Source organism: Phragmites australis, chromosome 1, assembly GCF_958298935.1.
Source record: "Phragmites australis chromosome 1, lpPhrAust1.1, whole genome shotgun sequence".
Lineage (NCBI taxonomy): Eukaryota > Viridiplantae > Streptophyta > Magnoliopsida > Poales > Poaceae > Phragmites > Phragmites australis.
In genome coordinates, this window is record NC_084921.1 from 41,608,849 (window position 1) to 41,749,213 (window position 140,365).

General features: G+C 45.4%; 14 protein-coding genes, 2 long non-coding RNA genes and 1 pseudogene across 20 annotated transcripts; 7 read left to right on the forward strand and 10 right to left on the reverse strand.

The window, feature by feature from the left end:
• The first annotated feature begins 798 nt into the window (after positions 1-798).
• Positions 799-5,435, forward strand: LOC133919673 (probable galacturonosyltransferase 15). Of its 2 annotated transcripts, XM_062364149.1 has the most exons (6): positions 800-1,441; positions 1,555-1,616; positions 2,788-2,958; positions 3,709-4,278; positions 4,379-4,693; positions 4,772-5,435. In XM_062364149.1, exons 1-6 carry the CDS (start codon positions 1,246-1,248, stop codon positions 5,048-5,050), a joined length of 1,593 nt encoding a protein of 530 aa, XP_062220133.1. In that variant the 5' UTR covers positions 800-1,245; the 3' UTR covers positions 5,051-5,435. The 2 variants fall into 2 exon arrangements, with proteins under 2 accessions (XP_062220124.1, XP_062220133.1); XM_062364140.1 differs by having other exon boundaries at positions 799-1,441; positions 4,379-5,435.
• A 9,091-nt stretch (positions 5,436-14,526) lies between these two features.
• LOC133919685 (probable complex I intermediate-associated protein 30) lies at positions 14,527-18,210 on the forward strand. Its single transcript, XM_062364159.1, has 7 exons — positions 14,527-14,970; positions 15,522-15,635; positions 16,432-16,494; positions 16,857-16,948; positions 17,407-17,487; positions 17,602-17,700; positions 17,780-18,210. The coding sequence occupies exons 1-7, from the start codon at positions 14,919-14,921 to the stop codon at positions 17,966-17,968; spliced, it is 690 nt and encodes a 229-aa protein (XP_062220143.1). The 5' UTR covers positions 14,527-14,918; the 3' UTR covers positions 17,969-18,210.
• A 9,035-nt stretch (positions 18,211-27,245) lies between these two features.
• On the reverse strand, positions 27,246-28,538 carry LOC133919694 (protein S40-1-like). Its single transcript, XM_062364172.1, has one exon. It carries the CDS (start codon positions 28,275-28,277, stop codon positions 27,972-27,974), a length of 306 nt encoding a protein of 101 aa, XP_062220156.1. The 5' UTR covers positions 28,278-28,538; the 3' UTR covers positions 27,246-27,971.
• Positions 28,539-31,266: 2,728 nt separating this feature from the next.
• Positions 31,267-39,776, reverse strand: LOC133884935 (uncharacterized). The gene is made up of 4 exons (XM_062324548.1): positions 39,321-39,776; positions 39,021-39,233; positions 38,884-38,920; positions 31,267-31,339 (listed from the first exon to the last, which is right to left on the reverse strand). Exons 1-4 carry the CDS (start codon positions 39,673-39,675, stop codon positions 31,267-31,269), a joined length of 678 nt encoding a protein of 225 aa, XP_062180532.1. The 5' UTR covers positions 39,676-39,776.
• A 6,178-nt stretch (positions 39,777-45,954) lies between these two features.
• Positions 45,955-46,788, forward strand: LOC133884944 (uncharacterized). The gene has a single exon (XM_062324559.1). The coding sequence runs from the start codon at positions 45,955-45,957 to the stop codon at positions 46,786-46,788; it is 834 nt and encodes a 277-aa protein (XP_062180543.1).
• A 2,144-nt stretch (positions 46,789-48,932) lies between these two features.
• On the forward strand, positions 48,933-53,803 carry LOC133889496 (uncharacterized). Of its 3 annotated transcripts, none has more exons than XM_062330001.1 (3): positions 48,933-49,480; positions 49,555-49,723; positions 53,019-53,803. In XM_062330001.1, exons 1-2 carry the CDS (start codon positions 48,995-48,997, stop codon positions 49,720-49,722), a joined length of 654 nt encoding a protein of 217 aa, XP_062185985.1. In that variant the 5' UTR covers positions 48,933-48,994; the 3' UTR covers position 49,723; positions 53,019-53,803. The 3 variants fall into 3 exon arrangements, with proteins under 3 accessions (XP_062185985.1, XP_062185991.1, XP_062185983.1); XM_062330007.1 differs by lacking the exon at positions 53,019-53,803 and adding an exon at positions 52,954-52,971; XM_062329999.1 differs by lacking the exon at positions 53,019-53,803 and having other exon boundaries at positions 49,555-49,845.
• An 8,836-nt stretch (positions 53,804-62,639) lies between these two features.
• On the forward strand, positions 62,640-64,974 carry LOC133919699 (GDSL esterase/lipase At5g45670-like). The gene is made up of 4 exons (XM_062364186.1): positions 62,640-62,991; positions 63,514-63,638; positions 63,762-64,260; positions 64,387-64,974. Exons 1-4 carry the CDS (start codon positions 62,757-62,759, stop codon positions 64,608-64,610), a joined length of 1,083 nt encoding a protein of 360 aa, XP_062220170.1. The 5' UTR covers positions 62,640-62,756; the 3' UTR covers positions 64,611-64,974.
• Positions 64,904-66,162, reverse strand: LOC133919707 (HVA22-like protein f). The gene is made up of 5 exons (XM_062364198.1): positions 66,039-66,162; positions 65,865-65,891; positions 65,637-65,759; positions 65,274-65,520; positions 64,904-65,177 (listed from the first exon to the last, which is right to left on the reverse strand). The coding sequence occupies exons 1-5, from the start codon at positions 66,083-66,085 to the stop codon at positions 65,151-65,153; spliced, it is 471 nt and encodes a 156-aa protein (XP_062220182.1). The 5' UTR covers positions 66,086-66,162; the 3' UTR covers positions 64,904-65,150.
• A 6,362-nt stretch (positions 66,163-72,524) lies between these two features.
• On the reverse strand, positions 72,525-76,771 carry LOC133919717 (uncharacterized). The gene is made up of 3 exons (XM_062364209.1): positions 76,475-76,771; positions 76,024-76,342; positions 72,525-75,402 (listed from the first exon to the last, which is right to left on the reverse strand). Exons 1-3 carry the CDS (start codon positions 76,522-76,524, stop codon positions 72,736-72,738), a joined length of 3,036 nt encoding a protein of 1,011 aa, XP_062220193.1. The 5' UTR covers positions 76,525-76,771; the 3' UTR covers positions 72,525-72,735.
• Positions 76,772-95,327: 18,556 nt separating this feature from the next.
• On the reverse strand, positions 95,328-96,139 carry LOC133884952 (oil body-associated protein 2B-like). Its single transcript, XM_062324569.1, has 2 exons — positions 95,851-96,139; positions 95,328-95,776 (listed from the first exon to the last, which is right to left on the reverse strand). Exons 1-2 carry the CDS (start codon positions 96,137-96,139, stop codon positions 95,328-95,330), a joined length of 738 nt encoding a protein of 245 aa, XP_062180553.1.
• A 603-nt stretch (positions 96,140-96,742) lies between these two features.
• LOC133889518 (uncharacterized) lies at positions 96,743-97,939 on the reverse strand. Its single transcript, XR_009903909.1, has 2 exons — positions 97,653-97,939; positions 96,743-97,566 (listed from the first exon to the last, which is right to left on the reverse strand). It is a non-coding gene; the product is annotated as an uncharacterized LOC133889518 (long non-coding RNA).
• A 2,362-nt stretch (positions 97,940-100,301) lies between these two features.
• Positions 100,302-101,268, reverse strand: LOC133884961 (uncharacterized; annotated as a pseudogene).
• Positions 101,269-102,920: 1,652 nt separating this feature from the next.
• Positions 102,921-110,418, forward strand: LOC133919727 (protein VTE6, chloroplastic). Of its 2 annotated transcripts, none has more exons than XM_062364217.1 (5): positions 102,921-103,531; positions 104,581-104,834; positions 104,990-105,113; positions 105,406-105,510; positions 110,081-110,418. In XM_062364217.1, the coding sequence occupies exons 1-5, from the start codon at positions 103,022-103,024 to the stop codon at positions 110,171-110,173; spliced, it is 1,086 nt and encodes a 361-aa protein (XP_062220201.1). In that variant the 5' UTR covers positions 102,921-103,021; the 3' UTR covers positions 110,174-110,418. The 2 variants fall into 2 exon arrangements, with proteins under 2 accessions (XP_062220201.1, XP_062220209.1); XM_062364225.1 differs by having other exon boundaries at positions 102,924-103,429.
• Positions 110,419-119,665: 9,247 nt separating this feature from the next.
• Positions 119,666-124,791, forward strand: LOC133919741 (serine/threonine protein kinase OSK1-like). The gene is made up of 11 exons (XM_062364235.1): positions 119,666-119,804; positions 120,322-120,499; positions 121,074-121,258; positions 121,439-121,621; positions 121,733-121,864; positions 121,968-122,153; positions 122,850-122,939; positions 123,014-123,097; positions 123,239-123,376; positions 123,466-123,687; positions 124,359-124,791. Exons 2-11 carry the CDS (start codon positions 120,325-120,327, stop codon positions 124,461-124,463), a joined length of 1,500 nt encoding a protein of 499 aa, XP_062220219.1. The 5' UTR covers positions 119,666-119,804; positions 120,322-120,324; the 3' UTR covers positions 124,464-124,791.
• Positions 124,792-133,879: 9,088 nt separating this feature from the next.
• Positions 133,880-135,321, reverse strand: LOC133919760 (uncharacterized). Its single transcript, XR_009909964.1, has 3 exons — positions 134,781-135,321; positions 134,343-134,624; positions 133,880-134,248 (listed from the first exon to the last, which is right to left on the reverse strand). It is a non-coding gene; the product is annotated as an uncharacterized LOC133919760 (long non-coding RNA).
• A 390-nt stretch (positions 135,322-135,711) lies between these two features.
• On the reverse strand, positions 135,712-136,440 carry LOC133919748 (uncharacterized). The gene has a single exon (XM_062364247.1). It carries the CDS (start codon positions 136,396-136,398, stop codon positions 136,087-136,089), a length of 312 nt encoding a protein of 103 aa, XP_062220231.1. The 5' UTR covers positions 136,399-136,440; the 3' UTR covers positions 135,712-136,086.
• A 283-nt stretch (positions 136,441-136,723) lies between these two features.
• Positions 136,724-138,812, reverse strand: LOC133884969 (uncharacterized). Its single transcript, XM_062324590.1, has 3 exons — positions 138,485-138,812; positions 137,210-138,396; positions 136,724-137,128 (listed from the first exon to the last, which is right to left on the reverse strand). Exons 1-3 carry the CDS (start codon positions 138,810-138,812, stop codon positions 136,748-136,750), a joined length of 1,896 nt encoding a protein of 631 aa, XP_062180574.1. The 3' UTR covers positions 136,724-136,747.
• Positions 138,813-140,365: the final 1,553 nt, after the last annotated feature.

Genomic DNA, 140,365 nt, shown 5'->3' on the forward strand with positions numbered 1-140,365 from the left:
GATCTTGTCTTTATGGATCGTATATACAAGTTGAGGGGAAGCAAGCTGAGTAGAATCATATTCATTAAAAAGAAAAGTATTTGGTTAGTTGTATCTGTCTGGATAGATTAAACTGAGTTTCTATTTTGTGACTGAATTTGAGGGAGCATGAGCAGATGTAAAAGTTAAGACTGTAATTGATTGCTCGTATGAATATGATTTTGTGACACTAATAAATAGACATGTTTACATAAACAGATGCATAAGCCTACATCCATCAGACCAAGCTGCGGAACTTTTCTCTCGGATCAGATTATCGTACATTTGCATATATTAGATTAGACTGAAATAGTATATACGGATAACTAAATATATTTTTTCTTAAAATTATTCATATCTATTAGATCAAAATCTATATATACAGATAACCAACCACACTCTTAATACTCGGTCATGCCGTGAATGGTGAGAAGCACTGAATCAATGCCGTATGGGTTTGATACTGGCAGAAGTGCATCTCCGATCCGGAGCTGTGAATAGCTCTGCCCATTCTCTTCACGAGTACTAGTGCCATTAGCATCGTCATCAACTTCGATCGACTGGCCACCTCCATGCGGCGTTGAAACAAGCCCACACACCGTCACATGGAGATTTCGTACGTTGAGCCGGACAAGTCACATAATGCGAGCGCTAAACCTAACGATCTCGTGAGAGCGAGACGCGGCACTGCACCAGCGGATAAGCGGTAGGCATCGGCCGGGCCCCGCGAGGCGGTCTCGGCTCATGGAAGCCTGCATGTCACCGTAGGGTTCTGTCGGTGGTCTAGCTCAGGGCCCCCGCGCGCAAGCCAAAAAAAAATCGAGCAGGTCGCTTTCCGGGGGTCAAATCCGGCAACCCCATCGCCCATTCGCCCCGCCCCGCCCCCGCTCTGCAGAATTCCATTTTCGCCAACAGTGCGCCGCTCGCCGGCCTTCGCTTCGTTTCGTTTCGCCACTCTCTTTCGCCACCTCCCCGCTCCCCCACTCGCAGCTGATTCTTACAACTCCTCGCACCACTTTGTTCTCCGTCTCCCCGCGTTCCCACTTCACAGTTCCCACCCACGCGGCGTGGTAGCTTGCTATTCCCACACTGCATCCCCCAACATAAATGAGCTTCGTTGCTCAACCAGGCGCTTGGGCCTAGATAGACAGCTTAGTAGGTTTTCATGAGCAGCGGAGAGCCGGCAGGAGGCAGCCTCGTTAAGAGCGAGTTGTTAAGTGGCTGGCAATGAGGGTGTACATCACGGCGGCCGCTGACGACGTGATGAAGCCCAAGGCGCCGCCGCCTCAGCAGCAGCAGCAGCAAGCGGCGCGGCGCGGGTGCCGCTCGGTTGTCGTCACGGGGCTCCTCGCCGGGGTGCTCCTCTTCCGTGCCGCCCTCCTCGCCATCGAGGCCGGCGCCTCCCTTTGCCCTTCCTCGACAGGTAAGTACTAGTGGACCGCCACCTCACAGTAGCTACCGTGCACACACGCGCGCGCGCGCACTGCTCGTTACTCCATTTCCATGCGCAACCTCGATGCGGGATTCATGTTTCAGGATGCCTGGACTGGCGAGCGGGGCTGGGGGACTGGCTCTACGGCGGCGGCGACGCGATGGAGGTGAGTTCGAGCTCGCTGCCCTGGGTCCTGACTGGCTTGTCGTGTGTTAGGCTCGCGTTAGTTCGGTGCGAGCCAAATCGTGTTAGGCGTCGGAGTTTTTGACATTTTTTACGTCCCCCGCCGCGGCGCGGAATGGGCGACGCCGCACGCAGCTCCTCACGCGGTTGCGCGATTTTTATGCGGTTCGGCTCGTGGGCACTCACTTGGCAGTAAGCGCCATTCACGGGAATGGAATGTTAGGACCGGGTGGCCAACACGTCACGGGGTTCTGGAGGGCTCCGACCACGTGGCCGCCCGCGCTGTCTTACTGACAGGTAGGTCGTGTCGGCCGTTCGGTCTGGCCCAGTCGTCGTACTTGCGGTGAAGTTGCAGAGTTGCAGTCACAGGGCTTGGCGGTTGTCGACGCACTAACCGAGTTCGAGTTGCTAGCAGTACTACCCAATGGGCAATGGCCAATGCTGCATCCTGTGTCATCCTTTTTTTTTTTTACTTTTGCAGTCGCCACCCGTTCCATTTCCAGTCCAAGTCCAATTGAATTCAGATGCGTAGAATCCAGTGCAAAAGCAGGGCTCACACAAAGCTAAATGCACAGTACTGTTCTTCCCTTTGATAAGCTCCGTGTAAAACGGTCGTGAATTATTAGTATTTCTTTAGTCAAGTCATGCCCAAAAAAACTGCCTAATTGGACCAGGGGTACTACGATCTCTATGGATTGGGACTACCGCTTGTAGCTAGGTTCGTGTGATATTATTCCGTGCGGGTCCTACGAGTTGGTGGCGGCTTTGGGACATTGTGTTGCCAGCCGCTACGGAAACCGGACCCTTGCCCTAGTGTCCTGTTCGATAGGATTTCCTTGCGATCCAGCTCGGATGATGGGGCCTTGCGTTTGGAGCTACGTGGATTTTTCGAGCGGTCGTGGACTTGTGGCCCGTGAGTGGTGCATCCATGCATCCCCAGTGTGGTTTCTCGCGATCTATATCGTGCTGAATAATGTCTGCTTTCATGTGAAAAAAAAACCTACGTAATACTTGATCATTGGTTGAGACGGTTATTTTGTGCTACTGGACATGTACTGTAGTACACTGAGGGATGCTCATGTACTATGCCTGGTCCTCAACTATAAGCAAAGACTATTGTTAACGTTTGTTAGCATGGTCCGTGGAACGATCAGGAATTTATGACCGAATGGAAGAGGAGCCACAGGGAAGCCACCCTGTTGGATCCCGTGGTGGTGGACGCAGCACCGGATTCCTTGGACGGCCTCATGGCGGAGATGAGCGCCATGACGGCGTCCTACGATCGGCTTGACATGGAGGCCGTCGTGATCAAGATAACGGCCATGGTATGTACCGTAAACTTATCAAATCATGTTCCGGCGCATTCTCTGTTATGGCGTTTACTAATCCTTACTGAAGTTTTGATAAGCTGGCATCGTGCTTGCATGTTAGCACTACCTTTAGATCAAGTTAGTGCTTTCAGCTTTCCACGGCAAAAGACCGCATCATATGGTCTGCCTTTTCGCGCATTCTATAGGCTAACGTATGGCGTACGTGTACATTACTTATCATGATCATGCTTTGGAATTGTCAAACATGCAAACCGGTAACTATTCGGACATGCCAGCCTGGGGCCGTATGGGTTTGAGCCCTAGAATCAGCTGGTAAGATCAGTACCTTCGGGGGAAATCAAGGGCGCTTGATAGGGATCTAGATTTTTGATTTTTTGAACTTATCATATTCAGTTTAAAGAAATTTAGATATGAAACTAGATGGATCGTGGATATTTGGTTGAGTGATTTAGTTTTTAATTTAGATAAAAAATAAATGTTTAAACTGTTTTATTATACAAACTCTAGATAATATATATCTTGGATCTGAAGTAGTGCCAAACGGATTTTAAGATCAGTACTTCTGGGGATCAGCCTGGGGCAAACAATTTGGCAGGCCACGGCCCTTGTTAAAGAGATTCGGGAATTTTTTTTTATACTAGTGCAAAATGAACTGTTTCTTGTGAAATTTCCACGACTTCTTTCATTCCAGAGATTATGTATTTACAAGAACTGTACTCTTGGGGACAATTATTTTCCCCACAGCTGTTGAAGATGGACCGGAAGGTAAAGTCATCAAGGATCCGGGCTCTGTTCAACCGGCACCTGGCTTCGCTGGGCATCCCCAAGAGCATGCACTGCCTCACCCTGCGGTTGGCCGAGGAGTTCGCGGTGAACTCCGCGGCGCGCTCCCCCGTGCCGCTGCCGGAGCACGCCCCTCGCCTGACCGACGCCTCGTACCTCCACGTCGCCCTCGTGACCGACAACGTGCTCGCAGCCGCCGTGGCGGTGGCTTCCACCGTCGGGAGCTCCGCCGACCCGACCAGGCTGGTGTTCCACGTCGTCACCGACAAGAAGAGCTACGTCCCCATGCACTCGTGGTTCGCCCTGCACCCGGTTTCGCCCGCGGTCGTCGAGGTCAAGGGCCTTCACCAGTTTGACTGGCGTGACGGCGATGTCATCGCCTCTGTTATGAGGACGATCGAGGAGGTTCAGAAGAGCTCGCTGGATTTTCACCAGTGTGATGGATCAGCTGAGAGGGAGAACAGAAGGCTAGAGGCCTCGAAGCCAAGCACGTTTTCGCTTCTGAACTATCTCAAGATCCATCTCCCAGAGGTAAATCGAAGGAGGCATAGTCACCTTTGATGAATGAAGTGATGGCATATGTTGTGTGCTACATTTGGCATCTGATCATCTGCCGCGTTTGCTTGAGCAGTTCTTCCCTGAGCTTGGGAGGGTCATGCTCCTCGACGACGACGTCGTGGTGCGCAAGGACTTGGCCGGGCTGTGGGAGCTGAACCTCGACGGGAACATCATCGGCGCGGTCGGCGCACACCTTCACGACGCAGACGGCGGTGGCACCTGCATCGACAAGACCTTTGGCGATCACCTGAATTTCTCTGACCCTGCAGTATCATCACTAGGCCTCCGCAGTTCGCAGTGCGCGTGGTCTTGGGGCGTCAACATCGTCGACCTCGATGCATGGCGAAGAACAAATGTTACCAAGACGTACCAGTTCTGGCTACAAAAGGCAAGTTCTTGTCCCGAAACCCTGAACATTGAGCAAGCAGTTCTTAGTCATACTGAGATTCCGTTGCGTCATGTGCAGAACCGGGAATCGGGCTTCAGGCTGTGGCAGATGGCCTCGCTGCCGCCGTCTCTGATAGCGTTCGACGGCCGGGTGCAGGCGGTCGACCCGCTGTGGCATCTGCCGGGCCTCGGCTGGCGCATGCCGGACGCCGAACTGGTGCAGTTCTCCACCGTTCTGCATTTCAGCGGGCCGCGGAAGCCGTGGCTGGAGGTCGCGTTCCCGGAGCTGCGGCAGCTGTGGCTCGGCCACTTGAACGTGTCAGACAGTTTCTTACAAGGATGCGGTGTCGTCGAATAACAGTAAATTAAACACTAGAAAATCGGGTTGAGAAGAAGAGAAGCACAGTAACTTTGTCCAAGATACTGGGTGCAGAGCTGGGGTTCTGAGGAGAGGGAAGTAGGTGTTGCCTTCAGTCTCTCCGCGCCTTCAGTCTCTGCACACGACATGCCGAAGTTAGTTCAGTGTGACACTAAAACTACTCGTGATGTAAGTATAGACCAAGGGGTATACTTATTTTCGGTAACAGGACAAAACTTAGCAATGGACAAGCGGTGACAATATTAGTTGGGCTAGGCGACTAGCGATCGGTGCCATAGCTTTATTCTACATGAAAGTGTGTTGCACGGTTGTTTTAAGTGGATATAACTATTTTTCAAACGTTTTAAAGCAACTTCCTTTTCAATTGTCATCCTAGAACCTTGGCGTAAGTTGTTTTCAATCGCTTGAAAATTAGTAACTCTCTCATTTTAACGTTCTATATGCACTTGCAACCTAAGACTGGATTTTACGAATCTTAGCACAGATGAGCCTCTATCAGACCCCTGCTTCAAGGTTCAAGCTACATTTTTCGTTTGGCATTCTGGAGCTATCTTTTTATTTTTAGCGAATGGAGTTAGCTTTGATGGTACAAAATGAGAAACGTAGGAACTAAGCTTAGCTCGGTTAAAGGTATAAATGCATATCTAGACTATACAAATTCAAGTCCTCTTAATATAAATTTAAGTACATATGTTTAAAGAATAGTTGTATGTATCGTAAACATTTTAACATTTTGTTAATACAGAGGTTGGAACTTATACTTCTATTATTAAAAAACAAAAAGAGAGACATGATAGGACATGGCGACATGCTATGGTAACACTTAGGCCTGCAACCAGCCCATTATGTCCCATCATCTCATCTCTCTTGCCGAGAGAATTGTTCTATATATTTTAATATTTGTAAGACTATAAGTCCGGTTGAAAAAAACAGTAGTACTAGGCTAATAGGACGATAACAAAACCTCATCCGATAAATGGATGGGATCATATGGGGCTTGGCGGTTAGGGTATTAAAAAATCAGAGAAATCAATCTGTCGCTGGTTAATCGGACGATATCTTGGTCTCATCTGGTGAATGGGTGACATCTAGGTCTCGTTTATTTACCGGGCGACATACTAAACCAATACCATGTCTAAACCTAACATTTTTTAGGGAATATAAACAACAGAATTACAACATCTGGTCTACTGAGTGCAACATGGGTATTTTTCCTTCCTCGTCGCTTCCGGTCCTACCTCATGCGACTGTCATGCCCTCTCGCGCTTCCTCTTCCTCTCCACCTCGCGGGCCTCCACCATCATATGGTTACGCTTCTCCTTCATCTTTTACAACTCTTCTTAAATACGCTTACGCGTAACCTTACTCCTCTCGTCGGCTTTCATCTCATGGAAGCATCTCTAAACGGCGCAGTGCTCAGTGTGAAGGATGAACACATCCGCTTTAGACTGTTCATTATCTAGCCATTATAAGATGTCACATAGTGGTGGTGGCGACTACAATGAAGAACAAAATATTAAGTGATAAATCTTAGTTGTTTCAGGAGTAGTTTAGCCAAAAGTTATTACCTGGTGGTGGGAGCCAACATTGGTGCTTCCCTGGGGTGCATCGTACTAGTAGTTGTGGCACATGAAAAACCTCCTTCTGTAGGTATAGGAGAATTCGGAGGACTTCATCACCCTACAAAGGTTTCCATACCAGCACATGAGTACTTGGACCCCATTAGGCGTGGTATCCAACATGTATTTCTTGGGGAATGGATCGGACAACATTTTTGGCCGAATTATGGAGGTTGAGGCTACTGGTTTGGTTGTACATATGGGTAGAAGATCAACTATTTATACAACGGATTCGTGCTGGTGCATGAACTAAGTCCATGGAAATCGGCCCTGAAAAGCAGTTGATTATGCAGTAAGGTGTGGTCATATCAACTGAAAATACTACTTCTGAAAAGCCTATATCTAGAAAGACTACATCTAAAAAAGCTAGCTCTGAAAAGTCTAATTCTCAAAAATATTGCTCTAAAAAGACTATTGATGAGAATGCTTGGTTAGAAAAAGGTAGGATTGAAAATTTAGTACATGTTTACTAATTTGAAAAGTTACAGGAGAAGACGTCAATTTGTGTTTTCACAATTTGATGTGTGCGGGTAACACAAATTTAATGATAATATTACACTGCGATAAAAGGACGTATGCTGGTACAACGTATCTATAAAAGACTCATGTATCTATAAACTTAAGTCACAACGATCAATGGAGGGTAGGGCGGGAGGGGAGGGGGCGATGAAGAAGGGGGCGGGGAGGCCGGTGGTGAGATGTGAGTGTTCATTTGGTCCAACTGAGTACGAGAAGCCTCAGTACAACTTCTCTTTGCAGGATAGGAGTGATTTTCGTTCTCAAAGTCACCTACGGATTTATGAGCACCTGATTAAGCTCTAGCCCAAGTGCTCCCATGGCTATGATTGCGTCGCTCAAATGTACAATGGGACCTTTCATTGGGGGCGTTGATTCTTTCGATGTTCTCTTGTTAAGGTGAGAACTATATCACCATGACCGTCCATATCCATTTTTTAAAATATTATACACTGTGACCTTCACATTTCTGTATGCCTCCCACGATGACCCCGAGAACTACTAAATACACGAGATGGGTTGATCCTCCTGTTCTTCAGCATATTCAAGATTACGCCCACCACCTGCGAGACCAAATATTCGACTTACAGAGGGAGGTTGAGAACACACCAAATCCTCCTGTAATATACCTAGAGAACACTTCTGGGCATCGATTTGTGGTGCACTTGCCTGTGCCACAATAGGGATGCTCCTCCTCCACCTCATGCTCCTCGTCCTCCTCCGTCAGCGCAATATGATGTTGTAGATTATTGGGACTCAAGAGCTTCATCGTAGTTCACTCTAAGTCAGTACGATTAGAACCACTATCAGGACGACATTGAAAGTGCATCTAAACCTCTTTATGTGATTTTGGATAATTGATGACATACGATTAACGGACTAATGAGTTTAATGAGGTTATGGACATGTATCAGTTCCATTGAAAAATTTAAAAGATATTGACGTCCCTTAAAAAGAAAAGAGAAGCGGCACGTGGCTACTCAATATATTTAAATATATTTTATTTTTGAAATTAAGTATATGTGTGTCGTACTATCAAGAGGGATATGTATAGATTGACTTGAAGATGTCTTAGTACTCAAAGTATCCGTTTATCTTAAAAATAGAAACACAAAACACCCCCACGAACGCCGAAAAACTCTAGTGTGCTAACTGTACCCAGATGTTTCCTGCTGATCCGAAAGTTCCGGATAGCCGGAACCTTCGGATTTTCTCCGAAATAGGGTTCTCAGGTGAAAGTTCAATCTTGACCTGGAAGTTTTGGATTGGGTCCGAAAACTCCAGATTCTAGACATGATATTCGGATGGTCCAAATTGTTTCCGGTTGGGATCCTCGAGTTGAACTAAGTTTTGGACCCAGAAGTACTGGGTGAATCCGAAACCTTCGGATTCTGTTAAATCATCGAGGTTCTGGGTGAAGCTAAATTAGGGCAATCCGAAAGTTTTGGATGAATCCAGATATTCCAAATTGAGGCAAAATTCACTATAACGGCAAGTTTTGGGGGCCGCACCCCCTCCTCTCATAGCATGCCAACCTGACCTATGACAAAACCTTTTAAGGCACCTCTAGATCTCTCTCTGCTCCCTTTGGCTTCAATTCTTGCTAGGTTTTAAGAGTTGGGTGAGGGATTTGAGATTGAGTGCTAGTGAGCATTATTCCTATCTTTGAGCACTTGAAGGCATCATCAAGCCACATCAACATCGCATTCGTTACTCTTGGAGGTTCATCCTCCTAGATAGCTAGATGTCACCCACCGAGCACCCAAGCTTGTGGAGTACCACGGTGAGTTTGTGACGGCGCCTTCTTGCCTCCACAAGGGAAGAAGACAATTGAGTAAGCCCGAGTTCGATCTTTGTAGTCACTTGGTGTGGTAAAGGGTTGAAAGAGACCTGACACTATGTGAGCTCCTCGACGTAGATGTAGGATCTTTGGATCCAAACTTCGGGAAACAAATCACTTGTCTCCTTGCTTACTTTCTCGTATTCTTGTGTTCATTCTTGTTCTAGTTGACTTTTGTGCAATTCACCCCGATCTATGTGGTTGTGTAATTGTGACTGCAGGTGACTTGTAGAAAGGACTTACTACATCTCTTGTGACCTGTGGTAATGTCTAGAATCAACTAGGAGTGCCTAGGCATTGTTCGATTTTGATTTCATACTATGTATACAAAAAGTCCAGATTAAGCTTGAAACTTCCGGTACTTGAAAGTTTCGGATTGAACTCGGAGGTTTCGGATTCTATTTAATCCACTGCAGAGTTTTAATTTTTCAGGAACGCCTATTACTCACCCCTCTAGGTGACATCACGATCCTTCAATTTGTATCAGAACCTAATTTCTTACAATGCTTCACCGCTTGAAGAAATTGATGATGTCGATATCCGGGGATAAAAGTCTGAAGGGCGACAACTCAAAGAAGCCTATTGAGTTGGGCGATGCTTCAACAACAAACGACTCTAAGGATAAAAAGGGAGTAAAAATTGGTTTCGATTATAGCAAGTTAAATTCTTCCTCTAACAACTTCATCTCCGTGCCTTTCGAACCTGTGACATACTTCGATGGTACACACTATGCTGCTTGGAGGAACAAGATGAGAATGCATCTAATATCTCTCCATCCAAGCATTTGGAAGATCTTGTGTGTAGGCCTTGATTTTCTGGAGGAAGACATGAAACTTACACCGGAGTAAGAACAAGCAATTCATCGAAGTGCTTAACCAACGAGTGTCCTCCTTAGTGCCTTGAGCCCCGAGGTATTCAACAAGGTGGATGGGCTTGAGGAGGCTAAGGAGATTTGGGAGACACTCCGAGTGGCACATGAGGGCACCACAAGTGTGAGAGAGTCAAAGAATGAACTCTTGGAATGGAAATTTGATGGAAGATGATGAAACTCCCCAAGAGATGTATAACCACATGATGGTGCTTGTGAATAAGATTAGAGGGCTTGAAAGTGATGAGCTAGATGACCACAAGGTGGTGCAAAGATTGTTGAGAGCTTTTGCACAAAGGAATCACACCTTGGTAACACTCATCCCCAAGAGAAGAGACTACAAGAATCTCACACCAAGTGACATGCTAGAAAGGATCCTAGCTTATGAGCTCATAGAGGAGGAAGCCATGAAAGTAAGGAACCTTATCAAGCAAGGCTCAAGCTCCAAGACTAAAGAAGTGTCATTGAAGCTGAAAGAGCATATACCTCCTAAGTGTGGTTTTGGTAATTAATGATAATACCTATGACTAATAATATTGTTGAGAATTGTTAGTAGGTTGTTACATAGATGATGCATGGAGAAGAGATATGTGTCAAGATGAATAAGCTCTAGATGATGCTCGAGTAAGTTAATCATAATACTTATAGACTGACAATATTGTTAAAAATTGTTAGTAGGTTATTCTATAGAAGTTGCATAAGTGATAAAACATGGATTCATTGAGGAATGCCATGAAGATCAAAGATATGCATCAAGATAAATGAGCTCTAGGTGATGCTCATGAGAAGAAGAATAAGCTCAAGAAGATTGACAATAAGCGTGAAGGCTAAGCCACCTATGGAGATTAAATGACTTAACCTATGAAGATTAAATGACTTCAGATATAAAATTGTCAATGAAGTTTTATATACTAACCCATGTGTTTTGTGTTTGAGAGTGAGTTGGGGTTAGAATCTATAAGAAGGCGTGAGTTGAATTGACATATCAAATATGCCAAGAGTGAAGAATAAAGATTAGACTTCATATATGATAAAGTGAATTCATTGAACATGCCGGATACAATGTCGTTTTCTATGGTAAGACGGTGAAGGGCAAGCGATGCTCGGCTGCGATGGACCATCTGGTGGTGAAGGGAAAGCAAAGAGCTTGACACTGAAGGACCAATGCGGTGGTGAAGGGCGAGTGAAGGCTTTGCACTAATGAACCGTGCAAGGTCATAGGAAGCTATGGATGATTCGTATCAATCACATAAAAAATCAAGAAGATATGGAGTGAAGTTTATATGAAAATTGGCAACCCTCAAGGTTTGAAAGAAAGAAGCGGCACTAGAAGGTATTCAAAGGCTCAAAGTGGTTCAAACGAGTTTTTCATTTGAATTTGAGTATATGTATGTCGCACTATTAAGAGGGGTGCAATGTAGAATATTTTGACGTATCTCAGTGCTCAAGAGTATCTAACCAACCCAAAGTGAGAGACACAAAACACCCACGAACACTGGGTAGTGCTAACTTGTATTTGCACTTTAGGAGTCTGCTGCCAAAAGTGTGGAAGTGTCTGAATTGGGTTTCGGAGTGTTCCTAATTTTGATCCAATGTGTTTGATATCATAATTTCTAGTGTTATAGGTAGCCATTTGAATAATCTTTCCGTAGAGTTCAAAATCATCAAAATCAGACATCGGGATCAAAAGTTATCGTTGTTTTTCAAAGGGTTGGCTGTGCTGATTTCATAAGTTTTGGATTGGCCGGAAGTTCTGGATGACATACCAATTTGGGGTTCTCTTTCTTGGTTTGAAGTTTTAATTCGGAAGTTCCTGATTGAACTCAGAAGTTCCGGATTCTGTGGTCAGTTCAGAGGTTCCGAACTTGATCCGAACAGGGTCCTCGTGTGGGTCTAACCTGTGTAATCTGGAAGTTCCGGATTGTACTACCTGTTGGCTTTAATGGCTAGTTTTTTAGGGTTAGGTATAAATACCCCCTCACCTGCTCTTTGTTGTGTGGCTGGACCCTCCATGAAAATACTAAAAGCCAAAGATATTACAGCTCTCCCCTCTCCGATTTAGTGTGAAATTTGAGAAGAAAAATGAGTTGGGTTGAGAGATTGAAAGATTGAGTGCAAGTAAGCTAAAATCCATTCTTGAGTACTCGAGTTCTTTGTCAAGAAGTTTCAAGAAGCGTTTGTTACTCTTCGGGATTTAATCTCCTAGGCGGCTAGGCATCACCGGCGAGCACCAAAGGTTGTGATATGCCGTGGAAAGTTTGTGAAGGCTTGGATTTCTCCTCCGCAAGGGAAGAAATCAAGAAAGCCCAAGATCAAGTGTGACCGAGCTTAGTGAGAAAAAGAGTTGAAAGAGATCCAGCTCAAGTGTGACTGAGCCCCTCAACGGATACGTAGGAACTTCAAGTGGAGGTATCCGAACTTCGGAAAACAAATTGATGTGTCTCCTCTCTTGGCTTGCTTGTTCTTTGTATTCTTGAGCTCATTAACCTTCATACCTATTTTGTCCGATCTATGTGCTCGTACTTGTTTGACTGCAGTTGATCCGTGGAATAGCTAGGAAATACTTCTTGGAACCTGTGACAACTTTTGGTTTGAGCTAAAACTCATTAGGCATAGCTAGATCGCATTTTGTTGTTTTGTATAGTCGAAAGTTCCAGAGTGAACCCAGAATTTCCGGTGAATAATAATTTAAGAACTTTCGATTTAAGTTTTATTGCATATCTTACTAGATTTGAATAATCTTGGTCACACCCTAGGATTGTAAACTTCACACTTATTTAGAGTTATTGTGCACTAGTTGAGTTTAGCATATTTAGGATTTTCACTTGTGAAAAATCTATTAGTTTATTTTTCGGTACAAGTTTAGGCCAACGGTAAATGAGGATGATTTGTTTTTTTGGTAAAAATGTCTATTCACCCCCTTACAAGATGCCTCTCTAAAATATCCGACAAGAATTTTTATGAAATCCTAAAACAACTCTCTCTAGGGTTTATCTATCTTTCTCTCTATTGCATTGTCTACCTAATATAACAGACTTCTCTATTTATGGATAGCCACACACACAAAAGTGACTGAATCGAACTACAACTCCAAGTCATATTCAACATGGTCTCTATACTTCTCTAATCACAAGAGGACAAATAAATTCCGCTAAGTAAGCTAATTAGCCAATAACTCTCACATAATTATGCACGCAACACCTCCCATGCATACATGCATGTACGTAACCAATTCAGAGTCCGTCTCTGTCATTAACTTTTGTTTCAAGTCTAGCCACCACACGACTCGCTCGTGCCTGCTCTGACTCAGAACACATAGTCTTCACGTCCTCTCACGATCAGGTCGTCTCTTGCGTCCATCGCAAAACCTTGTCTCTATATGCATTGTTCTCTTAGCTCGAACGTCCCGCATTACATCCTCAATCACCACAACCTTAGTTTCACTTGAACCTAGTCATCGAACCTCAGTTCCAACCTGAACCTAGTTCATCGATCCGTCATCGACCACGTTCGTCTTCGAGCAACATCAGCACATGAATCAAACGAGTACGAGCACAAGTCCTTCCCAACTTGACTCACGATCAATTCACGCAACACCACATAAACTCCAAGCAAAACTAACACGCTAAAATAAGCATACCCATCTTCTGATAGCGCATCTAACCATCTATGTTATCTGAGCAATATCTTAACAACTTATGAACATCATCTTAATGTCATTATGCTAAATACTTTGCGCTGTCAATTTCATTATTCAAACCAATTTTTCATCACATGATCTCATAGTATATATACACTGTATATCTATTATATACCTAGGCACAATGTAGTTCACCTGTGCACACACCTCCAGTTATGATCTCAAAAGCAGTATAGTTACGATCCACAAGATATATCAGTTACTATAAATATATATGGTCGTAACTCGGATACCTTCTCTAGTCGTAATTATGTATTTTTTATCATATGATCGTAACTTGTTCACCTCTATACACACCCCTCAGTTACGATCCTAAAAGTAGTATAATTATGATCAACAATATATGTCAGTTACTACAAACATATATGGTCGCAACTCGGATACCTTCTCTGCTGTAATTATATATTTTTTATCATGTGATCGTAACTTAACTATATTTACATCGCAACTGACTATTTTATCAATTGCAACTAGTGAACTATAATATTACTAGACGCATAATAGACTCGTCGTGTGTATTGTGTGTGTATATATATATTCTTGCACCGTGTGTTGTGTGTTCACGTTTTAGCATCACTATGACGTCGTGCATTGTGTGTTGTGTGTGTATGTGTATATATACTACCTCTATTTTTAAATATATGTAGTCAAACTTTAGAAATTTTAATCACTAATATATACAAAACTATTAGGATTTAGCATATGAAAATGACAGTTATAAATTTATCATGAAAAATATTTTGACATCATCTAATTTTTATTAACTTTTATTAAAAAATAGTTATAAAAATAATGATCAAACGTGTTTATTAGAAACTATATCAATACCTTAAACGACAGGTAAAAGAGATCGAAGATAATATATGTTCAAGGGGAGACCCTCTCTCTCAATAAGCCATGGCCCAGTGCCCAGTGGGCTGAGGCCCGCCTGCGTTTGAGGTGACCGTGGCCTCCTCATATCGCATCTCCTTTTTTTCGTCAAATCTCCAGCGACCAGCGGTGAAGGAGGCGATAGTCGGCGGCGGCGAGTGAGCGCGGGGAGAAGGGGCGGCGGCCGGCTACGACTCTCGAGGAAGAGCGACGGCTGGGTCCGTGCTCGCGAGCCTCGCTCCAATCGAAGGTGGATCCGGGTTCGCCAGCCTCGTCACCTCGTATTCTTCTCTCGTAGTCGTCGCCCTCCTCCTCCTCCTCCTTCCTTCTACTGCTACTGGAAGTGCAGTTCCATCCGGACTCGGATAGAATTCTTCTTTTTGTTAGCGAAACGGAAGGGTTCGTGCCGAGGCCCACATTACCTTCCGCATCTGATGTCGAGGCTGCGAGCTCTGTGGCAAGCTTCCTTCAACGCCACCAAAAGAGGTAGCTCCCTCACACAAACCCCTCTGTTGTTGTGCTCGCCGCCTGCTGTTTGGTTCAATTCCTTGACAAAACCCATGTAATACTGCTCTTAGCTGTGTTTGCATAATCTTTGTGATGTTTACGGCCGTCCGAAATGATAGGCAGAAAAGGTCGATTTGAGGTTGGCACACGAAGATTAGTGCATTGTCGGGGTTTAGTATAAGAATTTTCTACTTTGAATTGTTAAAGTGTTGAGCTTATACACGAGATGAATATTGACATGCATATCTGCTCGATACTAATCCTGTTGAAGCTTCATTATAAATAGAATATAATGCCGATTCCATTCCAAAGGTACACTGCTTGGTATTTGTAACCCTTGGCTGGTCTACGACGTCCTATGCTGCTATTTAAGTTGATGTTGCTCACACATGTATGTTGAAATTCCTGTATCCAAGGAACTTCTAGACTTTCCTGCTTTAAGATGGATACATTCTTCCGGGGAATACATGGCCCCTTAATTATTTTGGCCTATTCTTTACTTTTTTCTTTCCTACATACCAAATTGGCAGCTCTTGTTTGGAATTCAGAAGATCTAATTCCACCAAGTGAAAGATACATCTTCAATTTCAATTCAAAAGATGAGCTGAAAAGATGGCACTTGTACTCGGATTCCGAGTATGGAGGTAATGCCTCATTTTGCTATTTTGCTTGTATAAATATGAACTGTTGCAGTTTCTCTGAATTACTAGAAGTCTGAAATCATAGAACAATTCATTTGTTGCGCTTTTGTGAATGCAAGATACTCATGGATGATTCATATTCTTCATGATGGTCTGGTACTGAAGGTCCTGCCTTGTTTTTGTTCCCAGAATATGTGAACAAGAATAGAAGATGCTATATTGACTTTGTGAAGTCTTACAGTACAAAAACGTATAGCAGTTGATTCCTGTCCTTGTAGGTTCCCAACATAATTCTAGGATAACCACTTTAAGTGTCATCTTAACCAAGATCTTCATAATCTATACTCCTTCCAAAGGATACAGGCTAGTATACTTTGTTGGAAACATTACCGTTCATCCATTCATGGAGCTCTCCCTTTGTTGCCTACCTTTTTTCCTTTCTTTTGCATCACCATAAATGTTTTGCAAAGGGCTATATCTTGCCAATTCATTATAGCTTCCTGTCCATATAGTGAGCTATATGGTGTATTATCTATTGCTAGTTGGGGATGTAGCTTGGTGAACCTTCCATCTTCTGTATACATGGGTTAAACATTACAACTTTACTTTATTGTTTATTGATACACTTGTACCATGGAATAATCATGTAACGGGCTTCTTTGCTCCTTTTGGAATTCGACAGCCTATTTTTTCTCTCCCATTGAAACATTCCCGGCATGCCACCTTTTGCTGCTAATACCAAGCTTCTTATTTGCATCTATACTCTGACATAATATGATTGAACAGAGTTGTTATCCAGGTTTGTCTTCTGCGTCGTTGGAGATAGCTGATGGCATCACTGGTGGAGATACTTCATTAACTGGTACTATAAGTTTGATGTTCTTAACATTTTCAGCTTGGATCATTTATTTTCATGGGAAGCTTGGTCCAATCCTCTGAAGCAAAGTTTACATTGTGATTCTGGTAGAAAAGAAAAAAAATGACATGCAATTTCTGTCACTTAAAGCTAGTATGAATGAACCTCATGAACCACGGAATGCTTTCTAGTGTTTTTTTCTTAGCATTTGTCTGAGCAAGTCTAATTTATTAGGGAATATCAGCTGATATCTTTGCTTTAATTATTGAATAGAAAACATACAAGTTCTGTATTCATTATTTCTTTAGACTGCCTCTTAAGCTTTGACAGTTTTTGCAACTGTATTTTGAACATGTGCATTATGAAAGGTGTCTTTTCTGGTAATCTTTCTTTGGATATGTCCGAGGAATCAACATGGAGAATCAGGCGTAGTGGTTTCTGTGGAATGCGATCGAAGAAGGTACAGTTCTTTGTTTTTGGGTGAGATTACGATTCTTACTTGGCTAGTTCGATGAAGGCTCTGACCATTTTAGCATCATTATGATGTGCATCACTGCACTGAGGGATCTAATTAGGTATAGAGTCCTCACAAATTCTTGTAAAATGTTGCGGTTAAAGCTCTTGAAAAGAGGTTGTCAGCTACTTAACCAAGAATAACAAATAGATGTGCTTTTAAAAAGCCTCCACAATGCTAAGTAGGCCATCAGAAGGACTTCATTTAGATCACCTTGTATTGTTCTTTAGAGCTTGGGGAATTCATATCCAGTGTCCTGGACTTTGATAAACAATGATTAGTTAAGATTTTCTTTAAACTCTACCAAATAATAAAGATGGCTGTTTTTCTTAAGTAGATGTGTGCTCGATAGTTGTAGAAGCTATTCTACAGACGAAAATCTTTCTTGTTATTCCCTATTTCAGTTTGATGGTTTCATCGATCTTGATGCATATGATACAATAGCAATGAAGCTAAAAGGGGATGGAAGATGCTACATATCTACTGTATGAATCCCCCTCCTGAGTCACCTTTGAATATTTGATGTTCATTCAATATCTGTTTTCCAAAAAAAAATGTTCAGTCAATAACATGGTGTGTAATCTGAATTTTAAATGCAGATATACACAGAGAATTGGGTGAATTCACCTGGACAAGAAGAAGATAACTCGTGGCAGGCTTTTGTGTACATACCCGAGGACGGATGGCAAATCTTGAAGGTTAGCTATAATTTACCACCATTCAAAATTGGAAATATATGAACTTTCGTACTGAAACACCAGTTTTCCTTTCTTTCAGATCCCTCTTGATAGTTATTTACCTACATGGAGAGGAAATGTGATCGAGGCAAAGTTGGAGATGAACCCTGCTCGTATCGTGGGCATGTCTCTCTCTGTAAATGCAGAAGGCGGTGTTCCTGGTGCTAAGACTGGGCCAGGTGATTTTAGGCTAGAGGTTGATTGGATCAAGGCACTGAGAACACTGTGACTTCCTCAAGTCAGTCTTATTTCAGGGTTTGAGTTTCTCATCGGCTTTTCCTTCTCTTTTTTCATCCACCTCTACAATAATTGAATGCCATCGGCGGCTAAAACCACGCTAGCAATCATACTGCAGATTGCCGGCTCCTGTATGCACTGTTAGATGCATGAAATATTTCTGTTTGTATCAGCAACCATGGAAGGCTGCTGCAGCTCAGCGCCAATGACTAATGAATTTCCTTTTTCCTTTGAGGTTTATGAATAGTAAATCTATATCTCCTGGACTCCTATAAATGGTAGGAGTTTGGTAAAACCGAACATCTTTGTTGTCTATTTAAGTTGATCAAATGATAATCGTGTAAAGATTTTTACTATTTCTCTTTTTAAAAACACATTTAAATTTTATATTAATTGTCTTTCGTATCTAGACATTTAATATTTGTCTTTTATATATTTTAAAAATATATTTAATTTTTTATTATTTGCTTTTCCTATCTAGAAGATCAATATTTTAAGCTGCCCGATTTGAACAGATGTTCTTCTTCTCGCTATTATCTGATCGGCTGATCCATTGAATCATCTTTCTGCGTTACCAATATTACCAGGTTGGGAATCAACTTATCGAACTGTTTGCATGTGTTACTGTTTGATATTTGCATTAGATGCGTGCGTTTTTTCCTTCTTCCCCCACATGCTACGAGGTGGCGAGGTCACCGCATTCGTCAGTTTTGCCCGAGGCAGGTGGCTGAGATCGCGCGCGCGGCCCGGGGGGCCAGACTGCAGCGCGAGCGGGCTTGGGGATGTCCACGGGCCGCGAGCGCTGATAACGCGGCTTCTCGTTGACTCCTCGCCGAGCCGGCGCCACGGATGTCGAGATGCAGCCCGGCGCGCTCGCCGTCGAGTCGTCGTCGCGGGGCGCCTGCGGTCACAGCACCTCGGACTCGTACAGCTCCTCGACACTTGCCATTGCGGTCGATCGATTCGCTCGTTTGCTCAGCTCCTGCTGCTTTCCGAGTCGTTCTGGATGCTCCGCGCTTTGGTTTAGGCGTCGCCTGGCTTGTGATGGACAAAAGGTTCCTTGCGCTGCGAATGGGATCCCAGTCCGGTATATAGGCGTTGGCTTGCGGCTGCACATATCGCGTAGCTTCCCACGTATGGCAGCCGCGCTGTGGAAGACCGGGCAGGATTACAAAAATGATGAAATGAGCCTAGTAAGTTCTGCCGGGGCTGAACCAGATATTCAAATCGCACACAGGCTCTCGGCCAGGGTCAATAAAAAGCTTTCGAATTTCGATCGATCGATCGGATCCAAACTTAGAAAGGTCTTTTTGAGTGTGGGGGATGTAGTATATATATTATTTTTCTCGGGAGAAGTATAAAAATAGCGTCTTTTGACTGCTCAAACATCACGTTAATTTGGCCGGCAGGTGGCTCGAAGCACCTCAACAGCTCTGCATGAATTCTGATGAGAAAAACTTGAGTAAATTATTGTTGTGTTGATTCCGTGATCCTATACGTCGGTATAGACCCAGATAGTTCGATCAGTAACCCCAGGTGTCGACGCGTCCTCTGTCATGCCTTTGGTCTTCTGTTGGGAAGCATATGTAATATTGGGAGCGTTACTACTACATAATGCTATATATTTGATGGGATAGCATAAATGATAAGACAGACGATTCTTAAAAAATAAACCCCGGGTGTATGCACATTGCAGACAAATCTGTTGAAAGAATCATCCCTAACATAACGCAAAACGATTAATCTTTAGAACCGTCTGTAATATATAATAACACTATATACATTTTTTCAATACCAGCCGACTGCAATGCATTTCTAGATGTTTTCTCAGGCTAGTCAGTTGTGTTATGTTAATGACAACAGTCAGATTTCTTAAGGAACCTACTGGAATATAAAGAATCAGGAAGCCGAGCATACAATGCCTCGCGCTATATGCGCGTGCAGGAGTAGGGTTTTCTTATCTCTCTCACTTCGCTCTCGAATCCACAACATGGCCTCCTCATCATCATCGTTGACCTACCCGCTTGCCGCTTCGCTGTTGCCACTTAGGTTGTTGACGCTCATGCTTTTGTCCGACCGTGATGAAGTGGCTGACACCAATTGGGCGACGGTTCTTTTCATCGATCTCGGGTACAACAATGAGTCCCGACGTCCAACGTCAAGCCAAGCACAGAGGAGGACTTGGACCCCAAGAAAGTGCTAGAGTCCGAGGAAGAGGAGTCAGAGCTCGAGGAAGAGGTGGATTTGGGCAACAGCGATGTCACCGACAAGCACGGGTACGATGAAGACTCTCAATCTTTTGCGTATCATGGAAGGGGGAGGAGTCTAAATCTATGGACATTAATGAACCACCATTGATGGATGTTGCAGATTGCCACGATCAGTTCGATTCAATATCCAAGTGGGCTTACAAATTTGATTAGAATTAGTTTATATTTGTTTTAATTACAGAAAAGAACTAACTTTTTTATGATCACAGAGGAGTCGTATGAAATGGATTGAAGTCAGAAATGGAACAAATCTTCGAAGGTTTAGATTGACGTCAGAAATGGAAGTCTTGAGCAGATCACTTAGCCCCATTCATCTTCAGTGCAAGGAAGACTCACTTCGGGGAAGGGAGGATTCCGAGTATTCTAGTAGTTCCTAGAGCGCCTATGGAGGACAATGAGGAGCCTGAGGAGGAGGGTCTCAAGGAGGAGCCCAAGGACGCATGGAGGAGGAACTTGAGGAGGAGAGTGATGACAATGATGGTGGGGATGATGACGATGAGGAGGAGGACTCCGATGACAATGACTATTGGGAGGAGCTTGATATCCCGCATTGGTCCTAGCTGATGTCGAACATGACAAGAACGACAAGGACACCTCGATCTCAAAGAGGAGGAAGCTGCAATAGATATATTGTTGGAGTTAATACATAGTAACATGCATGTTGTGCATGCAATAGATAAACAATGTAGGTAGTGCAATGATACCGACCATATTTTGTCTTTTTGTTGGTTGTAATATTAACCAATATACAAAATATGTAATATTTCTCTAACTTATTAGCTTTGAAATATGCATTATGTATGTAATTATGGATAGTGGAATGCATGAGATCAATGCAGGTTTGAAAGATCGTAAAAAAGAAAGTATCAAAGGTATGGCAGTCAGTTCTCGAGAGAAAAATGATTGTGATGTTAGATGTCACAGTCGATTCTCATTAGTAACTGATTGTGATTTGTCCTTTTAGTGTTAGGATTTCATGGTCAGGATGGATATTATAGTCGGTTTTAACGAAGAATTGTCTATTTTTATTGAAACCTTATAAGTAGCCTAACTTTGCCTCCCATTTTTCAACTCCATTTCCTCCTAATTTTCATCTGGTTGCCCGGACTCCTGCATGGCCTCCACCTCGCCGCTCGATGTACTCCATTCTGCCTCCTCAATGGCGAGGGCTCATGCCTGCTAATTCTCGACAAGAACTAGGGCAGGCGGCGGCGGTGCGCATGCTAGCCACCTCGACAAAGGGTGCGGCAGCGCAGATCTGGTGCGATCGGATCCCCGGCAGGATGATGTGGTGGCACAACTTCAAGGTGACCATCATCCGTGCAGGAGTGGAAGACAGGACAGGGAAGAAGCCATCAACTGTGGCAACTTGTAGATTGACGACGATCGACGTTGGTTCCATTTGTTTATTTATTTTTTGTTTTTAGGCGTTTCGTCCTAGCAAACCATATGACGTTTCGCTAAATGGTCTGCTAGACAATTACTATTGCGTGAGGTGATGCATATGGATGTCACCCATATTGTTCTTACTGATTCGGTGTATCTGATATGTGATTTTATAGACAGCTAACAAATGTCGGCTATTAGAGAATCATCACAGACATTTTCTGATACACGGATGAGAAACCCTCTGGCATAAAGCTTTAGTAGTGCATGGAGCTTACTTTACTTTAATTATTAGCTCGTGTCTCATGAGAAGCAGTATATGTGTATTTCTATAGTGTGCGCTCTTAATTTAATTTGGGAGCTAGCTGTGTACGATGGCGTCATTTCCGTGCGGCCCTCCGGGGACCCTGCTAATTAGCGCAGTGCGTTAGAGGGCCGCTCGCGCTAAAACCGGACAGCAAATGACAAACGCGTGCCCTCCGTGTGAGCACACTAGACAACCATCAATTTTCCTTTTTTGGAAAAAAAATCCCTCTGTGACTTTTTAAAACTTTTATAAACAAACTTTTCTGTAAAAACTTTTAAGAAAAAAATTCTAGCTTAAAACTTTTGAGAAAAAAATTACACATGACTTAGGCTTGTGGGTTGTCATGGGCCATCACACGTGCTCGTGTGTAAAGACGTCCAAATGGGCCGTGCCTACTGGGCCGGCCCGAGGCACGGTACTGTAGGCACGGCCCAGGCACGGCACGGCCCGATTACCAACGGGCCGGGCCGGCACGGCACGACGCCACGGGCCGTGCCTGGGCCGAGCGCGCGGCACGACGGGCCGGCACGGCACGGCCCGGTCAAGTCGGGCCGGCACGGGCACGGCCCAGCCCGGCCCGGTTCGGCCCGACACTATTTTCTATTTTTTATTTATATTTTTAATTTTTTTAGCTATTTTTAAATATTTTTTTTTATCTATTTTTAAATATTTTTTATATTTTTATCTATTTTCTATATATATTTTTATGTATTTTTTTCATTTTTTTTTATATTTTTTTTATCTATTTCGGCCCGTCGGGCCAACCGGGCCGTCAGGCCGAAATCGTGCCTGGGCCGGCCCGGCACGGCACGGTCACCGACGGGCCGTGCCGTGGGCCGAGGGGAAGGCACGCGAGCCGGCACGACACGGCCCGTTACTGTAGATGAGCCGTTTGGGCCGTGCCGTAGCCGGGCCGTGCCGAGTCGGGCCCGTGCCGGGCCGGCACGAACGGCCCATTTGGCCATGTTTACTCGTGTGGTTTGCTACGGACCCATGCATCGTGCGTAAATAGGCTATCGCGGGCTTGCGGGCCCATGCATCATCCGTGAGCAACCGACACGCGCATCAAGAATTTTGCCCTTCGAGGATACGCGTGACATCGAGTCGGAATAACAGTAAATTATTACGAGCTGAGAAGGGTCCACGTATATGCACAAGACGCGTGTTTAAATCAGCAAAAATACCTGCATATCAAAAGGCGTGCGACGGAATATGCGCTCTCTGTTTTTTTAATTACCAACACCAGGTATAAGCTATAGTATCCGAATACACATCTAAACATATACCACATCCTACGCATATACAATCACATATATTTTAAAACACATATTAAATCTATAACCTATAGGTATACGCGTAATAAACATATTCACAAAGCCTCAGCGGAATATGCTCTTGAAACTAAGGTACACATGGCATGATTTGCCCGCGTATGGAAGCGCGACACGTTCCTCGTCGCCGTTGGCTTTTCCGGAATCCGGATCGGGAAAACGGACCGATGTGGCAGGTCAGTGATGGTTTATCGATAGCAGACAGAGCCATGTAGTCTATATATAAAAAAACAAGGAGCGTACGAGAGGCTTGGAGAGTCACCAGTTCACGCCACTCTCCAAGCTCACTGCACTTTCCAGGACTTCCTACAGCAAATTATTTCGTCCGAAAGGACTGATTGTTTCTACAGCATCCAACTTAGTAACTATTCAACATGCACTGTATATTCACCGGGCGAACATATGGAGTTACATATTTTTGGTCTCCTATAGAACGTTTTTTTTTTCGTTTACCGCTATGAACTAGCATTTGCTCTATGAAATTTAATTTCCACAATTTTTTTATAATGAAATCCATTAGCATATCAGTTTCTTCGGTTGCCCGGAAATAAAAAAATGGCCGAGACCACAAAAACCTGGAAATTTCAAAGTCACGGACTCACGGTTGTACTACTAATAATCAGAGGTGCCTTATCTATCATTGGGCAACGTAAACCAGGTTGATTGTTGAGTTTTGGATATGCAATATAGAGAAAAAAATGGGCTTCGTATGGTAAGTCAATGATTATTTCAGTAGTTTAGTGTAGGAACATGCGGCTGGGAGAATGAACAGGCGGAGCTAGCAGAGGCTGAAATCAAGAAATATTTTAGAGTGCATAATAATATATATAGTTTCCTGCCCTTGCCATTGTAGACAAGAAACCCCAACCTGCGTGCTCACGTTTCCGTCGGGCGCATACAACTAATCGGGATCCTGAGCAAATTGAAGTCAGCCATAGAAATGCTGTGTTGCACAGCCACAATCGGCCAGCAGAAGGGTGACACCTATACGTGCGCTCATCAGTTTCATGTAGACACCTCACACCTGTACTGGATGGGCAGAGAGGAACTAAGGATAAGACCATCTATAATAGATATTTTAAAATTTTATTCTATATAATATTATTATAGTATTTTTATTTTTTATTTCTAACGGTTACTTTATTTTTTATTATTTTCTCTTTCTTTTGAGCCCATAGTGAACAGTGTTGAAGGAGGAGAGAATCAACAAAGTTGGAGTATATCATCCTCTCTTCGCAACACTGTAGTAGTCGAAAATGATTCTACTGAAGCTTGTTTGTGAGGGCTAGGATCCCGTATCCGATACTATAGTACTAGATGATGATTTTGCTGGAGTTGGCCTAAGGGTTACTTTGATGAAAATAGGAAGTGGATTTCTAGTTTCTACATACACATCGATAGGGGAGAAGAAGATAAGGTTATATACGGTGGTCCGGTCCAATTGTGTATTAGGGAAAAAATTATTAATCTGCTTTGTTACTTGTGCTGAGGTGCATACTATGATATTAGTCATCTCGTAGCTGGAAATCTTATCAAGAGGTTTAATACAACATTTTCAAACTCTTCCTGCAAATAGTTTTCTTCTTTTTTTCAAACTTAATCTGCAGAGCAATAGACAAGAATAACTCAAGGCTTAACAGAGGGCTGATGAATAGTTTTTGGGCAACCATAGATGACCTTTGCCGGAATGAGTTAGACCTGCAGGGCCATAAATACACATGGACAAATGGCCAAGACATCCCTACCATGACACGAATCGATAGAATTTTCTGTTCCGGTGATTGGGACCTGCTCTTCCCCATAGCTACCCTGACAGCTGTGGCTTCCACTTTGTCCGACCATTGCCCGCTTGTTCTTCATGGCTATCTAGGATTTAAGAAGCATAAATAGGTTTGAAACCTTTTGGATGGTCATGCCTGCCTTTCAGGATGTTGTGTTGCATGCTTGGAACAGACCGATGAAGTCTGTTGATGCCTTAAGAGCTTTCCATATCAGACTTTCGCATACGGAAAAAGCACTCAAACACTGGAACAGAATCAACATTGGTAACATTAAACTACAAATGGAAATTGCTAAGTGGGCGTTGTGGTTGATTGATTTCATGTAGGAATCTAGGAATCTCATACCCATGGAGTTTCAGTTCAGGGACAGAGTTTGAAGCAAATTCATGGGCCTTGTTGCCATTCTGAGGATCAAAGCTCGGCAGCGTGCAAGACTGACTAGGATTAGAACAGCGGATGCAAACTCTAAGTTGTTCTACCTGTATGCAAATGGAAGGAGGAGGAAAAATCACATCCACCTTCTAAAAACAAGAACGGGCCTAGCAGTCACACATGAGGAGATCTTGCATTCCTCCCCGGTAAAGGTAAAGTGATTCCCGTGTGTATACCTTGGTCTTCCTTTACACCTACGCAAGCTTCGTAAGGTTGACTACCAACCTCTGATTGACAAGTTGGCTCGTAGATTACCTGGCTGGTAGGGAAAACATCTTACTAAGGCTGGAAGAATTGAGCTAACAAATTCAGTGCTAACATCGACTGTCATCTACCATGCCACGATTTTTAACCTCCCAAAATGGCTAATTAAGATGATCTACAAGATCCAAAAGCGCTTCATTTGGTTTGGTGCAAATGTTGGTGAGGGAAAAGGTTGCAACCTGGTAAATTGGGAAGTTATGTGTAGGCCAAAACACCTGGGTGGGGCTGGCATCCTAGATCTTAAGTGCTTCTGCAGGGCGTTTCACATGAGATGGCAATGGTACTCCTGGAGCGATCCTGCTCGGCCATGGAGCCCTTTCCCAATTCAGCTCAATGACCAAGAAAAGGAGTTGTTCACTGCTTCAACAAGTATACAGCTGGGAAATGGAAACAGGGCAAGGTTTTGGGATGATAAACGGAGTGGCCAACTCAGTCTAGCCCAATCGGCGTCAAATCTCTACAAAACTGCCAAACACAAGAAACGCTCTGTGAGCCAAGAAATATCCAATCATCAATGGATCACTGGCTTAGGACACATCCAGAACTTCTAGCAACTTAAGGAGTTTGTTGATGTATGGACTCTGCTTCAGGGGATCAATTTGCAACCGGGCATTCAAGACATGATAACCTGGCGTTGGTCTACCTCTGGCATATACGCAGCGAAATCGGCTTATGAAATTGAGTTCCTTGGTGCAAGTTTGCCATTCTGAGACACATTCTTCTGGAAGGCAAACACTGAGCCCAATATTAGATTCTTCACATGGACGGCCATGCATGGCAGGCTACTCATGGCGGATATCTTAGATTCGAGAGGCATGGAGAATGGGGTGGTGTGCACGTTGTGTTATCAAGAGCCACAAACTGCTGAACACCTTCTCCTCCACTGCTCATATGCTAAATTTCTAACTACCCAAATATGGTTGTGGTGTCAAACTGCAGGAATTGGGGTAGAACTGGTGCTGCATGAATCTCTCGTGGCTTGGCTTCATAGGGTTGCGGCGCATAGAACAAGCAAGGAGCACAATGCAACGATTGGGAAAATTCTATATGTTTGGTGGAACATTTGGAAAGAAAGAAATCAACGCGTCTCCGAGGAACGTGAAGAAAATCATGTGAAGGTGGAGCCCAGGACCATGGTGGAGATCAATAGCTGGAAATTGACTATGTCGAGCGAGGATTAGGTTCCCTATGCTTTAGTTCCATTGCTATTGTACTGACTTTTCTTTGCTATCAGCGTTTTTGCCTGTCTGTATTTCGTTTCTGTGGGCAGCTGCTAGCTGCCTAAACTGATTTCGGCTCTCTTTCCTTTCTAAAATGTAACGGCAGAACACCTGCCTCTTTGCTTTAAAAAAAAGAATAGTTTCCTTCTTGAAGGATAATGTTACAGGCTTTGAGAGATCTCTTTCCTTCTGAGTGAAAGTAATCTGTACATCTCCAAAGTTAATTCTCTTGGGTAAGGAACTAGAAAGAAATATGTGCGCCCTTTCTTCACAAAAGATGAACAAACATAATTTCCTTGGTTTTCATGTTCACCTCGTAGCTGAAGGGGCCAAGTTAATCTGAACCTATACAGCTTCCTTTCTTCCTACAAAATGGTCTTTACAATAAAACGTGAGCATGCATACATGCATTCGTGCAAGAACATTGCATGAGCTCATTCTAGTTATTCCACGCCCCCCGAGGAACCAGCTCGTCCCGGCAACTCACACCTGCAAAAGTGAACTCGAAACTGCTCCTCCAAGTGAAACGAGCGGGCATTTCTCACAAAAATTCTCAGAACTACTCGCGCATCTTCCTCGCCCTCCCGCTGGGCACGACGATCATCAAGGCCTTGTCCCTGTTGGCCCTCCGGTTGACGATAACATACAGCGGCACGGCATGGCGGCCGATGATGACGCTACCGCCACCGAACCGGGAGGCATGACTCGTGCGCCGATCTTGCTGAACCCGGCCTGTGCTTTTGCGCCTTTTGCACCATTGGCGCTCACCGTCCGGCGGGAAATGTCGAGGGGGTAAGAAGCTTTTTAAGTATGAACTGAGCATATCTTCTTGTGATGGAAAATGTCCAATCTCAATCTACGAAGGGAATTAACCAATCAGACAGTGATCCGAACGGTGCTATTCAACCGTCGGGACCTTGCATTCATGCTAATCAAGCGGGTTAACCAATGAGGTATACATCCGCGGATGGATGCATGCGTGGGCGCGCCACTATCCTACTAGGCTAACTCTCGATGAAGCCGGTCATGCGCAGGACGGAGTCGCGCACACGCCGCAGGTCCCGGCCCTTGAGCGTCCGGCCCTGCCCGGAGCATACCGAGAACGCCGCCCTCCGCCGCGCCAGCAGCACGTGCGGCGGCACCACCTCCCCGTCGTCGCCGGCCTGATCCTCCGCCTCCTGGCTCGCCTCCTGCTCGTCGGCCCGCGCGCCAGAGACCGCCGGGATCTCGATCGGTTCAGTGAACGGCCGGCGCTCCCGCTCCTGCGCCCACGCCGCGCACCTCGCGGACAGCACCGCGTTCTGCGACATCTCTCGCTGTGAAGCTGCGAGCTTGCAATGAGCTAGTGGTGAAATGTGATGGTTTTGCCCAAACCTTCCCGTCTGCCGCCCGGTGTGGCCCGAGATTTATAGGACGCGCGCGCGCGAACAAGCTGGGACGACTTGGCCCGGCGGCCACCTAGCTCGATCGCTAGCTACCCGTCCACTTACAGCTAGCTGCTAGCCAGGTTCCGTGTGGAGCTGCGCCTTGTGTGACAGATAAGTTTGCGGTTTCGAGCTTTGACGAGAAGGGGAGGAATAGTTCGGCCGGCCAGTGCCGTGGGGGAGGCATCAGGGCAAAACCATATTCCAACGTCCCTTCCCTTCCAATTCAGTATTTCAGTCCCGAAGCTAGCGCACATCGTTTGCTCTGATCGGTCGTCGTTCGGACGGTTGTGCGGCGGCACGAGTTTGGCAATCTTCGCGTGCTACCTCTTTGATGCTTTCGGGTGTGCTTTTGCACATCTTGCCCTTGTCCCCGCCACCTGTGCGAGTTTTTCCTGGCGCCAAGAAAGCTGATCGGGTCGCTTCTTAGGTTTGTTCATGCCGGATATGTTCGTGTTCGACCCCACGTGTGCGCATCTGAGTCCGTATATGCACGTTTGTGAACGACACTGACGTCCGGAGGAGGGCTTGCACGCGTGGCGCCATGGCGCAGATCATTGCTCTGTCGCTTGCTGAAGTCTCCTTTTTCGGATGTGCAGATTTTTTTTAATGGTATACATCAGTGGGCAATTGCACTTTCACATGCGACAAAGGATTAATAATGAAAATAATTATGAATTTATTGGAAATAAGGTAGCATACCAAACACGCAACTTTGTAATGAACATATTGATCGAGACAAAAAAACATCACACCCTGTCTTTAACGAACTTAACGTGCATCAGCTGGTAACTAAAGGGAAGCAAACACGTCAATGTCTAACACTGAAAAGCGAAAGCAAACGGGGCATGCTACATTGCTTTTGCTTGACTTGAGGGCCGGGGCCTATCAAAATTGCAAGCTAGTGCACTTCAACTTGGGATTATCCGGCCGGAAACGTGCATAGAGCTCGACGAAAATTGCAGAATGTTCTCACTGAAATACTTCGCGTATCCTTTTCTTTTTCCACCTCAAAACTGTATTGTCACATTGTTACATGTTATAATCCTACTAAAGATTCCAGAGTTCAGACCACATTGTCTTATCGATGGATGCTGTTAACACTAAAAGCTTTTAAACAAGCCATTGAAGGATCAATTGGGCATGCAGGATCCTGATGACGCAATCAGTTTTTGAAGAAAACTGAAGTTATTGCAGTTTTGGATAAACATGCAAAAACCTTCTGCTAGTAACACCATCGATGGTGCATGCACGCGCGCAGTGCCGTCATTTTCAATTGCTTAGCCATCTCCAACGGAGAGGGCATTTTTGTCGTATTCCTGTTCGATCGTACGTTTGCCAATCACATGCGCTTGTAAATAACTCCAACAGAATATATATTTTTGCTTTTTTCCGTGCTACAGGGAAGCGGGAGAAGGCATTGATCGGCAGGAGTCGTATCACTGTTCACTGAGTATGTCTGTGAGTTTAAGGGGAGGAGGAGAGTAATAGAAGATAGTAAATATGGTAGCTGTTGGAGATAAAAAAAAGATGATATAATAGTATTAGAGGATGCTTTAATAATACTATAAAAAATAGATTTTTAAATATTTATTAGAGATGGTCTTACGCGGACAACCAGATTGCATGCACCTTAGCAGTCGCTGAATTTTCAGCATGTACTTGGGAACGGACAATCTACCGGTGCTCCGTACAGACGAACTGAAAGAATATCCAATGGTTCCGGACTCTATGCACGAGTCCCGTGTCCATAGCTTTCTACTGTGGCAGCCATTCAACGCGCACAGTGCCGTGTTGGCATGTACCACTGATTTGGGTCATACACTTGTAGTGCTGTGCGGTTTGGACAAGGGGACAGGGCGATAGCTCATTGGCGCAGGACACCCAGTGGTGCTCTGCACGCCACAGGCACTTCTCAACGCTGGTGATAGTAGTACGAATTTTCTTTCACAACATGTTTGAGGGTTGATTGCCTCTCACTTCTTTCAAGCAATACAGAAGATTACCTATCCTTCAATTTTCTGCACAAGCTTTTTTTTTTAAGTGCAAGTATTTCCGGTCTTCTTTAGAGACCTGCAGGGATCAGAGATCGATCCTGACCGGCTGACTTCACCCTTGAGCTTTGCCAACTGACCTAGGGTCAGTTCCCATCTCCTGCACGAGCTAAGCGGAAGAAACGATCACTTGACGAGAACGACAATGGGGCTCCTCACAACATGGTCTCCATCGCTCCACGCATACGATCCCGCCAAAAACTGCCTACTTGTTACGCGTCCGCTACTCCGCCCCTTCGCTTCGATCTTTATCTCAAACGCCTTCTTCTCGCCGGCTCGCGCAAAGCTGAGCCTTTTCGGGGAGACCTTCACCGAGACACCCACGGGCTCGACGACGGCGACTGTGTAGTGTGCCTCGCCCGAGCCGACGTTGGTGACCGTCCGGTGCAAGGTGACCGAGCTGTTGAGGCCGTGCACGGCCACCGAGGGGTGGTTGAGCTGGTACGGTGGCGGCGGGCGCGCCGAGCACGGGAGCGAGCGGTCCAGCTGCGCGTCGGTGCTGGCGCACGCGAAGAGGAGGTAGTCCTGGTACCACGCGTCGTACACGAGGCCGGGGTCCAGCGCGTGGTTGGGCCTGATGTGGCCCGAACTGTAGTCCATGGGCCCTGCCACCGATCCGTCCCCGTTTTATTTTTATATTTTTTATTAAAAAATTAAATAAATAGATTTCCCGTAGGAAAATTTGCAAAACTAGACGCTGCAGCCCCTGAGAGGGCTGCAGCCCTTTGAGAGGGCGATAAGAGGTCGTAACCGCCCCCTTAGGGCGGCCTGCCCGCCCGACCGGCTCCCTTACCGCCCCCTGAGGGGGCGGGTAGGGGTCCTTACCGCTCTCTCAGGGGGTGGTAAGGGGCCTCCCCGCCCGTCGCGCTGCGTTGCCCGCCCGGCTGCCCTCTCCTATAAAAAGGTAGAAAAATAGGTCAAAATTTCATTATAATCCGAAAAAAAGAAAAAGTTGAGAAGAGGGAGGAGAGGAGAGGAGAGGAGAGGGAAGGAAGAGAGGTCGGCGAAGCTCTGCTGCATTTGAGCCGTGAATTTGAAGAATAATTTTGGGTAAGTCTTTTTTTCCCTTTTTATTGTTGTTAATTAGTGCAGTGGTAGTATATGACATATGTTTTAGACATTTATGACCTAGAGTTTAGAAAATTATCAAATTTATTTAGAAAATTGTACGATAGCAGTGCAATGAAGAATATTATTTTTAGTATATTATTTTTACTATATTGGGGTTGTACTTGTGGACGTAGGAGGTAGCAGTATATGATAATTTGCGAACCTAGGATAACATTTAGAAATAATTTTATCCGATAATTAGAAATATAGTTTATTGTCTTAACATTGGTTATGTTTGCGGGTGTTTCCAGGGATGGCAGATAAATTAACTTTTCAGATATATTATGGTGAGGGTGAAATTGGGTACGGTCCTAACGGTGTAGATATGTTTGGATTTCGTCATGTCATGAAGGGGCTTAGTAAAGCTAATGAGAGCCACATCAACAGCAACAAGGTGTGTGCAAATGGCTCATGCGGTTTTTCCAACTGGATCCGCAGCAATATGAGCTGAAGTTGCAAGCTGTCCTCAGCCGTGCTAGTCATGGATACTTTGGTGAGCTTGTTCCCATCGAAGACACATCAACTTGAAGGCATGCCGCTTGTTTTGTTAGCTGAGGCATATCTTAAAGATCAAAATGAGGTGAACTCTGCGGAAGCAGTAGCAGGACCAAGTGAGGCAGTGGAAGATGAATTAGATGCGGCTAATGTAGGGTCCAAGGAGGAAGTTGGTGATGTTCCAGAGCTGCAACCGATGGGTGTAGCTGATGAAGGGTAGCACATCCCTAGCATCATTGAAGATATGGATTTGGAGGATGAAGAGTTGGAGGAAGGCCTTGCCGATGGGGATTCATCTGATGAGGAGGGTAATGCTCCAGTTCCTGCAGAGTGGAGGGATCATGAATTTTCGAAGCTGGTGGTTAGTGAGGCTGACCGGACACCGTGGTAGTACCATGAGAACGAGGTGTCACAGGGTGCTATGTACCCTACAAAAGAGGCAGTTATTGATGCAGTGAAATTCTGTTCGTTGTCTCTTCGTAGGCAATTCAAGGTTGTTAAATCCAGTAAAAGGGAGTACGATGTGAAGTGTTTGGTGCCTCAGTATCCTTGGCGGGTGCACGCATTCAGAAAGAAATGGGTTGACTATTGGCAATGATCAATAGTTAAGGAACATAATTGTCACATTGAGGAAATAGAGTTCGCCCACCGGAACCTGTCTTCTGCTTTCATTGCAAATGTCATGTACGGAGGGATTGTGGACAACCTAAGGTATGAGCCACGATCAATAATCTGTGCTATTGAGCAAAGGTTCTGGTACACAATAAACTATGCGAAGGCATGGAGGGCGAAACATAAGGCTATTGAGATGAGGTTCGGAACATATGCAGATTCATATCACAATCTACCTCGTCAATTAGCCACAATTTGTGAAAGAAATCCAGGCAGCTACTATGATATCAAGCATTACCCCTCTACTGATGTGGAGTACAACGGAAAAAGAGTGTTGCAGCGTGCTTTCTTTGCATTCGCTGCAACTATCAAAGCATTTCGATATTGCCGACCCATCATATGCCTAGATGGAACATTCCTGACTGGGAAGTACAAATGGCAGATTTTGTCTGCAATTGGAGTCGACGGTAACAAACAAGTCCTGCCACTAGGGTTTGCTTTCGTGGAGAGTGAGAACGGAGACAATTGGTATTGGTTCCTAGAGCGGGTTAAACATGCAATTGTTCTTGATCGACCAGATGTGTGTCTCATTCATGATAGACATGCAGGATTGTTGCAGGCTTTGCTGGATATGCAACATGGTAGCGTGCGACGGGGTGTAACAGCACAGTGGCCCGACCTCAAAAGCAGGTGGTGCATGCGCCATATGGGTGCGAACTTCTACAGACCGTTTAAAAACAAAGAGTTAATGACGTTTTTCAAGAAGTTGTGCAGTCAAAACCAGCAACGTAAGTTTAATGCACTGTGGACAAGACTTGATGAACTGACTCTAAAACAAATTGCGGAGGTTGCACCTAACGGTGATGAACCAATAGCTCTCGAACCTCTTCCAACCAATACTCCGCAGATTGTAAGGAGATCAGGCTCATCTATTAGGAGCTTCTCACAGTGGACACGTAATGAGACAAATGAAAAATGGGCTCTGTTGTACGACAGTGGGGGTGCAAGGTACGGAGTAATGACTACAAATCTTGCAGAGGTTTATAACTGGGTCATGCGAGGAATGAGGTCCCTACCACTAGTTGGAATTGTAGAAGGCATTTTGCATGGGACCTGTAAGTACTTTATTGATCGGTATGCAGCTGCTAAGGTTGTAATGGAGGACAATCGTATGCTTTATGGACGGATGCTATGTGAGTATATGGAGAAGGCTAATAAGAAGGCCCACATGCATCGCACAAATCAAGAGGGCACTGCGGAGCACAGGTTCAGTGTCCTGTGTCGGGATAAGGGTCGGAGGGGGGTAGACGTGAGCGGCATATTCAAGAGTGTTTGCTAAGGAGTGGGACACGCATATGTAGTTGTCAGAAGCCACAATTACTCTACAAACCTTGTACACACGTCATAGCTGCGTGTGCGGAGCACCATATGCTTCCCAGGCAATATGTGTCAAAGTATTTTATGAAAGATCAAATACTCAACACATGGAACCAGGAGCTATATGGTTACGGCATTGTTGACACTTTTACAAGTAATCCAGGGCCTGCAAGAATATATGTGCCTGATTTGAAAAAGATGAAGAACGCACCGGGCCAAAGACAAACTCGTCGGATTCACAACGATATGGATGAATTCGAGGCTGGCCCTAGGGTGAAGCGATGCAGTCAGTGCAATGAAATAGGTCGCACGTACAAGTATTGTCCCAAAAATGCACCAGGCGATGCACCTGTTGTATAGGTGAGTTTTATGGTGCGTTGTGCTCTTTTTGTACCATTTTAATCTTCGTTAATGTTGCATATAGTGATATAGTTAATTTGCATTCAAAGTATATTGTTACTATCTTTATTTAACAATGCATTAATATACATATCTTTGAAATGCAGATATGGCTGACCCTGCGACCCCCGAGCTTTTAGACCCTGCCGTGGACAAGAAGCATCGCAGGTTCTTATCCGCCGAGCACCAGACGGAGCTAGCAGTGTTTCGACCACGAGGCTCTGGAGAGCTGCTGACGATAGACGAGCAATGGAAGCACAGGTACTTCGATAATTTGATACGAAATTGCCATATCACTGATGTTGTTCCATATTATTCATATACTGCAACACTTATAGGTTGGCAACGGTCGGACTCCTACCGCTTTGCCGGTTGGTCGAGGCCCGATCGACGGAGAACCCCGAGGTAGCAGCCCGTCGTTTCTACTTTGATCGATCGCTGATAGCAGCACTGGTCGACCGATGGAGGCCGGAGACACATACGTTCCATCTCCCGTGCGGCGAGAAGACCCCGACCTTGCAGGACGTAGCCTACCTCTTAGGCCATCCTTGCGCGGGAGTTGCGGTTGGGGTCATCGATATGCAGGCTGACTGGATCAACGACATGCATCAGCGCTTTGGCCCGATGGAGCGAAAGGCGGACGCACCCCCCTACGTGCCTGAGTTCTTGTCCGATGCACGAGGGCCAACGAAGAAGTGGATCCTACAGTTCCAGGTACGGTACCATACAACATATCAAATACTAATATAGTATGTAGTAATGCTCGTTTTTGACACGGGTCATATGTGCAGTCGGCGTACATACACCCACACGCCAACGCATACGCGGTCTCGAGGCATTTAGAGGCCTTCCTGCTTTGGTTTTTTGGGTGGGTAATGTTCACTAGTGGCCAAGGTCACTTGGTTGCCAGGACGCTTGTGCCGTACGCCCGGTCGATAGCGGACGCTGATGCGGAGGATGTACCGCAGTTCAGTTGGGCATCCGTTGTTCTTGCTGCGACGTATCGGGCGCTCTGCGACGCGTGCACAAAGAAAGAGCCACTAGCCACTTTCGCCGGGTGTCCACTTCTTCTGCAGCTGTGGTCATACGAGCATTTCTCCATAGGCAGGCCGGAGGTGGACCGCTCCCCGTACCTAGAGAAATGGTACGGCGAGCTGGACGAGGACGTGCCTACTATGGCCTCGATGTGGTGCCATCGTTAGGTACGTATTTTACATTAACAATTTGCTTCGTGTTCTTTTTCCCTCTAACAATTTGTACTGATGTTTGTCACGCAGCCACACTGGGCGCACGAGCAGCCTCACAGCACGTACGAGGATTTTTGTACCCAGTTCGACAGGCTGCGTCCGGACGACGTGGTATGGGAGCCATACAACATATTGGTCGTGCAGGATTGGGTTTGTCACCGTTGTGTACCCGCGACGAGGAGTACTGTCTCACGAAGGCGCCGCTTGTCTTCGACATCTACTTTGAAGAGTACTCACCGCACCGCGTCATGCGACAGTTTGGCCGTCACCAGGCATTCCCTCTCGTCCACATCCGTACTGTTCCCGTGCAAGTTCACAGGTACATATGCAAAATTACAGTTTTTGCAACCTTCGTTTTACTGTGACTTACATTTACCGTGATTCAAATGCAGGTACACACGGAAAGGCCAGCCAGCTGGCAACCTCTGGGCAGAGCGCTTGGCCCCTTACGTGGCAACATGGGCCCAAGTGCTACAGGACGTTGTGGAGGAGGCTCGTCCCCACACCGAGCGGAACTTCAACGAGTACCTACGGTGGTACGTTCCACGTACACGGACATGTGTCACCTACACCCCAGAGGGTGTCCGGCCCCACATCGCGTCGACAACGGAGGCATACCCGGTGCATTGGGACGAGGACGCCGCATTAGCAGTAAGTTGTTTTTTGAAGTCAGTAGTCCATAACCCTATACTGTAATTGTTTACTTCTGTTTGTATCCGCAGGCAGATATCGTTTATGATGTAAATAGGGATGCAGCTGGGGCCATGGACCACCTCCGGCATGGGCACCACCTAAGTGCGTCGGATGTTGCGAGCTTCATCAAGCGGGTTTTCGACAAGACAGCGCGTGCCTTGAAGCTTACCTCCTACCGATCTACCACAGATGTAGCAGGGGCACCTCCCAGGTCCAGTGGTGTCCACGCCGAGTCGTCTCGGCCATCAGACGTGCACCGTCATTCATCCGTGTCGGCACCCACACGGCCCCTTCTACCACGTCATGGAGGCTCGGAGCAACTTGGTACGAATTATACTTTTGAATAATATTGAACAATATCCTTCACTTACTACTGCATTGATTATTAAACTTTTATTAGGTCCGCCTGCACAAGTCTCGACGGAGCCTCGTAGATCGAGCCCGGTGCATCCACCTTCAAGTACTGGCGGCACCCTTCATCCTAGTTTTTAATACTTTCAGCAAAATAAGTTAATATTGTGCTCAGGTTACTTCGGTAATGAGGCCGGTCCGTCTTCGGCGGCCCCACGCCCGACCCCGCCAGCAACGTACGAGCCATACTACGGCACGACAGCGTGGCCTTCTTCTGCTGCACCGTCATACCACGCAGGTACAATTATACAATTTTTACTACTACTTCCAATACCACATTGTTCGTATCTAATGTAATTATTTATTCGTAGGCCCCTCCAGCCAGTACACATGGACGCCTGCGGAGCCTTCACAGTCCTCCTACCCTAGTCAGGAGGATGAGGCTGGCCTGGACGCCGCCTACGACCTCGTCCGTGACTTCTTCGAGGGCACACCTGACTACGACGTCCTTCAGCGGTCCCATGTTTCCAGTGCTCCCTTTCGTGCACAGCCCACGCAGGACGAGTCCTCGACACCGGTGGTCCCTACTAGGCCTACCAGACACGTCGGTCCACCCGACCCCCTCACCTACTCCAGGGGTCATGTGAGGGTTAACCAGCGGCATCGGGACCACAATGGGGTGCACGGGCGATGGCAACGAGGGAGGCAGCAGTAGAATTTTACATTTTATGTAACTTACATATGCATATTCGCTTCGTGATGTACTCCTATGTATTCAGACACGTTTACTTTGTATGGTCGACTTAGCATGTCGTAAATGCATTTCGTATTCAGACACGTTTAATGAGAAGTGACCACACTACTAAACTTTAACCATGACTTGACAACACATGCCTCCTTGCGCAGGCTTTAAAGAAGACGTGACAACACTACCCAGCTTTTTTCAAATAATAAATGACAACACGGGTACCAATAAATGTGGAATCTCTAGCCATAATCGATGACACAACTTTCTCACTCTTCAAGATGGAATCTGATGCTCCTGCCACCAGCTACGCCTCTACCCTCACTTATTTCTTCAAGAGCGAATCCAATGCTCCTGCCTCCCCTAACTATAAATAGCCGAACCTCTTTACGTTGAAGCATCACTCATTTCTCATATCTCTCAAGTGCAATGTCTTCCTCAGCTTCATCAAGCCCACCAAAGAAACATTGGGGGACTACCATACCTGAAGATCTCGAACCACCAATGTGCTTCTGTGATGACCTTTGTAAGCTCCGCGAATCATAGGACATCTCATACACCTATGGGCTGCGCTTCTTCATGTGTGCCAACTACGAGTATGACAAGCCTCAACATGCAACAACTGGTTATCGACCGGTACGATAACAGATATCCGCCTCATCTCTTCCGATTTCACACCCTTTTTTACTAACCGCTCATCTTGTTCCATTTGTTCAGTCCCCTCCACCGCTTTGTGATTTTATTCAGTGGCTCGACAATGAGCAAAATAACTCACAGAAGCAGTGGGTCGACATGAACATGAGGTGGAGAAGGGAAGCGTACGCCCGTCGGGAGTACTAGCAACAGCAAGAGGAACTTCGCCTCAAGTGGGAGGAGGAAGAGCGCATGAGGAAGGCGACGCACGACCGTACCGTGGCTCAGACTCGGGAGGCTGAGAGGGAAAGGAAGCGGGAGAGAGCCCGCCGTGCTAAGGCGGCAGGTCCCGATGCCCTCCGAAAGAGAAAGTATCCTAGATGCACTCAGTAGAGAGTACTTAATGTAACCCGACATACTTTCCCTCCCTAAGGCATGTTATGATTAGGATCGGCTCATTAATAAGTAGGTCTTAGTGCGAACCGTACATGCCACATTTGTTTCCTCATCGTGTCGTCGCGGTTACAGTGTATTGTAATATTTTCACCCTATGTTTACTACTATGTTTGTCCTCGTTCGCACCTCATACCCACGTAAAATGCTGTGACTGCTAATTACTGATTTTTTATTCTCCGACTATTACATAACCTACTCCAAAATTAAATTCTTAATTTCCTTAAACACCTTCCTTTTTATTTCTTCAATTATACAAAAAATTACATTTTTTAGAGGAAAAAAAGACCCTAGCCGCCCCCTCAGAAAAAAAATAAAAAAACTCCATTATTGAGCCGCCTTCCGCGTTGTTGATTGTTGCTGCAACACAGCACGAGTTGAGTTTGTTTCCAGGACATGGGTTCAGAACTTCAGATGCCCAAGTGGAGCAACAACTGCGTTGACGGCCTCAGACGTTTACCGGTGGTCATGATGGCCGATCGGATTGCGGCGGAGCTCCAGCTGGGGTGCGCGGCCTTAAGGAGGACGACGGTGGCGGAGACGTGCGGGCACGACATGGACGTTCCCGAGACGATGTTGTACTTCACCACGCGGCCGTCGCCGTCGAGCTTCGTCGGTGACGACGCCTCGCTCCATGCCGCCAGGATGTTAGTCCTGGCGCCGTAACGTCCGGCTGCATTGGGAGCACAGACGAAATTCGTACTTCCCAGGAAAAAAAATGACGTTTTATGTTCGCGCGAGTAATTATGTTTGTACGTACCTTGAGAATGTTGGGCTCGACGACGTTGGGGCCACGCGACGAGAACTGCGCCATCACCGGCGACAGCCGGACGTCCACCACGGTCCTGAAGCGGTCCAACATCGCGGTCGGGGTCGAGCTGGAATTGATGTAGCCGAGGATGGTCCTGGCGTCGTCCGCGGAGACCGCGGTGCCCGGGAGGACGTGCGCATCGATGGGGACCTCGGTGCCGAAGGCCGGTGGGTTGCCGAGCAGAATGGCCGCGCCGCCCGCGCGCTTCACCTCTAGGCCCTTTTCCACTCTCAGGCCTGTGCCCCTCAAGCAGACGACGATCTTGCCTCGCACCTTCTCGGTCGAGAGGGAATTCGGCAGGCATTGGCTGCGTCCGCAAAAAACAATCGAACCGTGTTAGTGCTTACACGAGATTACGTGTTAGTCCTTCCTTGATACCTGCTGTGTGTTCTGCAGAAATAGATCTACACGTAATCTCTGGCAAAGATATCGTTTGGGGCGCATTTCAAGGAAGGTAACACGGTATCACGTGCTCTGTGGCAGTAGATAGCTATAGCTTCACCTTCTCTCTCTAAAAAAAAGATATAGCTTTAGAGAAAAACACTACTCTGCTTCATATTGTTTGTACGTATGTGAAGGTCACGTCTTGGTAATGGCCCTCGTTTGTTTTGTCGCCGTGCATGCATGATGCAAGCCATGGCAGCCATGCAGTGCAGGCCGAGATTATACAAGTGCAGCGCAGCTACTGGACTCTGGAGAAGGTGCTAAGCTAGATTCGGGCCGGGTTTATTTGGATGCAGGGCGCCAACACCATGCATGGTCCCGATTCCCGACTACAGGATCACGACCCGATGGATTGAACGAGGAGAATCTTGCTTCTGCTTCGGCCATGCCATCACGACGATAGGTCGCGGCAGGCGGCACTGCATGTCTGTCGTTTAGGTTGGGGGTCGTATCAAGGATCTCCAACGCCCTCTTCTCTATGCCAATCCAGATCTAAGGACTATCAGACTCAGAACCAGAGGATACCAGAGGCCATACCTTGAAGGACCTCCTGACCTTGGAACCATATGTCCTTCAGAAATATCAACAAAGAGGGGTTGTAGGCCGTCTTTTACTTGTAGTGAAATAACCGATATTTAATAACAGTCAAATGGTGGCTGCTTGACAAGCTGGTGCAGTGTGGCACCAGAATAAATGACCAGCTACTAGGACAACCGCCTCACCACTCGTAGCCATAAATTACGAGGTTGTCCTTATACCCCGTGATACAGTCATATTTGTATCTCTATCAGCCTCATATAGTCATATTTGTACATTCATATTATGAATATCAATATAAACACATGCCCTTGACCACCAAACCAAAGAGGGCATATTTCCCTGGAAACGCGTGGTGTTATATCCATCACCACTTCTCCTCCAAGCTTGAGTTATTCTAGTGAATTGGCTCTCGCCGTACTTTATTCGTGGAAGATATTTTTTTTCCTAACAATTGGCGAAGTCCGTGGGGAGAGAATACACGTAGAAGCACTAGGAGAGGTAGGATGCCACCAAAGAAGAAGACGGCTAGGGCGGCGGCCCAGTCGGCCGACTCTCTGGCCACGCTGTTGCGAAAGTCCACATAGTCACCGTGACCAAGCTCATGCTACGTTGACGCCAGCCCCTCAACTGGCCAAAATGAGAGCCTCGTGGCCACCAGCGACCTGGCCATGACCCTGGCTATGACTGACGCTAGGGACCTTGCTATTCCAGAGGCCCTTCAATGGTAGCAAGGAGCGGGCCTCAGTGTGCCTTGAGGGGCTACGACTGAGGCCACAACCGCACAAGCCGTCATGGATGGTCAGCAGGCACACGTGGTGGCCCTCCGAGCTCAGCTGGAGGAGCTGCAGGTGGCTCTATGGGCAGCACAGCCGCCTATCGACATGACTGTTGCGACACCTGTAACGGTCAACGCTGCGCTGGCCCAGGCTCTGAGGGCCAATGAGGGCTTCGTCGTCACGACGCATCACCATCGTGTGCTATCCACGGCCGACCAACATGCAGCAATGGCACGAGGCTCCACACATCAACTTCGACTCCCCTCTCCAGGCAGACCTATAGGTCGTACCCTTCCCGGACAGGTTCTGGACCCCCTCCCCCAAGTTGCCTAAATGTAAAGGTGATTCAGATTCGGAGGACTTCACTCACGCATACGCCCTCTCCATCGAATCCAACAGAGGTGGGCAGGCCGTCATGGCCAAGTTCTTTCCTCTCGCTCTGGAAGGAGTAGCCCTCCGATGGTTCTGCGCGCTAGAATCTGAGTCTATATATGCCTGGGCCCAACTTAGGGACACCTTCTGCAACTACTTCTATGGTACATTCGTCAAGTCGGTGACCTCTGGGAGCCTGTATGCCATGAAGCAATAGCTCGGTGAGACCCTACAACAGTACTTCCGAAGGTTCACCCAAATTAAGGTCCAGGTAAAGGGCATTTTAGAGCCATCGGTCATTGACGCTGCTACCCAAGGTCTGGCCATTGGGCCTCTCCTCGATCGACTGCAGCGATGCTCGGTGCGCTCAGTAAGCGCCGTAATGTGCAAATTTGAGGAATACACATGTGCGGAGGAGGAGTGGCTCTGTCGGGAGATTGTGCATATCACTACGACCCCCTGCGTTGAATCCAAGAAGCCCACCTCTCAAGCAGGGTCCTTGCATGCCCCGCCACCTCCATCTATAAAAAGGGGCTCCGAGGAAGCAGATGGCTTCGTGGCACGCAGGCCCTGGCAAAAACAACGACGCGATGTGCATAACATCACTCAAGACCGAGGGGCTCCGAGCTCGACCCGTTCCAGGGGGCTCGACCGAGGGCGCCCCGGAGCCCTCCTCGAGCAGCAGCGCGCCAAGGGCTAGTAGATAGAAGAAGGATACTGGTGCACTCTGAACTGATGAGCCCATAGCTCCTTCGGATATGATCAATACCGCCAATAATCCTCAAATCATACAAGGTCCAATTACAAGAGCACGTGCACGACAATTAGACCACGAGGTGAACTTTTTTCTTACTGTTCATGCTTCCTTGTATGGATTACTACTAAATTCTTGTAATGTTTTATTGCTTAGGAACATGAGAGAATCACCACAACCTTACTCAGACGTCACCCCTCGAAGACCAAGTCTACTCGGACTCGAGGCTGAGCTCTAGTCGTGGTCAAAGTCATGGCCGTGGTCGAGTCTCAGGACAACACATCAGTAAAACAGGCAAAACTCTCTCATACAAAGTCCGTTTTAGGCAATTTTGGACATTCTGGAAAGCTTACGACAATCCCTTTCTAATGGATATGAGCTCGACCAAATATTTCTAATAGTTTAGTCATAGTCAAAGAAATAAGGTGATATGCCACCGTTTTGGACCTAGTTGGGTCTTGTAATTGTGTCAGGGTCGGAGTTCAGGTTATGTACGCCTCTTTCCATGGCTGCACAACCCTAGGCCTGGGCCTATGCTATTAAGATTCTTCCTGGCTGGCCTCGTTCCTTCCTTCTCCGAATTCTTTACCACCGTTATCTCTTTTTATGACATTTGCCACCTCCACATCAACCTCAATTCCATCATCATGCAGAGCTCTTCGCTCATTCGTGTGAGAATTTCATCAGAATCGATCACAGCCTCGACCATTTCAGGTACTTATACATGGCCAGGTTACAGACCAGGTCGGTTACCAGAAGCTGCGGCTTTTGTCTCTGCGACAGTGTTGCAGGCTCCTATATTGACATGCGCCTCAAATCGTCGTGATCGGGCTGGAGGGAGGAACGATTCTACCTCTCGACCGAGGATTCCTTGGACAACCTCTGCCTGCTGGACGCGCTGGCATGCCTCAACGAGAACTAGGGGAACTCCCCTACGTCAACTCTGAAATTGCTGACCCTTGCCATTCAGGTTAAACAACTTGCAAATGTCGAGTTGCCGAGATCCGACGTCTTCCACTACTAGCCGGTCCAAACGTGCTCGTGGGACACCAAGCACTGGTGGATCGTTGGTAGGACTGTCCTCCCCGACCAGCCGGTCCAGCGGCTTTGTGAGGAACATACTCGTGCTTAGGTCTCCGCCGTCACAATAAGTTCTCTAGTTAGGTGCAAATGCTTTGAGTTTCCTATTCCTTCCTGATTTCGTAATTCTGTTGTTGATGCAGTTCCTTGACCACACCTACGTCCCGATCGTAACTCCGCTATTGATGCCTCAACATGGTGTTTCAGTTCCTCCGTCCGTAAAAACATCAATAGTGGGAGAATTGGTCATGGATCTTGTCAGAGGGTGAATTCCTGTCGCAGGGATCCTGAGGGACCCCTTTTTAGAGATTCGGCCGGGGGGATGATCCTGAATATGTTCGCCTGAGGAATAAATGGGTATCAACGTGATGGCCGGCGGTGCGGAGTGATCTAATGCGGAAAGGAGTAAATGCACTGGAGTTTAGACAGGTTCGGGCCGCACGGGGGCGTAACACCCTACTCTTGTATGGATACTATAAATGCCTTGAGGAAGTCCCTCAAGGATGTTGCTGGTTACAAGAATGTTGTTCTATCTCAGAGCCTAGGGCTCTTTGTTCTTCGGTCTGTCTCGTGTTGTTCACCTCTCAGCCGTTGTTTCTTTTTTTCTTTCGCCCCCCTTCTCTTTTGTGCCACCGGCTACTTTAAATACCCGCTGGCAGCAGCGTGCCCCGAACGGGAGGGGGAGCACTAGTTTCAAGACACCATAAATGGAAAGGGCGTCATCATTTCCTCTGGGCGAAGTGACTAGGGGGTGAAAAATACGTCCCACGCCCGGTCATCCGTCACCATAAATGCACTGGCAACGGGCACCGTGGAGAGGGCCCACCGGGCAGCCGCAGAGCGGCCCAGCGTGCCCGCCCTGTCTTGTTCCCCTGCCACAGCAGTGCGGCAGATGGAACGCCTCGACCCTTACGACGTTATCCCGAGACGGGTCGGATGGCACGGGATGGGACCCGTGCAATTAATAACCCCACGCCTCTCTGCCAGAATGTGGCAGGAACTGACGCTGAGCGCGGCGGGAGCAGTTGGAGGTGACAGGCCACGCACGCTCTTTAAATGCGGCCTCGGGCCTTTGACATCTGATGTCCAAGTGAGATGTTGCGACCATCTGCATTAAGCTTAGCGAACTCCTTGTTCATGATGCCAGCCATCTACATATTTCATAATGCAAGCATTACTACTAGTAAAGTTGCATCATGTTGCTAAATACTCCCTCCGTCCCAGTTTAGAGGGCGTATAAAAATTTTCTGCAATACCAAGACCGGTGAGCCTTCTTCATCTAATTCCTTATCTGCCCCTAATTAAGCGCATGCAGAATTAATCCGGCCGCAGAACCCAGGCAACGCTCGCCATGCAGCGTTCGCTTCGTGCAGCCATGCAGCAGCGCGGCACTCTTTTTCCCTCGCGCGCATGCAGCCGTTGCCGCGCGCTGCAATTTTTCCCTCGCGCGCTGTAGATTCTTTTCCCTTCCCTCGCGCCAAGCTCCGATCCTTCTCGCGCGCCCCTGGAAGGTTAGCGCCAAGCGCGCAGATGTTTTTGCAGGTTAGCGCCTGGAAGTTTTGCGGAATTTTGCAGGTTAGCGCCAGTATTTAGCCCGCGGCAGTTAGTGCGCAGAAGAATTCAGAGCCGCCCATAATTTTAAATTCAATCATGTTTTCATCCTATAAATACTCTCTCCCTCTTCTCCACCAGGCCATGAACACAGCAAGCCATCCACCACTCTCTCCTACTCTTCTCTCATCCGTTAGCATGCTCAACAACAATGGCGAATTTCTATCATCCGATCCATTGGGAAGATATTGACGACTACAATGGCACTATCACCGACCTCACTTTTGATCTTGAGTGGGATGATAGCGATGAAGGTACTCGAATCATTTGTTGTGTTGTTGTGTTGCCCAATCATGCTTACCCTAGATAGATCATGTATTGAATGGGTGTGCCTTGCTGTCTTGCATGAAGATGATGGTGCCCCTGCCCATGACGAAGAAGATGCAGTCCCTGCACAAGGTTCCGTCGCTGCCCATGGTGGTGCACAAGGTGAAGAGGATGGCGTCCATGCCGCTGCACAAGGTAAGCCATGTCCTACTCATTTTGCATCAGAAAAGGATGACGTCCAGGATTGTCTTTGATTATTTTCGTTTTTGACACATTTGTAGATCAAGTTGCCAATGTCCCAAGGAGGAATCAGTATACTGATGATCAACGCCGGTCCATTTATAGCATGCTTCTAGAAAGGACTTCTTTAGGCACATTGAAAAATGGAGTGACGAAGGTCGTTTCTATTGAAACGGGTGTGCCTTTGAGAGTTGTGCAGCGGATATGGCTAAACGGACAGCGAGGTGGTGGGGTACACACTGTCTTTAGCAAAAAGGCAAAGAATTGTGGCCGCAAACGAGTAGCCTTCGATTCCGAAGTGATAAAAGATGTGCCTTTGAGTGGGCGAACGACAATCCGGGATCTAGCCGGGGCTCTAAACATTTCAAAGAGCACGTTATTTAGGTGGTTGAAAGAAGGGAAGTTTAGGCGGCACATGAATGACATTAAATTTACCTTAACCGAAGAAAACAAGATAGCACGGGTTCGGTTTTGCCTGTCAATGCTAGATAACTTAAGCATGCCGCAAGAACCAACTTTTCAGGGTATGTACAACATCGTGTACATAGATGAGAAGTGGTTCTATCGGACGAGGAAATGTCAGAAGTACTACTTGGCGCTAGATGAGGACAAGCAGGAAAGAACCACAAAGAGTAAGAATTTCATAGATAAGGTGATGTTCCTCGCTGCAATTGCGAGACCTAGATATGATGGGGATGGGAATGTTACTTTTTCTGGAAAGATAGGAATTTTTCCTTTCACTTTTGTAGAGCCGGCGAAGAGAAGAAGTGTGAATAGGCCTGCCGGTACAATGGTGACCAAGGCAATGACATCGGTAACTAGGGAAACAAGCCGTGAGTACCTTGTGAACAAGGTATTGCCCGCAATCAAGCAGAAATGGCCAGCGGAGGAAATTGGTACACCTATATTCATCCAGCAGGACAATGCTAAGACGCACATTGCAATCGATGATTTGGAGTTTTCTCATGTGGCAATGGAAGATGGTTTTGACATAAGGTTGATGTGCCAACCACCCAACTCTCCCGATCTCAATGTCCTAGATCTTGGTTTTTTTGCGGCCATTCAATCCATATTTCAAAAGTTATCTCCAAGTAGTGTTGAAGACATTGTCGCCAAGGTAATCCAAGCTTTTGACGAGTATCCAATTGATAGGAGTAATCGTATTTTTCTCACTCACCAATCATGCATGAGAGAGATTTTGCGTCAAAAAGGAGGGCAACACTATGCAATCCCACATTTGAAGAAGCAATCACTTGAGAGGAATGGTGTTCTTCCTGTTGGGTTGCAATGTGACCCAGAAATTGTAAACGAAGCAATTGAGTACATCAATTAGATTACATTCTTGCAAATGTAATTAAAACATGCATGGAGCTCTGAATTTCTAAGTGCACTTGTACTGTTTGTCTTCCCATAGCGTTGTTCTTGGCAACATCCATGACGCTTGTACTTGCTGTCCTCGCTGTCGATGAGATCAGCGAGCGTCCGCTTGTGCTTTGCGTCGCCTTCGTCGAGCTCCGTCTGCACCCTCTTCTGACCGTCCTCACCGTCGACGATAACGGCGAGCGCCTGCTTCTGCTTGTTGTCCTCGCCGTTGACAAGATTTGTGAGCGACCGCTTGTGCTTTGCGTCGTCGTTGTCAAGCTCGGTCCGCGCCTGCTTCTGCTTGCCATCTTCCTCCATGGTTCATGCAGTGTAGATACACGGAATCTTGCATGGCTTGTGGCTTCAACTTGCTGCTGCATGGCGCCATGCGGCGTGCGTTTATGGTGCAGTTATGCAGCATGCATAACAAAGCATTCACAGGGGCAGGATCGGAAAAAAGGCTCTGCATGCGGTGAGGCGCCTTATACTCTGGGACAACATGTGAAAAGTTATGCGCCCTCTAAACTGGGACGGAGGGAGTAGCATTACTACAATTTTTTTATATTTTCTATGCTATTATATGAATTTTACTGAATTTAAATGCATAATAGCCAATTTAAACAATAAAATAATAATTAACAACATAAAAACAATAATAATATAATTAAGTACTGCATAGTTGCTAAAACAGATACAAAATTCGAATTCTAGAGGTACTTCTATGCAATACAGATCCTTTGGATAAATTTTAGAACAACCAGGAGTTTAAATGCAAAAAACCAGGATTGTGCTCAAATAATGGAAAAACCTAGGAGGCTAAATGCAAAAATTGGAATACTCTTTTTCTTTTCTTTTCTTTCACTGGATTTTCCTTCTATCGGACTGACCTGCTTACATCTTGGGTCAGTCCGACCCATCTGGCCTGCACGCCCTACTTATATGGGGCAGCTAGGGTTTCCAACCCTAGCCACCTCCCGATTAAATCCGAGCGACGGTTGGCGACGTACGGTGCGGGGTGGCACCGACGGTGCTTTGTGCCCGTGCAGGGGCAGCGCCGACGTGGCTCGCGGGGGCTGCAGCAGCGCACAGTCCAGGCGACAGCGGGTGGCAGCACGTGGTAGCGTCGCTTCGGAGGGTCGCGCGTGCGAGCGGCGTGGCTGGCGGATGGCGGCGCGATGCAGGCAGCCGATATGGCGCGTAGTGGGGCCGCTTCAGGCGACGAGGTGGTCCACTAGAGGCTACACCAGCATGATGACCCGATGACACCGGGCAGCGCATGCGTGCAGGCGATGTGCGACGACTTCAAGGCAGTGGTGCACGATGGTTAGTGTGCACAACAGTGAGTGCTCAGGGCGATGTTGGAGGTTCTCCATGAGTGCAGTGGCGCGGCGAAGCAAGAAAGCCGCCAGCTTCCATGCCGGTGGGTGCGACCATGCACTCCCTCCTTTTTTCGATCTGTGGCAGTGGCCATCAAGCCACCGCATACTTTGCTTGAGGACTGCAACCAGATTCGATTGGCGGCGTGTTTCTTTGTTTTCTGATATGTGTAGAGATGACGGTTGCCAGCATCAGCCGCCGTTAAGGTGGTGGCTGCGGACCCCACCAGATCGGATTCGTGGAGTTCATGCAATTTCACTACAGTTCATCCATAAGTCCTACTATTCATGCCAGGTATGATACTGCGATGATATCATACGAACTCACTACTGTTCATAAGATTTATATCTATTTTTTGACGCAAAATAAACAGTAGCAGTGAGTATACATATCGAATTGATAGTGCCTTTCTATCCACACGAGCGAGATGATTAGATTCCCTAGCTTGTCTTCGGTAGAGCTTCGTGCTGATAAAGTATTGAGAAACAGTTACTATCAGGTATAATCTAGCGATCCATCAAGAGAACAATTGTAAAGAAGACATAAAGTATAGGAAAAACTATTTATTCTATATTCATCTGTGTTTATAATAAGGAATTCTATATCGTATATATAGTATAAAAAATCCTAAAAAATATAGTATTAAATTTTTCAAAAGATCAAAATAGATCCACATTTAATTACAAACTTCGGATTTACTAACACCCAAATAGAATTAACACTTCAGGCCCACGAGGCCTTTGCCCTTTCATAAGTTCGATTTAATCAAACCAAAATACTCCTCACCTCCGGCCTCCTCGATGACCCTAACCGGAGCCTCTCGCCGCCGGCGAGCGCCCCGTCCCCCTCTCTCGCTCCTCGTCCTCGTTCTCCTCCTACTTGTCTCCTCCCCACCTCCACGCGCTTCCGCGCTCCGCATCCCACTCCGCAATCTCACCACCCTCGTCTCTCTCTCCCACTCGCTCCTCTCCCGCGTCGCCGCCACCCGCGCCGCCCGTGGGGACGCCGCCGCGGCCGCACGTGCCCGGCGAATAGCCTCCCTTATATCGTCCCGTGGCGCGTGGGGACTCGGCTGGGACTACCTCCGGCACTACGCCTTCTCCTCGGCCACCGGGTGCGGCCTCTCCTGTGCGGCCGCCGCCTCCCGCCTCCTCGCCGCCGCCGCGGAGGCTTCGCGCCTACGTTCCACTACTGACGCCGCGCAGTGGATGCGCCGCCACTACGGGGACGTCCGCGAGGCCGCCGCGGAGATCCTCAACGGCCTCCTCGTCGCCTTCTCCGAACAGGTAACTGACTTACACTCGTGGTGCCTCTGATTTGAGCAATGCTCTGTCGATTAAGAACTTTCGTTTGCGTTTAGGGGCCGTTGAGAGAGGTGGTGATGGATGTGAAGTGGGAGGTGGAGGAAGGGGGGTTGCTGAAGGATTGCCTGGAGGTGGGAGCAAAGGATTTGCAGGGTTTGCTTGTCATTGCCAAAGATCTCTTAGCCGGTGCTTCAAGGGCTTCTTCACGGCACAGCGAACTCTGAGGTTCAGTGACTTAAAGTTGTTTTGCTGATCTTGTCTTGTGTAAAAGATTAATAAAGTGTGATAATTGTGAATGTATTGTATTGAGCCTTATAGGCTGTTTATATAGAGTACATGTTGATTTAGATCTCAAATAATCTTAGAGGTAAGATAGAATCATATCGGAGAGACTAATCCTTTCCTACCTAACAGTCAGATCCTTATCATATACTCTAACATCCCCTGTAGTTGTAGCGTGAGCAGCGCGAACGCTCAGATTGGAGTGAAATTTAACTAGTTTGCTTAAGTGGATGACAGTCCTATTGCTGCCGAGGTAGCAAGAGCGAGGCAACCGTGGTTGTAGCCATGGAAGGGGGTCCATGCCCAAAACACCAACACGAGCACAAGTGTGCACAAGGTTAGGTTGATTTGGTCGAGGAAATCGACTGACGAACGCGACAGCCTGGAGGTGTCAGAGGAATAGCTGACGTGGTGACGAGAACGAATAGCATGAGGTGGAGTCACTGCCTGGAGAGGCGGCAACCTCGACTGGTGGCGTGACCACGAGTGCCGATGCTGCAGCTTGAGAAGGCACTTAACAACAACCTCGTTCTCAATGGTGCGAGGCTCGTGCTTGCGGACGACGGGATGACGATGATGAACTCGTATGATGACGACGTGTAGATAGGGTGCTCGAAAAGCCGTGGATGAGGGTTGTGTTGATGACATGCCACGTCATGCTACCATGTCGGAGGAGAGGAGGTGTCGGAGAGGTTGAAGTCGAGGCGGTGAAGTTCAAAGCCGAGAAATTTCGATGGGTCGGTAGGGCAACATAAACTAATCTATGATCGGGAAAAAAAAGAGTAAACCTGATATGAAGATGACCAGGAAAAACTAAGTGGTTGGCTGATATATGGATTGGCGATACAAACACTAATCTATGGGTTGCGCAACCCTTGGGAGAGATCATGGAGATCGGATCATCTCCATAGGGCGGCGTGGCGGAACCTGTGGAGGCAGCGGCTTTGGAATAGCTCTGGCCTGTATTGAACCACGTTGACTGTTTATATAGAGTACATGGTGATTTGGACCTCAAGCAATCTTATAGATAAGTTGAAATCATAGTGCAGAGACTAATTCTATCCTACCATAATAGTCGGATACTTACCATATACTCTAACAAACTCATGCTTGCTTTGTAGATAATGGAACAAAATGTATTCCATTATCTTGCTTGTGTACATTAGTTTAATTTAGAAATCAATCAACACTCTACCATGCAACGCATGTAGGAACAAAATCCATGTGATATGAATGCTATATCTGCTACTGGCGTGCATTTGATTTTAGGCAGTTCATACTTGCTAATTTTATTGTGTTTTCTATAAATGACTCTAAGAATATCTTAGGCTTTTTTAACCATGCACATGCTTTTTTATCGATTTAGTAGAGGATATCGGACATAAAAATCTTAGTTATGATGATGTGTGACGGTGTGGCGAGGCGTGGCTACTCACCACCTTCACAACTTTACAGCACCTATGACGCGTGGTGTGGCGACGCCATGTACACATTGGTGTGGCGAATACACAAATTATAGTCTAGGATATGATCATTCACAATGATCTTTTCTTCCTCTCCCTCTTCCTCATCTTCTTCAACTGAAGAACTAGTGTGCAGCTGAACTGCTATGTGCTATCTAGTGTGCTAACTGCTATGTGGCTACAACTAAGAGCTTGAGCTAAACTAGTGTGCTAATTGCTAACTGCTATGTGCTAGTGTGTAAATCAGATATGCACTGATATATTTATAGGTATAATAAACAGACAACAAGGAAAAGGCAAAAAAGGAGGAACTTGTTAATTAGCCCAACCCATCAAGCCGGCTCATAGAAGCCCTCGTAGCCCTAGCAGCCAAGCAATCAACGCTGCAGCCGCTGCTTCTCTCGTCTCCCTCTCGACCTCTCACCACCGCCGCCCCATGCTCCTTGCTGTGAGATATGGATGGACAGGCGGACAGCGTAGGGGTAAGGGGCCGACGGAGGGTGGGGCCGGCCGGTCGGCTTGGGAGACGGCGAGTGCAGGGGCAGCCCGCTCGGGAGACAGCGAGGGCGAGGCCACGAGATCCAGGCGAGAGAGGGTGGACAGAATCCAGACGAGACGGACGGAGTTCCAGGCGAGGCGGCGTCTCTAGGGTTCCTCGCTTCCTTGCGGGTTGTGTCTCAGGCTCTCGGAGGACAGATTGTTACGGCCTGATTCTAGTCGGCTCTTGATTAACAAGTAAGTCACCACCCTAACATCCTATTGCGCCCGCCACAACGCTGACATGCACCTTAGGACGCCACGACGCTATGGCGGACGCCATACATGGCAAAGCCATGGTGTCCCTGTGAAATCTTCATATGCAAACTTTGCATGGAGATAATATAAGATGTAGTTTTTATTCGGTTAGGTGGTTCCGGATGGAGCAAGGGTGCAGATATTTGGCCTTACGAATTTTGGAAGAAAGAACTTAATATATGCCATTTTGGTTATAGGAGGTGATATTTGTGCATGGCTATTAAACAGTAAAAGGAAACCATCTAGAAAGGGATGGGTCATTAGTCAAGAACTTAAGATATCAAATAGACAGACCACCATGCTGCATCAGAATGAATCCTGCAGCATGCAGTTTGCATGGCATACCGCTCGGTTTTTTTTTGGTTCCCTTTTATGTAAAAAACAGAATTACGACAATTAGAACCTAAGCTTTTGCACTAAACAATCGCAACATGTTTAGAGCATGTAGCACTTATATTTGCATTAATATAGCATGGACACTTCTAATGCCTACATAATGTATCAGTTGATTCTATTGAAGTTACATGAGGGTTTTGTAATCTAATAATGAATAGAACCTTTTGAACTTGATTTGTATATGCCACTATTAGACACAAAAAAGGAAAAGAAGACTTGAGATGCATGCTTACCAACTATTAGCTTCATGCCAAGTCAACAATGCATCTTTATTGATAAAATTGGTAAACCATGATAATAGAAATTCGAGTTATTTTATTGAAATGTTTTTAAGAGATAATATATTTTTTTGTGTCAATAATAGCACCATTTGAATAACAAATCCATGAGAAGCGCAAGTAATCTCCTTTATGAATCATTCGGTTATAGAAGAAAAGGTTACTCAAACCTACAGCGATTGCAAAATTGTGTTGCAGCATATTATAATTTTAGTCTAAAAGATGAATGGTTTTGTCTCAGATACAAATCTCTTTGCGACTGAGAATGATATTATCTTATTGTATGATCCTTCGCCATATGTGTAGTCACAATTCACAGCACACTAATCAAACATGGAGCACAGAGAGAAAGTACAGAATTTGGGCTGTGTCCTGCAATGTTCATGAATGCATCAGATCCAACGATCTTATATTCTTATTGGTCCACTCCCACGACATGGAAGTTTGTCTGTTTGGTGATCCTACCTGCAGCACAGTTGTCTATATGTCAAGTTGTCTTATGGTCTTCAACAAGACATCATTTACAAACAGGAAAAAAGTTACCCAGTATTTACTGAGTACATTGATGACAAACTAATACTACTGATATCTTGAAGGGCATTGAGATATTTTGCTTCCAAAATCTGATGTTTTGCAGCCGGAGTAAAAGTGCATGCCAAAATGTCTGAAAAAGTGAAAGTGATATTCATTTCATAAAATCACAGCTCATTAGTCGACAAGTTTAAGCAGAATCCACCGGACATCAGCCGAGGGACCACATTATGGTGGAAAGTGTTTCGCCAGGAGACCCAAAAACACAAAGGATATGGTGAATGCCCATGTAAACTTAAGACATCTTACCTTCAGGGATAAAACAAATAGAGGCAAATTCGTGGAAAGAATTTTTTTTCATTCTATGGAATCGATGGGACTAGTGATAAATTTGAAACAAAAAGCTACTCCAACAAAGGATCTGGCAGAGAATAGAGCTACAATTGTATTATTATTATTGGTTGTTGACATATTTTTTGTGTTAAACTGATTTGCTTGTCTAGTGCCTTCTTGATTGTTGTTGTACCGCTGCAGCTGTAGCCATGTTGGCAACCCGTCGGTTAACATTTATCAACCACTCCCATATGCATAAATGTTGCTTTTTCTGCACTTCTAGCGTGTGATATAGTTTAGGATTTTTTTTAAGTACACTCAAGTTGATATGAACCGTCTATTTTAGTTGATCTAATTGTTGATATTTCTCTTACCTCATGTGAGATAATAGTATTGTTGTAGGGAATGAAAGTAGAGATAAAAAAAATAGAGAATGAAACTCTTGTATTGATTTAATGATATGTGTGTGTGTGTCTCTCTCTATATATATATGATGAAGGGGTGTTATTGGAGAAATATATCTCTCTCCAATGGAAACAATAAAAGGGTACGAAGTCTCTTAACCAAAGGACATATCCTTTTGGTAAAGCCATCTTGTTACTAATTGATCACTAACTGTAATCATATTCTAACACTTCCCCTGATCAATTATTCGTAATGTAAATTTCTTGTTAAAAAACTCCTCTAAAACCCTATGAAAAAATATGATGAGAAAATAGTACGTTGATATGACATTAAAACTCCTTGAAAGCCCAATAAAAAAAATGTAAGGAGAAAATGGTATGATATATATTGGTTCTTGCTTTATTGAAGCTCATATAAGAAACCTAAATAGGAAAAACTCATTGATGACTTTAGGGAACAATAACTATAATTTATGGATCATATTAAAACTCTTGAGAAAATAGGAGGAATAATAGTGATATGTTGTTAAAACTACTTTAAAATCCAGTGGAAAAATAATGAGAAAATGTTATAGCATATATTGATTATTATCTCTTTGTAAACTTATATGAGAAAACCTTTAAAAGGAAAACCCTTTTAAAAGGAAAAAACTATAAGCAAGTTTAGAGAACAATAGATATGCCTTCGATACCTCATTTAAAGAATTCGAAAGAAAAAATAAGAGAGATGACATATGGTCTTGTGTAGATATTGCCTCACGATGCAAACGCGTCCTCTATGATCATTGCAAGGTTTAGAATAGTTAATAAGCCACCAACATCCAAAATAAGTAACAAAGGATATTAATATGATTGCTTAGCACGACTCACGCAAAACCTTATATGAGAAACCGTATAGGAAAAACTCATAAAGGAGAAAAGTGTAATATAATTATAACAGATTATTATTTAGGGATTAACTCCTCCTGAACCTTGTAAATCTCGTAGTCATCGCATATCAATTCCGTAAATACATTTTAGAATGTGAAATTTGGTAAGGACTTAGTGAATAAATCAACTAGATTATCATATGATTTAGTTTGCAAGATTTATATCTCCTATTATGAGGATAGAACAATTTAGGAGCAATATGTTTGATAATATTACTCTTTATGTAACATGTTTGCATCTGAGCAATATAAATAGCATTATCTTTATAGATAATGTTGAATAATTCAATGAAATCAATATCACATGATAGTTGTATATGGTTTATCATTCTGCGAAGTCATATGCATATATGTGATGTTTCAGAATGGTAGGTGGAAGTAGTCAGTGGAATCTGTTTGACGACTCCTATAAGATGGCTATATCACCATGAAATCAGTCTGTGATATGACATTATAGGGGTCAGTTATATAGCCAGTGTCTAGATATCTTACTATGGTCATATCTTGGTTTTTTCTGATAGAAAAACTGTAGGGATCAGTGATGCCCTAAGATAGGATGAATTAGGACACTTAGAACTATTTTGGCTTCAAAAACTACACAAGATCAACATATATAAATTTCTATCTAAATATGCTCTAAGTTTATCTAGTGTGTCTACTCTATCGATCAAAGCACTTAATAACCTATCTAAGAAGGTAAATTGCAAGAACGTAAATGCGGAAACGTAAATAAAGTAGAAAGAACAAACTCGGCACAAAGATTTTTTCCGTAGTATCGATGTCATGAATGTCACCCTTAGTCCATATTGGAGCTTCACAAAGGTTATGCTCTCGATCAACACCCGATCATGGCTCTTAAGCCACTAAGTTACAAAGACAAGGTCTCCACTCGGATGAGCCACCAAGGCAAGGTCTTACCACTAGTCTCTCTTCCGGTTTCTTGCCGTCGTGATCACTTCGGAGCTTGAGCCACTAAGGCAAGGGTCTCCGCATCCTCGTTTAATTATCTTGTCGCCACTCCACACCAAGTCAGAGGGTCAACAATCTTGCCAGCGAGTCACCAAGACTCCAAGGTGTCGACGTACCACTTGGTACAAGGTTGGATCACTCTTTGATCCACTCTCTAGATAACAATTAGTAGCAACACTCTCTCTAGGCCTATAAGCACTAAACACTCTCTAATCTTGTGTTTAATCACCTTGAATAATTACTTTAAGCACTTTGGTGGCTTAGATGTCTTCTCATGTGTATATGAACTTCTCTAGACTCCAGCACCTTCAAATGGCTGAGTGGAGGGGTATTTATAGCCTCAAACTCGCGCACTAGCTGTTAACCCAACGACTCTGAAAAGTTGTTAACACCGGATGATCTGGTGAGAACAGTAATACTAACACCGGATCATCCAGTGAATACACTCTTAAAAACTAGCCATTGAAACCACACTCATAGCTCTGTGAACACCGGACACATCGGTGTATACTTCATTTTTATCACCGGACTATCCGGTGAGTTATCCTTAGCCATCCGAGTATTTTCTTCTTCTCGATGTAAATTGCTCTGGTGTGTTCATCCGGCGCACATCACTTCATCACGAGACTATCCAGTGAGTTGACTTTAGTCATCTGAGCCTTTGCAACCCTCTCTGGAAATAATGCTCCGGTGTTACACAGCCTTCATCACTGGACCATCCGATGACTTGAACTTTGTTCTGCTCCTTTGTACTGTTCATTGTCCGGTGTTCATTCCATTAGCACCAGACCATCCGATGAGTTGAACCTTCGATCTTCAGCGGCTACATCATTCTCTGGAAATGCTCCGGTGCAACTATCACTGATCATCAGATTATACGGTGAGGCATATTCTTCAGCACATCACCTTATCTGGAAGAATTGCTCCGATGAGCACTCTGCTCAAACACCGGACCTTCTAGTGAGGTCTTTAGGCATTTCTCCCATATGATAAATATACTCCGGTGAGTTCAACACCCAGAACACCGGACCATCCGGTGAGGCAAATTTTTCTGGAACTTCTCCAATTCAGTTCTTGTCCCGGTTGCAGTGGCTTCTTCATGTATTGCATCCATAAGACATACTAATATATATTCTTGATAAACATATTAGTCCCATTAACTATGTTGTTATTAATCATCAAAATCACGATCATAGCCTAATGAGGCCATTCTCACTAAAAAAATCTAGATCTTTGGTGCTATAAAGATATCTATGGATATCCCATTTGACTCCCGCCTAATGGTGTTATTAGAGTTGTGATATTTAATCTAGTAAGCTATCTGCAAATGCAATGCAATATCGGGTCTGTTGCGGTTTGTAAGATAAATATGCGCTTTGATGACATTAAGATATAGAACTTTTAGTTCAATATCTTTTCATCGTCAACCCAAGTATGAATAAATCTTGATTCATATTTAGGGATTGAATGAGCATGAGTGTTTTGATGGATATGATTGTCCAATATTATTTGGATGTTGATGAACTGATGGATAAATATTCCTAAAGGAATATGCTCAAGTTGTAGACTTAAACAAAAATTTGATTTTACCCAAATCATTCATCTCAAATTCTATCTTAAGATGATTACATACTTTGTCGTGTGTATTTTGGAGATGATACAAAATTTAATTGGGATTTTATTATGAACACGCATATGCAATTGTCGTAGTTGGAGTAACCCTTCTGTAGAAGAAACTCATTTAGTTAGTTGTACCACAATCAACTAACTGTTTAAAGTCATAAAGTGACTTTAAGTTGTACACAATATATATTACGATTTATATTTAGATTTAGAATACGAAGTCCATTAGAAATTTATATATCTATATCTATCCAATTTATTTGATCTACCAATGATATTGAATATGAGAATATAATTTCTACACATGCCATAGGGTATGTGATGAATTGATGAGCTAGGATTTCTGCTTTTAACTGGGTCAAGTTGCCTCTGTTCCATCTGTCCCTAATAACTCTGGTGATTAGAATTTCACAACTACGGCACATTAGCTCTTGCAATATGTGTTACCTACAGAACCATTTCAATCGTACATTTGGAATGCTGGAAAATTCCGTAAGAATTTTATCAAATGGCATAGCCACTGAGATGTACTCCCTCCGTCCATTTTTATAAGGCGTATTTTGATATAAAAAAGTCTTCAAAACTAGATTTTAACCACTAATTGCTCTTACATTAAATTGTCAATTGCTACAAAGTCAATATCACATTAAAAGCACTTTGAAATACAAATCAATTGGTACAAATTTTGTACACTAAATATGCATTTGACTAAACATACGCCTTATAAAGGTGGATGGAGAGAGTAGCTTAGGATACTCATATTGATCTGAGCATTGTTTGGTTGAACCTCAGTCTCCATGAGATGTGCTGAATGTGTGCTGGTAATGTACCTGCATGGGACTTAAATGTCTGCTTGTACAGTTCAGAATGCTCCAAACAAGTCTTGATTAGGCTACAGTGAAGTATCAGTGTTTCATTACTGCCAACTTGCTAGCCTTAATTAGGCTACAATTAGCTCTTAGTAATGCTTCACTAATTATCTTATTCTAGAATTTTCTCCTGTCCTGCTAGTAAGGGAATGTCTAGAACATTGACAAAATACTTGGGGTGGATCTGGTTCGTTGTTTGGTGGGATTACTAAATACCACTACATTCTGTATAAAATTCAGGCTATAGAACGAGCCGATTGGTGTGGTTTTAGTTTTGCTAGCCATGCTGACCCCTGGGGCCTATTGGGATCGTATCCTTATTCATCGGTGTCAATAATTAGGACAAACAGTTTCCCCTATGCACACATGCATCAGATATAACACTCCTACGTTGAAGCCTCCCCCCCCCCCCTCTACAGGAAAATGCTATCCTGTCCTGTCTTAGCAGGCCTGAATCAGTGCTTGTTGGAATTAGTGGTTAGCTGGGGCCCATGCAAGAACATGAACTGCGATTGCTTGGCTGATGCAGTGTGACCGTTTGTCAGCTCAATCTAGACTACTTGTACTCCTATATTGTGCCATGTGAAATTTATGAAAACACGGAGTTTGGCTTCGTATCATCCGTGCATGCAACTGCTTTAGATTGAGTGCAAATGCTTCAAATTACTAGGCCGGACATTTCTTCAGTGAGACAACCGAGCAGGTAAGCAGGTAGGTACTGGTATGCATTACTGTAACAATGTGGTTGCCTTTTTGTTATGGGTGCTTTGAGCTTTGTATTCTCCAATCCTGGGACTTAGCAATACAAACGGAGAAATTAAGATCAAACAGCACCCACGTACCCAACCATGTATACATTAATGCATCTTGATCAGCCGTTAAAAACGGCTTGAGAGGACTGCCCGTATGTCATTATCCCATAAGCTGGCCTGGTCGGCATCATATATCTTTACCTACATTTGAGGCTAAGGTGCTCACCAACTCGATGTATTTATTGTTGGGTTTGATGCCATGCATCTAGATCTGCTTCCCAATCAAGCAAAATTTCCTACTCATATGTTGCTACTTGGTAGGCAAGGCGAGGCTAGGTACAACTAAAAATAAATAAAAAATTGCTAGTACATTGTATATGAATTGAATTTTGACTCAGCTGCTGCTAGGCCAAGCGAAGCTAGCTTCGAATTATTCATGGAGCAACATTTGTAAATGCTGAATAGGGTGTATTTGGATCTAATGTTGTTGGCCGCCGAGAAAACCGATGGAAGAGTTACTCTTATGCATGAACAATATCATTTTTTTTGGGAGAATCCACAATATCACAAGTCCCACACTGAACACTTTGAACTCGTTATCTTTTTCAACTGACCATGTTTATTGTGTCTGGTAAAACTGGCTGGTTTCATTGTTTGCACCGGTTGATCAACAACTTTCTCCATATTGACAATTGTATTGTTTAGTGACTGACTGGTTGTCCATGACTACTTCCTTGTCGGTGAATGCCCAAGTTTTTCTCCCACAAAATGCACGATCCTTGTAGCATACATAATCCTTCAGTTCATGACATCCACAATATTAATAGCAGTCCTGGCATTATATCAACACTTGCTGCTCTGAGATCAACTCAACTCAGTCATCCTGCGTCCTGCTGATGATCGAGTTGTTTGGAAATGGACCTCTACCGGTCAATACTCTACGTGTTCAGCTTACAACATCATGTTTGAAGGTTGCCTCGGGGGAGCCAAGCTCGTGTGGAGGACTTGGGCAGCTGCTAAAGTTAGATTTTTTGGTTGGCTTGCGCTCCATGGTAGACCAAAGGTGGGCACCTCGGTTCTTGATTGGTGGACCAATATTCGAGCGAGGGTGGATAGCAATTTCAAAAAAGGACTTGACTCTTCTAGTTTGTTGGAGGCTCTGGCTATCAAGTAACAATATCATCTTCAACAAAATACGTATCTCCCTCGATTCCCTAGTGACCCTAATCCGGGGTGACATCACTCAATGGTGTCATGCTAGTGCGACAAACCTGAGCGTACTAAAAGAACGGTTGCACACCTATGGCTCTGTTTTCTAATTTGCGCTTTGTCTACCATCGTTGTTCTAAGATTCCTATAATTTTCCTTCATATAAGCTTCGGTATCTAGTTCTGTCTAAGTTCGTTGTGTATTATATGCTTTCTCTTCCTATTTAATATAAAAATACGTAGCTCTCCTACGTATTCAAGAAAAAAAATATTAATAGCAAAATAGCTCCATCCACGGAGACCATGTCGTATAGTAGCAGGATATAGTCTGTGGCATATATCCGCACCCGCGCGTGGATCGGCCAGTGAATCTCCCTGCCATTCTCGCACTGTTCGATGGCCGAAACGGACATGTTGCCATGTTAGCAAGAAAGCGGAAAAGGTCTTGCGCTAGTGGTCTCGCCGCTTCAGGATTCGGATGCGCGTGCGGAGCATGGGGAGAAAGGCACGGGCCGAGTAAAGCGCCGCCGTGGTAGGTCTCTTCTCCCTTCCTCCCGCGGTTGCCCTCGTGTCATGTGCGCCGGTAGCTCGCTCGCTCGATCAGGGGCAGCGGTGCTTTGAGCGCAAAAAGAAAAAAAGAATTTCGGGGGACTGCACTGCACTGTAACGTCGGCGCGGGCACTTGAAGGCGCTCACGTTAGCTCCTTCCTACCGCCATTAATGGAGCTGCCCTGACTCTCTCTATGTACTGCCGTGCATTATCTTTTTCCCCCGTTTTTAAATGTGAAAAATGGCATGCCTGCTTATCTCACGGACTAGCCTATGCCCACTTGGCCTTGCGGACGGAGATATTGAGTACAGTTGTTCTAACTATTCACACTTGGGGTCTTGGGGGTTACTATATCTTAGTATGGAGTTTCATAAAAGAATGGCCTTTTAGGATATCCCTACTACGTCGAACTATCTAGACTCTCGCTAGCGATATTTTCGATGTAAACATATCAAACCTATTTCTGAGGGTTAAGGATTTCTTTTTTAAAGTAACAGGGTTAAGGTTTCTGACAAGGAAAAAAGGATATCCATAGTGGAAACGAAATGCACTTGATTTTCTGTCCGTAAAAGGCTCTTGTTTCTTTCCCAAAGAACGCCGCCCTATATCTCTGTCCTTGGCGCGAAAGAAACACCACGGTAACCACTGTTCGTGGCAGAGTGAAGTCCCAGCAGGTAGCCAAGCAACCCAGGCTACTGCAGGATCCTGATCGGGTGTGAACTCGGATCTTCTATATTAATGCAGAGGATCACTATTTATATAGTAAAATAAGTTTTGCGCTACAGTGTTATATAGTAGCTAATCATATTTATTGTAGCAACAGTAATCTGATTTACTGTGCATTCGTTCTGACACTGTACGTGTACTGTAGTGATACTGTACATACGGGTCTGATGCATGTATCGTGAAATCAACTGCTCAGATCGGGCCTAATACATTTTACTGTGGATACAGTAGCCTCTTTGCAGTTGCCTATAGCAACTACAGGATCCCGATCGGGCGTACATACATGCATGCCACGCTCCGGATCTAGGAGTAACTGTTACAACTCCTGTTCATATAGCACACGCCGAATCTCAGTCTTCCTACCATCCTGATCACGCACGCAGTGCAGTGCACTGATAACAAAACGTATTTTCACCGGACGCGTTGGCCGCAGCGGCCTGGGGAATTTAATGAAGTGAGGAGATCCGTGTAACCCTGCGCTGCTGCGGAACACTAGTAACTTCTCAGCTTGCTCGGTAATCAGGTCCTTCGGACCAGGGCTGTTGAAACGTCTCCAGGTGACGGGTAGATTATTGGGACTCGATGTATGATGGGTAGATTGTTGAACTAGATTTAATTCTACATTAGAAATTGATAATAAGATAGCATGATATAAAAGTGGAGGGGTATTTATCTATCAAACTAGTTTTTTTAGTTGAATTGATTAAGAATCTTGATCGTAGCTCTGATTGAACATGTAAATATAGTAAACTCATTATGATCTGAATCAGGGACGTCTCGTGAGTATAACGAGCTATGCGTATCCTAAAAGACTTCATCGCATCCACATAGCAGATCAGCAGGAAGACATGGCCACGTTGCCACGGTTCAATGCGCGGCTCCAAAACCTTCAATGTCCAACTCAGCACAGTACACTGCCGCTCGATCGCGCGCCCGGCCCACCGCAGCAGTGCCATACGCGAGCGAGCGTGAGCCTCCATCTCTGCCGTCGGCACACTGACCTATTGCCTATATATACTGCTGCGTGGCTCGCGAGCTCTTCAGAAACAAGCCGGCCACCATTGATCCGTCGATCTCCCTCCTCTCTTCTCCGGCCCCGTGCAGCAAGCAAGCCGGCCGGCCAGCACGTTAGCTACCTAGCCTTGCTGCCATGGAGCTGAGGCGGCTGCTGTGCCTGGTCGCGGCGGTGAGCTGGGCGCTGGCGGTGGCGCGGTGCGACCCGCAGGTGCCGTGCTACTTCATCTTCGGCGACTCGCTGGTTGACAACGGCAACAACAACTACATCGTGTCGCTGGCGCGCGCCAACTACCCGCCCTACGGCATCGACTTCGCCGGCGGCCCGTCGGGGCGCTTCACCAACGGACTCACCACCGTCGATGTCATCGGTAAGCTAGCTAGCGTAGGTAGTTGCAATACATGTACGTAGGTGGTCACGTCGAGCAGGATAAGGTGGCTACCGGGGACACCTGCCTATAGCTTCTCCTTGTCGATTACTACTACTAGAAGTAGGAGTAACTCACTCATACGTGATGTGATGTTAGTGGTCGTCATTCACGCATGCATATCTGGGTGATAACCTGGCATAGATTCTAGGAATAGAAAATTCGGGAGAGATGTAAATTAAGACGGATATGGGAGTTTTTGTAGATGTGGTTGTTGAAGAAGAGCCACCGGCCGAGACGCCAGAGTCCTCACTCGGTCTGGCAGAGCCAAAATAAGCGTGCCGTGTGCGTCCTGTTGTATCCTTAAAAAAAGTTGCATGACATGTATGTGGCATGACTCTGCACTCACTTTAACAATTAGTGTGGACGGAAAACTTGGGCGCCAGAAGCAAACTCCCATGCAGTTATCGTACGTGCACCGATTTCTCATTTTCTAATCACGTACTTCGTTTCGTGAATGCGCAGCGCAACTTCTGGGCTTCGACAACTTCATCCCGCCGTTCGCCGCCACGAGCGGGGATCAGCTCCTCGGCGGCGCCAACTTCGCCTCCGCCGCCGCCGGGATCCGCGCCGAGACCGGGCAGCAGCTGGTACGTGATCGACTCAATCACCGGCGAGGCGGCGACTAGCTATGTCTCGCCGATTTATTAATGCAGAAATGAGATCCCAACCGATCGTCATGCATGTCATGCGCGCGCGCCACGTGCGTGCAGGGTGGTCGGATCCCGTTCGCGGGGCAGGTGCAGAACTACCAGACGGCGGTGCAGACGCTGGTGAACATCCTGGGCGACCAGGACACGGCGTCGGACCACCTGAGCCGGTGCATCTTCAGCGTCGGCATGGGCAGCAACGACTACCTCAACAACTACTTCATGCCGGCCTTCTACAACACGGGCAGCCGCTACACCCCCGAGCAGTTCGCCGACGCGCTCATCGCCGATTACCGCCGCTACCTCCAGGTGCTGTACAACTACGGGGCCCGGAAGGTGGTCATGATCGGGGTGGGGCAGGTTGGGTGCAGCCCCAACGAGCTGGCGCGGTACAGCGCCGACGGCGTCACCTGCGTCGCTCGCATCGACGGCGCCATCCAGATCTTCAACCGCCGGCTCGTCGGCCTCGTCGACGAGTTCAACGCGCTCCCCGGCGCACACTTCACCTTCATCAATGCCTACAGCATCTTCAACGACATCCTCGCCAACGCCGCCTCTTACGGTAATCGATCGATGATTACGAAACCCAAATTAATGGCCGCCCAAATTAGGACGAGTGGTAGTACAAACGGTACAATGATTGGATCATTTGCATGTGTTGATGCATGGTGATCGTACGTACGTGCAGGTTTCACGGTGACGAACGCGGGGTGCTGCGGAGTGGGCAGGAACAACGGGCAGGTGACGTGCTTGCCGTTCCAGGCGCCGTGCGCCAACCGGGACCAGCACATCTTCTGGGACGCGTTCCACCCGTCGGAGGCGGCCAACATCGTCGTCGGACGGCGGTCCTACCGCGCCAAGTCGCCCAACGACGCCTACCCGATGGACATCAGCACGCTCGCCTCCATCTGATCGATAATAATTCTGTTGGCTCACCAAGGGTGGAACCGGAATTGATTCAATTCGCCGTGCATCCATTCCTGTACAAGCGCGTATATTTGTAATTTTGGCGAGGGCATACTTCGATTCGCAGTGGATATCTAGACAATAATTAATTGATAGTATATTTCAGTTTTCATTTTGTTTCTATGCTGATGCATGCCTGAATGGGCAAAAGATCGAAACAGGCATGCATGTTCTGTAACTTACTAGCCGTGTTCTGGAGAGACAGAGGTAGGGTCAAGGGATGTGTGGGTCTCATTCAGAGAAATGTATTTAACAGATAAGAATTTCAAAGGATTATACCAAATATGTAGCTTCGTTCGTCATTTGTTCATGGAAACTTTTCTTATACAGAAGTGCTAGTATCTTGCCAAGCCCAACGAACAGATCAAACACACACATCACGTCAGCAGCAGATAGTCGAGTGAGTATGCTGCAAATGCACGGCGGCCATCAGATGCCTTCCCCCCGCCTGAAACAATGGGTGCCTTCGGCTCAACGCACGCTAAACTAGACCCTCTTCGCTTCCTCTTCAGCCTGCACAGGTTACAGAAACTTTTTTCGATCAGAAAAAACACTTTTAAAACCATCGCCGAAAACTCTCGGAAGGCACGGCGAAGGAGAAGAACTCACGGCTCGGATGATCTTGTCCAGCGCGTCAGGCCCGTGCGTCTCGATGAAGCGCTCCACGGACTTGCGCGCGTCGAGGCTCATCATCTGAAGCACCCTCCGCTGCCGCTCGTTGTAGTTGGGGCTCACGTAGCTGTCGATCTTGAAGTAGCGCCGGACGTGCGTCTCGTAGATGTAGGCCGCGCCATTGAAGATGGGCAGCACCAGCCAGCAGCAGAAGAGCAGCTTCATGTACGGCCACAGAGGGAACCTGAGAAGAAGGATGCAGATTTCATTTCAGCATGTGACCTCAACGGGCAACGGCAGCACTGCGTTGGCCGACTGAAGAAGCTGGACAGAGGAGGGAGTTGCTGAATGGAAGCTTACCACTGGAGAACTTTCCAGCATGAGAGCTCAAAGAGGGTGATCAGGGAGTAGAGGACCCAGTAGGTGAGCCACTGCTGATCGTCCAGGGGAGAAGGGCTCTCTATTGCGCGCATCGACGCGTATCTGCCAATTTTGTTCATGAAAACCTTTGTTAGAATTCAGAGTACAGTGCTAATTTCCTCATGGTGCTGTGTTGATTGTTTCTGAAGAGGGTGATTCGTTACTTACAGAGGATAAAGCAGCATGATCCCTGGCCTGTCCGGTGCAAAACAAAAGAAAGAAATAGAATGAAATGGAGAGTTCATATGGATCGAAGAACAAAACAGCAGCCAAAAGCTTGGGACAGCCATTGTTGCCAGGACTATTGTATGATATGAAACACTCCGGGCATGCTGCGCTTACCCAACAAGGGCGTCCAAATGTCTAGCAAGGGCTCCAAGAACACCCATGATTCGTTGCTGCGACTTCCGAGCAGCTTGTTCCGAGGTTTCTTGATCTGCTTCTCGTTTTGCGATGATGTAGATGACAAGGGATGCACAGATGGATTTATACTTCTGTATGGGGCGTTTAATATTATGGGATCAAAGGACGAGAAGAAAGGCATCATTGCCGATACCATGCAAAGTCTTCTTTACTCTTGTTCCAAGGAAAGTAAGAACAATGCAGTTGGAAAGGTCTGAAGCAACTGCGTGCATCGACAGGAAGCTTTTCCAAGGTTGCAGGACCAGAAGACTACCAACATGAAGCTGCATAAGTTTAGGATGCGTTTGGTTGGAGTATAAGTGAGATTAGCATGTGAATAATTGTTGTATTGATCCGTGTCACAAGGATTACAATATATAGTCCTGTAGGCGAGCTATGTGGGACTGAATCCTAGCTAAACAAGGAGGCTGGATGGGCGTCAACCAGAGGCAAGACGCACAGCAGCCGGATGCGTGCGTGGCGTCGTGCACCAGGAGTCCATGCGGTGCGCGCGTGTGCGAGTCAGACGAAGAGGGCCAAACAACTTAGGAAATCGTCTAACACACCTCCACAGTCGGAGCCTCGCAGAAGCGAACATTCAGACTGGACCTGAACTTAGTGAACATTGACGTTGGAAGCTACTTGGTGAAGATATTTGCATAATGTGACGAGGTCGGGACATGAAGAACACAGAAGTCACTGAGGGCGACACGTTCCCGAATGAAGTGTAGATCAATCTCCGTGTGTTTGGTGCGCTGATGTTGCACCGGATTTATGAAGAAGTAGACTGTATTGATGTTATCACAGTAGACAAGGGTCACACGCTGTAGTGGACAATGAAGCTCCTGAAGCAACTATCGCAACTAGTGAGCCTCGGCAACGGCATTCACCACAGCTCGATACTCTGCCTCCACACTGGAACGAGATACAGGTTTCTGACGCTTGGAGGACCAGGAAATAACATTATCACCTAAGAATACTGCATAGCTAGAAGTGGACTTGTGAGTATTCGAGCAACCTACCAAATCCACATCAGAATAAACAACCAGCTCCGTTGAATATGACCAGTGGAGAAACATACCATGATCCAGAGTGCCATGAATGTATCGGAGGATGAGCTTTAGCACAGTAAAGTGAGGCTCCCGAGGATCATGCATGTGAAGACAGACCTACTGAACGGTGTAAGCAATATCCAGACAAGTGAACGTCAGATGGAGGAGGCCAAGATCCTTCATAGTGAAATCTTGTTAGAGTGCAGAAATAATCTGGTGAAGAAGAGTATATGAGGAGGCAATCAACAAAATGTCATCCACATAGAGGAGCAAATAAGTCATGTTGGCACTGTGATGGTAAATGAACAAGGAAGTGTCTGATTTTGCCTCAACAAACCCAAGAGATGAAATGTGAGAGGCAAAACGATTGTACCATACAAGAGGCGCCTGCTTGAGGCAGTAGATGGACTTGTTCAGACGACAAACATAATCCAAATGCGAGGAATCCATGAAGCTAGTTGGTTGAGAGCAGTACACTATTTTAGTCAAGGTGCCATGCAAGAAAGCATTCCTTGCATCCAATTGATGAACATGCCAATCCCGAGACAAAGCCGAAGACAAAACGATGCACACAGTGGCAGGCTTTACAACGGGGCTAAAAGTCTTATCAAAATCAATGTCGGGTCATCGTGTAAAGCCACAAAGAATCCATCGTGCTTTGTATCTATCAAGTGAGCCATCGGACTTGAGCTTGTGGCAAAAGATCCATTTGCCGATAACAATGTTGCCTTGCAAGGGTCGTGGCACAAGAACCCAAGTATCTGCATACTCCTCTTCCATGGCATGACACCAATTCGAATCAGCCAAAGCAGATCGATATGTCTTTGGAATTGGAGATAAAGTGCCGTCATGCAGGTTGAGGCACTGAACCGGCTAGCAGAAACCCGTTTTCCCTTGTGTCACCATGGTATGCTCATTGGTTATGGGTAGGGTTGGCATGACACCGACTGGAAGTGGCCTGGTGGGCACGGCAACATGCACAGCAGTCGCGGGCGATGGGGGCGCCCCATCCAGAGGCACTGGAGGCGAGGGCGGCATCCTTGGCAGCACGGGCAAGGGGGCAGGCGTTGCACCCGGTATTGGCATTGTAGGAGGTACGACGCTGGGAGGAGCCAAGGCACGCATTGGGCTGGGGCCAGGCGTTGAGGGGTTGTCAGGCGCCAAGGCCTCTTTGACCAAGCCGCGCACAAAGCTAGGGGCCAGGGCGTGACCAAAGACGGTCGTACCGCTGAGGTGATCTGCAGACAAAGACGAACATTGTGAACCAATGGATGTCGGCACAAATGTGTTAGTAGATAAAAAAAATCAAAATCACCAGGGGTTAGTTGGTTGTTCAACTCGGCGAAAGGGAATGAGGTTTCATCAAATGTCACATGTCGGGAGATGATAACCCGATTGGACGAGAGATCGAGACACCAGTAACCTTTGTGATCAAAGGAATAGCCAAGAAATACGCACATGGTGGAGCGAGGAGACAACTTGTTGGGCACGATGGCGGGCAATTTGGGATAGCACTTTGAGCCAAATACACTGAGATGAGAACATGTGGGTGGCACGTCGCATAGCACGAAGTAAGGAGTGGAGAAAGAGAGAGCTTTTGTAGGGAAGCGATTGAGGAGATATGTGGCAACATGGAGGGCTTCAACCCAGTTGGAGGGGGAGGCTTTCTTGAAAAAGGAGGGAATACACTATGTTGTTGGTAGACCGAATGATGTGTTTGACCTTGTCGTTTTGCTGGGAAGTGTAGGGGCATGACATGTGAAGAGCAACACCATTGGTGAGGAAGAAAGTGTGGGTGGTGGAGTTATCAAACTCGCGGTCGTTGTCACACTGGACACCCTTTATCTTGGTGCCAAACCGAGTAGCCACATAGGAGAAAAATTAGAGAAAGTGGAAAAGGTGTTAGATTTAAGACGTAAGGGAAACATCCATAGAAAATGAGAGCAATCATCAAGAATAACTAAGTAGTATTTGTAACTGGAGACATTGGCAACGGGAGAGGTCCAAAGATCATAATGCACTAAGTCGAAATTCTTGAGAGCTCTAGGGTTTGATGTGGCAAATGGAGGGCGTACATGATGGCCAAGTTGACAGGCATGACATAAAGTGTCACTAGCACCCTTATTACATAAAATAGCAAAAGAACTAGCAAGTCTAGAAAGAGCATCGCCACTAGGGTGACCAACACAACGATACCAAAGCGAAGCGGGAGCGCCAGCGAGAAGAGCACGAGATGAAGTGGCGGGTGCCGACACATGAAGAGGGTAGAGAAGACTAGAGCTATTGCACCTGGCGATCACATTCCTGGAACGAAGATCCTTCATAGAAAGGCCGACAGGGTCAAACTCAATGGAACAGTTATTATCAATAGTGAACTAATGAACATATATGAGATTCTTAATAACGTTAGGAGTGACAAGGGCATTATTAAGATGAAAGGGACCAGGGAGGACTATGGAACTGGTGGAGGTGATAGGCAACAGTGACCCATCACCGAAAACAATAGAGGATGGAGTAGAGAGGAGAGAGGGACGTGACAAGGAGATGTTACCGACGTCAAAGGTCATATGGGAGGTCTCCCTAGAGTCCATGAGCCAATCAATAGACTGTGGCGGTGTGAACATCATAGTGCTGAAAGCATTGTTGAAGGAGTGTTGATCCCAGTTAGGAGAGGGAGCGAAAACCATAGGAGGGTACGACCCCTATGACGAGTAGATGAGCTGTGGCATCGAGAACTGCTGCACTAGCAGGTAGGCAACTAGCACGTGTGCAACCATGAGCGCATGCTGCTGTGCGCCAGGGACCGGCGTGCACTGCTGCTGTTGTGATGCGTTAGGGAAGCACGGCCACTGCTACCGCGGAGGACCACCAAGGACGCCAGGCTAGGAGCTCAGACCTAGCCACATCAGAATTGTCCCTGTCCAAGGGTTGTAGAACGAAGGCCACCCCTGGCTAGGGTTAGCGGAGGGGGTGCCACCATTGCAATGGTGATGACAAGAGGAGCTGTTGGAGGTCTGGCTACTACCTTGCGGTGAAGTAGATAGGTTCCCACCTGACGAACCAGTAGGCAGTGCACTGCTGTTACCCCGTGAACCCGGGGGCACGACAGCGAGGAGGGTAGTGGAGGGCTAGGATGGGCGAGACGCGAGATGCCATAGTGAGCTCCTCGAGCAGGAGATCAGCTCAGACATCTACGAAGGTGGGGAACGACTGTTGCCGCTTGAGAAGAGTCGCCATATACTGGAACTTCCTGTTGAGGACGCACAGAACGGCGAGAACAAGTGTGTGATCGAGGATGGGCTCCCTGAGATCATTGATGGTATCGGCTATACTCTTCAAGCGGTGACAATAATCGGAGATATTGAGATCACTTTGGACAAAAGCACGGAACTCGGTGTCAAGGTAGAGAGCCCACGTCTCCCGATTGCCGATGAACTATTGCTCGAGCCACACAGCGCACACGGTGGTGATGTGCACTATCACGATATCGACGGGCTCAGGTGTGATGGTGTTGTAGATCCACTTGAGAATGACGCAATCCATCCAAACCCAATCGGGGGAATCGCAGTGGACGGCGTCAAGAGGACATGATCGGAGAGGGAGTAATTCCCAAGGGTAATGAGAAAGTAGCCACGTCACTTGTTGTAGTTGGGGGAGATGAGGTCCAGAACCACGGGAATGAGTGTTCGAATGTTCGGAACCGCGACGACTTGCGCATGTAAATTGGCGAGGGCAGCGGCTTCATGGAGGAGCAGGGCCTAGGCGAGGTCGTCTGCATGGGAGGCAGCATCGTCACGTGCGTGGGCCGCGGCTTCCTCGCGTTCACGAGCGACGGCGGCCTTACGATCGCGGGTGGCGACGGCGGCATCGCAATCGCATTGGGCAGCAGCAACCTCAACCTCGCCGCGTTGCTGAGCGGTAGCAGTGTTGTAAACCATGGTGGCAGGTGGCATGTGGTTAGGGCTCGACGAAAACGTGTGGTCGCAAGGAACGGACACACCTCATCGTACCATGTAAGCTAGATTAGCACATGAATAATTGTTGTATTGATTCGTATCACAAGGATTACAATATAGTCTATAGGCGAGCTATGTGGGATCGGATCCTAGCCAAACAAGGAGGTCGAACAGGCGTAAGCCAGAGGCATGGTGCACAATAGCTGGATACGTGCGTGGCGTCATGCACCGGGAGTCCAGGCGAGCGTCAGCCAAAGGCATGGTGCACAACAACTAGATGTGTGCGTGGCGTCGTGCACCAGGAGTCCAGGCGGTGCGCATGTGACCGAGCCGGACAAAGAGAGCCAAACGACCCAAGAAATCGTCTAACATGAAGGATAAAATTAGATAAGATATGACCATCTATGTTTTGTTAGATGAGACGATCTAATTTCTTGTTTAGTAGTATAGATAGAGTGATCTAATTTCTCGTTAGTTGTACGGATAGAATTTTGATATGGTTAGCCAAAAATTGTAGGACATGCTTGTCATATATTTTGTTTTTTCATCAAAATATAATCATGTGAGATATTGTTTTTTTATTTAATTGCAATTAATACAATGATACAATCAGATCAATAATTTATGAGATAATATCATTTAAAGTGTGCTAAGAAAAAATACATTTACTCTAACCAATCAGACTATATCACATCAACAAGGATAAAACTCATCCAAACACGGATGTTTCCGTTCATCATTTTTTGGTAGATGGGCTTATCCAACGTCTAGAAGAATATTTCTGAAAGGTAACCACCCCATCCATAACTGCGTTGAACTAATCACCTTCGAAAACTGGATAGTCATATCCCATCCAGGAATATCCCACAAATCAAACACACGCTTAGTGGGTTCAAGGACAGCACCTATCATTGTGTAGCTCATCTGATCAGCTCAAAAGCTAAGGCTGATGAATCTGCAAAAGGACAGCACTTCCATTCCAAATGCTCACTTTAGTTTATCCATCTTTGGAATGTTAGATTTAGGCAATAGACTTACAATGAAAAAGGGGTAGAATTAAGGTGAATATTGCAGTGCTGCACAAAAGGACTAGACGGGGCGACCAAGGGAGACAAAAAGTGAAACAGGCAGCTTTGTAACTGCAATGACAGACAATTGCAAAGCAATCAAGTGTAAGTCCATTGAACTGCTATGCATGATGGATACAGAACAGATTGAAAGTAAAATGCAGTAAATCTCTGCTTTACTTTCAAGCTTAAAATAATATGCGCAGGCCACACAATTGAACTGCTATGCATCATGTGGGATCATAACACATACTGTTGGAAATAGAATGCTCCCAAAATAGAAATACTCAAGTAGTTACAGTTTTTATAGTTCAAATGTCCTCAAGTTTGTGTCAGATATGGCATGATATGTAATCAAACAATCAAATAATCTTGCACATTTGACTGGGAAAATTACAAGAATAAAAGTAACCCATTAATTGCTAAACTAACGTGTTCAGAAATATGGATCTCTTACAACTTTTCTGGGATGGCAGCTATTCATGCTGACCATTCAAATACCAAAAAAAAATCCAAACTATAAGTTGAACGAGGACACCTGATTATTTCTTCTTGCTTTCCACTATAATACAACTGAACTAATATCATTATCCACTGAAAATGCAGTGGAGTATAGCAGTTTGGAATGATCATTCAGGTTTTGACCTGGCTTCAACATGGTTTTAGCTCCTGCAACCAACCCAGCCCTCGACATTGTTTCAACAGCTGGAACTTGACCCGAACTGGCCATTAAAATGTTGTTTTCATTTCTTGATATTTGCACGGCATCTCCTGCTACTCTATTACTAAAATCAAGTATCCGAGGACCAACTGCGTCATTAAGTGACCAGCCAAGTGAATGGTTTATCATGTTTGGGCCCATAGACATAAAATCTTGTCTATCTGTAATAAGTTGTCTCTTTGCAGGTTGCTGTGAAACATTATCTGCATAAGCAGGTCTATTATTTATTTGATCAGCAAAACCAGCACCCTTCCTAACATCTGTATTTGTAAGACTGCCCGTAGAAGTTGGTCCAACTGTTGAAACAGATTTATTTGCCAAACTAGCTGTAAGAGGACACAGTCCAGGAGAAGAGTTTCTGGAGAAAGAATCATTCACGCCATAGTCAAAAAAGGATATGATGGATGCAGAAGATAACTTTGTTCCAGGTATCTGGTAGGGTTGGCGAATAGGCACAGAACTAGGATCGCCGTAAGACAGCAAAGTGGATTTCTGATACTTTTCCTTCATGCTCGCATTTAGCAACCCTTGTGGAATGGGAGAAGATTGGTTCACTGCTGGACCCACAAAATTGCGATCTTCTCTACTCATGTGTGATGCAGGAGTGCACAAATGAAACTGTTGATTCTGAGGAATGCTTATCATATAAGACGGTTGATGTAGTTCTAGATGCCTGGTCTCAGAGTTGGCACTGACCATGGATGCCTTGTTAAGTTCAGCTTGACGAACAAACTGAGTTCCAAAATTCCAAGTGCAATGTTTTATGGTTGAAGAAGCACTATTTATTGGTTGCCTTTTGTTATGGAGGCCATTGAAAGTAGTCTTTTGCCCTGACACAGTATTGTTGGGAATTCTTGCCAAAAAATCTGAAGAACCATTTAGATGTGCTCTTGGCATCACAGAATCCTGACAAGGGAACAATCTCTTCTGGGGAAACTGACATGAGATTGTGGCGCAGTGGTTTTCTTGAATGGTAATATTTTCATGACACTCTTTCCCCGTGGTTGATACATTATGATCATTGCTATGCTTACAAACTGAGACTGTCTTACCCATCAACCGCACTGTGGGTTGCTGCGGATGATAAACATCTTGGCCCACATAACCATCCAGAGCAGTTTTCCCAGCTTGAGAGTTGCTGAGACCAATCTTTTTCTGGCCTTGCATAACATTGGTCATGCCACTCACCAACTGCTGTTTTGGGTATCTTACTGTGTTCATTGATTGTTCATTTATAAACTTGTTTTCACCTATCTTTACATTGCAGTTTGAGATCTCCATTCTTTCAAGCCCAGGTAGCTTCATAAAAGCCAAGCCAATACTAGCAGGACTGCAAATTGGGTGAAGTTTAGAGTACCAGCTACCCTGGTTCTCTGTTGATAATGGCACAGCATCCACATGTTTCCTACTTTCATGGCACACATTACTTGTAAAGTTACCAGAAGGTCTGGAAGCTGGTTTGAATTCCTTGGCAGGCATACTTCTGCATGAAAACATGTCATCTGCATTGGTTCTTGTGTTGAAAACCCCTTGTGATACTGCATACGGCAATACAGTGCCTTGAGATGAAAGATGGTTCTTGGGTGTGACCACCGGACCAGAGATATCAGTACTCTTCTTGCCATTAACCGATGCATCTTTATATTTAGTTGCTTCAGTTCTGATTCTCATGGCAGGTGGACTTGTAGCAGAACTTGTATCATGTTTCTTAATTTCCTGAGAGCAGTTTGTGTTCGTATCAAAACAACCCTGTGGAGGATTGCTAGAACCACATTTTGACCTCAGGTCAGAATAAGAACTTAAAGCAGACCCACCAGTATATTTCAGCTGTGTATCACCAAGACATGGTTTCACCGCGCTGATGCTTTTATGATTTGGCTGACCATCGATCCCAGCAGTGGAAGGGTGACTCCTAGCTGCATCATTGTGAGAGATGCATGTTGGTTCTTTGTCAGGAGTTCCTTCATTTTTCATCAAGTCTTCAAGAGGAGATGGTGTATGTGCAGTGATGTCAGAAGCATGAATCAGTTTCAAGGGTACAGTTTCTGTTATAGCATCTGCTTCACTTTGATTTGTTATAAAAGATCCTTCTAGAACAGTCGGAGGTTCATCAACTCCGGTCCGAAACATAATATTGGAGCTTTCCAAGAGAGGGAGATCTCCAAAAATATCATCCTTGGATCCTGCGGCATGTTTCACCACTTCACAGCCAGTACTTACAGGATAATTAGTTGACTCACTGACTATTGTGCTTCGCTTATTTACAACAGAATTTGCTTCTTTACTCCCGAAAAGGCTACTGTGCATGTCATTAGAGGGGCCCATTCTTCCTCTGCTCTGTTTAATCATGCTGTTTTCATGAATTGGCACCCGCGCCTTGTCCAATTTCTTTCTTGGTGCAAATTCTCTCGTTGTATGAATAGAAGAACTTCTATGTTTTCTCAACAATCCCATATGCAGCATGTGCAGATGTAAACGAGATGTTGACTGAGGCTTAGAAGTTTTCTCCTGTTAATGAACACATCTTATTTATTGTGAGCTGAAAATAAGGAGCGAAACTTCATAGAGGAAAAATGAATATTATGCATTTAGGTTGCAGATTGTTCAACAAAACTTCAAGAGAATACTATAGTGCATTCGTCTTGAATACTTTTTGCTACACTATTTCTAGCAGAAAATAAATAGAAGCATGTTTGCTTGTGGCAATGCAAACGTTGACTGATAGAGAGTAGTTTGCTTCAGAGAACCTGAATTTTGGTCATGCAACGGAACAACAGTTTTAAATCATGATTCAGTAAATTGTATTATCAATAGGCTCAGTTTTATCAACTGAACAAACTCCTACTGTTCCTTACTTAGAGCTTCAAACAGCTAAAAGTAGCACACTTGCATGTTTTCTCGTACTGCCATAGTGCTATCTGGGCATTGTTGAACACAGTGCTAACACTTTTCATGTCTATCTGGGCATTGTTGGACACAAGTGCTAACACTTTTCATGTCTACAGGCAGCAAAATACTTGCACATTTGAAAAAGCTCGTACATTACCAATGCGCTTGTGGCTCCCCTTGAGACCTACAGCTACAAGCCCACAAAGCAAAAGCACATGCACCCATGAAGCAAAACCATACCTTGTTCTTCAAAAGGGACCTAAACTGGAGCGCGCGTAGCCGTTTCTTGGCCCTATCGGCTGCGGCACTCGAGCGAGATCCCTTCCTCTTGGTCCCCTTCCGCAGACCGCCACCCTCGACACCGCCTGCGGCAGCCTCTCTGCCCCTGGCGCCTGCCGAGAGACGGGCCCGCTCCGCCGCGAGCTCGTGCGGCCACCATCGGGACCGCGGCGGCAGCCCCATCGGCGGGAGCTGCGGCGGCGGCTCCCCCTCCCTGCATCCGCCGCCGAACGGGTAGAACTTGGCCGCGTCCACGGCCCGCATCCTCGCGGCAAAACCCCTGCGCCATGCGGTCGAACAGGTCAGCCGCCGACGCTCAGAAACGCCCCCACTCGCACAATACCCAGCCATGCCAAACAGACAGAAGCAGAAGCTCGAGCCGCGCAACACGAAGAAGGGCGCGCGTGCTTACCGTATCGAGAAGGGCTCGGCAGCCAAAGCGGCGGCGGGGGCCGCGGCCATCCGGGCTTCCCTAGCCCTGGCGCGCTCCGCTGACGAGAGATGGGGTCTGGGGAGCTCGAAGCAGCTCGAGCTGAGTGATAGTGGGGAGACGACCAAACGAGAAGGCGGAAAAATTGCAAAAAGAGCGAGTACAAAAGGGAGCGGGGGCGGGGCAGCCAGTGAGGCCCGAGGAGGTGGGGCCCGATGCGCGGCGGATTTCACGTCGGGGCTCACCGGACGCGTCGTCGTAGTCGCCTGCTTTCAATTACTGAGCCCGGCCTCGTGAACCGCGCGTGTTCTTTCTTCTTGGGGCTGCCGCGTGTTCCCCTACGATGCGCATAATATTAGGACAAGTCTGTTATACACTAGTCGTAATTATAGTTATTTTTATGCTATTTTTAAATTACGACTAAAAAATAACGCTTCCTCCGATTGTAAAGGTACGTCGTTTTAGATTTATGCATAGAGATTAAGAAAATAGATCAAATGACTTTGTTACCTTTTATTTATTCTGCATTGAAAAAGATAACGTATTTATTTGTGAGAGTGATATTTATTAAACAAATGTAAGAAGGGAATAAAAGAAAAAAAAGTGCATAGAAGTTCGAGAATGACTTATATTTAGAGAATAGTTGATGAGACTAAAACGACCTACATTTGCAATCAGAGGATTTAATTAGTTAAACAGCACAGACAGTTGAGTTACGGTTATTAAGAAAATATATAATTACGACTAGATTAGGTACCAAATTACAACTATATATATTTATAATAACTGATATATTTTGTGGATCGTAACTATACTGCTTTTGAGATCATAACTAGCGTATACGTAGAGATAAATAAGTTATGATCACATGATAAAAAGTATATAATTACGACTAGAGAAGGTATCAAAATATTACCTTATATATTTATAGTAATTGACATATCTTATAAATCGTAGCTAAACTGCTTTAAGATCGTAACGGGGCGTGCACAGAGTTGAACTACGTTACATCTAAGTACATAATAGATATAATATATATATATATATATATAATATTTGCAATTTTTTTACGGAACAGCAGGAGAGGTCTACTGATGATTTTCTATTAAATAAAGGAGTTATATAAATGGATATGAAACAAGGTCTTAGACCAAGGAGAAAGAAAAAAAGAAAAAAACCAAAAAATTACAAAGAGTCCAACCAGGTTTGCATGAGAGCCATCTTGCTCTCATTTTCCTTGACAATAGTCAAAGGCAAACTCATCTCTGAATGATTGTGTCTATAGAGCAAAGGAAACTATGTGTTGATAAAAAAAATAATGCTATTCATATGGATCCAGATGGACCAACATGCAACTATGATGATTTCATTGAAAATTGGCGAGCTGGTCCTATGCCTGCTTTCCTCAAGCCTATCTATCAAAAGTAAGGTTAAATCCCACACCATATGAAGAAATGACCAGCAGTCTTGACTGAAAGGGCAGAATAAGAAGATGATCCAAAGTCTCTTCAACTAAAGACATGCAGAGAACACAGTCATAGGAAGGAAGATGAAAAGACTTCATTCTCAGCAAATTCTTAGTGTTTAATCTATCCATTAACAGAAGCCAGAAGAAAAACTTATGCTTGCTTTGACAAGATGCTTTCCATAACCATAAAAAGGGTGGAGCAGCTGGCACCAATCCTATGAGCGATGAGTATGCCTTTTTGACTTGAAAATCATGGAATCCTAGATGTATGACCATAGATCATGATCATCAATCATGGAATCCTAGATGTATGACCAGGGCCGGCCCTGGAGGGGGGCGAGCGGGGCGGCCGCCCCGGGCCCTCAAAACCTAGGGGCCTATATGTATATGTATATTGTATATGTGTTCTGTCTTCTGTGCTGACTAGGCTGTGCTCTGTGCTCAACGCCACAAGCTCACAACTCGTCCGGTCCAAAACCAAACTGAAAAAATTAGATCTGTACGAGTGGATGTCTTGCGGCAGGCGGTGTCCAGACTCCGGAGTGTACTGGGGCATGCTATTTTTTTCATATGATGCATGCAACTGCTATTTATTTGATATAAAAAATATAACACTATTGTTTTAAGCCACTGTGCTATATAAATATTTTGAAATTTATATTTAACGGGGGCCCTATTTTTAATCTCGTCCTGAGCCACCGAAATATCAGGACCGGCCCTGTGTATGACCATAGATCATGATCATCCTCAGAAAGCTGACTTTCTTGTAAGAGATTATTGAGTTGTTGGAGTTGATCAGAAGCCAATAATGAAAGATGCAAGAAGAAGTTCAGCTCAGCATCTTGACCTAAAAAAATTATAACTAAAATATCCTTATCTCTGGCAAAAGAGTGAAGCTGAGGGGAAGTGTTGTTCAATAGACCATGACCCCAAAGTTCATTCCAAAACATGGCAGAGCAGCCATTTTGAATGGAGCAGGAGGCAGTACTTCTGAAGTCATCCACTAGGGATATTATGTCTTTCCACCAAAAGGATCCAAGAAGCTTTCTAGCATGTGGGGCCTTACCATTGGTATAATACCTTTGCCATGTGAGTTTGACCCATAGTATTTTACAATAATTATAAAATTTGTGAAGGAATTTGAATAGTAGAGCCTTGTTTTGTGCTCTGAGACTAAGAATACTAAGGCCACCCTCCTTCTTTGGCTGACATGCCTTGCTCCACTCCACTAAACATCTTCCTTTCTTGTTGACATCGCCAATATTCCAGAGGCAATGTTTCCTATATTTATCCAACTATTTTATCGCAACGACAAGGAGTTTGAGGGTACTCATGTAATACATCAGTATGGCAGTGAGCACTGAATTCACCATGGCCAATCTTCCAGCATAAGTGAGAACGGAAGTAATGCCAGCAAGCCGTCTTTCCACCTTGTTCATCATAGGCATATATTCAGTAATACTTGCCCTTGTAGTTCCTAATGGAAGTCCCAAGTAGGTGAAAGGCATACCACGAACTTGACAACCAAAAGTGTTGGCAAGGTGGGCTACCTTTCAAGATTTATGGAAGTTAACCTTGAGACCTATAGAATCAGCAAACGACCGGAGCAACCCTTTAACACAAAACAATGCCAACCATCAGCAGGCATAACCAGAAGGGTATTGTAAAATCCCGAGTTTAACATGTTAACTAATTGTAATTTTCGCTCTAAATTAAAACTTTTTGTGATTAATTAGGCTAACTAAAATCAAGGAGGTAGGTATATGAATGTATATATAGAAGTATGTATATGTTCATATATTAAATGTATTAAGTTGACAAGGTATTCCAAAATGCACTAAAATTGTTTTAAAAACAATCCTTGCATTTAATTGGTTCATATGTATTAGTTTATGATTTTTATGGTTCTTTGTGTGGAGATTTGAAATTGAATGTCTCTTAATTTTAAATCTATTCTTAGATTCTATTCAGCTCAAATACAATTTGATTCAAATCATCTTCTAATCCCGAAGTGTTACATCCGAATCCAAATTCAAATTCAAATGTCTCCATTTGAATTTATGACAAGACCAAACTTGAATCCAAATTCAAAAACCCTCTTTTAAATTTATTCCAAAACCCTACCTCCTTTTATTTTTTTCCTTTTTCCTTTTCAACCATTTTTTCCCAGGCTCAATCTCCCCCTTCCTTTTCTCTTTCTCAGCTGAGTCGGCCTAGCCTTCCTCCCCCTCTTTTCTCCCTCGCGTGGCCCAGCCAGTTTGGCTCCTTTTTCCCCTTTCCTTCCTCCGCGCTCGACCCACTCGCGTGCGTTGCCAACCCAGCCTCATCGCGCCCCGACCTGCCCGATCGCACGCCCACATGTGAGCTCAGGCGCACGCGTGTCGGCCATCCGCGCTCACGCCTCCGTTTTCCTCCCTCCTCTAGCGTGACACAACGCCGTGCTGTTCCTGCCACCGTGTTGGCTGCCTTCTCTGAGAAATATCATCGCGACACCCTCCGTGTTCTCTCTCTCTCTCTCTCTCTCTCTCTCTCTCTCTCTCTCTCTCGCTGCCCATGCTTGTGCCACCCATACCACTGCACAACACGACTTTCGCGCCCATGCTCACACGTGGACAGCGCAGAGCGCCCGTGCCATGAGAAAAATTGTGGGCGCCACCCCGCCACCTCGCTACAGCACTGCCCGCCAACATCTTCTCGACATCACGCGCCCACTGCCTCACTGCACCTCTTCTCCTCTATAAATAGCGCAGCCCGGGCCCTCTCCCCTTTTCCCCATTCACCGCTGCCATTGCACGCACTGTAGCTCATCGTTGTCGATCTGTTGTCTACGTGCTGCCCAGGAGCTCGAGGAGGACGTTGTTGTCCCTATGTCGCTCTCCATCGACAGAAGCCCGACGGGAGCCTGCTCGTGCCAGTAGACGAGTCGCCTCTGCCACCACCGCTCTGTCACATCGTTGGCTGCCAGCCAGCTTCTCGTAAGAAACCCTATCCCCTCGCGTATCCTGTTAGCTACTGTATAGTCATCCCCATGCCTTCTTTTCGCATAGTCATGTGCAGCTGTGAGTTTTCCCCGTCACCACTGAAATTCCTCACTATCGGTGACCCTTAGCCCTCTCTTGAGCCAGCCTTCGCGCCATGTTAGTCACATGGACCTAGCCATAGGATTGCAGGTGACCCAGAGTGCGTTGGAGCGAGGGAAGTGCTACCAAAATTTCTTGCACTGCTGTCGTCAACTCTGGTCGCCATCTAGCATTGCCCCGGTCCCGGCCCACCGTCGATGAGCCCCCAGTCGAGTCCGCCATATTGTGTAGAAGCCCGGCAACCACTCCTCTTAGAGAACCCCCGGCTAGAGTGTGAATCCGGCAAGATCGTTGGCGCAGCTCCGCTGTGATTCCTCATCGCCAGTCTATCCCTTTCGCTGCTCAATCACGTCACGTGTCGCTGGGCCACCATCTGCATACCTCTCGGCCTGGCCAAGCTGGTCGTGGCCCATGCCCAGTAGTGACTGGCCTGCTAGGCTGGCCCAGCCACCAAAGGTTGTGCCTTAGTGGGCCAGCCCAGCTCCGCAGCCCACTAAGCCAGTCACCCCAAACTCGAGTGGGCTAGCACTGCAGCCCAACACTATGCAAACCAAGTCTGGCCCAGCCCATCCAGGCCCAGACATGGCCCAATCAGAGCCCATTTTAGCCCAGTTGGTACTATTCATGTAGGTCCCACCGAGTCACTATTTATGTGGGCCTGGGCTACTGTTCAGTGGGTCCCACCAATGGGCCCCACTCATGAATAGCCCATTAATGATCATAGCCACAATTGCAGAACTGCCAGAATTCTGCGAGTGTTGCACGAGAAGCGTCAGAAGTAAGAAAGATCCTAACTACAACCAAGATCATGAAAAAAACCTCAGAGAAGGCAAGTCCTATCTCCTTGATCATATTGAACCTATATTTTCAACTAATCTACATGATCAACTAAAACTGGACTTATATTGCATGTGTCATGCATTGCACTTTTACAAACTGCTTGTAGTAGTTGATCCTATTAAACACTTGCCATGCTATAAATGTTATCATCCGAAATACATATCACACTAGGATTATCTGTTGTTATATATATTAATGACAGATGACGTCTTGATATCTAGCATATTTAGGATTGAATATGTCTCCTCGCAGACATCGCTTTTAAAATATGTCTCTTTGGAGATAAGGTTTACTGTTATCAATGGTAACTCATATACCATGAATCCTCGATGGTTGTAAATTCTGTGATGGTTGTGAAATCCTTAACGTCGTGTGGGATATATTGAGTGATGTGTAAAAATGAGTGAAAACTGTTTGGCGGGGGTAGGTGGAGTAGTATTCTAGATGAGGATTCTCCTGGGGACTTGAGTTACCTATGTGGTATTCATTGCCGGAAGATATCTGCCCTGGCTATTTAAGGGTCGAGTCATTGCGCAGTCATGCTTAGCCACCCCGGGCAACCATCCGTCCTAATGGACGGGACTTGACTTCTCCTTCACTGGACTGAGTTGAGGATCATACTAGGAGGTTGAGAGCAGCAAGCAGTTAAGTGTCCATCTATCCCTCTATTTGAAGGTTACTAGTACCACCTAGGCTTAAAAAGGGGATTGGCCTTTAGTATATGGACTCCGGCGCTTGGCGGTAAATCTCGTAGAATAGCCCGACAGGAAAGGTGATTGGAGTGTCTCGGTATGATTCACTCCTCTGCTTGCAACAGTTGGAGCTGAGCATATCGCGTGGGTACAGTGTACAACCTTTGCAGAGTATAAACCTATTCAAATAGCCTTGTACAAGGTCATGGACATACAAAAGTAGCAATCGTGTTGACTAGACTCTAGATGCGTGTGTCTTGATGAGTGAGTGTGTGGACTAAATATCCATGTGATGAGGTTGCTAGCTAAATCCACTAGAATCTGTGTGATACTAGAGGTACACTAGATGTGTTGAAAGGGACTGCAGAGCAAGGTGTAGCCCCTTCCAGGACTGAAAAACCCCTAGATATAACTTGTTAGCGTTTTCTTGATTTAAAATTGTTTTAAAAGCTTTGTTATAAGGTTACCTTCACCTCGAAAGGTTAACAGTAGAGAATATAACTGGATTCCAGCATAAAACCTGCTCTACACTTAAAACTAAACCATAAAGCTTTATCCTTGAATTACCCCCTTTATGCATCTATCAATAACTTGAAGTAGTATAGGGCTTGCTGAGTATCGTCCGTACTCATTCTTATTATCATTTAGATGAGGAAGTCGATACCGACTTCGCCGAAGGTGAAGGCGATAATGAAGAATAGTCTTAGAAATCGCGTTCGCACTCTAAACTCTTGTGGCTTGGGCTTTTGCTTTTCGCTATATTTTGTTGGCCTCTCAGCTAGGTTTGTAATATACAATATGGATTGTAACATTTTATACTCTGAACCTTAATAATTATGTACAAAGTTTGACTGTGATACTACAACTGTTATATTGTGCGTATCAGCTAATAGATCCAAGGATTGATATAAGAGGTACAAGATATCTCGGGATTAGGGTCTTATAGGTATCATCAATATATTGGACAATCGGATAGTCACCTCCAAAAGAATGGCCCAAAGGGTGTTTCAAAATGCCAATTCTAGCTGCTTTGTTAACTATAGTTTGTAACATATCAGCGGCCATTACAAAAAAGGAGAGGAGAAAGGGGCTCACCCTGCCTAACATGTCTTTTGCAATGAAAAGTCTTGCCAGGGACTCTGTTAGAGAAACTGAGGATGATCATGAAAAAAGAATTTGTCGGATCCAAGAAATGTATTTGTCAGAGAAGCCTTTATATTTAAACATATCCAATATAACTTGGTGCTCCACCTTATCGAAAGCCTTTTCAAACTCTAATTTTAGAATAACAATTTCTTTCTTAGATTGATGACAAATGTGTAGGAATTGAAAGGCCCATGCAAGACAGTCCTAAATATTTTGGCCTTTGATGAAACCATATTGGTTTTTATGAACCACCTTGACAATTACAGCCTGCAGCCTATTAGAAATAAGTTTTGTGAGGAGCTTGAGGGAGTAACTAAGCAAAGAGATCGATCGATAGTCATTGACCCCTTCTAGATCATTCACATTTGGAATTAATACTATAAAAGAGCCATGGATGCTTTGGATATTCAAATCACTGGCCTCAAAAGCATCACATAGTTTGACAAAATCATTCCCAATTATATGCCAACATTTCTTAATAAAGAAGCCATTGCAACCATCAGGACCGGGGGCATGGTCAGAGGGCATATCCCTGATAGCAGCTTGTATCTCCTCTAAAGTGAAGCGGCTAACTAGAATGGGCAAGAAAGCAGTCTCAATGAGCTCGGGAAGATGAAAAACCATCAATGTAAATTCAGATTGCCCAAGCCTCTCTTTAAAAGATGAAAAAAGAACACAAGCCTTTAGGCCATGATTTGTTACCATTGTGCCATCATTCATTTTCAGGTGAGAGATGAGGTTTTTACAATAAGAATTAGTGGCATAAGTCTAGTAATACTTTGTGTTCTCATCTCCAAAAACAACCCATTGGAAGGTAGCACGTTGCTTCCAATAAATTCTCTTGGCTTCAAGTAGATAAAGAAGGTGTTCTTTAACCAATTTCCTGAAGTTTGACTCAACTCTCGAGATTGGTCTCTGATCCTCAAGACCATCAAGAAGAGCTAGTACCCAATGATAATTATTGATCAGCCTATTCAGCTGAGGCAGTTCCTTGCTCCAAAGCCTTAGACTCATTCTTAAGGTTTTGAACTTGGATGAGATGTTCTAGGCAGGTTGATTAAAAAAGGAAGCAAACTGCCAAAGTTGTTCCACCGTGGGTAGAAAGGAGTCGAAATTCACCCAATAGTCTCTCAAAATGAAAAACTTTTGCCTTTGGGATCGAGGTTCCAACCTGAACCACATATGGGATGTGGTCAAAGAGGAGCCTTGATAAATGTTGCACCAAAGTGTTAGGGTAGGGAAGTGACCAACTAGTGGATGTAAAAACCCAACCCAATTTCTCAAGGAGGGCATCATGATGCATGTTACTCCAGGTGTATGACCTGCCTTTGAAAGGAATCTCAATCAAGTCCAGATGAAGAATTAGGTCATTGAAAACCATCATATCATTCACATTACCACCCAGCCTGCTTCTATTCTCAAGAGACCTAATCAAGTTGAAGTCCCCCACCAAAATCCAATAATCATAGGTAGAAGCATCAAAATTGTATAGCCAACGGATAAAATCAACTTTATCTGGGGTCGGGCATGGACCATAAATGTTGGTCAAGTGAAAGACATTCCATTAGATAAGAGACGTGAGTTTGACCATAATGGAGAATCTATTAACTAGAATAGTATCTCCCTAGAAAAAGTTGCCTTTCCAAACTATCACCAGCCCACCAGAGGCACCAATCGAAGGAGAGAACACAAAGTTATTGAAGGTTCTAGGACTAAAGTGCCTGAGATAAACCTGATCAAACGACTGCCTCTTTGTTTCCTAGAGGCACAAGATGTAACAAGAGCTTTATGAAATTTTATCACGAATATCATCCCATTTATGTTGAGAATTGATCCCTCTGACATTCCAAGATAAGATGTTCTACTTTCTGCTATGATCCATAAATCAATAGGTTGAGGAAAATGGAATAGGGCTAGTGTTCTAGATACGCCCAATGCCACATTTTGCATTTCAGGGAACAATATGAAAGGCACACCAAAATCCAGAAAACCCAAGTAGAAACAATCATGAAAGCACATAACAAACCAGGCTAGCAATAGACATACCAAAGCATCCTGGAAATAAACTGCCAACACAAATTCACAAAGGACCTATTAAGTTCCACATCAATTGTCCACTGATTAAACCATCTGAGAGGAGAGCTGAGCATAACATCACCAGAAAGCAAAAAAAAAAGGGCCCTTCTGGCCACCAGAACCACCACCAGGTTGCATCACTCACTGACATCACTGTCATCAGAAGAAGCTTCAAGGGCTTCAGCAGAAATAACCATAGGATGCATCTTGAGGAGGCCGGTGCCCACCACCTGGGCATTCTTCACTGAGAGGCACGGAGGCGGCCTGGAGGCACCATCCCACACTTTCCCCACATACATCAGCGTAGGAGAGGAGGCTATGGTAGCATCAGCGCTAGCATGGTCACGGAATCCGCCTAGGTCCGGGTTGAGCCTCTTGCTGCGATGAAGAAGGCGGACATCAGTGGGAGTGCACGACATGCAGGCACGACACTTGCGAGGTGTAGTGAAAATTGGACGTGGCACATCCATGACATCATCTTCACTAAGCCCCTTCAGAACACACGAGCTGATGAAGTGGAACGCTCGGGCCAATATCAATGAGGATTGATCCCATGGCCACGTCTAGGACCTGCAACGAGTCAAGGTGAATGCAATTGAAGGTTCGTTGCACATCAACAAGGCAGTTGAAAAAGTCCTGAAAAGAGGTCACCCGCACATCCCAAATGGTCGTGCCATCCATTGGCACAGCATTGCCCTTAGCCTCCGTTGAGAGCGTTGCGAGCAGAGATCTCACCAAGATAGGAGCGACAGCCCCCAAAACATAGGAAGCAGAGTCTATCATTTTCATAGGCTGAGCAGCATTGGTCTTGGGTGTAGGCGATGATGGAGAGGCAAGACCATGAGTTGAAGGAGAGGCTCCCCGAGCCCCGGTAGGTGCCTCAATCTACAAGGCGCCATGGCTCCCAGAGCTCGAAATGCCAGAGCACGAGCTAGAGCGTGACCCAGGGTAGAGAAATGGTCCTCTACCATCGGCTCAACATGACGAGGCCCCAACCATCAAGGCACCAATAGGGGAGTAGGGTGAGCAAAACCATACTCCGGAGGAGGCTCCTCACCACCTAGCAAAACCACCCCTTCCTCCAGAAGCTTAACAACTAGGACAGTAAAAGAACGAGCCCTTGGTGCATCACCCACTATGACCATTACATCATTAGGAATTCTTGCACCATCATTAAGAAGGACACGAACGATTATACACGCCTTACTAAAGGACTCATGCCAATGAACAATGCTACCAACCCCCCCCCCCCCCCCCAAAAAAATTTCTAGCGAGATTTTCATGAGTGCGGCAATCTAAGGGGAACCCTAACAACATGAGCCAAGTAGAGAAATCAATCGGATAATCCCTAGCATTTGATGCTTCATCATGCTTGACGAATCTAACAAAGTAAGGACCAATGTGGTGAAGGTTGCCCCTAATCAGACGCTCCTGCTCTAAGTAGGACCCAAAAGTGACAGATGCATATTCGAAAGGGCACGACTCAATCTCCATATTGAACCCTGCAGCTAGAGACCAAGTACTCACATAGAGCTTCAGCCATGGGAAGGAAGTCAGCTGCTGCCACCTCGGGGAGGAAGATGGCAATGGTCACCCCTTTGTTGGAGAACTGAATCGGAGCAGGTATGAAAGCACGAAGACGCTTGAGGGGGTGGTCGAGCGCCTCCTTTAGCGGCCAGCCATCAACGCGGAACCCAACAGGGAGGAAGCTCCGGGGATCAATGGAGTAGTTTGACATTATGTGAAGGGGGAACACACCCGCTTTCGACTACTCAGTATCCAGCCATTGTAAGAAGTCACATAATGGTGGTGGCGACTGCAATGAAGATCAAAATATTAAGTGGTAAATCTTAGTTGTTTTTGTAGTAGTTTGGCAAGAAGTTATTACTGGGAGACAGGAGCCAACATTAGTGCTTCCCTGGGGTGGATCATACTCATAGTTATGGCACATGAAGAATCTTCTTTCGTAGGTGTAGGAGAACTCGAAGGACTTCATCACCCTACAAATATCTCAACACCAGCACATGAGCACTTCGACCCCATCAGGTGGAGAATCCGGCATGTATTGCTTGGAGAAAGGATCGGACGCCATTTTCTTTGGAGTTGTGGAGGTTGATGCTAGTGGTTTGATTCTAGATGTGGGCAGGAGATCATGTATTTATAGAACATAATCGTGATGGTGCATGGACTAAGTCCACAAAAATGGGCCATGGATAGCAGTTGATTCTACAATAAGGTGTGGTAATATGAACTGAAAAGGCTACTTTTGAAAATGCTATTTCTGAAAAAGCTACTTTTGAAAATGTTACCACTAAAAAAGACTATGTCTAAAAAGGCTACTTCTAAAAAGTCTATGTCTGAAAAAGGTTCCTCTGAAAAGACTACTGATGAGAAGGCTGATTCTAAAAAGGCTAGGTCTGAAAATAGAGTACATGTTTACTAATATGAAAAGTTGTAGTAGAAGCCATCAATTTTGTTTTCACGGTTGGAACTATGCGGGTAACACAAAGTTAATGGCAATATTACATTGATGCGCATAGAAAAATGCTTCTAATGGGTGGACCGGGGATGTCTCCCCCTTCTTTGATGTGCCGCTCCGCGCTCACCCTCTTCTTATCAGCGCATGAGTGCTTCACGTTTTTATAGGTGTTCCTCACACCTTTGAAGGTTAGCCTCCTGCCTCCTTAGAATATCCTATTAGAGACGATGTTCCTCTTCACACATCTGAAGTTCCTCAGCTTGTCACTTGTGTTCTTGTTCTCGACATTGATGTTCCTATTGGTTCTCGTGCCTTGCCTCCTGCCACAGTCGTGCTTCCTCCATCCTAGCCTCCTGCATCATTTAGATATATGATGGGAGCATTAGTAGGGGGCGTCGATTCTTCCAATGTCCTCTTGGTAGGGTCAGAACTATATCACCATGACCATCCGTATCCTTTTTTAAAAAACATTATATATTATGACCTTCACATTTCTGTAGGCTTCCAACGATGACCATGATAACTGTCAATGCATGAGATGGGTTGATCCTCCTATTCTATAGCATATCCAAGATTGTGCCCACCAACTGCGAGACAAAATCTTCAACTTGTAGACGGAGGATGAGAACATGCCAAGTCCTCCTATAATGCACTTGGAGGACACTTCTGTATGCATCGATCAGTGGTGCACTTTACCGTGCCACAATAGGGATGCTCCTCCTTCATCTCGCTCTCCTCCTCCTCCGTTAGCGCAATACGGTGTTGAAGATTATTGGGACTCAAGAGACTCATCGTAGTTCACTCTAAGTTAGTACTATTAGAACTATTGTTAGGACAGCGTTATAATTTGTGTATCATCCCATTGATCTTCGCCCTTTTTACATTCCTTAAGGCATGTTAGGCAAAACTCCGTTACACCAATAGGGTATCGTGTATGCTATTGTTCGTTCAGTCAACATGTTTATTATGATTGTTATGGAATGGTCATTGTATGAGTATATGGTCTGAATAGAATAACAAAACAAAGACACGATACATGAAAGATATTATAACAGTAATAAGGACATAGTAGCATGAAGAAAGTACAATTACACTGCCAGTAACATAAACCATAATACCAACAATAATATAAGACTATGAAACTAGCAATAACTTAGTAGCCTATAGATTACGTCCCCTCTTAGGGATGACCCCTGGTCGCATCTGGCCTCGGGACCATGCGACTCCTTACTCTCACCTAGTTAGATAGGTAGCTACGATGCACCGAGCTTGTCTATGCCCGAAGATGTTGGAATACCTAGGGACACGACTACCGTCCCTAGTGAGTAACTCCATGTTGCTACCCTGTGCATTAACGTCTCACAGATCATCGATCTCTACAAATGGAACAATGAAGAAAACATATTAGCATCGATAAAGCGTGACATACATAATAATTTGTTATGCATGAATCAAATGTCATACCTGAGTCAGGGACGTGAGAACTCGAAGGATCTAGGTCCGTAGAGGAAGGGTGTGTGGCCCCGGTGCCTGGGTAGAAGTGGTCACCAACACCGAAGAAGGCTAGTCTCGACGTTGTGACATCGTAGCAGGGGTCACCAGCACTGGAGAACAAAAGTCGAGGCCACATGCCACTGTAGTGGGGGTCACTAGCCCAGGTGAAGGTCGGACTTACCAGTGGGTGCGACAACTCGGTGAACGTGGTAGACGGGTGTGCCGGGAGAGGAACCGACGCTCATGGTCCCATCACAACGTCCGAGGATGAACTGCAGTTGAGCGTCCAGAAGACCTTGTTCACCTATCGGATAATTCGGCCTAACATCGAGCTCACATCGCCCTAGGGACCTCGATGCCACTGTTGATCCATACCTTGGTCGCCCGTGCCTCGACCTCAACCTGGTAAAATATTCCCTCTACAAAGAAAAGTTTAATTTGATACACAACTTATTTGTACCAATAATTGTAGTAAATGAGAAGTTGCATAGTGTTCTTCGTATCTCAAGCGAACACACACGGTCCCTATGCGTCGGGTACATGTCACGCACGTTCGGCACAAGCCGCAGAAACTCGACTGGTGTGTACGTGAGCCAGATCCACATTCAAGGCATGAACCAAGAGAGGTAGTCCGCGTACACTTCATCAGAGTGTGGCCGATCCTCATCCATGATGTTCTCTACAGCTTGGTCCCATTCGGTAACCCACGTCTAGACATGAGACGCAAATGTGTTTGTGGAATGCGCCCCCTTGTGTGTGAACGTGCAAAAACATATGGACATGAGAAAAGGTGCAACAACGTCTTGTATGCAAATGTAATTACACTATTGCACACCTATGTATGTTCATAGGCACTGTCCTAGTCAGCTATAGCGTGAATGCCTGAAACTTCTCGAACTATCGCATCACGCGATACAGTGAGTACTCCTCGACGTAGATGTTATAGATGAAGGTGCACATCATGAACTAGTACTCCCAGTCACGTAAGTAGAGCACCAAAAGTCCAAGCAGAGCGCATCAAAGTACCTCATCTTCCATGTATGACCTCCAGCGAACGTCGTTCACCGTCAGCTCATCGAACAAGCGAACAAAGTCTGGGTACACGTGGTGTGTCTATGCTGGACCAACTACGTTGTGCAACCAAACTAAGTTATAGAAACAAAAAGGAAAGTAATGAACATATACGTACATAAATATCATAGCATTTACCCTACGTCTGCACTACAACGACCCCATGGTCAGGCCGTTGACGCTGTCCTCTAGGAACTGGTACGCGCTATGGTCGACGACGAGTCTATCGATGGCGATGCACTCGTATAACCATATCTAAAGAAACAAGGGACACCCAGTGAGGATCGCATTGTTGTTGTTCTTCGTGCAGGAGTCGCACAGCACACGGTACATTGCAACCAATACAGCAGAAGCCTAGCTATACTACAACACCTCCCCAGAGTCGACATCTGCAACCTCTAGCGTAGGGGATCGTGCTCCTTAAGACCATGATGACGTTGGTCTTGGGTGAACATGACTCATCCGAACAACCACGGGAGGTAAGCCTCCAGGTGGTGTGAGACGTCCTCATCACCTGTCAGTGGGTGGATGTTTTTCGCGTGTCAAAAAAAGGAACAATTACAAATATCTTCATTCGTTAGGTACGTAAAGGTGATGACAAAACAATACAAGATATATGTAACAAAAACTGAACGAGAAATGCCTTTATCGGGTTATGCTTCTTGGTCCCTTGAAAAGCCCTCAATGGGGATTGGCCATTCCTTCATTCAACGATGGAGAGGTGTCCCAGTAGATCATCGTACCAGACCATGCCCATGTCCCTAGCCCCAACAGTGGCACCCGTGCAAAGCATGCCCACTAGGAGCGAGACATCCTTGAGCATGGGTGTCATCTCGCCGCACGGGAGGTGGAACGTGTGTGTCTCAGGACGCCACCTGTTGACAAGGGCCACGAGCAGGACTCTGTCATAGCTGAACCGCATGGCCGCCTCCAAGCTCCTCACCAATGCGTCCACCTCCAATAGCAATCAGGATATGTCCCTTGTACATGCCGATAAGGAAAGTGTCGTTGATGTAGAGGATATGCCAACAATGCTCGAAAGCTTTTATACATGGTACTAATGCGAGGAAGCATCGCTTCAGGACATACTTGCTAGGTTTGGACAACAATGTATACTTATCAATATCGTAATATATTCCCGGGTTCCTTCGAACAATGGTCTGCAGCAAATGTGGGAGATTACCATATGACGCTTCGTAGGTCCCGAACCTCATCTCAGTTGCCTTCCTCTTCGTCCTCCATGCTTTGTTGTATCTGATAATATACTTGTACTCCTCCTCAATTTACCTGATTATAGACCCTGGTTCATAGTTTAAATTGTTCATAATTTGGGCATACATTACATTAGCGATAAAGGCTCATGTGATGTTCCTTTGGCTAGACTCAAGTTTGTCTATCGTGCAAGTGTGGTCAACCACAATCGACACCTCCCAATACTCAACCCACTTCCACTTGAAACCGTGCATCTTCCACGAGCAACCTCCTTCACGCACTTCATATCATATTCCTTCTTTCTTAACTTGACAACATAAAATTGTTGTTGAAGCGATGTCGCCCATTGAGTCATAACATCCTTCGTGGTCAAACTGTTATGATACCTAGCACCCTTGGTCACCTCATTCTGCGTATACTTTTAGGACATCTAATTTCTCTCATTCACCACAAGGTTGTTAAAGTTGGGATTGTTTCAGTCTGTGAGAACATGAGCAACGTCCTCATCATCTGGCATGTCATACTCAGAAGATTCGTCAACCTCAAGATCATCACACTCAATCTGTTCAATTAGAGAATGGATTAGTTCTCCTCATCTGCCTCACTGGTCGATTCAGTCGGATAATACGAAGAATGTGCACCATCCGAATCAACATCCTCATCATACTCTTCCTCATCACCCTCCTCCTCACGTATCCTTACCCTGCATTTCCCCAACTACATCCTTATTCCTTCATTGCACAAACAACATAGGAGACCAACCTCTATGCACAACATCCTACAGATACCTCCTCCAGACTTCATCTTCCATGAGTGGGTACACCTTCCAATACACACCATCTCTCAGACGGTTGCTTACAGTATTAATGGCCGTCTCTTGAACCTCATAGTCTATTTTGAAACCCCGCATCAATCAGATGTACAAATATCCGATACTTTTATGCATGGGCCTGGAGATACTCTTATTCATTGCCTGAAATACGGACTGTACTATCCCTTCAGGATCATATAATATTTCACTGTCCCCACAAAAAATCCTAAACTTCCACTGATTCGATGTACCTGGCAACCATCGATATAAACCCTAACATTATTGCGACAGAACATAAATAATTATGTAAAACTACATTTACAATAATTCAAAATTCATTACAAACATGGCCCAACATGTAGTTTATACTACAACAAAAATACTCAGGTTGCTACATCAAACATTTCTAAATCCTATAGCTACTGCCTCAGTTATATCCACACTATGTATAAATCCTACATCTAATACCTAACATATGTCTAAATACTACATCTAATTGCTAAAATATACGTATAAACATGATCTAGTTACTAAATTATGTTTTATTCTAATTCTAAATCTAGATATACATTCTAACCTATGTCTAGTGGCTATCCTACCAGGTTTTAAAAATCCTAGATCTAACCTATAAACTATGTCAATATCCTACCAGGTTTGTAAAAATACAGAGAAACAAAATATTTTTCTTTCGACAAGACTTCTCCGTAAAATTTCTCCTCCCTAGCCTCCTCTCTCCTCCTCTCCTCTCCTCTCACATCAACTGAGTGGAAATGACAATGCTGACGTTGGCTGAGGCGGCACGCCGTATTTTATACCCAAAAAGTCTCGTCCGAACAGTGGATGATACCTTTTGGGTGGGCCCACCCGATATCGCAATGGCGAAAATCTCGCTCGTTCAATGGACCTCAGTGAAATACATTTAATATGCTCTGATCGTCGAGGTCCACAAGGTCTCACTAGTTCATCGGACGAGATATTGTTCTCGTCCGATGAACGGGCAACGGTAGTTTATTATTGCAAATTTTTGAAACGGTCATGTAATTTTGTTATATATATATATTCGCGCTGCGCTACCGCGGTGGTGGGCCGAGAAACCAAGGGTACCAATGCAGTCGGCTTTGGGCTTGGTAGAGCTCTGGATCCAAATTACCTAGGGAGGCTATTATATGAAGAAATTGATTTTTTAAATAAATTTTACGAAAGAAATGATTTTACGATAGAAGTGAATCAGGGTAAGTTAATTTTTTTTAAACTCTTAGTATCTAAGTTAATTTTAGAGAAACATTTTTATAGAATCACTTTATGAACTGGACATTATAAACTGTCGTTTGATAAATTTTTTTTACTAATTTTACTTAAAAACTGGTATAAAAATTCCGCCAAACAAGCCCATGCCGGGCCCTCCGGCTTCGTGAGCTCATGTCAACCAGTATCCGGAGTAAACTGTCGGCATTTTGGTAACCTCCCGTCATAAATACATGTTTTTCAAAGTACATGTATTGTTTTGATTAGTGTACGACTGATGTGTCCAGCCCAGCAAAATACGACTGGTAAGTAGTAGAAGTACTTCCTTGAGCCACAAATAAGTACTACTTTTTGTTTTAGATATTGATATAGTCTTAAAAATATAATTTTAACTACTTTTTTATAGTCTTAAAAATATATTTATATATTAAAATAAAAAAGTTTGGATATTTATAGTCTTTTTTTAGATATTGATATAGTCTTAAAAATATAACTTTAACTACTTTTTTATTTTAATATATTTATATAACATAACAAACTTTTTGAGATAAAAATATTCATGTTATTTTCAAATATACAAAACTTAAGTTTGGAACGGTATGAACGCTGCCGAACTTGCTATTACGCTTATATGAAAGTGGTAAGCTTTTTGCTTTTGGAGTCTCGGGAAGATGCTCAATTTACACTAGCGCCACTAAACTGACAGATGCATGGACCCGAGCCTAAAATTTCAGGCCTCAGCGGGGGAGACAGGATCGGAGGTTCAGGTTTCGGTCTGCCAAAAAGTTATGGGTGCAGGAAAAGACAGTACCAGAGACGGGGCATATTTGGATTAAGGCTAAACTTAGTTAGGCTATTGATGTTTAAATAACTGTTTAGTGACTGTTATAATTATAATAAATTATATTTTGTTAGTTCCTGTCTTATACATTATATTTTAATTTTTTACTAATTTAGATATAATAAATATAGTTATAATCTAAACAAAGTAGTATCCTCAACTATTCTCTAAATATAAGTTATTTTTAAATTTTTATGTATTTTTTTTATCTTTTGTTCTCGTCTTCTCTTATTTAATAAATGCTATCACTCTCACAAATAAGTGAGTTATCTTTTTCACTATAAAATAAATAAAGGAAGATAAGATCATTTAATCTACTTTCTTAATTCTTACGTATAACTTTAAAACGATCTGTATTTACAATCGGAGGAAGTAACACTTTACCTGCCAAGAAAAAAAAAACATGGCACGACGTCCACCGCGAACCCCATGCCGTGCAGCCAGTAGTCGGCGTTCGGGTTGATCCACTCCGGTTCGTCCATCTCCACCCTGTCCGCCTTCAGCCCTCCCGCTGAGCTGTCCACCCTGTACCTCTCGTCGCGGCCGCGCACTAGCTCGGCGCACACGCGGCCCGGCTCTGTGGCCTGCGGCGACACCATGAGGGCTGGCGCGCTGAGGGGCAGCTGATCGCCGCGGTCCACCTGCCAGGTGCACCAGAACTTGCCGTACGTCTTGCTCAATCTGGCCGTCTCCGAACTCTGCAGCGCCTCCCGCACGCCGACGTCGGTCCGCAACCCAGCCTTCACCTCGTACGCGTGCGAGTGCCACAGCCTCTTCTCCTCCGGGGGCAGGCTCTCGAAGATGGTGTCCGACACGATGTACTCCACGCCTACGTACGGAGACACGCCCAAGACTGTAAGTTTGTAACGGTGTAACAGGCCGATGCTGAGACGAGGCGCGTACCGATGAGCCGGGCGGAGGGCTCGTCGGAGTCGTAGACGGCGCACTGGAGGACGTCCTGGTTGAGCCGGGAAACTAAGTGGTGCACCTCGAGCTGGCGGCGCAGGTCGTGGGCGTCCAGCGCGAAGCTGCACGCGTGCTGCTTCATCTGACGCACCGGCTTCAGCGCCTGCACCAGCTGCGCGCCCATGTCTAGTACCTGAGACGACACCGCCGTCGGCCTGCCCGGCGGCGCCGGTTCGGCGGTGCCCGACGCGGGCGTGGCCGCTGGGTTCTGATCGCTGGAGGGCATGGCTTCACACTTTCACAACACACGGGACAGTGCGTGGCCGACCACGCGTGAATGTGATTTTATCCATGCAGCTCACGAAGTATGCCGTCTATGTGCAGAACGTGGCATCTCGCATGCAGCAAACGTTCCAGACGGGTGCAAGCACAGCTTTGTTGATTGCCACAGCACACAACAGAAGTCACGAGAAGTATGCGAAGGTGGAGGCAGGCAACATTCAGAGAGGAGCTTACACACCAGCAAGTGGCATCCATTGACATGCACGTACGAAGATTTTCTTGCATTCAACTTGCGTTTTTTTTTTTCAGGAGAGCTTTGCAAGATGAACATTCTCCACTGAATTACATGCCCGAATGTCGCCTTCCGTCATTACCTGACAAGTACACCTTCGTCATCCTAACTACTTACGGTTACCACCTGATAAATTTGAATGCAAAATTGCACACGTTTTACTCAGGCGCACACATTGCAAAGACCATCCCAGTTATTACTACATGATTCTACGACCTCAAGCAATAGATGCCAGGAAGGCTAAGTAATTGGTAAAACCCATCAGACATTTCAGAACTAATTGAGTTTCAAGTTAAGCCAAAATGGGATTAGATATTTCTGAACCGAGCTTTTCAACTATGACCAGGTTATATAGTTATCCACAGCAAAAACCAAGATAATGAAACACACGAAAAAGTCAATCATCTTACAAGTATAAACTTCTGTACAAACTACTAATTCCAGTAAAAGGTATCCTTCCAGTATAATTCAGATTGTGGATGGAAATTCCCCAATCTACCGAAGTCCTGGAATTAATAAGACCAAAAAGGAATAGTCCAATGCTTCAGCAGCTTCTTGGATTCAGCGTACTTGCATTCCTAGCTTCTTGGATTCAGCGTACTTGCATTCCATACTCCATTGTGCCATCAAAATGCTACTGGAGCATCTGCTGATCCGAACAAGCAGCGGAGAGAGTTTGGTACTAAGCTTGAATGTATGTGACTTAAGAACTACATTTTATCAAGCATTGCAAAAGCTGATTCCTCATGCTGGTATTAGCTGTATGTGCAAGTAGATAACACATAAAAGCAATGCATATATCAGTGGTTATGTACACAGTTAATTTCTAGAAGAAATTGCCATCAGAAGGGGTGTCATGTAGTTCATCTCACAGCATTGGACCACAAGTGCCCACGAATTGCTCAAAGCCCTTGCGCAATAATCCCACCATCACTTGGCATTGAAAAGAACTTGTTAAATCCACAAGGAAAAAAAGGAAACACGCATTTCGATCTACAAATTTTGTGTCAGGTATTAGCTGTATGTGCAAAAATCTCAAATTTCAGAACTTGAGACGGAAAACATCCAAACAGAAGGGAACGGCGCAAGGTGCTTGCCTTCTTGCATATCACCTCACTGAACCAGAGGGCAAACTGGCTCTGTTTCGAAAAAGAAAACGAGGGCATTAAGGATACGGATCGAGGGGTGAGAAACAACTGCTGCCATCAGAAGGGATAGTACATACGTCGTGATCTCATCGCATGAGGCAAAAACAAGCCACGAATTGCTCAAAGCCCTTGCGCAATAATCCCAACATCACTTGGTAGCAAGAAGCAACAGATCCCCTTCTTGGAAGAAAGAAAAACACGTAGATCTAAGCAAACAAGAAATAAAACATGGACACCTCCGAGGGACTAGAGAGGAGAGAGAGAGAGGAGCCGCCATGCTTGGAGGCGGCGGCGGTTCACGGCTGTGTTGGCGCACAGCAGTAGGGTTAGAGGATGCTTAGCGTGGTGCGTGCGTGGGAGGAACTGGGCTGATGGGCTGAAATTGGGCTGACAAAGAAGGGTTTTCAAATTCGTTATTGTTACGGGATTGCTATAATGTGATAAGACGTTTCTCAACCCCTCCACACCCGATTTTTTTTCTCTCTCTCCATCTTCACCTTTCTCTCGAACTCCAGCTAGATCCGGCCCCATCCTCTGCATCTTTAGTGAGCTTAGGGTTTAAGGTTTGAGCTTCGACGAGCTCTCTCCAATCTCTAGGCTTAGAGAAAGGATGGGCAAGACAGATCTATAAGATGGTGATGGCAGAAGTGATGACATGAGGTAGGGTGACAGAGGATAACTAATTGAAAAGGATTAGAATAGGTGTCATGGCAACCACCCGTGAGGAGCAAGATTAGTGCGGTGACAAATGACGGTAGTTATTGGAGGAGACAGGAGGAGGGCGATGTTAAGGGTGACGAGGAGTTGGACCGGTGTCGACGTTAGGCACACAATAGCTAAGAAAGAATATAAAGAAAGAGGAAGGAAGAAAAGGTTTCGCCACATGAAATATCAAATGGTACAAAATTCGAGTGCTAGCTAGTCTAAAATGCGCAAGTGATATATAGGTTGGGGCTTTTCTTAAGGATACCGTTGTATTACTTGCTGTTTTTTATTTATTCAAACTACAATATACCATGACATTAAAAATTTGTCTTACCGCATCTCAAATTTCTAATTTATAACTTGAAAGTAGCGTTGATGATAAAACAAGGATAATTAGCTAGGTGAAAATGGCGTCGCTTACCCCATAGCTATCCACTTTGTAATGTAATAGAATCATATAAGAATAAATTTTACGAGAGAACAAGTCTTAGCTTGAACGGTTAGTGAAAATAATTGTACTCTCTACTCATCAGAGATTAAATTCTATGTTTTCTTTTTATATGTCTAATTAAGACGGGATTTTTTTTTTAATGGTAGGTGATGTACTATCAACAACGAGGTGTTTGCCGTGACTTCATCAATCTTCAAGCTCTGTATATCCGGTATTTAACATATAACATGTGAGTACGTGCATGTGGTAGTGTAAATGTGTGCGTCGACCACTAGTTATGTTTTTTTTTAAAGAACAAATTTTACGAATAAACTTTTGACTTTTTTTTGGTCAGCTCGCTCCCTGTAATCTCAAAGCTTGGGTGGTGATGTGACCGAAAATTCTCATCCCAAATGTGCTGAGACTAAGCTACAGAAGCTATTTTCTCAAGCATCATCTAGTTTTTGAGTATCTCTTTCAAGAATAGACCACATTTTTAAAAAAAAAATTACCATCCTTTTAATTGAGTGATTAACAATTTATCACCTTATTCATTATCCGTAATTTAGATGGATCTGCATGTCAATAAAAATGAGGAATTGCCACGCGTAAAAGTGACAAATTATTAATTGCCCCCATTTCAACAGACATATGAACCAGACTCAAGAGTTCCTCGTTTTGGCATTAGCTAACTGTAAACTGTTTTCCTCGCCATCTTTTGGTTCACGTGCTACAATCATGAACCAGGTGTCAAATCAGGATCCTTTAATTTCAGAGGAATTGAAGTCACACTGAGTTCAAAACATTGGGAGCAGTTCGGTCGCAAGTAGAAGTAGGTGTATAATATTTAATGCTACTGAAATCCCGTTAACAGTAGAACCGTACGGTATTTCTATGAACAGTAAAGTGTGAATAATGGCCTGTTGTGAATTACTGTATGTATGATACTGTTTGGTTTAGAGGTAAAGTGGGATGGGTTATGGTCATATCTGTTTTTGAGATTGGATTATCCTAATTTTTGTTTGGTTGGAAGAGTGGGACGAGCCAATATTTTGTTTGGTTGGAAGGATAAATGGTGGATGGAATGATCTCATATTTTTTGGATGGATGGATGAGGATGCACAAGCTGGATATGAGTACCTCTTTTAAAAGTTGGTGAGGTTACCTCCATTATGACCACCGAAGTAGATTTTATGATGGCCAAACAGATTTCTTTATTGGAGTCCTGGAATTAACTTGGTACTGCCTCATTGATGGAAATAACAGCTATACCATGTACAAGAAATTGATATAGACAGGTATCTCATGCCCTAAAATGTGGCTTCCTAAGGTGAATTACTGGAAAATAGAATATCTAATTTCTGTAACAAAATCAAAAGGTTTATGCAACTTTGAAGTGATAACTGGTTTTTACATCACATGCCATAAGTAGCAGTCTATAATTGTACACATATAATTAGACCACAATGCATTGTTTCATGTGGTACAAGTCAAAAGTATGCATACAAGTCTGCATCCAATTAACCTATAGTGCATTGTTTAGTAGGTACAAGCCAAAAGTAGGTGACAACCCTCACATAATCAAGGATGTCTAACGTCCAGGAAACTTGTCACTAATGAACATAGTAATCAAATTTAACTTATGGTTGAATGACAGCTTGTTGAAAGCTCTAGTCATGTGAGGGTTGATCACCAGATAAGCATAGTAGAACATATGTGTGTCTCATTGAAACCTGGAAGACTATTCAAGTTGTCAAATAAATCTTTAGATTTATCCTTATTCGTGGTATCGGCCTTCACTATAGCATTGGCGAGCTTGTCACCAACAAACTTGAATGCAGCAATTTGTCTCTCCTCTTCACCTTCAATTATCTTGGCTCTTTTGGGCTTGCTGACATATGATGATGCCCCATTATCTTCAGCAGTGGTAGGAACATCATTTCTGTCACCCTCTTTATTTTTAGTTTCAACATCTTCGGTACCTAGAGCCTCATTTGACCCCTTTGCATACTATCTTGTAGCCATGTTGTTCCCAAAGATTGTAACCATGTTATTATAGTGCTCAAGAGGTTTGTTTAAGTACTCAGCATCATATTTGTGATCTTATAAATGAAAAGACCAATTAGTAGACAAAACATGTAGACACGTTATTAATATGAAAAGACCCATTTGCACAAAGGATCTAGTACAACAAAACCTCAACATATGTTTCTCTTTAGAAGCATATAACAAGCATAAAAGATTGAAACATGTTTCAATGATGCATCACCAGAAAACAAAGGAGTTGATGCACAAAGGAAAATTTATTATAAAGATACCTTGACATAGTCTGTATAGTGCTCATGCTCAAGAGTAATAATAAAATTATCTAATAAGTACACCTTGAATCCCACCTTAAAATAAGGATCCCACCTTGGATTCCCTGATATTTTGGTTGAAGTGTCCAATGAAGGTGGTCTAATAGGTTCATCTTGTAGCTCACCAATAACATGAAGTACTTTATTAAAATAATGGCTAACTGTTTCACCGGATCTATCAAAATTAGTGCCAACTAACATATTTCTAAGATTATGTCCTACTGTATTTAAAAACATTGCTACTTGCTGCTCAACACACATATGAATAGTATCTTGAAGCAACCCACGACCCCTAAAAAGCGTACAAAACCGGAAAAAACGTGCTCTACTAAGTCTAAGCATGTTTACACAAGTTGCATCATTCCTCCATATTTTTATGTTCAGGTACTCAATTCTGATCCTATCTCTTTCTTCTATTGGCCTATTGGCCCATAGGTAATAGGTTCTCTCCTTGCACCTCTTTTTCTTTTTCTAGACTCAATAATTATGCCCATCATCGACATCAACATATGTGCTGCAGCACCATAAATTTAAAGCTTGGTCCTCTTATCCATCTACAATGCACAGACAAATCACATATGTTCACATCAATTAGGTTACACATGAGTTTTTGTTGTACGAATCGAGAAAAAATCCATTATAGCAGGATACATTTCAGCACCAATTTATGATGAGGTAACCCATACAGGATGCAGGAAAAAAAGATTTACATATAGATTACAACAAAAATAGATTTTAACCTATACCCTACAAGTAATCTTAACAAATCAGGAAGTAACCCATCCATATTTATGCATCAATTAGTCTATAGTCACTAAAATTTACCACAGTCTACAACCAATTTGGGCAGAAGACAATGGATAATAGACAGAAATTGTTATAAGAATGACAATAGACAGAAGAAATCATTGATCTATGTAGTCTGAAAAGAGTATACTAGCATACAAGAGGAAATTTGAGCGCAAAAATTAGTAGTTTCGTTAGGCGCATCAACACCGGCAGCACTTCGTCCTTCCACGCAACATCACGGATCACAGGAAGCCACCAAACTCTTGAGTACAATGCAAAAATATTCCTGACCCCATAATCTGCCAAGGCCTGCTATCTAGCATGCCAAATCACGAAGTCCTAAAATTGACTCAAGCCTAGCTCTGATTTTACCATCCAATCAAGATAGGGTTTCATACCTTGGGCACAAGCCGATTTGCTGAGGTCGTGAAGCGTGGTGGGGCGAGCTGAAGACGCAGAGGAAGGAGGACGTGGGGATGAGGTCGCTGGACACCTCCGACTTCGTCTCCACCCGATGCAGTTTCGGTCACCGGCTTCCCCCCCCCCCATGTGCATGGTCGAGGACGAAGGAGGGCCGAGGGCGGAGGGAGGAGGGAGGAGCCGCCTGGATGGATGAGGAAGGAGGCCGCCGGTCGCCACCTGCTGATTCCCCTGATGTCCACTTGTGTGCACCACCTTTGTTATGGGAAAAAGGAATGGGAGGTGAGGAACCGAGGACTGAAAGATGAGCCATTCGATTCCTAGAAAAAAAAGGTGACTGCAACGGGACGTGCGACTCACGATGGGCGTGGAGGGACGGGGGACGTGCGGTCTGCCAATTTTTCGTGGCTCCATTTGCCCCGAATCTTATGACATATTCGATGTCGGTGATCATCCCATCTTTACTCGCTCTCAAACTAAACGCTAGCAAATATGAGATATACATATATATTGAACCAGACACACTCTTCCTTTACGAGTAAGACGATCCGGTTCCTTGTGCGTCGGCCGCAACTCCTCATCAATCATGTGTTTCGCGGCGCGGCCATCCGTCACCGTACGTGGTGATGCAGCGAAACCAGAAAGGAAGGCGTATTATGCGAAGCCGCGAACCCACCGACGGTTGGGGTCACTGCTGCTCCTGCTTTGGCTGCTTCCCGAGTTCAGCGATTCAGGTTCCTCTCCAATGGCGTGCTCGCTCCTCCCGCTCCACGCCCCCCTCTCCTCCTCGCCACGCATCCTCTCCTCCCGTTCGTCCTCCCACCCCGCGCCCAGAACCCTACACCTATCACCTCGTCTGCCTAGGGTTCCGAGCCGCCCGCTCCCATCCCCGCCCCCGCCGCGCGCGCTTACGGACATTGCCGCGGGGGCGGCGGGGAGCCTTCGGGACGCGCTCGCCGACGCCTTCCTGGCGTCGCCGCCTACGTGGCGTTCGTCCGCCGTGAGCAACCTCTCCGTCTTCGTCGCCGGCTCGCCGGTACTCCTCTCCGGCCTCTCCGCCCCCGGCTTCGCCGCCGCCTACCTCCTCGGCACCCTCATGTGGCGCGCGTTCGGGCCCCCGGGGTTCCTCCTCGTCGTCGCCTACTTCGTCGTGGTGAGTCGATCCGGCCGGTACTGCATTAACCGTTGGTGCTTCGGCGGGGATGGCTTGGTTTATTTTGAATTGGATGGGTCGGTGTGGTATGATAAATCCCCTGTAAGTCAGTGATACACTAATACTGTTATTTTGTGAAAGCTGAGTAGTTGTTGCATATGACGCTCTCCATATTTTGTAGTGCTAGATTGAACTTAGCAACTAGAGGCGACTAATTTTGGACTGATAGGCTTTGGTATGAACTGTGGGTACGATTAGTAAAATGACAAAAAAATGAGAGTCGAACTAGCTTTGTGCAGAGGATGTTTCACCAAGTAGTTTCAAGTTTTCACATCCGTAAGTCGAACTGGCCTGAAATCAGAATGATGCCATTTTTGTATATGTAAATCCTCTTCACCGATATGAGTGGGTATGAGAGGCCAGTGCTTGCTAGTAGTGGTGATCTAACAATGCTCGGAAGATGATGTTGATCCCTGAGACTCATAGGCAAAAAGATTGCCTAGTAGTACCAGCTCTTTCTGTAAGCTCCTTATATTTATTTAGGTGCAGTCTGGGTGTTGTGATCCCACCAATTGAGAAATCAAGGCAACAGGTGAACTTCCAAAACTTCCTTTCTTAGTCCCTAAGTACAGATCACTGTGTGATTAGTGCCTGTTGGGCAAGTTCTTCTTGGGGAAAACCCTACGTGGCTTTGTCTGTACAGTTTAATTTTTGAGGAAATCAAGTTCATGCGCTGCAGAAGTGCTTATATTTCAGTTTTACCCCTTAAAAATGAGAATATAAATGAGTAAGGCTTGCAATTGTGAATACTAACTATATTGCAATGCCAACAGAAATAAATAATCATGATTTACCAACACTAGAGACTGGAGGAGTGGAGGCTTTTCCTCTTGCTTTTCAGGATAGAGTTGAAATAAGCAAGTTTTGTAGGATATGGATGTAGTTGTTCCTGGCTGTTCACATTTAGCAGCCTAATTTTTATTTTAATGATGTATGTGCTCTATGGTTTTTGACATCATACTATGATATTGCATAACTTAGGTTGCTCGCCCTAGCTGTGCCAGCTAATTTTCTTTTTCTGATGCTTTATGTATCGTTTCAATCCTTGTAGGTTATCAGTATATGCTGTTTATTTTGCATTTGATATGCAGGGCACAGCTGTAACTAAGTTGAGGATAAAACAGAAGGAAGCTCTGGGTGTGGCTGAGAAAAGAGGAGGAAGGAGAGGGCCTGGAGGCGTTATTGGTTCTAGCGCTGCCGGTTGTGTTTGTGCTCTCCTATCAATATATAATGTTGGTGGTACAGCATCGGCTGAGCTCTGGAGACTTGGGTTTGTTGCCAGTTTCTGTACTAAACTAAGTGATACCGTTTCCAGCGAAATCGGGAAGGCCTTTGGAAAAACAACGTAAGTTTAATTTTACGCAACACTTCATTTGTGCGGCCTTCATATAAGATTTCCTTCTGTGAACTAACATTTTTTTTGTAGTATGTAAGTCTATACTGAGTTATAATAGATAGCCTATACCGAGTGCTCAAATTTTGGTTATTTTTGTAGAGTAGGTACCTGGTGACAACATTTAAGGTTGTTCCGAGAGGTACAGAAGGTGCAATCAGTGTTGAGGGTACTCTTTCTGGAATTCTAGCATCTGTGTTTTTCGCAAGTGTTGGTTATCTTCTTGGGCAGGTAGATATTTTTTTATTTGAAATTCTGTACCATCAGAAGCATCCATGGTGGTTTAGCTAAAATCGAGAATTGCATATTTCATATCTTTATCACGCCAGCGTTTCCATAGTCTGATAGTTGATCTATGTCAATGACTATGAGATTACATACTGGCACTTGCTAAGCTGTACCTTGCACATGGCACCTAGGAATCACAATTTTTGTATGGAAGCTGCAGTAATTAATGTATTTTATACTTTTTACCTTGGACTGTAATATTGGTACATGATTACTGAAGAAAAGGTCCTCACAGGTGGATGTACCACAAGTAGCGGTATGCGTTCTTGCATCCCAAATTGCGAATTATGGTGAGAGTTATATTGGGGCGACATTACAAGATAAGGAAGGTTTTGAATGGGTGAGTTTGCACTTTTACCTGACAAAAATACCGATGCTTCATCTACAAAGCTTGCCTGAACTTTTCCTAGTTAATCCGTTTCTTCATTTTGCATGCTTCCTTTTTTTTGTTTAGTGCTAACCATCTGTTGTTTGCATCACAGAATTAGCTTGCACGAAGTACCTAGGATAGATGATAAATCTGAAAAATCCAAATAGGGCATCATTCATGCATGCCATAATTACATTTGTTACTCAGTCATCTTATTTGCTTCTTGATTGTTCACTCCTAAATCATTTGGAGCTTAAATGAGTTGTTTATCAGCATATGGCACAATGCAACCGATTATATAATCCTAGATCATTTGTTTGTATAATCCAATATTGATATGGCATAATGCAAATGCCATTATATAATTTCATCTGTTGATTTTCGTATAACTTTCCAATGTTTATTAACATTGATGCATATTATTGACTGTTTGCAGTGCAGGAGTCATTAATTTAGTATACACATTTCATTGTGAAAAAAGAAGCTATGTGTCACGTCCCCGAGATAGGGACCGTAACCGATAGCTGTGGGAGTTTGTTGGCCTCTCCTTGGTTGGCTTCCTTTTGTTACGAATAGCACTTACATTCATCATGAGGGCTCCCCGAATATATACATGTACATGATGGCATAAAAGGCAGATAATTAGGAGCTATACAAGGCAACTAAACAGGCGTTATACTAGGCAGGCTATCAACACTATACAAAGCAGGAAATAGTAACCACATCTCTTAATACTCCCCTCAAACTCATGATGGGTCAACAACACTGAGTTTGGAGAGGTAGAAAATATGCTAACTGAAGCTCTGAAGGCACATACTGAAGAGCAATCACTTGATCCTGAAGTTGTGCATGCGTATAAGAAGCATCAACACCAATGTGCTTAGTAAGCTCATGTTTCATTGGACCGCATGCAATGCTGATAGCACCTCTACTATCAGACAAAAGCGGAGTCGATGTAGAATCAAACACACCAAAATCCTCAAGTGGCCACCATAGCCAAGTGATCTTTGCTGTCAATAACGCAATAGCCTGTAACTCAGCCTCTGCACTCTAGCGAGAAAATGCAGTCTGCTTCTTACTCTTCCAAGCAATGAGGGAACCACCAAGAAAGACACAGCAGGCAAAAAGAGATCGGCGATCGAAACAATCATTGGCCCAAGTAGCATCTGAATAAGCTTGGAGTTGCAAAGAACTAGAGCGCGGGAAGAAAAGACATCGAGAAATGGTCCCACGAAAATAACGCAGGACACGCAAGAGATGACTATAGTGGAGCTGAGTGGGAGTAGAGACAAACTAACTCAAGATATGCACTGCATAAGAGAGATGTCAGGTCGAGTGACCCTAAGATAACTAGATAAGCGAGACTTTTAACAATATGCTGATAGCGGGTGAGATCAGAAAGAGGCTCACCGCCAGTAGCTTGGAGATGAACATTGAGCTCCATGGGAGTCTTAACAATGCGACGATTAGTGACAAAAGTACGATCAAGAAAATCCTGAATATACTTCTCGTGGGAGAGGTAGAAATCCTAAGGTGTAGACGAGACCTCAATCCCAAGGAAGTAACGAAGAGGACAAGATCAGACATAAGAAACTGCTCACTAAGGTGTGCCTTGATAAATGCAATATACTCAGAATAATCTCCAATAATGATCATATCATCAACATAGAGTTAGAGAACTTCTTTCGGAAACAATAGGCCTCCACATGGCCAAAATCCTCAAGTAGCCACCATAGCCAAGTGATTTCTGCTGTCAATAACGCAATAGCCTGTAACTCAGCCTCATCACTCGAGCGAGAAACTGTAGTCTGCTTCTTAATCTTCCAAGCAATGAGGGAACCACCAAGAAAGACAATAGGCAGAAAGAGACTGGCAATCGGAACAATCACTAGCCCAAGTAGCATCAGAATAAGCTTAGATTTGCAAAGAACTGGAGCGCGGGAAGAAAAGACAACAAGAAATGGTCCCACGAAGGTAACGCAGGACATGCAAGAGATGACTATAGTGGAGCTGAGTGGGAGCAGAGACAAACTGACTCAAGATATACACTGCATAAGAGATGTCAGGTCGAGTGACCCCAAGATAAATAGATAAGCGAGACTTCCAACAATATGCTGATAGCGGGTGAGATCAGAAAGAGACTAACTGTCAGTGGCTCGGAGATGAACATTGAGTTCCATGGGAGTTTCAACAGTGTGACGACCAGTGACAGAAGTACGATCAAGAAAATCCCGAATATACTTCTCGTGGGAGAGGTAGAAACCCTCAAGTGTAGATGAGATCTCAATCCCAAGGAAGTAACGAAGAGGACCAAGATCGGACATAAGAAACTGCTCACTAAGGTGTGCCTTGATAAATGCAATATACTCAGAATTATCTCCAATAATGATCATATCATCAACATAGAGTAAGAGAACTTCTTCCGGAAACAATAGGCCTCCGCATGGCCATCCTTGTTGCAATAGGTGCAATGAAGACTAGCACCACCCCCACCACTCCCAGAAGAGGCGCCAATGGAAAGGCACAATTGGTGGAGGGGCAGTTGAATGAGGGGAATTTTCGGTGCAAACAAACCATTCAGTGCAAAGGTGCAAATATCGATTCTCATCCGTCTGATCCTAATATGAAGGCAGCTCTTCCTCCCACCATCCCACCTGATCTGCATTGATTTTTGATGGGGGCCCCCGGGGGGGGGGGGGGATTCTACAAAATGACCTCGGTGGGATGGTGGGACGAAGAGTTGCCTTCATATCAGGATATTGGCAACAAGAATAGAGCATGCACGAGCATCCTCATCTTGCCATGTTATGTAGGCGGCGAACTGGGCCTCAAAGGATGCCATGGCGTCTTCATAAGCAAGTTTTGCTTCCTTAGTAGCCTGATCGAAGCTGAGGTGCGGCGGGAACAGGAGGACAAGGAGAACAAGGCAATTCTCCGGTAAGAAAATGCGAAAGCCGCATCCCACGCATGTGAATACCCATTGGAAGAACCTAGTCTGAATAGTTTGTGCCATTGGGAAGCACCGGGCAACAAGGAACGGAGACATGACCAGAAGATGACATTTTTTCTCTTTTTTTACGCACGCACGCAAAACCGATGAGCTTCCGCTCTGTTATGAAGAAAACAGAGCAGCAACTGCATGCATGACAGAGCCGAGTTGTGGCAAAGCCGACAAGTGGCAAGTAGCAAGGGCTAGTGCAGATCCGGCCGAAGGTGAAAGAGGCATGGACAACAACGGCGGTCCCCGACACGGAATCCGCGACGGCGGCGACCAGATGGCGAAGGACTCGCAACGGCTTGGCGACGATGGATCTGCGATGACAACAGCCATTAACGAGACTTCGATGGCATGAAAGCAGATCGTGGTGGATATCCGGCAGCGACGGTAGGGCCTTGGCGGCAGGATGCCGCAGCGGACGTGGAATCTGGCTAGCGGCGGCAGAACAGATCAGCGACACTCTTCATTCGGAATCGGAACCGACGGCTTGACGACGATGCAGTCGACCTTGAGACAATCCGACATAAAAAACGATGAAGAAGATGATTGTGATGGAAGGATCAAAACGATCTAGAAACCAGCGACATGCTCAAGATGAAGAGCACGCCGGTAGGATGGTGGTGGTGGATAGGCGCAAGTGCGCAAGTGCAACGCCAGAAGCAGTAGCCAGTGAGGAAAAAAAATCCTAACCCTAGCTTAGGCTCTTGATACCATGTTACAAATATCACTTATATTCATCATGAGGAATTTAGAACCGAATAGATACGTGTACAAGATGGCACAAAAGGCAGATAATTAGGAGCTATACTAGACAACTAAACAGGCGCTATACTAGGCAGACTATCGGCATTATACAAGGCAGGAAATAATAACCATATCTCTAACACCTTCCATGTGCTTTGGGGCCATGACCTTGAGGAGAGGTGAGAGGTAGATTGATAATTTCCTTGATGAAGCGATTGATAATGTCGTGCCCCTATAAGTAGAGCCGGCTCCTAACAGCTTGTGCTAATCGACTAACAAACTCAATCTTTTAGCTAACAAACCGACTAACTGAAGGGAAATCCTGCTAACAATCCCAAACAAACCGAAGAGAGGGATAATGACACCGCTGCTCAGCCACTGATGCCACCATGTGCGCCATCTGCCGCTGGCGCTTTGACCTTCTTGTAGGTGATCCCGACCATGATACTATGCATATGACATTAGAGAAGAAATTAACTCCTGACACACTATTGATCTCTTTTTTAGGCATGCAAACTAATTGTAGGCTAAATAGATACCTCAAATTTTCAGTTATCACTATTACTTTTCCTATTTTACCCCCTAGCAGCTACCTGGAAAATGTTGTTCGTGTTGATCAACTCTATTATGAGACGATCATTTGATCTGTTCTTCCTGATGAAATTCTTTCTGTTGCAAGAACAGCAGACCCTTACCCGAAGCCTCACTGTTTCTTATTCATCATGTTATCAAACATTAGGTTTATATAGTTCATGGAAATTTTTCTCACGAACTAATGGAGAATATTGCTCTATGCAGCTGAATAACGATATTGTCAATGTACTGAATATCTCCATCGGTGCCATATTGGCTGTTCTAATGCAGCATTTGCTCGTGAGTTGGAGCTCTTGATTTTTCCTTTTGAATTGAGCTGTGCCTCCGCTCTCAGCAATTTATTCTTGTGAAGTAGCTGGCTGTTATGGCATTTGTTTCACATTACCTTTTGCCCATCTGAAGCATAATCATAGATTCACATTTGGGCCGTTTCATTTTTGTGCAAGCTATATACTTTATTACGCCTTCAGTGTAAATGTAAAACTTTGTATATACACTCAGGAGCTTTTTACCTGTGCTGTTGATTTAGTGTTTAACTGTGAGTCATTTGCCATGTGAAACTTATCCTCTGGCAATCGTTTGTTGAGGAGACAAAAACTGAACCAGTTGGTGTTGAGCTGTGTTTAACTAGTGCTACAATCTCCAAGCGGTACTTTCCGTTATTTGAAGACATCCATTTCAATTCATGATGGGATATGGTGCTTTGCGAGGTGGTGCAGTTGCAGCTCCATCGTTCTGCCAGGCATCACACTTCGCTTGCTTTTGTAGAGAATCTGAGCTTGATCAATCGTCTCAACCTGCTACTTGCTGCATTCTTGCCATCAGTACTAATATTTCGGTCAGACATCATTTGTCACATCAGCTGGGAGCCTGGGATGTGTAGTCTCGACCCACACCAGAGTTGGGACTTCGGGGTGCATGATTCGTCTATTATTATGGGCTCGTGCGATGGTGCGACCCCACATTTGTTCCCTCCTGATTCCTGATTCGTGCTCCCTCCATTTGGAGAATCTTTCACTGTGTGACTTTATGTATTGTACTCCCGTTGTAGTGTAGCTTGATATTTATCCATGATGCTGTTCCTTATGCTTATGCTTAGATATTTAGTTTCAGGTTTTGGTGAAGACGGTGATATCCTTGACAACTTTGTATTACTGCTTTACGTGCCTGTTTGTGCCTGCGTTCTGTTACTGAGTTCTGATACTTTGTTAATGTTCTGTTTGTAGCTTGCAGACAAAGCTTAAACAATTGCTGCTGAACAAATCAATACTGTTAAGCTGGAGATAAGCTCACACTATCTTCTTTCATTCACTGCAACGTAAATAACCTTCTCTACAATTCTGTCAGCACCACATGTCCAACTTTCTGATGAAATGAGCATTGGCATGCCAGCATACAGGTACACACTTGACTTGAAAAATTATGGAGTACAGGTAACAGGCCTCTCTTTTGCCCTTATGAGTTGTGACTGATACTTCTGATTGAATGATTTCAGAGTAGGCCCTAGTAGGTACACCGAAATATAGTTTATGTCGGGGCAACAGTAGCGTAACTACTGCCGGACCAGTCAAACTACTAGCACCGTCGCACTGTGACAAGGACCATGACACCATGTGTGCGGTTCCTTGTGAACACGATGACGTGCAAATTACTAGTATCTGCACAGTGCATTGTGCATCTGGCCCCTACTGCACAGGCACAGCCATTCCCCATGACCAGCGGCAAGATCGTCTGAGATTTGCCTCGTGCGGACCTTCGGCTGTGGATGTTAATGGAGTAAGGCTGTGTAAAAGGTCAGCTGTTTTCGCGCGACCCGACATCGCTAAGGCCACTACAAGGTCATCTCCATGCTGATACGGCGGACAACGAGAAAGATTGAGTATCGTGGTTTCTGTAGTAATCTCTATAATAGACGTCTAAATAGAGGTGTGAAGGAGATGGATCGATGAGGTCATTGAGAGGATGAGGTTATACTATTGTTTCAATTCAATTTGAGGTCAGAAGATGTGTGAGTAGAGAATCGATTGAGTTTTATTTATATGCAAGAAGTCCTGACAGACGTAGCAGCACTGAAAATCCTATTATTACCTAGACTGCATCGGTATATTAGGGTAACACTAAAAAGTCTATTCGTTGGACTACACCGGCCTATAGGGGTACCACTGATAATTGTATAGTTTTTAAAACCTACTCTACATTAAGGTGAAAACCAGTATCAGCACGTAGGCAAAAGTGTGCAAGGCAGGAGCTAGGGTAGGGGTGTCGTCCTGTTAGATAACTAATCGTTGGCTTGCAACTTTTCACATCAAAACTATTTGCATTATGAACCCTACCACTAGTACACGTGCAAATAGAATACAACGTTACATGACATGGTATAGCTTATTCAATTACAAATAACATGGTACAATGAAATATTACGTAAGGCTAAAATAGTATATCAAGATACATTGTTTCTAATCATACTGAATTGATAACATCTTCGTAAACTACAACAATGATAGTATGATACATATAGCATACGACACATGAATGCTTTACATGGAATACATTGACGGTAACAAACTTAATGGTCTTCACTAGTTGAACCATCCTTCCCGTGAGAGGCAACAATAACTCATTCTCGAACATTTACAGAATGAAATGACAACACCAAACAATAACTTTAACAAGAAATCTCTATCAAACATCAATGCCACAACTTTTTTTAGCTTTCACAGGGAATCCCATGCTTTAGCTCCTAGCCAGGCCTATGCACTTAGTCCATGTACCAGCCCCTACCCAACATAAATAATCCCACTCTCAACCATGGATAGATCATTCATTCCTCAGCTCTCTCAATAGCAATGTCTTTCTCAACATCACTGTCGGAGGGTGAACTCCTAGAGCGGGGATCCGGAGGGACCCCCTTTGAGGTTCGGTCGGGGAGTTGATTCTGAATCCGCCTTGGATGAGTATACATGGGAACCGGTCGGGCCGGTGGACATGGAGAGACTATAGGGTTTATACAGGTTCGGACCGCGCGGAGGTGTAATACCCTACTCCTGTGTGTATGCTATTGTATTATGAGGGCTCTTGGAATGCCCTTTCTAGATCTCCAACTCTCTTGAGCTGGTATGTATTATAATGGTATTTCTGTCTATCTATTTGGAGCCCGGGTCTTCAAGTACCGGACTCTCTGAGCTTGATGAACTCCTTCTCTGAGAGAGCGAGCCTGAGTCTTCTCCATCGGAGTCCGATAGTCCCCAGTCCCTTTTTTCCTGGTGAAGTGCTCCCCCTCTTATACAACCGGGGGAGGCTTGTGTGCCCAGCCTGGGGCACAAGTTCCCATAACTATAAATGGAGAGCAACTATCATGGCGCTACAGTTTGATGTTACAAGGGTTGACAACACGCCCCCTGAGCTGTCCCGTCGGCCTTTACGTCCCAGCTTTAGCAGACGCAGGGGAGGGGGCTCGCCGGGCAGCCTCTAAGCCATCCCGCACGCCGTTGGGTCAGAGGGAGTCTGACACAGCAGGGGGGCAGGAGATAAGCCTCGTTGCATTGAATGCCCCCACGCCTCCCTGCCAGGCGGTGGCAGGGTCTGACGATGAACGTGGGGGGGGGGGGGAGTGGTCGGAAGTGACAGGCCATGCTCCTGTTGAAAGCAGCATCGGACCTCCCACCGATTGACACCTCACCGCTAAGCCCTTGTGGGGTCCAACGACAAGGGGCTTCTAACGTCGTCGGGGGACTGCGGGTGCCCGGGAGCCACGCCCGAGCACTCCCTTCTCGGTACTGTTCATCTTGGGTCGTCAGGGGACTCGGGTGCTCGGGGGCCACTGCTCCCGGCCTCGATCACCCTCTCCTGGTACTATCGGCTTCGTGTCCTCGGGGAGCTCGGGTACCCGGGGGCCACGTGCCCGTGGCCCCGAGCATGCCACTGCCCGGAACTATCTTCCTCAGGCCCTCGGGGAACCGAGTGCTCGGGGGCCACTGTTCCCAGCCCCGAGCACTCTCTCCCGGATATGCCTTTCCTTGGTCCTCGGGGAACCGAGTGCTCGGGGGCCACTGTTCACGGCTCCGAGCACTCTCTCCCGGTATTGTCTGATTGGGTCCTCGGGGGACCGAGTGCTCGGGGGCCGCTGCTCCTGGCCCTGAGCACTCTCTCCCGGTACTGTTAATGTCAGGTCTTCGGGGGACTCCGAGCACTCGGGGGCCACTGATCCGGGCCCCGAGCACTCCTTCCCGGAACTGGTTCTTGGCTCCTCGGGGAACTTGGGTGCTCGAGGTCCACTGTGCATGGCCCCGAGCACCCTCTCCCGAAACTTGTCTTCCTTAGGCCCTCGGGGACCTCCCGAGGAGGCGACCCCTAAGGCATGACGCCACGTGGCACTGCTGCTGACCTGGCCTCGGGAGTCAGGGATCCCCCGATCCCATTTCACCGACAATCACCAAGCCCACCCAAGAAACATTGAGGGATTTTTATCCCATAGGGGGGTCGAACCGCTGATGTGTTTTTATGACGACTCTTGTAGGCTTCACGAGTCTCAGGACATCTACTACACCTATGATATACGTTTCTTCATGTATGTTAACTACCAGTACGACCCGCTTCAATATGGACCATATGAGTACCGATCGGTATAGCGACATAGATAACCGATGTGACACTTTCCATACAATTTCATACACTGTCTTACTAATCTCCCCTCTTATTTCATTTGTCTAGTATCCTTCACCTATATGTGACTTCATGGAATAGCTCGACATGGAGCAAAATAAGTACCAGAAGCGGTGGGTCGACATGAGCATGCAGTGGAGGAGAGAAGCATATGAATGCTGGGAGTACGAGTAACACCAGAAGGAACTACGACTGAAGCGTCAGAAGGAGGAGCGCATCGCGGTTGAAGCATGCGAATGAGAGAGGGAAAGGAAGCAGGACAGGGCTCGTCGCGCTAAGGTAGAGGGCCCTGATGCCTTGCGAAATGGCAAATATTCTAGGTGCACTCAATAGAGGGCATCTATTATAACCTGACCTATTTTTATTCTTTAAAACATTTTTGGTTTAGCAGCGACACACTATTAGATTAGTCTTTACACGTATCATAAATGTCAACGTTTGTTGTCATCATCTTTTTATGATTAGGATCAATTCGCGCAGCGACGATAAACCATATGTCTCATGTAATGTTTATCCGCATGTGTAACCTATATGCTAGGTTTTATGATAATTGTGCTTCATTAAAACTATTGTTCGATAAATTAAATTTTGTATCCTCCTAATGTTACTTCACTAAACAAATTAACCCACACTTTTACATCAATTAAATAAAAAAATATTAACAAAATAACATCAAATCAAAATTAAGGATAGAATGAACCACTCTATAATGTCATTTAGAAAATTATTTTTACAACTAGCATTTTTCGCCGAATGAATGTGCAATATTTGTCAAATTACCATATACAAAAGTTATATTAGAAAAAAACAATTATACATATGTATATTTTACTGTATATTAATAAAGATATCGCTCATTCACCGGACGAAACTATGCCTATTCTGCTATATATTAATAAAGATATCGTCCATTCATCGAACGAGATCAAGTTCTCACCCACTAAACAAGCAAGATATTCCTCTCTCCGATTATTTAATACACTAAGTGTCGAGACCCACAAATTCTCACCCGTTTAACAGACGACGATTGAATGGACGAGACTAAGTTCTCACCCACTGAACGAGTGAGATATTCCCCTCTTTGATTATTTAATACAGTAAACATCGAGACCCATAAGTTCTCGTCCGTTTAATAGGCGACGATAGCCTATACATGTAATTTTTTGAAACGGTCATATATTTTTGAGAATATATATATATATATATATATATATATATATATATATATAGGAAAACTAGTATGTACTCCTAGGTGTATGTACTCCCACCTCTCATATACCATTTTTATACGTGTGTTATACTTCTTTATCACTTTAAATATACTTCATTAGTAATTATAAGATACTACAATACAAATCCCACGAAAATTTTTATAAAATTCCATGATTTTTATCATAATTTGCGTATATACTTCTTTTATGTATAAAAAAGAGTATATAGCAAAAATGAAAGGCTAACATTGAATTTTTTTTCATACAACTTATATTGGAGTATCTTAGAATTAGTATTAGAGTATACTAAAAATGATAAAAGAGTATAAAGTGTTTGTTTAGGTGGTATATTGCATGTGGGAGTACATACTCCTAGGAGTATAGAATAGGTGTCCTATATATATATATATATATATATATATATATATAGACACACACACTAAAGTTTGGTACTTCCGGAAGTATGTACTCTCACATACTTATCTCATTACATAAGAAGTATTTAATATGATAAATGGTATGTACATAGAGCATGTGACTATATAAGATCATCTAAGTGGTATGTATAGTTTTTAGGTGGTTTACACATATTTTGTTGAATGTTTTACATTTTACATACAAATACAGAGGTATTATCAAAATTTAATAAAATTGATGGACTTGTTTTCTATTTTTTTTTAATGTAGTTCACATTAGAGTATCTTAGAATGAGTACATAATTATACTTATAGTGATAAAAAAGTATATCCAGTTCATTTATATGATATATCATAGTAGAAAGTATGTACTTTCGAGAGTACATACTAGTTTTTCTATATATATATATATATATATATTTTCTTGTGTATTGACTTCCGAGTTATCGCTGGTCCGTCGTTTCGGTGCCTGGGCTTTTCCTTCCGCGAGGCGTGCCATGCTGGCGGCGCAGCAAGCATACCGGCGCTCGGCCCAACTGCGAAGTATAACCATCTACTTGCCCATATGGCCCACTATGACCAGCCTCGTCTTGTCTCACGCGGCGCGCCTGTCTTGGACTGGCAATTCGTGTGGCATGGCCAGTATAGGCAATGGGTTGATTAGGACATAACTGCGTACTCCTCTAAGAAAAAGTACATAACTACATATACACAACTGCAAATTTTTGTCCTCGATGTCTCTTCGTGATGAGGCTAGCGAAGTAACAATGCAATTCTGGAAATCACCACAGCAAAACTTTGCCTAATCGCAACGGGAGCCTACTGCCACCACTCTTGCGCTTAAGGCCATGCGCGACGTGGCTAGCCGCTTGGGAGCGGTTACTGGTTTTCCTTGCCACCACGCGCGGAGTGGCCGCCGCTTGATCCGGAGGCCGATGCGTCGGCCGGGCTGCAAGGTGACGGTACTCGGGTTTAGGGTGTATTGGTTAGGCTAAAGCTTTTTTGTTTTTAGTTAAAAAGTTGCTTTTCTATCTTCAGTTTGTTTTTTTATTATCTTTTTAATAAATTTTTAGCTTTTCAGCAATTAAAAGCTAAAAGAACTCTTGTCGACTAGTTTCTCAACTTTTATTTTATTTGTTTAGAAGTCAGTTTTTTCGATTTTCAAAAACCAGCTCAACAGATGAACTGTTTAATTCGGTTCCTGACAGCCAGAAAAGTCGAACCAAACACAACCTTAGTATGGAAAATACGATCTACATGTTGCGAGGACTCGAGGACGGACGCTTGAACCAACTCCTAAATTTATCAAATTATTTAAGACAAAATTAGGTAGATATTATCGTAAAAATATTCATATTAGAAAATACCATCGGTGTGAGGACGATGGGGTCTACATGTTGTCCTCACACCGATGATATTTTCTAACTTTTACAATTTTTACGATAATATCTAGCAAATTGCCTATTATTTAAACATCATAAAATAGTGTTTCCATCGTATGTCAAAAGTTAAGACTAAGAATTTGATGGCGTAACACTTATTCTATCTTTTAAACGTCTGTATAAGCATCATAACAAAAAAGCACCAAGCCATGGCTGCTTCCCTCACCGCACTAGCGAGCCGTATAAACACAAGTAGAGATGACAATCAGGTATGACGGGTACGATTAATATCCACTCATACTTGTATCTGCCAATTTTTACCCGTCTGTGGGTACCTGCGAACGCCCGCGAACAAAGAACGAACACCAAACCTATCGCTTGCGAGTACCGTCAACCGCGGGTATACCCGTTTACCCGCCAATCCTAAAATCAACACTCACTGTCTCACGTACAACATGACTGAAATTTAAAATCAATATTCAGCATTTCAGCACCTCATGAGTCATACAGATTGTGATCTACTTCTTATGAATTTTTATCATTGTGATATGTCCCATTCCACCAAAGGTGTAATATATGATAACATCAATTTCAGCTCAATTAAACGCATTCCAAACAAACCAATACTTAGTGACATAAAAGGCCTATAGCATGCTTATTAAATATACCCTCAAATCTACCACTACATAACCATAACTAACTTATTATAAACCTAAAAATCTGAATGCCACCAACTAAAATTGATTAAATCAAGCATAACACAGATCAATCTAGACTCGATGAATATGAATTTGCCTAGATTTCAGATAAATTATAGGAAAACATTGCTCCTGAATCCTGATAAGACCGTGTTATCGCAACATGTTGAAGAGTATGTTGAATTTTGTTTCCAACACACTACAATATACCACAAATAAATTGCACACCCTCTCAACTACAATTCATATAAAAGAATAGTTCCTACGATCAAACTGAATTAAATATAGGTCTCTCAAGTCAGCTAATAGCATCCTTAAGTACCCCCATTAAACACTCTACATAATTACTAGCCTATAATAACTCTGAAAGAACCGAGGTAACAAATTGAAATAGATTAGATCAAGCATCACTACTAATCAATCTATGCCCCAATTTTTTTAGCTACAGCAAAAAATCATATACTGTGATCACAGTTGCAGAACGTAACAACACTAAATATAAACATCTCGAGTATCACATGACTTAAAAAAAGATCACATTATGGAACACAGCTAACGACATAACGACTTCAGATTGAATCTGCATACCTGATCGTCCTTGAGGTAGAGTGTGATCTTAGTACCTCTGCCAATGTGTAATGAGTAATGGTGAACGATTCATCGGCCTGGGACTTCCAAATGTACTGCTTGTCGTTGTTGCGCTTGGTGGTCACAACCACCAATCGGATATGGAGCTAGATTGCTGGAGACGGCGAGGCGCGATCCTCGTCCTCTTGGAGCCAGAAGCGTTGGGCATTGGCGATGGGCTGGCGGCGGATCTGGAGCTGGTCGTGTGTTTGTGGAGGCGGCAGGATGCAACGGGGACTTACGGTGCTGGAGGCGGTGGGAGCTCACGGTGCTTGAGGCGATGAGATGTGGTAGGGTGCTGGAGACGATGAGATGCGACGAGGCACTAGAGGTGGTGGGACAGCGGGGTCGCTGGGTGCAGGAGGAGAAAGGAGGAAGCGGGAGGCAATGAGAGCGCTAGGCACGAGAGGCGGCAACGCTGGAGGTGGCGTGAGGTAGTTGGGGCAGCAAGAGGCGACGAGAGGTGGCAGGGTGTGGCGTCGCCTACGGATGAGGTGGTACGTCCGTGACTCTGTGCGTGTGCATGTGGCGGCTAAGGATGAGGAGTGACCAAAACAAAAGGAGATGGAGAAATGAGATTAGTGTTTGGAGGGTTAAGACCCATATGTTAAAGCTATACGAATATACATATCTTCCTGGTATGAGTGCACTTTACTCATATCTAAAACCATTACCTATCAGATAATACTTTTTATCAAAGAACATCCCTATAAATATAAAATACTACTTATACTCTGCCTTGTTAACATTTTTAACCGTGAATAAACGAATAATCAGAATAAATAGCCATTCCTATTGCCGGAATCGAATCTCCGGTCGTCTCCCTTCCCCTCCCTCCCGACCCGTGAGCGACGCGTCGCTTTGTACCCCCTCCACTTCTATCCCCACATCTCCGCCCCGCCGCGCTTCCCCGACGAGCCGGCGGCGGCCAGGTAGGTGCCCCACCTCGCTGCCTCCCTCCCCTTTTCCCTTTCCCCGCCTCCCACTCCTCCCTGGTCTGGGGATTCGGCGATGCACCTCTTTCGTAGAGCTGCGAGTCAGCGATGCGGTTGGGTTTCGGGGCGATTGGTGCTCGTTGTATTGGTCAGGAAGTGAGGGAGATTCGGTGGCTCGGTACCTTGCGGATACGTGAGAGCCTGGGATCGCGTGCTGGCTTGTTCGTGGCCTATCGGGTTTTTTTTAGACGTGAATCGGTTGGTAAAAGGTGGATTTAGTTTTGGCAATTTTGGAGTATGTTCGTTTTTCTCCCTTCGAATTAGGTGTTGCCGTGCTTTCACTCCATCTAATTGCAAGTACGGGCACAAATTCAACGGACGAATCAGCTGGATCTGACCTGCTTAAATAGAATCGCGAGCTTTGATAGCGCCGTGTGTGATATACATGTGAATTTCGTAGCGATTGCCTTCGAATTTCCTGAATCATATTTGGGCTTGATTGGGATTTAAGCAGAAGATGGAGGGAGCCGGCAATGATGGCAATCCTTTGAGGAATTACCGGATTGGTAAGACCCTGGGGATTGGCTCATTTGGGAAGGTGAAAATTGCAGAGCATATAAGTACTGGACATAAGGTGGCAATCAAGATCCTCAACCGTCGCAAAATAAGAGGCATGGAGATGGAAGAGAAAGGTTGGTTTCTCATGGTTACTTGGTTTGCCCTGTTAAGTTTACTGATTGAGTATATAGTTTAGTGTTACGTATGTGCAAAAACTCTCCATGGCAATTCCATTTTCGTGCATAAGGCATAATAAGATTTTTTTTCAGAGGTATTCGATTATCTGGTATTCATCTCTAGCCTACCCAACTTGCTTGGGACAAAGGCTTTGTTATTGTTGTATTCGATTATCTGGTATGTGTCAAGCTTTTACCTGCTACTATAATGATTGACATTTTCGTAAGTTGAAATCATACATTCCTATGAGTAAACCATGAAGTACTAGATGGCATGATATTATCCTTCCATTGATCTACATAATTATGATTGATATGAGCAAGCACACCACCATTTTCATGCTGTTTACTTGGAAGGACAAATTTGCATCTCTTTGTTATGTTGGCTGGGAGTGATAGTTTAGTTGCAATCTTTAGCTAGTTATCCATTCTAGCGTTTATCACTCTCTTCTACATTTGCTAGTATCTATTTATTTGCTTGGCCATTGTTCAAAACATTCTGGCTGATGCTGAATGTTTTACCTTTTTACAGTAAAAAGAGAGATCAAGATATTGAGGTTATTTATGCACCCACATATCATCCGTCTCTATGAGGTGATAGACACACCAGCTGATATTTATGTGGTTATGGAGTATGTTAAGTCTGGGGAGTTGTTTGATTACATTGTTGAGAAAGGTAGGCTGCAGGAGGAAGAGGCTCGCCGTTTCTTCCAACAGGTGATTTTATAAGGCCCTGAGCCCTTTATTGGAAAACTTCTATTCCATTTGTTTGTTCTGTTCATTATATGCTACAATTGCATGAGAAATTATAGGTTGGCTAGAAGATTCAAAACATCTGTTTTACTCCACTCAAGCCCTTGCATGTGATAGCGTACTTCTTCTTTCCTCTTGATACAGATTATATCTGGTGTTGAATATTGCCATAGAAACATGGTGGTGCACCGCGATCTAAAGCCAGAGAACCTCCTATTGGATTCGAAATGCAATGTTAAGATTGCGGATTTTGGCTTAAGTAATGTTATGCGGGATGGTCATTTCCTCAAGACAAGTTGTGGTAGCCCAAATTATGCTGCTCCTGAGGTAAGCTTCCTAGAATGATTTGAAGCTTGAAAGAGATCCCACTACATCAGTATGGTTGTCTTTCCCATCCCTTTGTTGTCAGACTGTATAATATTCTTTTATTTTCTTTAGGTGATCTCTGGTAAACTATACGCTGGGCCTGAAGTTGATGTATGGAGCTGTGGGGTTATTCTTTATGCTCTTCTATGTGGTACTCTGCCATTTGATGATGAGAACATACCAAACCTTTTTAAGAAAATAAAGGTTAGCAAGTATTTGCAGTGTTTACATTAGAAATTTGCACTGTTACTTTCTGCTGCTGATGTAGAGCTTATCTATTTCATTCCCTTTTTCTTTTTCATTGTAGGGTGGAATATATACCCTTCCCAGCCATTTGTCAGGTGCGGCAAGGGATTTGATTCCAAGAATGCTAGTTGTTGATCCTATGAAGAGGATCACCATTCGTGAAATCCGTGAACATGATTGGTTCAAAATTTATCTCCCACGCTATTTGACTGTGCCTCCTCCAGATAGTGCCCAACAAGTTAAAAAGGTATAATTTGCACTCTGCAGTATCTTGCATTGAGCCACTATGGACTCAGCTAAATTAAGTTACTGATTGTGTTTCTTTGGGTGGTAGTTGTGCTAAATATTCCTCCCTCTGTAATCTAAACTCGAACCCCTAATGCGCCGCTACAGCAGCAAATGGGTGTATCTATCTTTTAGGTTTTAGCACCTCTATATAAGGGGGTGGTTTGCTCTCATTTTCAATAAGCATGAAGGATGAACAGAACATATCCCTACTCTATGGCTTCATCTCTCACCAACATCCCCCCCCCCCCCTTTCTCTTCCCCGCATGGAAACATCCGGTGTTCTGTGGTGTTTGTGTCGTTATGATCTAAGTATCATTACATCATTTTGTCTCTTTTGCCATCATTATTCTGCTGCACTATTGGTATCCTCTATCTGGTATTAACTTGCTCAGTTCAGTATTTCAATCAGTCAGTAATTTGGGGCTAGCGTACCTCTTTATGTTTTCTATCTTCTTTTGCATAAAAATGTTGGATATATATAATATTCACAATATTTTCATACCACTTAGAAAAAAGCTGTCTTGTATCATTATATTGATGGTTGTTTGAGAATGTGGTCAACTTTTATAGTCTTGGCCTCTTGGGTCTGCATTGTTGGTACATAGTTTTTATTGTCACATAGTGCACTTAAGATAACAGTCTCCCAACTTTGTAGATTGATGAGGAAACAATCCGTGAGGTTATAGGTATGGGGTATGACAAGAACCTGTTGGTGGAATCAATCCAAAATAGATTGCAAAATGAGGTATTCCTTTTGCACTTTGTTGTCCGAGTACATATTTTCTACTCTAATGATCGTGACTGGACTTGAATGTACAGGCAACAGTTGCATATTATTTACTTTTGGACAATAGGCTTCGTACAACCAGTGGCTATCTTGGAGCTGAGTGTCAAGAAGCTATGGTGAGTGACCGATTCATGTTATGTGTGTACCCTTGATGCTTCAGCTTTCTTTGCTGAGTGATACATGTTCTGCCTCATATATTGTTTGTCGTGTTAATTTGAATTCAGACTAATTTCTGTTTTCATTCCTTTGGCACATAGGACTCCTCATTCCCACACAGAGCATCATCTGAAACACCAAGTTCAGCACGCGGGAATCGACAACAGATATTTATTGAATCTCCAATTGGCTTGAGACCACATTTTCCAGCTGAGAGGAAATGGGCTCTTGGGCTTCAGGTAATTTAACTTTAGGTTACCTTCGTATTTTTATTATTCTCTAGCTTCTTTAACCCCTCCCATTCAACTTTTTTGTTTTTTTGTGTCAGTCGCGAGCACATCCAAGAGAAATAATGACTGAAGTGCTAAAAGCTCTACAAGAACTGAATGTTTATTGGAAAAAGATTGGACACTACAACATGAAATGTAGATGGAGTCCTGGCTTTCCTTGTCAAGAGAGTATGAATCATAACAATCATAACTTCAGTGCAGAATCCATTGAAACCGTTGACCTGAGTGAGATGTTAAATTTAATTAAGTTCGAAATTCAGGTATTTTGCATCTTTTCTGCTCCACTTCCAGTATAACTAGTATTTAATATCTTGTAAGAAGTATATTTCGTGTTCCGGATACTAGAATAAATAATATCCTACGAATTAGAACCATCTTGATTCTGCTGCTAGATTCACGACTTCCTAGTGTCTTTATACCCACTGGTTAAACGTAGAAATCTTCTTAGTTATATAAGATTGCAAATCTGGATTGTCTACTAGCGGTCCCTTGCATTTCCACATCCTTGGATATACAAGATTTCAGCTATTAACGTGTGGAGACACCCCTTTATTTAAAGGATGGACAGATTCATAACTTTGTACAGTAGAAACTGCACTTGTATTCATATCCTGTGCATTCCACCTTCCTTAAGTTTGCTCTTATAAAGCTCCACGTGGTACGGGCTGCCTACATCTGATGCAGATGTAGAGTCAGAATACCTAAAAAGATTAAATTGAATTTATCATTGTGCTTATTGCATTGTACACTTTGTTATGGCTACCACTTTTGTTGTGCACTGGATGGCAATGCTGGCATGCCGGCACTCGATGCAGCTTCGCACATTCACGAATCGATAGAATTGGGACCACATTTTTTCTTTATTCGTATTGTGTGCTTTCTTATCTTTCAGATGATGCACTTTATGCTGAGATGTCACATTTTGATGCAGCTTTACAAAACCAGAGATGAGAAATACCTCCTCGACTTGCAAAGAGTCAGTGGACCGCAGCTCCTCTTTCTGGACCTGTGCGCAGCCTTTCTAGCTCAGCTGTGAGTTCTTTGATTCCCAGTGTCTGCTTTCCATCAGTTCCATTCCTTGCGTTGGACAAGAGGAATGTCGAGTCGCTCACAAGATGTAAAATTGTAAATAGTAAGCTCTCCAGTTAATTGAATTTCTGGAGTAGACATGCGAGGCTGTTCGTTCCTGCTTTCGATGGCTACCTTGACGAGCAAAGATGCCTTCCGGTTCTTTATAGCTGCCGGTAAATGTACTAGGATATACAGTGAACTAGTTCGGTGCTTTAATGGCATAATGTCTCTATCTACATGGATAATTTCAGCTATTACAATGGTTAATTGAAAGCTGAGCTGCTTACTTGTCACAGTAGAGCATTCGAAGGCATTGTTTATAGCTGTTTGTGAATTATGTTTGCATCCATTGATCGGAGAAGTTATTTGGCTCGCAGAGCAATCGAACACTCGAACTGGTTGCCAACATGATCGTCAAACATCCGATATCAGATTTCTTTCAGGATGCGCTCGCTTTCGTGTGTCAAACATTGAAAGTCGAATACTATGAAGCAAGCTGAAGAGAAGGCAGTAGTACAACATCCATGGAGCGCCGTGCCTTCCGGCATTCGATTTTTTACTTCACGGCGTTGCCGCTTTGCCATGCAAACGCAGTCACGCGCGCTCCTTGGACATCACGGCGCCAAATGCGCTGTCTACGGTGTTTTTTTTTTCTCCTTTTTTTCAAACTATTTTGAAAAATAGACCGGTGGCAAAATTATTTTCAGTTTTGACTCTCCGGCTCTGTGCCAGAGGCTCTGGTGCGGATGTTAGTCATGTCCGCGCCAGTAGTAAGGCGCAAATATTGGTGCCAGCGTGGCACGCTGCGAGGAGCGATACTGAGGGGATCCAACGTGGCCCATGCTCCGCGTCAAGAACTCCAGCACGGACCTTTCGTATCCCACGTCATGAGCTCTGGCGCGGACCCCCTGACACATAAAGCCCCGCGTGGGCCCGTCCTCCTTCTATTCTCCCGTCTTCTTCCAACCGAATCGAGCTGCATAGGATGCCCGGAAACTTCTCCACCACCCCCTCCTAAAATTCAAGATTTTTGGGTGATTTGACCGTGGATTTAGTTGGAAATTAGGTCTTCAAGGTAATCTCATCCGTTCCCCCTGTTGTTTGTCTCGATTTGTGGCGATTTAGGGCGATTTTGGTGTGAACCCTAGAGGTAGGAATCTATGAAAAAATGCTTGTTTTTGGGCTTCATTTGTAGTTTGGATTTATGTGTGGGGCAATGTAGGTAGCATATGGGTTGTATATGTAATTTGGTTCAATTTTGTTTATTGTTTTTGGTTTATGGTAATTTAGGGTTGTACATCATGGCAATTTTATTCAATACGGGATGAAATTTATATGTATGTGCGTGATAAATGTAGATTTGTTTTGTGATTGTGTTAGTTCATTTGAAAAGTGAGAGTTTATTGTTATGCATTGATAATTTGTGATATTGTGTCTTCATTTGATCCTATGTAGTGTGTACATGTTGTTCGACATATCATAAATGTTGTGTTTTATTTTTGCCAAACAACTTATATGCTGCGTTTCGATGTCGTGCTATAGATGGAAAGAATAGTCCGTGTGCACTATGATGGTGAAATTTTTGCAAAATGATGATGAAAGTGATAAGTTTAGCAGTAGTATGAGATTGAAGGTTGTAGTTTTCAAGAATTGTCTCAAGTTTGTTGAGTTGGTAGAACGAGTGAAAGATGCGATGGGGTGGAATGAATCGGATGTGGTTATTGAACTGCAAGGAAGGTATGACGTGGGTCATGGCCATAGTCACAAATTAATGCTTGACGTTGAGGGTGATATAGAGTGGGAAGCATATGTGGACACGATGAAGGAATCTCAATGAAAAACTCTTGAGGTGGTTGCGGCAAGTAAGGTGGTTCAGACGCATGCTGAGGTTGGACTGGATTTAAACCGGTCTTCATGTCTTGAAGCCATCGATGAATGTGTTGGGCTGACGAACGATTAGATACCGAGGTTGAAGTAGGTGCAAGCCAGCCTTTGCCCCTGGGATGGTGGTTCCCAGCCTGCAATTGAAGATGCTTGTAAAGAGGAGGTATTGAAGAGTGATTTAGTACATTTGGCACAAGAGGTTGGTATGATCAATGCATCAATAGTTGGTGGTAGGGAACAAGCTGATTTAGAGGAAGCAAGTCGTGCAGCCAAGAGGGAGTTGGTACGGCATGACTTTGATCTAGCAAGGGTATCCGACGAATTGGACCCTCGTGTATTTGGTGACATGACAGCGGACGATGTCCCTTATGAGGCTGAATATGAGGAGAACTCCGATGATGATGGTCCCGTTGGTGACATGAGGGAGGAGGATTGATGTGCTTTCGAGTCGGTGATTGGCCACCATCCTCGTGTCTCTGAATTTAGGGACCTTAGTGGGATCGAAGGTGCTATAATAGATGGAGGTCATACTACGGCCTTGGTACCTGACGTATCTCAAAGACCAGTTGTGCAGAAAGGTAATGAATTCCCCACAACCGGCCATATAAAGTAGCTCACTCTAATTGTAATGTGCGATACACTGTGCAATGTGAGAGAATTGGATGTGCGTGGATGGTCCGGGCCCGCAAGACAAACTGCGGAGAGTCACTAGTGTTGTGGAGGCCCACACATGTGCTGATGACGAATGTTCGGACAAGCATTTGCAGTTGAATGCCAAATTCATTGCATATCGACTATGCAGCACTGTGAAAGCGGAGCCTAATATTACTCCTAGAGCTATGATTAAGATCGTGGAGGAGATATTTGACTACAAGATCAGCTATGGGAAGGCTCGGAGGGCTAGGAAGATGGCAATGACGATGATTTATGGCGATTGGAGTGAAGCGTATGTACGTCTTCCTACCTTGTTCGAAGCAATTAAGGAGTGGAACCCGAGCACGGTGTAACACATAGAGCCGCATCAGGAGAAGTTCGTAATGGTTGATAATGTTCGAAAGCCTGTTTTCGATCGTGCATTCTGGTACTTCGGGTAGTGTGTGGAGGCGTTCAGGCATTGTAGGTCGGTCCTCTCGGTTGATGCCACATTCTTGACGGGGAAATACAAGGGCACTTTGATGACCGCGATAGGTGCAGATGGGGAGGATCAGCTGCTTCCTCTTGCTTTTTCTCTAGTGGAAAAGGAGGACAACATGAATTGGGCATGATTCCTGCACTTAGTTAGGATTAATGTAATCGGGCCACATCGCGATAGGTTGTGTTGCTTGATGAAGGTCCTCGTAAGTGGTTGGAAGATCATATGGCCAAGAAGTATAAGTGGGCTAGGGCATTTGACAGGGAAGGACACCGATATGGTATGATGCCTAGCAACATGGCTGAGGTTTTCAACAAAGTGCTTAAGGGAATTAGGTCTTTGCCTGTTACAGCAATCGTGGCCTACACCTTCGAGAAGATGAATGAGTACTTTGTTGATAGGCTAAGAAAAGCTGAGAAGTTGAAAAATGTGGACAAACGAAAGTGGGGAAAAGTGGTTCTGAAGAAGTTAACCCAACAAAAGACTAAAGCGGCGTATCAACGTGCGGTGTGCTTTGACAAGAAGTCACGGAAGTATGAGGTAACTGAGCGTGATGGCACAAGTGTGGGTGGTGAGCAATATGGCGGTCGAGCATTCGTGGCCGTTCTCTCTAGAAATCAGTGTAGTTGCCAAAGACCCCAAATATATCACCTTCCATGTTCCCATTTGATAACACTTTATCGTATCCATAAGTTGGACTATCAATCGCCTTTACGTGTGCCATTCGAGTTCTCCTTAGATGTTGTCACTGAAACATGGTCACCTCGCTTTGAACCATACCTTGATCCTACGCAGTGGCCCCAATACGAAGGTCGCACATACGCGGCCGATGATACTCTCTTGGTTAGCACTAGGGGAAGACGGAAAACTAAGCGGCTGTGGAACGACATGGATAGGATAGGGTCATCACGGAGATAAAACAACAGATTACTTTTTGTACGATGGCACCCAAGACGAATGCTCACATTGCCATAAGAAAGGGCATAAAAAACCAACATGCCCTGAACGTGAGAAGTCTAAGAGGGGAAGAGGGGGTAGTAGGCGTGGGGCACGCCACAATAGGATGTCTAGACAATCTTTGTGTTTCTCATCTACCATAAGAGTTACAATTTGTAAAATATCCTCCAATTATGTTTCTTTCTTATGATTTTGTTATCTAATTGTTGAATCTTTTTTTTTTCTAGGATGGCGCATCGACTAGCCTTGGAGGAGCACTACGATGCGACACACCGGGCGAGGAAGGTTGCCGGAGGAGAGGTAAAAGTTCACATCCTGCTAATGACATTGTCTCTTTCGTTTTGTATTTTTATTTCCTTCATGTAATTCTTGTTCTTTTTTCGTTGCAGATGCCACCGACACTCCGTATACGAGGTCACCCCGCTATGGAGTATGACAAGCGGTACAACTCGTACTTATGACAGGCGGGCCTTTTTGGTTTCTCCACTCTTTACCAGCGCGGAATGCCTACGTACAATGCATCAGCTCTGTCTACCCTTGTTGATAGATGGCAGCCCGAGATGCACACCTTTCACCTGCCGTGTGGAGAGATGACTATCACGCTTGAGGACATGGCCATTGTCGGTGAAATGGGGGATCCCCGAGTCCCGAGGCCAGGACAGCGCAGTGCCACATGGCGCCGTGCCTCAGGGATCGCCTCCCCGGGAGGTCCCCGAGGGCCCGAGGAAGACAAGTTACGGGAGAGGGTGCTTGGGGCCACGAACAGGTGGCCCCCGAGTACCCGAGTTCCCCGACGACCCGAAGAGGAAGACAAGTTCCGGGAGAGGGCGCTCGGGGCCACGGACAGGTGGCCCCCCGAGTACCCGAGTTCCCCGAGGACCCGAGAAGACAGTCCTGGGAGAGGTGTGCTCGGGGCCACGGACAGGTGGCCCCTCGAGTACCCGAGTTCCCCGAGGACCCAAGAAGACAGTTTCGGGAGAGGAGTGCTCGGGGCCAGGAACAGTTGCCCCCAAGTACTCGGAGTTCCCCGAAGACCTGAGGAATCCAGTTCCAGCAGAGGGTGCTTAGGGCCAGGAACAGTGGCCCCCGAGTACTCGGAGTTCCCCGAAGACCTAAGGAATCAAGTTCCGGGAGAGGGTGCTCGGAGACAGGAACAGTGGCCCCCGAGTACTCGGAGTTCCCCGAAGACCTGAGGAATCCAGTTCCAGGAGAGGGTGCTCGGGGCCACGAACAGGTGGCCCTCCGAGTACCCGAGTTCCCCGAGGATCCGAGAAGACAGTTCTGGGAGAGGTGTGTTCGGGACCATGAACAGTGGCCCCTGAGGACCCGCAGTTCCCCGAGGACCCGAGAAGAGACATATCCGAGAGAGGGTGCTCGGGGCAGCAGACAGGTGGCCCTACCCGCAGTTCCCCGAGGACCCGAGATGAACAGTTCTGGGAAGGGGGTGCTCGAGCGTGGCCCCCGGGTACCCGCAGTTCCCCGACGACGTTAGAAGCCCCTTGCCGCTGGACCCCACAAGGGCTCAGCAGTGAGGTGTCAATCGGTGGGAAGCCTGATGCTGCATTCAAGAGGGAGCATGGCCTGTCATTTCCAACCACTCCCCCCACGCCTGTCGTACTGCGTACGTCAGTCCCTGCCACCGCCTAGCAGGAAGGCGTGGGGACATTTAATGCGACGGGTCCCATCGCTCGTCATTCTGCGTGGCTTGGAGATATCGTCGTTGGGCTCGAGGCTTATCGCCTGCCCTCCTGCTGTGTCAGACCCACTCTGACCAAGCGGACGTGCGAGGCTGTTCGGTGGCTGCCCGGCGGGGCCCCTCCCCTGCACCTGCCAAAGCTGGGACGTGAAGGCCGACGGGACAGCCCAAGGGGCGCATTCCAACCCCTGTAACATCAAACTGTAGACCCATGATGGTTGTTCTCTATTTATGGTTTACGGGAACTTGTGCCCCAGTTCTGGGCATGCCAAGCCTCCCTGGTTGTATAAGAGGGGGAGCACTCCAACGAGAGAAAGGGGGGCTGGACAAGCTTAGTCGACAAGTCTGAGAAAGACGAGCTCAGAGAAGAATCAAGCTAGGTGAAGGTGAACAAGCTCAGAGAGCCCGGCACTTGAAAACCCGGGCTCAAGATAGATAGAACACCAACACCTTGTAACATAGGTCAGCTTGAGAGAGCTGGAGATCCAGAGAAAGGCATTCCAAGAGCCTTGATAATACATCACACAAACAGGAGTAGGGTATTACGCCTCCGCGCGGCCCGAACCAGTATAAATCCTTTGTCCATCCGGTGTCCACCAGCCGACGATCATCCGTCCCAACTACATCTCATACACCCGCGCGTCTACCCTGTGCCCAAGGCGGATTCAGAATCATCCCCCCCCGGTCGAATCTCAAAGGGGGTCCCCCAGGATCCCCGCTCGAGGAGTTCATCCTCCGACAGCCATGATGTTAGCTCTTCCTATCAGCGGTGAGCCAGTCACGGGGAGCACGACCTCAAGTGGTTGGCGGGATATGGTGGAGGAGCTGGGTCTTCGCCCTGACGAGGACTCACATGAGTCGAAGACCTTCGATGTCACTCTCACGTGGCTGGAGGCCAACTTTCAGAACTTGGATGAGGATGTCGACGAGGAGACTGTTGAGCGGTACGTGAGGGTGTATGTCCTACACTTGTTTGGGGCTGTTTTGTTTCCGGATTCAGCCGACGATGTTGCTTCTTGGATATTTTTGCTGCTACTTAGAGATTGGGAGGTCACAAGGACTTACAGCTGGGGATCAATAGCCCTAGCATGGCTATATCGACAGCTGTGCTACGCATGTCGGTGAAGCAGTGTGAATTCTAGCTTGGTTGGCTGTGTGTACCTTCTTCAGAAGTGGATGTAGATCTGGCTTCCAGTGGGTAAGCCTGCTTGGGTGGAGAAGAAGCATTGGAGGTTTACTGTTGCCGACAGGAAGCCCACAACAGCTTATCTATATGATAGAGTTGCCGTGTCAGTTGGCCGAAAGAAGATGTTGTACAAGTCCTACACAAATGAGTTAGACTACCTACAACCTGGACATGTAAGTGTTGGTTTAGAAGGGAATCATAGGTTATGGTAATTTGATGTTTATTTGGCACTAATGGTTGGATCACACTTATAGGTGGAATGGATGCCATATCAATCTCAGGCGATGCAGGTGATGGACTTGAACATCTTATGTACACGAGATTCGCACTTGTGGTTGATGAGATGCCCCTTGATTTTCTTCTATGCGGTCGAGTACCACCTCCCGCATAGGGTCATGAGGCAATTCGGGAGGTGGCAACCTTGTCTACCAGAGCCGTTCTCTACTAGCATCGACCTCCACATGTACATCTAATGTTTTCGTGTCTCCCCCTTTTTTCCATGTTACTTCATCGTATTGACGACTCCCTATATGTATGACAGAATGGATAGGCAAAAGTGTAAGAAGATTACAGACTGGCTTCATGAGCACCAGCGCTACATCAATGAGTTCCATCACTTTGAAGCCAACAATGTGATTCAGCCCCTTGAGAACGATGTTGGACAATTCAACTGGTACCTTTAGTTGTATCATGCAAACTACCGTGTTCACTTGAGGCCTAGATGGAAACAAGCGGATATGTTGGAGGATGAGTCCGACAACGAGGCGAACAATGAATTTGATAGGGGAGTTCATGAAGGAACCGAAGTAGAGGGCGCCCCCGTTGCAGACTGGGTGGTAAGGCTTACTAATCGTCTTATTTGCACTTACATACTTTTTGTGTTACCTACATTACATATTTCATGTGAATTTGTAAATAGGCACACGAGCTACTTAGGACTATCAATGAGGCCGGGCTTGCATTAGAGACACCCATTGGAGCTCCCAATAAGTCGATTACTCTTAGGCATTTCATTGAGGTACGTCAACGAACACGTGTTTTTGACTATGTGTTCTATGATCATTATTCGTAGTTCTCACTCCATACATTTTGTGATTGCAATGTTTGCGTTCCAGGTGCCGCAAGATGGCTGCCTGTCTTGGATGTCGTGGCCCCGTCGATGATGTTGTCCTTCCCCCACATCCATCAGCCAGCAGGTTGAGGTCACGAGGTCCGTCCCGTTCAGCAAATGCTGTCACCTCGGGAGGTTCACGCCACAAGGGACCCGCGGCGAGTGAGTACGAGGAGGAGCAGGGAGATGTCAACATGTCCGAGGATGAAGAGGCCGAGGAGGAACAAGATGTGGAAGGCCCTGAGGAGATAGGACCATCCCAGCTTGCCGATGCACCATCGACCTCTCAAGTGTCGCAGGCATGTCCTCGCAAAAAGCCCCATGACCGTTACATCGATATGTCTCTAGTGATTCAAGGGGAGCATCGTCATAAGCAACCCAAGAAGTACACTCCTGGTACACATGCTCCGGGCCGCCGCCGCAGGAAATAGGTGAAATGCATGTGTTATGTGTACGACTATGTCACTATGGCTATGTATGAAGTATATGTGCATGACTCTGTCGGAATGTGTATAACTCTGTATGAATTTTGTGTATGACTCTGTTAAAACTCTATGAACAATCTGCTATGTATGAACTATGGACTTGAATCTGTATGAAGTCAGTATGAAATCTGTTAAAACAATGAGCTATGTAACTATGCAATGTGTTGGCTTGAGAAACTATGTCTGTGACTTTGCTGCTGCTGACAGGATTCTGTGTGACAAGTGCCCGGAATGTGCCTTTGCCACGAATGCAAACTAGCGAGGATTTGCCTGGAATACAGGAATTTCGCGCCAAAGAAATTGGCGCGGTCCTGTGGATGCTCCGTGCAAAATACTCTGGCACGGACATATCGACCAGGCTACCCCCACCAAACTCTCTGTATCGCTGGCGCTGGACTGTGAATACTCCGTGCCAACGAATTTGGTGTGGAAGTGCTACTGTACCTAGGCGTGTGCATGAGCAGTCCAGCGCTAATGATACAAAGAGTTTGGTGGGGGCTGGGTGGGCGACCTACTCGTGTTAAGGTATTTGGCGCGGGTAATGACCAGTCCAGCACCAACGATACATAGAGTTTGGTGGGTGGCAGGGCGGGGGGACCTCTCCGCGCCAAAAACTTTGGCGCGGAGATTCCATTGTTCCGCGCCAAGGTTTTTGGCGCGAAGATCTTATTGTTCTGCGCCAAGGAGATTGGCGCGGAGGAACCAACTGAACCAGCTCAGCAGGCGCCAACCCCACGACCACATGATATAAGGAGTTCGTAGGCTGGTGATTACTCAAAGGGGCAGAAGTAGTGGGCGAGACGTAGCAGGGAGTGCACAAGAACCATTCTAGGAATCTACCAAATTAGCCGCATTGACCAATCAAACTCGTCATGCAAACTGAGGGATACCAGATTAAGCTCACAAATCGTCAACGATATGGTTCACATAGTACAATCATCGACGATTACACATTAAGCTCACAAAATAGTTCACAACATTACGCCTAACAAATTATTGATAGGTCCAACGTAACCACATACCCAGCCAACTAACCTATAATACTAATCGTCCGCCCCATTATAGATCAACTCATCATCAGCGTCATCATCATCAGCGTCCGGGATAAGCACAAGTAAATTAGCAACAAGTACCTTTATTGTCTCCATTTGCACCGCCTTAGCCGCTGCCTCTTGACCCTTCATAGCTCTCCTTGGGTGACATGGTTCTATCACCCTTTTGCCTTTCCCTCTATCCTCTTCCTCCTCCATCCATTCACCATCAGGACCGTACAACAAATCCTGAAAGTTACAAGTAGCACTATGGCGCTGCATTTAAATTCATGATACAATGTACATGACATCTAATTATATCTCATTCAAATTGTAAACAAGCAAGCATGCCCAGTTTTTACCTTCGTCATCCCTTCACAACGGAAGTAAGGAGATTCCCCTGAAGGTTCACAGAGCATGCTTCGCTTCCCACATTTGCATAACGGAGGATCCGCTACACGTTTTCCCCTCAAATCCGATTTCTCTTTATAGGTCAGCTTTTGTGGATTTGGTGGAGGAGGAACCCAACGAATAAACTTGTCATATGGCTTTGAATATTGAGTAAATCGTTTCACCTTCAAAATCCTCGGGTCATACATCTCAGGCCCATCAATCCATTGGAAGAAGTAGCATATCTCTCACTCCTGTAAATTATTAAAACATTATGTCAGCAAAAGTAATGTCATATATTTCTACCCTAACCCAAAACAAATATACACTCACACGATAATCCTATCACATGTAGTACGCGCGGCCAGTAGTATCTTTATGTAGGAATTGAAGGATCACGTCAGGCTTACCACAATCACAAGTCGGGACAGGAAGAGCGGGAGGAACGGGGGCATCCTTACAACTAACATAGGGATACTTCTTGCCGATGTGTGCCCACTTTTGCTTACACCACAAATAGTTCATCATATCATACAACTGCATAAACACCAATCCATTACGAATTTGACATGCACCAAACATTTTTACATTCAACTCTACCAAATCCTACGTAATAAACTTAGTTACCATCTTTAAAAAATCATTGCACACAACTTCAACCCATCACAACATCATATTATACGGGCATTTAAAAATACTATCAAATTTTGTTCTAGAACAAATATTCAATCATATGCAACCTATATTGCATTTCTAATCATTCCAAACCATAATTCATCAACTAGAACGACCAATTTTGTACCACAAATTACATCTAGCGTTCCCACTCAAACCCACATGAATATGGTAGAATCGGAGGAGAAATTAAGAGAAGATGGACAAGTTTACCTTGACAATCTGATTCCGATGAAAAATCACAGTTAAAATCAACAAAAATATGGATTTGAGAGGGGTGGTGAAGAGGGAGGGAGAGGGGAAGCCGTCCTGTGCGGCTCGGTTTGGTTGGAAGAAGATAGGAGAATAGAAGGAGGACAAGCCCACGCGGGGCTTTATGTGTCAGGGGATCCGCGTCAGAGCTCGTGGCGCGGGATACGAAAGGTCCGCATCAGAGTTCTGGGCGCGAAGCATGGGACACATTGGATCTCTGTCAGCATCGCTCCTCGCAACGTGCCACCCTGGCACCAATATCCATGCTATTACTACTGGTGCGGACATGACTAACATCCGCCAAAGCCTCTAGCGTGGAGCTAGGGTCAAAACTAAAAAATAGTTTTACCGCCGGTTTATTTTCCAAAATAGTTAAAAAAAGAGAGATCTAATTGGGAAAAAAAATACGTCTACGGTTCTATACAAAGTTCCGGGCTAACGGAAATACGGAATGGTACGAAGGTCAATTCACGTGTTCATCATCACAGTTCGCTACTAAAAGAATCAAGATGGCAGCCTCGCGAGCAACTGATTCCAATGACAGGTCATTCCACTTTGGGAATTGGGAGCACGAGTTGCCACGCTCTGATTAGATTTTAACCAGATTTTACAGTAGAATGCACAAGACCGAACCATGAACTAATCATACAACAGCAGGAAACACGCTATCTTAGAATCTCAGATCCAGCAAAGATAGAAAGAGAAACAACGGAAGCCTAGAGACAGCAAAAGTCAGATGGAGCGATACCGAACAAGATGGGAGCAGATCAGAGCAGAGCGGCGGCGGCATTACTTCCGGGTGTGGCCGTGGGCGGCGGCGGCCGGCGGGTCACAGGAGAAGACCTGGCGCGGGAGGCGCCACGCCTCGGCGGCTCCGAAGCACATGTCGTCGAGCTCCTCGCTGCGGCACCACCGGCACCTGCTCCCCGCGCCGCTCGCAGTGCACTCGCCCCGCGTCGTCAGATCCCGGCACAGCGGCGCCTCCACGCGGCCCGGCCCGTCCTTGCCCTTGCCCGCCCCGGCCGCAGCAGCGGCTCCCGCGACCAACGCCGCGCAGACCAGGAGCAGCGTGAGCAAAGCCGCGCGTCTGGCCCTCGCCATGGTCAATACCGCGAGGGGAGATTTGGATGCAAACGCCAGGGGTCAGAGGGGACTCCAGACTCCAGAAAGCTGGATCCGTCGTGGTGTGGATCGGGATTTAAAGGTGTTATCCAATTTTGATAACATTTGATACATGTTATCTTTAAGAATAATAGCATTTGATAACATTTTAAATCTCCAACCCGAAAACTACTACAGACTCCAAACTTCCGCAGTGGTGCGCCATCATCCATGATAAGTTGAGTTCAGATATCATCAACACCGGAACTTTTATTGATTTGATACAAATTTACACGTGGCCTCAATTCTGGACTCGTTTGTTCAATAGAAAAGTAGTAGTAGCATCGACTCACACGACAAAGTAAACTAACTGCGGATCGATGCCCTTGGGAATGCGCCCAGCATGAGTGTCAGTCAGACCAGTGCAAGTGGTAGCCAAGGAGTCAGCCAGGCGGCGAGCAAATGTCATGTAGCTCTGGTAGTCGTGCTCTGCTTTCACTCGTCCACTAGAAGCAATACCGTCGCCGACGTTTTTTGGCAAGAGTCCGCGGGCGCAGCTGTGGTCGTACTGCCACTCACCGGTTTTCCAGTCGAATGCGTAGAGCGGCAGGAACCGGTGGCCGAAGCTGGCCACGAAGTCCATGGCATCCAGCACGAACTCGGCCTCCAGCATCGACGTGTAGTGGGCGAGGCTGACGCGCGTCCACCCGGGCCGCACCCCGTGATAGCCCTGCATCAACGATCGAACGGGATCCATCGTCAGCCCCACGTAGATCCAAACAGGTGAAGCGATCGACCAAGATGTACTAACCAACTCGACGGCGGATTTGATGGCTTTGGCACGCGCCGGGGTGATGCCGAGGAGTCGGTGGCCGTAGGGCCCCGCGCAGGCGCAACCCGCGCGCGCCTGCACGCCAAACAGGTCGTTAAGCAGCTTCGTCACGAACCGGCAGTGCAGCTGCAGCCTTGGGCGCCCCTGCTCCTCCTCCCCGCTGCGACAACCGCCCTCGGACTCAGTCTTGTCGTGCGTACGAGGGTACACCACGAAGGAGAGCACCGGGAGCCGGGGTGCGCTCGCAGGATCAGCGCCGAGCAGCAGGCGCAGGTTGGGGTTGGTGCCTGGGTGGAAACGTCGGAGAGCCAGTTCAAGCATGCGGGCCTCGTGCGCCGCGATGCACTCCTCCCCGACCCACTCCTTCACCCGGAACGCTAGCGCCGCGCGGACTTTCTGTATGATCGCCGGCGTTCCCGCGTCCTCGCGCTCCTCGGCGTCGTCGCTGTACACCGTGTCGCTGTGGTCGTACGCGCTGACGTAGAGCACGGTGCCCCCACCGCTGGTGGACGGCGCGGTGTGGTGGAGGCGGTAGAGCCGCGACGCCATCGCCAGGACGCCCGGGCCGCCGGGGCCGCCGAGGAACTTGTGTGGGCTCAGGAACACGGCGTCGTAGCCGTCCTCCTCACCGGAGCGCATGTCGATACGCACGTAAGGCGCGCTGCACGCGAAGTCGAAGCAGGCGTAGGCGCCGTGCCGGTGCAGCAGGCGCGCCACGGCGCGCGTGTCGGTGCGCAGCCCAGTGATGTTGCTGCACGCCGAGAAGGCGCCCAGCATGGGCCGCCCTTCGCGCGCGCGCTCCTCCAGGGCCGCCTCCAGGGCGCAGAGGTCCAGGAGGCCGTCCTCCGGGCGCAGCCCGATCTCCACCACCTCCACTAGGCTCTCCCACCAGGTGAGCAGGTTGGAATGGTGCTCGTAGGGCCCCAAGAAGACCACCCACCGGTCGGACGGCGGTAGGGCGGCCAGCACCGTGGTGCGCAGCGTGGGCGGGACGGCCACGCCCGTCACCTCCTGCAGGCGCTTGATAGCTGCGGTGCAGCCCGTGCCGCAGAAGAGCAGCATGTCCTGCGGCCCGGCTCCCAGGCAGCGCTTCACGTACCGCGCCGCCTCCCGGTCCAGCTGGCTCGTGTGCAGTCCCACGTAGCTGTCCTCCGTGTGAGTGTTTCCTGCTCCATCCAATCACCATCCACACGTGTAAGCACGAAGTAGTACTACTAGAAGAAAGGAGCATCGCTAATTGGTACGTGCGCGCACCATAGTAGGGGAGAACGTTGCGCAGCACGAACTCCTCGACGAACCGCAGGCAGCGGGCGGACGCCGTGTGGTCGGCGTACGTAATGCGGCGAGTGCCGAACGGCGACGCGAACTCTGCTTCCTCGCCGATGATCTGCGACCTCAGCCACTCGAGTTTCCCGGACGAGCTGTCGTCGTTGCTCGCGTCGGGCTTATTCTTGGCGTCATGATCCCCATTGCCACCGAGCACAAGATCATCGAACAGGAGGCGGCCATCAGCATGCTCTGTTGCTGCGCAACTACTAGTACCAGCAGAAACGGGTGCCGCGATCTGCACGAGATGTGCCATGGAAAACTGGTAATTGACTGCTGTGTTAAGCTGGTATGTACTCCACCTATATACGAGTAGTGTAATCCGATCGAATGGGAAGGCAAAGAGATAGAGATGGTTAACGAACGAAAGATCGCTGAGCGAACATTTATAGTAGGGAGCTAGACTAGCTGCTGCTCCTGTAGAAACAACCCAAACATTTTTCTGTTCCAGCCGTGACGTGGGAGATGGGACTGTGAGCGATGAGTAAAACCAAGAAGAAGTCGCATACCAACGGCCGGCAATAGCGCAGACCGGCCGAATGCAGTGCTACGCGCACGATCAATTTGATATCCCTCGCCGTTGCCCGCTTACGTAATTAGGCAGGCAGAGATACACACATGAATACCGGTAGGCGTACGCGAACGAACGAGCGAGCGAGCGAGCAAAACGGTGGGTAACTGGAGATGTATTGTTGCTTCGGTGGTTTGGATTGCCTCTGGTTCCGGTTCGAGCTCAGCGCCGTGCCGACGCGGCGGGCAGGAGGCCGCGGTGCAGAACTCCAACAAGCATCAGAGCAAGCGGATCATCGCGGCCTCTCTGTAATGTCAGCGCCCACGCCCAGCCGCTAGTCTAGATGCGGCCTCTATGTAATGTCAGCGGAACAGGTCACATCGCGGCCTCTATGTAACGTCAGCGGAACATCTCATCGCGGCCTCTCTGTAAGGTCAGCGCCCAGCCGCTAGTCTAGAAGCGGCCCACTGAAAAGTTCGAGTAGGCACCCGCTCCACGGATTTTTTTTCTTTTCATGTTTTATATTTTTTAAATCTAAGAAAGTACAAATATACACTTATGTTTTGAAATTTAGCGATCTTACTCGACAGGGACAGGTTTTAAAAAAATAAAAATACAACATTCCAATTCTCTCAAAATTTAGAACACTATTGAAAAAGACATGCGGAATTTAAAAAGCATTTATGATGTATATGATGCTATCATATAGCTCTCTAAACAAATTTAGACAAAAATGTACCTTGTAAAATGAGAAACAAAAAAAATTTATGTAAGCCCATTTCCGGTTAACAAAATTAGGCAGATACAAATGAATGTCGCTAGGCTCACGCGAATGATGGAGCGAGCAAAACAAGATTTATATATTTTTAAATTAAATAATTACAAATATATATGTCTATTTTTAAATAAACACATATATAGACACATGTCCCCCGCAAGAAGGCTGACATGTTTAAAAATAAAAAATGTTGCATTTCAAAGCTCTGAAAATTCACAACACTATCAAAATAAAAAAGCTGCATTCCAATGCTACCATTTGACTCTGCAAAAATTTTACGATGAGAAAAAAATTCATAACTATTTCGATAGTGTTTTGAATTTTGAAAGTATTTGAACGCAATATCATTTATTATTAAACTTGTTGCACTGTCATTCCTCCGATGGACGACAATAATCTAAATTTGTAATTTTTCAAAACAGTATGTTTATTTGCAATTTTTTATTTAAAACATATAAAAACTAAAAAGTTTGTAAAACGTTGGTTAACTGGAGATGTACTGTTGTTTGGTGGGCTCGAT

Excerpts from the sequence above, each read along its gene's own strand:
- LOC133919699 (XM_062364186.1), top strand. The coding sequence starts at position 62,757 with ATGGAGCTGAGGCGGCTGCTGTGCCTGGTCGCGGCGGTGAGCTGGGCG. Across the intron at positions 62,992-63,513 it reads CACCACCGTCGATGTCATCG|CGCAACTTCTGGGCTTCGAC; the intron begins GTAAGCTAGCTA and ends GTGAATGCGCAG. Across the intron at positions 63,639-63,761 it reads CCGAGACCGGGCAGCAGCTG|GGTGGTCGGATCCCGTTCGC; the intron begins GTACGTGATCGA and ends ACGTGCGTGCAG.
- LOC133919685 (XM_062364159.1), top strand. The coding sequence starts at position 14,919 with ATGTCGAGGCTGCGAGCTCTGTGGCAAGCTTCCTTCAACGCCACCAAA. Across the intron at positions 14,971-15,521 it reads CTTCAACGCCACCAAAAGAG|CTCTTGTTTGGAATTCAGAA; the intron begins GTAGCTCCCTCA and ends CCAAATTGGCAG. Across the intron at positions 15,636-16,431 it reads CTCGGATTCCGAGTATGGAG|GTTTGTCTTCTGCGTCGTTG; the intron begins GTAATGCCTCAT and ends GTTGTTATCCAG.
- LOC133919694 (XM_062364172.1), bottom strand. The coding sequence starts at position 28,277 with ATGTCGCAGAACGCGGTGCTGTCCGCGAGGTGCGCGGCGTGGGCGCAG.
- LOC133919673 (XM_062364140.1), top strand. The coding sequence starts at position 1,246 with ATGAGGGTGTACATCACGGCGGCCGCTGACGACGTGATGAAGCCCAAG. Across the intron at positions 2,959-3,708 it reads TGATCAAGATAACGGCCATG|CTGTTGAAGATGGACCGGAA; the intron begins GTATGTACCGTA and ends TTTTCCCCACAG. Across the intron at positions 4,279-4,378 it reads TCAAGATCCATCTCCCAGAG|TTCTTCCCTGAGCTTGGGAG; the intron begins GTAAATCGAAGG and ends TTGCTTGAGCAG.
- LOC133889496 (XM_062330001.1), top strand. The coding sequence starts at position 48,995 with ATGACCCTAACCGGAGCCTCTCGCCGCCGGCGAGCGCCCCGTCCCCCT. Across the intron at positions 49,481-49,554 it reads TCGTCGCCTTCTCCGAACAG|GGGCCGTTGAGAGAGGTGGT; the intron begins GTAACTGACTTA and ends GTTTGCGTTTAG.
- LOC133919741 (XM_062364235.1), top strand. The coding sequence starts at position 120,325 with ATGGAGGGAGCCGGCAATGATGGCAATCCTTTGAGGAATTACCGGATT. Across the intron at positions 122,154-122,849 it reads GTGCCCAACAAGTTAAAAAG|ATTGATGAGGAAACAATCCG; the intron begins GTATAATTTGCA and ends CCAACTTTGTAG. Across the intron at positions 123,688-124,358 it reads TAATTAAGTTCGAAATTCAG|CTTTACAAAACCAGAGATGA; the intron begins GTATTTTGCATC and ends ATTTTGATGCAG.
- LOC133884944 (XM_062324559.1), top strand. The coding sequence starts at position 45,955 with ATGCCGCAAGAACCAACTTTTCAGGGTATGTACAACATCGTGTACATA.
- LOC133884935 (XM_062324548.1), bottom strand. The coding sequence starts at position 39,675 with ATGCCTGCCGAATTCCCTCTCGACCGAGAAGGTGCGAGGCAAGATCGT. Across the intron at positions 39,234-39,320 it reads TCGAGCCCAACATTCTCAAG|CCGGACGTTACGGCGCCAGG; the intron begins GTACGTACAAAC and ends CTCCCAATGCAG. Across the intron at positions 38,921-39,020 it reads ATCGGCCATCATGACCACCG|CAACAATCAACAACGCGGAA; the intron begins GTAAACGTCTGA and ends GCTGTGTTGCAG.
- LOC133919748 (XM_062364247.1), bottom strand. The coding sequence starts at position 136,398 with ATGGCGAGGGCCAGACGCGCGGCTTTGCTCACGCTGCTCCTGGTCTGC.
- LOC133919717 (XM_062364209.1), bottom strand. The coding sequence starts at position 76,524 with ATGGCCGCGGCCCCCGCCGCCGCTTTGGCTGCCGAGCCCTTCTCGATA. Across the intron at positions 76,343-76,474 it reads GCCGAGCCCTTCTCGATACG|GGGTTTTGCCGCGAGGATGC; the intron begins GTAAGCACGCGC and ends CGCATGGCGCAG. Across the intron at positions 75,403-76,023 it reads GGTCCCTTTTGAAGAACAAG|GAGAAAACTTCTAAGCCTCA; the intron begins GTATGGTTTTGC and ends GTTCATTAACAG.
- LOC133919727 (XM_062364217.1), top strand. The coding sequence starts at position 103,022 with ATGGCGTGCTCGCTCCTCCCGCTCCACGCCCCCCTCTCCTCCTCGCCA. Across the intron at positions 103,532-104,580 it reads TGTGGTATGATAAATCCCCT|GGCACAGCTGTAACTAAGTT; the intron begins GTAAGTCAGTGA and ends TTTGATATGCAG. Across the intron at positions 105,114-105,405 it reads TTGGTTATCTTCTTGGGCAG|GTGGATGTACCACAAGTAGC; the intron begins GTAGATATTTTT and ends AGGTCCTCACAG.
- LOC133884952 (XM_062324569.1), bottom strand. The coding sequence starts at position 96,139 with ATGCCCTCCAGCGATCAGAACCCAGCGGCCACGCCCGCGTCGGGCACC. Across the intron at positions 95,777-95,850 it reads GCCCTCCGCCCGGCTCATCG|GCGTGGAGTACATCGTGTCG; the intron begins GTACGCGCCTCG and ends CTCCGTACGTAG.
- LOC133919707 (XM_062364198.1), bottom strand. The coding sequence starts at position 66,085 with ATGGGTGTTCTTGGAGCCCTTGCTAGACATTTGGACGCCCTTGTTGG. Across the intron at positions 65,892-66,038 it reads CATTTGGACGCCCTTGTTGG|GCCAGGGATCATGCTGCTTT; the intron begins GTAAGCGCAGCA and ends TGCACCGGACAG. Across the intron at positions 65,760-65,864 it reads ATCATGCTGCTTTATCCTCT|ATACGCGTCGATGCGCGCAA; the intron begins GTAAGTAACGAA and ends CAAAATTGGCAG.
- LOC133884969 (XM_062324590.1), bottom strand. The coding sequence starts at position 138,812 with ATGGCACATCTCGTGCAGATCGCGGCACCCGTTTCTGCTGGTACTAGT. Across the intron at positions 138,397-138,484 it reads CAACGTTCTCCCCTACTATG|GAAACACTCACACGGAGGAC; the intron begins GTGCGCGCACGT and ends TGGATGGAGCAG. Across the intron at positions 137,129-137,209 it reads TCAAATCCGCCGTCGAGTTG|GGCTATCACGGGGTGCGGCC; the intron begins GTTAGTACATCT and ends TCGTTGATGCAG.